General features: G+C 46.6%; 2 protein-coding genes across 4 annotated transcripts; both read right to left on the bottom strand.

The window, feature by feature from the left end:
- Nucleotides 1-57,704: 57,704 nt before the first annotated feature.
- On the bottom strand, nt 57,705-92,746 carry CD244 (CD244 molecule). 3 transcript variants are annotated; one of them, XM_084867251.1, is made up of 9 exons: nt 92,577-92,746; nt 76,533-76,880; nt 76,184-76,462; nt 74,688-74,792; nt 74,255-74,322; nt 71,941-72,006; nt 61,070-61,135; nt 59,768-59,812; nt 57,705-58,791 (listed from the first exon to the last, which is right to left on the bottom strand). In XM_084867251.1, the coding sequence occupies exons 1-9, from the start codon at nt 92,632-92,634 to the stop codon at nt 58,753-58,755; spliced, it is 1,074 nt and encodes a 357-aa protein (XP_084723377.1). In that variant the 5' UTR covers nt 92,635-92,746; the 3' UTR covers nt 57,705-58,752. The 3 variants fall into 3 exon arrangements, with proteins under 3 accessions (XP_084723377.1, XP_084723379.1, XP_084723378.1); XM_084867253.1 differs by having other exon boundaries at nt 57,705-59,870; XM_084867252.1 differs by lacking the exon at nt 59,768-59,812.
- Nucleotides 92,747-115,381: 22,635 nt separating this feature from the next.
- On the bottom strand, nt 115,382-139,100 carry F11R (F11 receptor). The gene is made up of 10 exons (XM_084867264.1): nt 138,942-139,100; nt 118,316-118,384; nt 118,113-118,220; nt 117,842-117,988; nt 117,417-117,619; nt 117,159-117,261; nt 116,952-117,059; nt 116,796-116,808; nt 116,491-116,539; nt 115,382-115,810 (listed from the first exon to the last, which is right to left on the bottom strand). The coding sequence occupies exons 1-10, from the start codon at nt 139,000-139,002 to the stop codon at nt 115,775-115,777; spliced, it is 897 nt and encodes a 298-aa protein (XP_084723390.1). The 5' UTR covers nt 139,003-139,100; the 3' UTR covers nt 115,382-115,774.
- Nucleotides 139,101-144,179: the final 5,079 nt, after the last annotated feature.

Here is a 144,179-nt window from a genome sequence, read left to right as displayed (position 1 = left end):
GACAAAACCTTAGAAGAGTTCCCATGGAGACAACCCAGACAAGTACTCATGAAGAAACCTGAGACTAGATTCCATGGAGACACCCATACCAATTGCCATGGAAACACGCCAGACAAGTTCCCATGGAGACACCCAAGAAAAGTTCCCATTGAGACCCCAGATCAGTACTCATGGAGACACCCGAGACTAGTTCCCATGGAGAAACACTATACCAGTTGCCATGGTAAAATGCCAGTCCAGTTGCCATGGAGACACCCCAAACCAGTTCCGATGGAGACACCCCAGCCCAGTTCTGATGGAGACAGGCCTGATGAGTACTCATGAGTCAGCCAGACCAGCACTCATGGAGACACCCCAGACCAGCTTCCATGGAGACACCCCAGATCAGTTCCCATTGAGACACCCCAGAACAGTACTCATGGAAAGAACCGAGACTAGTTCCCATGGGGACACCGCAGACCAGTTCTCCTGGAAATACACCAGTCCATTTAACTTGGAGACAACCCAGTCCAGTTTCCATGGAAACACCCCAAGGAGTTCCCTTGGAGAAACCCCAGAACAGTTCCCATGGAGACACTGGAGACTAGTTCCAATTGAGACACCCCATACCATTTGCCATGGACACACCCCATACCAGTTACCATGGAAACACGCCGGACCAGTTCCCATGGAGACACCCCAGACCAGTTCCCCAGGAGACCCAAGACCCATGGAGACATCCCAGACCATTTCCAATAGAGACACACCAGACCAGTTCCCATGCAGAGACCCCAGATAAGTTTCCATGGAAACACGCCAGTCCAATTGTCATGAAGACACCCCATACCAGCTCTCATGGAGAAACCCCAGACCAGTTTCCATGGACACACCCCAGACCAGTTCAAACTGAGACACCCCAGGCGAGTTGCAATGGAAACATTCCAGTTCATCTGCCATGTAGACAGCTCAGACCAGTACTCATGGAGACAGACAAGTTCCCATGGAGACACCCAGACTAGTACTCATGGAGACACAAGAGACTAGTTCCTATGGAGACATCCCATACCAGTTGTCATGGAAACATGCCAGTCCAGTGCCATGGAGACACCCCAAATAAATTCCCAGGTTAAACCCCAGAACAGATCCCATGGAGACACAACAGACCAGTTCTCATGGAGACACCAGAGACTAGTGTCAATTGAGACATGCAATACCATTTGCTAAGGACGCACCCCAAACCAGTTGCAATGGAAACACTCCATTCCCATTGCCATAGAGACACCAGAGACCAGTTCCCATTGAAACACGCCAGACAAGTTCCCATGCAAAAACCACAGGCCAGTTCCCATGGAGCCACCCCAGACCAGTTTCAAGGGAAACATGCCAGTCCAATTGCCAAGGAGACACCTCAGACCAGTTCCCATGGAGACACCCCTGACCAGTTGCTATGGAGACACCACACAACAGTTGCCATGGCGACACCACAGACCAGTTCCCATGGAGACAACCGAGAGTAGTCCCCATGGAGACATTTCATATCAGTTGCCATGAAGACACCACATACCAGTTGCCATGGAATCACTCCAGTCCAGTTGCCATGGAGAAACCTAGGACCAGTTCCCATGAATACACGCCAGACCAGTTCCCATGGAGACTCACCAGACAAGAACTCATGGAAACACCACAGACCAGTTCCCATGGATACACCGCAGACCAGTACTCATGTGGATACCCGAGACTAGTTCCCATGGAGACACTTCATATCAGTTGCCATGCAGACACCAGATACCAGTTGCCATGGAATCACTCCCGTCCAGTTGCCATGGAGAAACCTAGCACCAGTTCCCATGGAGACAGCGCTTACCACTTGCCATGGAAACACGCCAGTCCAGTTTTCATGGAGACACCCTAGTCCAGTTGCCATGGAGACACCCTAGAACAGTTCCCATGGCTACCCCCCAGACGAGTTTCCATGGAGTCAACCCAGAACAGAACTAGTGGAGACACCCGAGACTAGTGCCTGTGGAGAAATCACATATCTGTTGCCATGCAGACACCCCAAACCAGTTGCCATGGAATCACGCCAGTCCAATTCCCATGGAGACACACCAGACCAGTACTCATGGAGACTCCCAAGACTAGTTCCCATGGAGAAACACCATTCCAGTTGCCATGGTAAAACGCCAGCCCAGTTGCCATGGAGAAACCCCAAATCAGTTCCCATGGAGACTCCCCAGCCCAGTTCAGATGGAGAAACCCCTGACGAGTACTCATGAGTCAGCCAGACCAGCACTCATGGAGACACCCCAGACTAGTTCCCATGGAGACACTGCAGACCAATTCCCATGGAGACACCCCAGATCAGTTCCCATGGAGACACCCCAGACCAGTTCCTATTGAGACAAACCAGACCAGAACTCATGGAGACACCAGAGACTAGTTCCCATGGAGAGACCACATATCTATTGCCATGCAGACACCCCATACCAGTTGTCATGGAAACATACCAGTCCAGTGCCATGGAGACACCACAAACAAATTCCCAGGGTTAAACCCCAGGACAGTTCCCATGGAGAAACACCAGACTAGTTCTCATGGAGACACCGGAGACTAGATTCAATTGAGACATGCCATACCATTTGCTAAGGACGCACCCCAAACAAGTTGCAATGGAAACACGCCAGTCCTTTTGCCATAGAGACACCACAGACCAGTTCCCATTGAAACATGCCAGACAAGTTCCCATGGAGAATCCACAGCCCAGTTTCAAGGGAAACACGCCAGTCCAATTGCCAAGGAGACACCTCAGACCAGTTCCCATGGAGACACCCCTGACCAGTTGCTATGGAGACACCACACAGTTGCCATGGCGACACCCCAGACCAGTTCCCATGGAGACAACCTAGACCAGATCCCATAGAAACAAATGAGACTAGTCCCCCTGGAGACACAAAATACCAGTTCCATGCAGACACACGCTACCAGTTGCCATGAAACACGCCAGTCCAGTTGACATGGAGAAACATCAGAACAGTTCCCATGAAGACACGCCAGACCAGTTTCCATGGAGACTTGCCAGACAAGAACCCATGGAGACACCACAGACCAGTTCCCATGGAGACACCACAGACCAGTACTCATGTGGACACCCGAGACTAGTTCCCATGGAGACACTTCATATCAGTTGCCATGCAGACACCCCATACCAGTTGCCATGGAATCACGCCAGTTCAGTTGCCATGGAGAAATCTAGGACCAGGTCCCATGGAGACACCCCAGACCACTTGCCATGGAAACGCGCCAGTCCAGTTTTCATGGAGACACCCTAGTCCAGTTGCCATGGAGACACCCTAGAACAGTTCCCATGGCGACACCCCAGACGAGTTCCCCTGGTGTCAACCCAGACCAGATCTCATGGAGACACCGGAGACTAGTTCCCATGGAGAAACCCCAGACCAGTTCCCATGGATAAACCACAGACCAGTACACATGGAGACACCCCATAGCAGATGACATGGAAACAGTGCAGTCCAGTTGCCATGGAGACACCCCAGACCAGTTCCCCTGGAGTCCCCAGACCGGTACTCATGGAGACAACCGAAACTAGTTCCCATGGAGACACACCATACCAGTTGCCATGGAAACACGCGAGTCCAGTTGCCATTGAGACAACCCCAGAGAAGTTCCCATGGAGAAACCCCAGAACAGTTCCCATGGAGACACACCAGACCAGTACTCATGGAGACACAGTAGACTAGTTCCAATTGAAACATCCCAAACCATTTGCAATGGGCACACACCATACCAGTTGCCATGGAAACACGCTGGCCCAGTTGCCATAGAAACACCCCAGACCAGTTCTCTTGGAAACCCCAGACCAGTTCTCATGGAGACACTGGAGACTTGTTCCCATGGATACACCACTTCCCAGCTGCTTGGAGACACCCCAGACCAGTTGCCCTGGAAACATCCAAGTCCAGTTTCCATGGAAACACCCCAATCCAGTTGCTATGGAGACACCCTAGACCAGTTCCCATAGTGAAACCCTACACGAGTTCCCATGGAGACAACCCAGACCAGTAATAATGGAGACACGTGAGACTAGTTTCCATGAAGACACCCCATACCAGTTGCTATGGAAACACAGCAGACAAGGTTCCATGGAGACACCCGAGACCAGTTCCCATGTGGACACCCCAGAGCAGTACTCATGTAGACACCCCAGACTAGTTCCCATGGAGAAACACCATACCAGTTTCCATGGTAAAATGCCAGTACAGTTTTCATGGAGACACCACTAACCAGTTCCCATGGAGACAGCCCATATCAGTTGCCATGGAGACACCCCAGACCAGTTCCAATGGAGACACCCAAGATCAGTTCCCATTGAGACACCCCAGACCAGTAATCATGGAGACACCCGAGACTCATTCCCATGCATAGACCCCTAACCAGCTGCTTGGAGACAGCCCAGACCAGTTGCCCTGGAAACACACCAGTCCAGTTTCCATGGAGACACCCCAGTCCAGTTTCCATGGAAACACCCAGACCAGTTCCCATGGAGACTCGCCAGACAAGAACTCATGGAGACAACCCAGACCAGTTCCCATGGAGACACCACCGACCAGTACTCATGTGGACACCTGAGACTAGTTCCCATGAAGAAACCACAGACCAGTTACCATGGAGAAACCCTAGAGAAGTTGCAATGGATGCACACTAGTCCAGTTTCCATGGAGATACAACAGACCAGTCCCCATGGAAACAGCTCAGAACAGTACTCATGGAGACAACCGAGACTAGTTCCCATGGGGACACAACAGAACAGTTCCCATGGAAACACACCAGTCCAGTTAACAAGGAGACTCCCCAGTCAAGTTTCCATGGAAACAACCCAGACCAGTTCCCCTGGAGACACCCCAGACACCGAAGACTTGTTTCCATGGAGTCACCCCATACCAGTTGCAATGGAAACACGCTAATCCAGTTGCCATGGAGAAACATCACACCAGTTCCCATGGAGAAAACCCAGACCACTTTCCATGGAAACACGACAGCCCAGTTGTCATGGAGACACCCCAGTCCAGTTGCTATGGAGACACCCTAGACCAGTTCCCATGGCGAAACCCTAGATGAGTTCCCTTGGAGACATCCCAGACCCATACTAATGGAGACACCTGAGACTAGTTTCCATGTAGACACCCCATACCAGTTGCCATGGAAACACACCATACAAGTTCCCATGGAGACCCCAGATCAGTTCGCATGGAGACTGCCCAGACCAGTTATCATGGAGACACGCCAGACCAGTACTCCTGGGCACGCAAGACCAGTTCCCATTGAGACTCCCCATAACATTTTTCATGGTGACACCACATACCAGTAGCCATTTAAACAGGACAGTACAGTTGCCATGGAGACACTCCAGACCAGTTCCCATGGAGACACCCCAGGCAAGTTCACCTGGAGACACCCCAGACCTTGGATACACGCCAGAACAGTTCATAGAGAGACCCCAGATGAGTACTCATTGAGACACCCAAACCAATACTCATAGAGATCCCGGAGACTAGTTCCAATGGAGACACCCAACCAGGACCCATGGAGATACCCCATAGCAGTTGCAATGGAGACACCCCAGACCAGTTCCCATGGAGACACCCCAGACTAATTTCCATGGAGTCACTCAATACCAGCTGCCATAGAATCATGCCAGTCCAGTTGGCATGGAGACACTCCAGACAAATTCCCATGGAGAAACCTCAGACCAGTTCCCATGAAGACACCCAAGAACAGTTCTCATGGAGACACCTATATCAGTTGTCATGGTAACACGCAAGTCCAGTTGCCATGGACACACCCCAGACCAGTTCCCATGGAGACAACCCAGGCAAGTACACGTGGAAAAACACCAGATCAGTTTATATGGAGACATGCCAAAACAGTTCATGGAGACACCCCAGACGAGTACTCATTGAGACACCCAGACCAATACTCATGGAGACACAGGAGACTAGTTCCCATGGAGAAACCAAGATCTGTACCCAGCGAGACACCCCATACCAGTTCCCATGGAGACACACCAGAATAGTGCTAATGGAGACTCACCAGACCAGTTCGCATGGAGACACCTTAGACAAGTACTCATGGAGATACCCCAGACCATTTCCCATGGAGACACCCCGGACCAGTACTCATGGAGACACCTCAGACTAGTTTCCATGGAGACACCCCATACCCATTGCTATAGAGACATCCCAGGCCAGTTGGTATAGCGACACCACAGACCAGTTCCCCCGAAGTCACCTGAGATTACTTACCATGGAGACACCAAATACCAGTTGCCATGGAAAGATGCCTGTCCAGTTCCCATGGAGACACCCCAGACCAATTCCCATGGAGACAATCCAGACAAGTACTCATGGAGGCAACCTAGATCAGTTCCCATAGATACACCACAGACTAGTTTTTATGAAGACACTGCACACCAGTTATCATGGAGACATCTGAGACTAGTTCCCATGGAGAAACCCTATATTAGTTTCTATGGAAACACACCAGTCCAGTTGCCATGGAGACACCCAAGACCACTTCCCATGGAGACACCCCAGACCAGTTCCTATGGAGACACCCCAGACCAGTTCCCATGGAGACACACCAGACCAGTTCCAATGGAGACCTCCTAGACCAGGACTAGTGGAGACATCCCAGACCAGTTCCCATGGAGAAACCCCAGACCAGTTCTCATGCAGACACCTGAGACTAGTTCCTGTGGAGAAACCCCATACCAGTTGCCATGGAAACACTCCAGGCCAGTTGCCATTGAGAAATCCCAGACCAGTTCCCATGGAGAAACCCCAGACCAGGGCTCATGCAGACACCTGAGAGTAGTTCCTATGGAGAAACCCCATACCAGTTGCCATGGAAACACACCAGTCCAGTTGCCATTGAGAAATCCCAGACCAGTTCCCATGGAAACAACCCCAGACCAGTTCCTATGGCGACACTCTGTCTGGCTCCCCTGGAAACATGCCAGTCTAGTTGCCATGGAGACACTCCAGACCAGTTGCCATGGAGTCTCCAAAGACTAGTACTTATGGAAACAATCCAGATCAGTTCCCATAGACACATCATAGAACAGTTCCCATGGAGACTCCACACACCAGTACTCATGGAGACACCCGAAACTAGTTCCCATGGAGAAAACCCATAGCAGCTGCCATGAAAACTCGCCAGTCTAGTTGCCATGGAGCTACCCCAGACTAGGTCCCATGGAGACACTCCAGACCAGTAGTCATGGAGACACCTGAGACTAGTTCCTATGAGACACACCAAAACAGTTGCCAGGCTAACACCCCATACCAGTTGCCATGGAAATAGGCCAGTCCAATTGCTCTGGAAACACTCCAGTCCAGTGGCCATGGAGACACTCCACACCAATTCCCATGGAGACACCCCAGAACAGTTCCCATGGAGAAACCCCATACCATTTCATGGACACTCGAGACTAGTTCCCACTTAGGCTCCCCATAACATTTGTCATGGAGACACCCCATACCAGTTGCCATTTAAACACGCCAGTCTATTTTCCATAGAGACACCACAGACAAGTTTCCATGGAGACACACCAGACCAGTTCCCATGGAGACACCCCATACAAGTACTCATGGAGACATCCAAAACTAGTTCACATGGAGACACTGCATAATATTGGTCATGGACACACCCCAGACCAGTTCCCATGGAGATACCCAAATCAAGTACTGTTGGAGACACCCAACTAGTTCCCATGGAGACACACCATACCAGTTGCTATGGAGACTCATGGAGACAGCCAGACCATTCTCATGGAGACACCTGAGATTAGTTCCCATGGAGAACACCAGACCAGTACTCATAGAGACACCCCAAACCAGTTGCCATGGAGACACCACAGACCGGTTCCCATAGAGACACCCCATAATACTTTCCATGGGGTCCCCCAATACCAGTTGCCATGGAATCACGACAGTCCAGTTGGCATGGAGACACCCCAGGCAAGTTCCCATGGAGAAACCTCAGACCAGTTCCCATGGAGACACCCAAGAACAGTCATCATGGAGATACCCAAGACAAGTTTTCATGGAGACATCCCAGACCAGTACTCATGGAAACACTTGAGACTAGTTCCCATTGAGACACCCATATCAGTTGCCATGCAAACACCCCATACCAGTTACCATGGAAACAGGCCAGTCCCACTGCCTTGGAGACACGCCAGTCCAGTTGCCATAGAAACAGGCCAGTCCTATGGCCGTGGAGACACCCCACACCAATTCCCATGGAGACACACTAGAGCAGTTCCCATGGAGACAACCCATGCCAGTACTCATGGAGAATCCGAGACTAGTTCTCATGGTGACACCCCATATCAGTTGCCATACAGACACCCAATACCAGTTGCCATGAAAAGATGCCAGTCCAGTTACTATGGAGACACCCCAGAACAGTGGCCATCGAGACACCCAAAACCAGTTTCTATGGAGACACCCCAGAACAGTTTCCATGCAGATATCCCAGACCAATTCCAATGTAGACACCCGAGAATAGTTCCCATTAACACACCCCATACCAGTTGCCATGAAAAAAAAAACAGTCCAATTGCCAAGGAGACACCTCAGACCTGTTCCAATGTAGTCACCCCAACCAGTTCCCATGGAGACACCCCAAACCATTTCCCATGTAGACACCCCAGACCAGTTCACATAGAGACACACCATACATGTACTCATGGACACTCAAAACTAGTTCCCACTGAGACTTTCCATAACATTTGCCATGGAAACACCCCATACCAGTTGCCATTTAAACACGCCAGTCCAGTTTCCATGGAGCCACCCTAGACCAGTACTCATGGAGACACCGGAGACTAGTTCAAATGGACACACCCCATAATAGTAGCCATGGAGTCACCCCAGACCAGTTCCCATGAAGATACCCCAGATCAATACTGTTGGAGAAACACAAGACTTGTTCCCATGGAGACACACCATACCAGTTGCTATGGAGATACCAGAGAGGAGTACTCATTGAGACACCCAGACCAATTCTCATGGAGACACCAGAGATTTGTTCCCAAGGAGACACCCAACAACAATACTCATGGAGACACCCTATACCAGTTGTTATGGTAACACGCAAGTCCAGTTGCCATGGAGACACCCCAGACCAGTTCAGATGGAGACACCACAGACCTGTTACAATGGAGACACACCAGACCAGTTCCCATGGAGACACCCCAGGCCAGTTAACCTGGAGACACCCCAGACCAGTTTCCTTGGATACACGCCAGAACAGTTCATGGAGAGACCACAGATTAGTACTCATTGAGACACCCAGACCAATACTCATGGAGACCTCAGAGACTAGTTCCAATGGAGGCACCCAGCCAGTACCCATGGAGATACCCCACAGCAGTTGCAACGAAGACACCCCAGACCAGTTCCCAAGGAGACACCCCAGACTACTTTCCATGGAGTCACTCCATACCAGTTGCCATGGAATCATGCCAGTCCAGTTGGCATGGAGACACCCCAGACAAATTCCCATGGAGAAACCTCAGACCAGTTCCCATGGAGACACCCAAGAACAGTACTCATGGAGACACCCTATATCAGTTGTCATGGTAACACGCAAGTCCAGTTGCCATGGGCACACCCCAGACCAGTTCCCATGGAGACAACCAGGCAAGTTCACATGGAGAAACACCAGATCAGTTTATATGGATACATGCCAAAACAGTTCATGGAGACACTCAAATGAGTACTCATTAAGACACCCAGACCAATACTCATAGAGACACAGGAGACTAGTTCCAATGGAGAAACCAAGATCTGTACCCAGGGAGACACCCCATAACAGTTCCCATGGAGACACACCATACCAGTTCCCATGGAGACACACCAAGATAGTTCTAATGGAGACCCACCAGACCAGTTCGCATGGAGACACCCTAGACAAGTACTCATGGAGACACCCCAAAACAGTTCCCATGGAGACACCCCGGAACAGTACTCATGGAGACACTTGAGACTAGTTTCAATGGAGACACCCCATACCAGTTGCTATAGAGACACCCCAGACCAGTTGGTATAGCGAAACCCCAGACCAGTTCCCCTGAAGTCACCTGAGATTAGTTCCCATGGAGACAGCAAATACCAGTTGCCATTGAAATACACCAGTCCAGTTCCCATGGAGACACCCCAGACCAGTTGCCATGGAAACACGCCAGGCCAGTTGCCATTGAGACACCCCAGAACAGTTCCCACGGAGACACCCCGGACCAGTTCCTATAGTGACACCCATGTCTGGCTCCCTTGGAAACATGCCAGTCTAGTTGCCATAGAGACACCCAAGACTATTTGCCATGGAGACACCCCTGAACTGTACTCTTGGAGACACCTGAGACTTGTTACAATGCAGAGACCCCATACCAGTTTCCATGAAGACACCCCAGACCAGTTCCCATGAAGTCACCTGAGATTAGATCCCATGGAGACACAAAATAGCAGTTGCCATGGAAAGACGCCAGTCCAGTTCCCATGGAGACACTCCAGACTAGTACTCATGGAGACAACCCAGATCAGTTCCCATAGATACACCACAGACCAGTACCTATGAAGACACTGCACACCAGTTATCATGGAGACATCTGAGACTAGTTCCCATGGAGACACCCTATATTAGTTTCTATGGAAACACACCAGTCCAGTTGCCATGGAGACACCCCAGACCACTTCCCATGGAGACACACCAGACCAGTTCCCATGGAGACACCCCAAACCAGTTCCCATGGAGATATCCCAAACAAGTACTAATAAAGACACCCCAAACTAGTTCCCATGTAGATACACCAGTCCAGTTCCCATAGAGACATCCCAGACCAGTACCAATGAAGACACCCCGACCAGTTCCCATGGAGACACTGCACACCAGTACTCATGGAGACACCTGAGACTAGTTCCTATGGAGAAACACAATACCAGTTGTCATGGTAAAAGGCCAGTCCAGTTGCCATGGAGACACCCCAAACACGTTCCCATGGAAACTCCCCAGCCCAGTTCCTATGGAGAAGCCCCTGACAAGTACTCATGAGTCTACCAGACCAGCACTCATGGAGTCACCATAGACTAGCTCCCATGAAGAAACTGCAGACCAGTTCCCATGGAGACACCCAGATCAGTTCCAATGGAGACATCCCAGACCAGTTCCCATTGAAACACCCCAGACCAGTACTCATGGAGACACCTGAGACTAGTTACCATGGAGAGACCACATATCTGTTGCCATGCAGACACCTCATACCAGTTGTCATGGAAACATGCCAGTCCAGTTCCATGGAGAAACCCCAAACAAATTCCCATGGTTAAATCCCAGAACAGTTCCCATGGAGAAACACCAGACCAGTTCTCATGGAGATACCGTAGACTAGTTTCAATTGAGACATGACATAACATTTGCTATGGACGCACCCCAAACCAGTTGCAATGGAAATATGCCAGTCCCATTGCCATAGAGACACCACAGACAAGTTCCCATTGAGACATGTCAGACAAGTTCCCATGGAGAAACCACAGCCCAGTTCCCATGGAGCCACCACAGACCAGTTGCTATGGAGACACCACACAACAGTTGCCATGGAGACACCCCAGACCAGTTCCCATGGAGACAACCTAGACCAGTTCCCATAGAGACAACCAAGACTAGTCCCCCTGGAGACACAAAATACCGGTTCCATGCAGACACACGCTACCAGTTGCCATGGAAACACGCCAGTCCAGTTGCCATGGAGAAACATCAGAACAGTTCCCATGAAGACACGCCAGACCAGTTCCCATGGAGACTCGCCAGACAAGAACCCATGGAGACACCACAGACCAGTTCCCACGGAGACACCGCAGACCAGTACTCATGTGGACACCCAAGACTAGTTCCCATGGTGACACTTCATATCAGTTGCCATGCAGACACCCCATACCAGTTGCCATGGAATCACGCCAGTTCAGTTGCCATGGAGAACCCTAGGACCAGGTCCCATGGAGACACCCCAGACCACTTGCCATGGAAACACGCCAGTCCAGTTTTCATGGAGACACCCTAGTCCAGTTGCCATGGAGACACCCTAGAACAGTTCCCATGGCGACACCCCAGACGAGTTTCCATGGTGTCATCCCAGACCAGATCTCATGGAGAAACCACAGACCAGTCCTCATGGAGACACCCCATAGCAGATGACATGAAAACAGGGCAGTCAAGTTGCCATGGAGACACCCCAGACAAGTTTCCATGGAAACACCCCAGATGCGTTCCCATGGAGACAACCCATACCACTTGCCATGGAATCATGCCAGTCCAGTTTCCATGGAGACACCCCAGACCAGTTCCCCTGGAGTCCCCAGACCCGAGACTAGTTCCCATGGAGACACACCATACCAGTTGCCATGGAAACACGCGAGTCCAGTTGCCATTGAGACAACCCCAGAGAAGTTCCCATGGAGACACACCAGACCAGTACTCATGGAGACACAGTAGACTAGTTCCAATTGAAACATCCCAAACCATTTGCAATGGACACACACCATACCAGTTGCCATGGAAACACGCTGGCCCAGTTGCCATAGAAACACCCCAAACCAGTTCTCTTGGAAACCCCAGACCAGTTCTCATGGAGACACTGGAGACTTGTTCCCATGGATACACCACTTCCCAGCTGCTTGGAGACACCCCAGACCAGTTGCCCTGGAAACATCCAAGTCCAGTTTCCATGGAAACACCTCAATCCAGTTGCTATGGAGACACCCTAGACCAGTTCCCATAGTGAAACCCTACACGAGTTCCCATGGAGACAACCCAGACCAGTAATCATGGAGACACGTGAGACTAGTTTCCATGAAGATACCCCATACCAGTTGCTATGGAAACACAGCAGACAAGGTTCCATGGAGACACCCGAGACCAGTTCCCATGTGGACACCCCAGAGCAGTACTCATGTAGACACCCCAGACTAGTTCCCATGGAGAAACACCATACCAGTTTCCATGGTAAAATGCCAGTCCAGTTGTCATGGAGACACCACAAACCAGTTTCCATGGAGACACCCCAGCCCTGTTCCAATGGAGACACCCCAGACCAGTTCCCATGGAGAGACCACATATCTATTGCCATGCAGACTCCCGATACCAGTTAACCTGGAGACCCCAGACCAGTACTCACGGAGACACCCTAGACACGTTCCCATGGAGACACCTCATTCCAGTTTCCATGGAAACACCCAGAGCAGTTCCCATGGAGAAACCCCATATCAGTTGCCATGCAAATACCCCATAACTGTTGTCATGGAAACACACCAGTCTAGTTGCCATGAAGAAACCCCAGACGAGTTCCCATGGAGACACACCAGACCAATATTTATGGAGACACCAGAGACTAGTTCCTATGAGACACACCAAAACAGTTGCTATGGAGACACCACAGACCAGTTCCCATGGAGACACGCCAGTCAAGTTGACATGGAATCACCCCAGACAAATTCCCAAGGAGACACCAAAGACCAGTTCCAATGGAGACAGCCAAGTCTAGTTCCCATAGAGATACCCCATACCAGTTGTATTAGAAAAATGCCAGTCCAGATGCCATGGAGACACCTAAGACCAGTTTCCATGGAGACATGGCAGACTAGTTCCCATGGAGACACCCAAGACCAGTTCCCATGGAGACACCGAAGACCACTGCTCATGGAGAAAACCGAGACTAGTTTCCATGGGGACACCCCAGACCAGTTCACAGAAAAACACGCCAGATCAGTTACCATGGAGACACCCAAGTCCATTTGCCATGGAACATCGCAGAGACAACCCATATCTGTTGCCTGTAAATGCCCAAGACCAGTACTCATGGACACACCAGTGACTAGTTCCATTTCAGAAAACCCATACCATTTGCCATGGACACACCCAATACAAGTTGCCATAGAAACATGCCAGTGCAGTTGCCATGGAGAAACCCCAGTCCAGTGGCCATGGAAACACCTCAGACCAGTTCCCCTGGACACCACAGACCAGTACGCATGGAGACAATTGAGACTTGTTCCCATGGAGACACCCCAAAGCAGTAGTCATGGAAACACGCCAGTCCAGTTGCCATGGAGACACCCCAGACCAGTTCCCAGGGAGACACCCCAGACCTGTACTCATGGAGACACCCAAGACTAGTTCCAATTGAGAAACCCCATACCATTTGCCATGGACACACCCCATACCAGTTGCAGTGGAAACACCTGTCCAGTAGCCAGGCAGACACCCAGACAAATTCCCATGGAGACACCCTGGACCAGTACTCATGGAGACACCCTAGACCAGTTTCAATGGAAACAGGACAGTGCAGTTGCCATGGGGAGACTCTAGACCAGTTCCTATGAAGACACCCCAGAACAGTGCTCATGAAGACATCCAAGTCTAGTTCACATGGGGACAGCCCAGACCAGTTCCCATGGAAATACGCCAGATCAGTTACCATGGTGACACCCCAGAACAGTAATCATTGAGACACCTGAGACTAGTTCCCATGGAGAAACCCCATATCAATTGCCATGCAGATACCCCATACCAGTTGTCATGGAAACACGCCAGTCTAGTTGCCATGGAGACACCCCAGGCGAGTTCCCATGGAGACACAACAGACCAGTACTTATGGAGACACCGGAGACTAGTTCCAATGAGACACTCCAGAACAGTTGCTATGGAGAAAGCACAGACCACTTCCCATGGAAACACACCAGTCAAGTTGCCATGGAGTGACCCCAGACCAGATCCCAAGGAGACACCAAAGACCAGTTCCCATGGAGACACCCAAGTCTAGTTCCCAGGGAGATAACCCATACCAGTTGCAATGGAAAAACGCCAGTCCAGTTCCCATGGAGACACCTAAGACCAGTTGCCATGGAGACACCCCATTTCAGTTGCCATGCAGACACCCGAGACCAGTTCCCAAGGAGACACCCAAGTCTAGTTCCAATGGAGATACCCCATAGGAGTTGCATTGGAAAAACGCAAGTCCAGTTGCCGTGGAGACACCTCAGAGCAGTTGACATGGATACACCAGACTAGTTCCCATGGAGACAACCCATATCTGTTGCCATACAGACACCCCATACCAGTTGCCATGGAAACACACCAGTCCAATTGTCATGGAGACACCCCAGACCAGTTCCCATGGAGACACGCCATACCAGTTGCAGTGGAAACACTCCAGTCCAGTTGCCAAGGATACACCGGTGACTAGTTCCCATGGAGAAACTCCATATCAGTTGCATGCAGACACCCCATCCTAGTTGCCATGGAAACACTCCAGTCCAGTTGCCATGGAGACACCCCAGATCAGTTCCCATGGAGAAACCCCAAGCAGTTCACATGGAGACACCCAAGACCAGTTGCCATGGAAACACGCCAGTCCAGTTGCTATGGAGTCACCCCAGACTAGTACTCATGGATACACCCTAGAGTAGTTCCCATGGAGACACCCCATACCAGTTGACATGAAAACAAGCCAGTCCAGTTGCCTTCAAGACACCCCAGACAAGTTCCCATGAAGAAACTGCAGACCAGTTCACATGGAGACATCCAAGACCAGTTGCAATGGAAACAGGCCAGTCCGGTTGCCATGGAGACACCCTATACCAGTTCCCATGGAGATACCAAAGACCAGTGCTCATGGAGACAACCGAGACTAGTTCCCATGGGGACACCCCAGAGCAGTTCCCAGGGAAACACGCCAGATCAGTTACCATGGAGACACCCAAGTCCATTTGCCATGGAAACACCACAGACCAGTTCCCCTGTAAACACCCCAGAAGAGTACTCATGGAGACTCCAGAGACTAGTTCCATTTCAGAAATCCCATTCCATTTGCCATGGACACACCCTATACAATTGCCATGGAAACATGCCAGTCCAGTTGCCATGGAGACACCCCAGTCCAGTGGCCATGGAAACACTTCAGACCAGTTCCCCCTGGACACCACAGACCAGTACGCATGGAGACAATCGAGACTAGTTCCCATGGAGACACCCCAGACCTGTACTCATGTGGACATCAGAGACTAGTTCCAATTGAAAAACCCCATACCATTTGCCATGGACACACCACATACCTATTGCCATGGAAACACGGCTATCCTATAGCCAGGGAGACATCCCAGACAAATTCCCATGGAGACACCCCAGACTAGTTTCAATGGAAACAGGCCAGTCCAGTTGCCATGGAGACTCTCTAGACCAGTTCCCATGGAGATACCCCAGGCCAGTGCTCATGAAGACATCCAAGTCTATTTCACATGGGGACACCCCAGACCAGTTCTCATGGAAACACGCCAGATCAGTTACCTTGGTGACACCCCAGTCCAGTTGCCATGGAAACACCCCAGATCAGTTCCCTTGGAGACACCACATACCAGTACTCATGGAGACACCATAGACCAGTTTCCATGGAGACAGCCCATACCAGTAGCCATGGAGACACCCCAGAGCAGTTGCCAAGCCCATACCAGTAGCCATGGAGACACCCCAGAGCAGTTGCCATGGAGACACCATAGTCTATATCCCATTGATTCACCCCAGACCAGTTCCCGTGGAGTCAAACCAGTCCAGTTCTCATGGAGTCACACAGGACAGTTGCCATGGAGACACCACAGACAAGTTCCCATGGAGACACCACAGTACAGCTCCCATTGAGACAGCCCTGTCCAGTTGCCATGGAGACACCCCAGACCAGTTACCATGTAGACACCACAGTCTAGCTCCCATGGAGACACCCACAGACTACTTCCCATTTAGACACGCCAGACCAATATTCATGGAGACACCCCAGACAAGTTTCCATGGAGACACCCATATCAGTTGCCATGGAGACACCCCAAACCAGTTGCCATGGAGACACCCCAGACTAGTACTCATAGAGACACTGGAGACTAGTTCCCAAGGAGACACCCCATAGCAGTTGCCTTGGAGTCACCCCAGACCAGTTGCCATGGATACACACAAGATAATTTCCCATGGAGACACTGTCCAGTTGCCATGGAGACACCACAAATTAGATTCCATGGAAACACCCAGGCCAGCTCACATGGAGACACCCCTGACCAGCCCCCATGGAGACACCCCCATGCTAGCTCGCATAGATACACCCCAGACCAGTTCCCATAAACACATTCCAGACCTGTTTTAATGAAGACACCCCCAGATGAGTTCCCATGGAGGCATCACAGACCACTTCCCATGGATACACCCCTGGTCAGTTTATATGGAGACACCCCTGGTCAGTTCTCATGGATACAACCCAGGCCAGCACCCATGGAGACACACCTGTCCAGTTGCCATGGAGACACCGCAGACAAGTTCCCTTGGAGACACCGCAGTGTAGCTCCCATGGAGACACCCCTGTCCAGTTGCCATGGAGACACCCCAGACAGGTTCACATGGACCCACCCCCAGACCAGTTCCCATGCAGACACTCTAGTCTAGATCCCATATAGTCACCCCAGACCAGTTTCCATGGACACATCACAGTCCAGCTTCTATGGAGACACCCCAGTATAGCTCCCATGGAGACACCCCTGGTCAGTTGCCATGGAGTCACCCCAGACCAGTTCCCATGTAGACACCACATTCCAGCTCCCATGGAGACACCCATAGACTAGTTCCCATTTAGACACCCCTGACCAGTATTCATGGAGACACCCCAGACAATTTTCCATGGAGACGCCCTTATCAGTTGTCATGGAGACACCCCAGATCAGTTGCCATGGAGACACCCCCAAACCAGTTGCCATGGAGTCACCCCAGTCTGTTTCCCATGGAAACACGCCAGTCAAATTGCCATGAAGTCACCCCAGACCTGTTCCCATGGAGACACCCCAGACCAGTACTCATGGAGACATCCGAGACTAGTTCCCATGGAGACGCCCCATATCAGTTGTGATGGAGAAATCCCAGACCAGTTGGCATGGAGACACACAAGACAAGTTTCCATGGAGACAACCATGTCCAGTTGCCATGGAGACACCCCAGACCAGTTCCCATGGAGACACCCTTGTCCAGATCCATTGAAACATCCTCAAACCAGTTCTCATGGAGACACCCCAGACCAGTACTGATAAAGACACCCCAGACAAGTTAACATGGAGACAACTGATACCAGTTGCCATGCAGACACCTCAGACCAGTTGCCATTGAGAAACCCCAGACAAGTTTCCATGAAGACACACCAGTCTAGCTTCCCTGGAAACACCCCTGTCCAGTTGCCATGGAGAAACCACAGAGCAGTTCTCATGGAGACACCCAGTCTAGCTCCCAAGGAGACACCCCTGTCCAGTTTTTATGGAGACACACTAGACCAGCTCCCATGGAGACACCCCCAGGCCAGCTCCCATAGATATACTGCAGAGCAGTTCCATAACTCTTCCCATGGAGACACCCCCCAGACGACTTCCCGTAGAGGCATCACAGACTACTTCCCATTGAGAGACCCCTGGTCAGTTCCCATGGAGACACCCCAGGCCAGCTCCCATGGATACACCCATAGACCAGTTCCTATTTAAATACCCCAGACCAGTTTCCATGGATCTGCCAATACCATTTGCCATGGAGACACCCCAGACCAGTTGCCATGGATAAACCCTAGACCAGTTCCCATGGATACACCCCAGACCAGTACTCATGGAGACACCTGAGACTAGTTCCCATGGAGACACCCATACCAGTTGCCATGGAGACACCCCAGACCAGTTTCCATGGAATTACACAAGACATGTTCCCATGGATACAACCCTGTCCAGTTGCCATGGAGACCCCCCTGTCCAGTTGCCATGGTGAAACACCAGACCAGTTCCCATGGACACACCCCAGACCAGTTCCCATGGTGACACCCCAGGATAGCTCCCAGGGAGACACCCCTATCCAGTTGCCATGGGGACACTCCAGACCAGTTCCCAAAGAGACACCCTAGTCCAGCTCCAATGGAGACACCCCCATACCAGTTCCCATGGAGACACCCCAGACCAGTACTCAGGGAAACACCCCAGACAAGTTTCCATGGAGACACGCCAGTCTAGTTGCCATACCACAGTCCAGCTCCCATGGAGACACCCCAGTCTAGCTCCCATGGATACACGCCAGACCAGTTGCCATGGAGACACACCAGACCAGTTCCCATGGAGAAACTATAAATGTTAAGACATTTATTACCTCATATGTAAAATAAGGAAATTGGTCAGATAATTTTTATAATTTTTAGAAATTCTAAAACTCTATAAATTTTTAATTTAATACTAGATAGACTATAAGCCTTGGATCCAATGGCTTTACAGGTCAATTTTACCAAACATTCAAAGAAGAACTAACATTCATCTTTCTCAAACTATTCCAAAAAATTCAAGAGAAGGGAAGCTTTCTAAGCTCCTATTGTGATGCCAGAATTATCCTGATTCTAAACCAGATGAAGTCCTTGATGAACATAGATGCTAAAATCCTCAACAAAATGTTAACAAGCCAAACCCAGCAATATATTAAAAAGTTCATACAGCATGGTCAAGTAAGACTTATTACAGGATGCTTGGTATAATATCTGCAAAACAATAACCATGACACACCACATATACAAAATAAAGAATAAAAATAAGATGATCTTATCAAAGATGCAGAAAATGTATTTGATAAAATCCAGCACTCATTCATGATAAAACCTCTCAGCAAAGTGGGAATAGAAGGAACATACCTGAACATAATAAAGGCATATATGACAAACCCACAGCCAACATCATACTCAATGGACAAAAACTACAAGCATTCTCCTTAAGAACAGGAACAAATCAGGATTATCCACTTTCACCACTCATTCATCACAGTACTAGAAGTTCTAGTCACAGCAATCAGACAAGAATAAAGAAATAAAAGACATCCAGATTGAAAGAAAGATGTCAAATTGTCATTATTTGCAGATGGATGACATGATGCTGTATATATAGAACCCTAAAGATTCCATCAAAAACTATTAGAATAAATAAGTTCAGTAAAGTAGCAAAATGTTTATCCTTTTTTGCTTAAAATATTGTGCCATTCACTCATAAACTGAGTTTCAACAAAAGCATAACATTTTTGTCACTCATATCAAAGTGACTTACATTTTAAAGAAATATGTTCATATTTTAAAGATGTAAATATGCAATTTTTCCATCTCAGAATTTTCTTTCTGAAATGTTTCCATCTTTGAAAATACCCAATATTCACACTTTTCCTTTAAAATTGGACTATATTTTGGAAACAAAGATCAATGGTGATCTGGCATACACAGTTGGCACTCAAAAGAGTAATTTTTTATTGAGCAGAAAATGTAAATGTGAATTTCAATACAATGAGTCCATGTTTGTGCCCTATGTCTTTGCTCATTCAGTGTCTATTCCCAGAATTAGCTACTCTATTAAATTCTATCTACCCCTTAAGGTCCCTAATTATCTTTTCTCTAAATACTTCCATGACATTTTCAAGTCAAAATTGACTTTCTTTTGTGTCCACAAAACTTTTAGTTTTATTACATGGTACTTCCCATTTAAGACATTAGTGTTTGGGTTCCCAGCTTAGCATCTGGATTTTAGACATTTTTGAAAATAGACTGGTCCTAGACTTAGGCAAACCAGTTAACTTTACTGGGTTTTAGTTTACAGTCTATGGTTGCATTTTTCAACTAACAATTTCATAAAATGTTTTTCATTAGTATCACCTATTTCTGGGAGGGTACAGGAAACTAGGCATTCAAGCTGTTAATGGGCATGTAAACAGGTACTGCCTTGTAAAAGAGAATTTGGCAATAGATGGTAAATGTCATTAATTATCATTTGTCAATTTTAAAAACATATCCTGAAAATCATCAGCATGTACTCTATGATTTATGAAGGTGTTCATCAAGAAGTATTTATCATGAAAACACTGGTGATAACATAGCTATCTAGCCATAGTGGATTGTTTAAATAAGTTATCTTGCAGACATTCAATAGAATTTTATTAACACTATTAAAAATCTCATATAAGAAATGTTTAATAACATGGAAAATCTTTCATGATGTGTCAAGTTTAAAAGGAAGGTTTTAAAATCCCCAAAGAAACCTAATTGAAAATAATACTTTCCTTGCCTCCAGATCACAACTCATACTGGGTAGGTGCACATATACTGCATTCTTTTAAAATTCTGAATATGGAGTCAATATGATCTCAGATCATGTTTTTGAGCCAAATAGCAAGAGATTTCCATAAAAGGTCATAATGAATAGTCTCTCTATACCAAGAACAGTAAATTTAAGTATTCTGAGAGTGAACTTAAAATCAAATATAATGGTGTTGAAAACACAATCCTTAAAAGTGTTGAGAATACATTTAAGAATTTCTGTATTTCTTTCCATTCTCTTCTAACCAAACATGCTTGTTTGTCCTCCTGCATCAGACACTGCAAAGATAACTTCTTTGCTTTGTTCAGATTCTGGAAATGGAAAAGAACTTCTTAACAAGTGTTTTAAGTAAATCAGGATTGTTTCAGTTTCACTGTGGGTTCATTTGAATTTTAGGTGCTCTCTAGGAACCTAATCAATTAGGAACCCTCAGAAATTGGTGAATACTAATTCTACAAGAGTTTCTGACAAAGTTCATTAATACAAGGAAGCTTTTTCTTATACTTCTTCAAGCTGGCTCTCACGCAGATAAAACAAACTGGGAAAAACCTCAAAGATTTGTTTTCCCGAGCGGAGCTTGAAGATGGCGACGGAACAGTCGGACTTGTTCTGACTCTGGTCCCAGAACGGATAAAAGTAACATCTGAGTCGCTCAGGGAGGGTTGATTGGCAGCTGAGGGGCAGCAGAGGTTTCAAGGAAGCTAGGCAGCGATCCGCTGGACAGGATTTCCAGCCGGGTGGCCAACACTGCCACAGCGGCGGCCGCGGCGGCCGCGGCGGCAGAGGCAGCGGCGGCGGCGCTGTGAGAAAGGAGTGGCTTCTCTGAGGCCTGGAAAGCCCACTGCGGAGAGGTCCATCCAGTAGCTGAGACGCCCTAGTTGGTGCTGGCGCGTGGATTCAAAGGAGTTCTTCGGTCACCCACGGAAAGGTCAGAATTTGCCGGGAAAGCCTGAGAGATCGCAGTCCCGCGGCGCCGGCAGCCAGGGTAGCCGGGGAGTTCCGGCCCCGCCTCCATGGAGTGCCCGCAAAGCTGAGCCCTAAGAAGGCTGCAGCGACATCTAGTGCTGGGTTTGGCATAAGCTTCCCCAGAAGCGGGAATTTTTTTTTTATTTTAAAAAAAAGCCAGGGGACAGGGGACAGAGTGTTAAGAATCGCGGCTGTCCGGCCAAGGGCGGAGCATCTGGACACCTCGGCGCCTGATCCCCTTCACCCCCTAGCTTCAGAATACTAGGGAAGAACAGCCTAGTTGGGCATATCCGGGGAATTTGCAGGGAGAAAGTGCCTCCCTGGAAACAAGGGATCGGAGCCAGAAGAGATAGTCTGGGAGCCAGCTGGCACCCTGCCAGCTAGAGCCATAGAGAAAGAAGGCCGGAGCAACCAAAAAGACTGGGAGGTCAAACCGGAAACACTGACACCTAAGAGCTGAATTACAAACTGCCCTTTTTTTTTTTTTTTTTTTTTCTCTCTCTTTTTTTTTTCCTTTCTTTTCTTTTGTCTTTTAATTAATCAAAAATAAATGGACACAAATATCTAAGATATAGTCTACTAAAAATTAAGGATTACCTTACAAAACTGAGGTGCAGTGGAAAGCTGGGAACTGCAAGACTGTCTGGTCCGAGAATCAGAAGTGCCAAATACATTAACTGAGGAAGTGAGTGACCAGTACTGGTCATTTTTATGCTAATTTTGCTATACTTTATTTTATTTTCATTTTTTACATCCTTTATTTAATTTTCATTTTTCATATCTTTTACTTAAGAAACAATTTTTTTTTCTTTTTTCCTTACTTGATTTTACCTTTTCAATTATTACATTTTTCAATCTCTATCATCAGTATTACTACTGCTATTTTGCAATTTTTTTAAAAAAAATTTTTATTTATTTTTTTTTCTTTTCTTTTTTTTCTCTCTCTAGTACCATTTTATTTTTTCTTTATTTTATATTGGGAATAACCTTCATTCTATTTTAATCTCTACTATAGCATCATTCAATCCTATCTCAACTCAACCTTTACACTATCACTCTCTTACTAAACTTTACCCTTTAGTCTACAGTTTATCCTATCCCTTTCCGGCTTTAGTTTTTCCTCTATTCTCTCTGTATACCCCCAGCTAAAGCTCTCACTATACTTATAGACCTAAGTTCCAACCCCTGATCCAAGTGTATAAATACCAATCTCTGCACTATATTAACTAGTTAAAAAAAAAAATCCATTCTCCCCTCTATCCTTTTCGCATTGTATGTGTGAAGGTTGATTATTGTGAATTTTTATGCCTTTTAGTGAAATTGTTATGCTTATTCCTGTATTGTTATTGTTGCTTTGTATTTTTTTTTAAATCCTCTGTTTTTGTTAGTTTCTTTTACTTCTGTATATCATAGCCTTACTTAATAATAGTGGATATTGTAGTTTGTATTAATCTCCAAGTATTGTTACTGGCATTGGCTGGATCCAGAGGTTTTTCTATGGCAATTTTCTCCACATATATATAGTTTGTTTCCCATTTCTCTTTTAGTTTGCTTCTTCTCTCTCTTTCTCTCTCTCTCTCTCTCTCCCTCTTCTTTTTTTCCCTGTTTTCCAACTTCATTTTGTCATTACTTTTTTTTCTTCTTCTTCTTTTTCTATCTCTTTATCCCTCTTTTTTTCTAATTTACTTAATTTTTTTTTAATTTTAATTTAATTTTATTTTTTCATTTTTCTTTATTTTATTTTTACCTTTATTCCTTCTCTCCTATCCCCTAAGTTGCCTTTCTCTAGTGGTCACCTTTATTAGAGGTTATTAATATTGTAAATACATTCCTGTTAAGTGCCTCTTGTGTTGTACCTGGTAGTGTTGTATTTTGTACCTCAAAATCAACGCAGGAGAAGGAATACCACATAACCAGACATCCTGAAAAGAGAGGCCATGGGGAGACAAAAACATAGTCCGCACTTGAAAGAAAAGCAGGCATCACCAGAAAAGGAAGTAAATGAGCCAGAGGTAAGCAGCCTGCCAGAGCAAGAATTCAGAGTAATGATCATAGCATGGCTAAAAAGAATGGAAGAGAAATTTGACAAAAGCCAAGAAGAAATGAGAAAGAACCATGAGGAAATGAAGAAGAGCCATGAGGAACTGAAGAAGAACCAAGAAGCAATGAAAAGCGACATCGCTACCATGAAGAACTCAATAGAAAGCATCAAGAGTAGACTAGATGAAGCAGAGGACCGCATCAGTGAGCTAGAAGATAAGATGGAAAAAAATACCCAAGTAGAGCAACTTCTAGAAAAAAAGATTAAAAAGCAGGAGGAGAGCCTACGGGAGCTTTGGGACAAAACAAAACAAAATAATATTCGAATAATAGGGGTTCCAGAAGGAAAAGAAACTGAGGTAGACATGGAAAAAGTATTTCAAGAAATAATGACAGAAAACTTTCCTGAAATAGAAAAGAAAAAACCCACACAAATCCAAGATGCCCGCAGAGTCCCAAGCAAAATGAATCCCAGAAGACAGACTCCAAGGCACATTATAATTAAATTGGCAAACAACAACGACAAAGTAAGAATCTTAAAAGCAGCCAGAGAGAGACAGAAAGTTACATACAAAGGAACCCCCAGCAGACTAGCAACTGATTTCTCAACAGAAACTTATCAGGCCAGAAGGGAATGGGATGAAATATACAAAGTCATGCAAAGGAAGGGTCTGAATCCAAGAATACTGTACCCAGCAAGGCTATCAATCAAAATTGAAGGGGAAATCAGGAGCTTCACAGACAAAAAAAGACTGAAGGAATTTATCTCCACCAAACCAGCAATGCAAGAAATGCTAAAGGGTCTACTGTAAAAATAAAGAAATAGGAAGTGAAGAAGGAACACGGGTATAGAATAAAAATGGCGTCAAATGAGTACCTATCAATAATAACCTTAAATGTAAATGGATTAAATGCTCCAATCAAAAGACATAGGGTAACAGATTGGATAAGAAAACAAGACCCATACATCTGTTCTCTACAAGAAACCCACCTCAGAAAAAGAGATGCACACAGACTGAGGGTGAAGGGATGGAAAAAAGTTTTCCAGGCAAATGGAAATGAAAAAAAAGCTGGGGTAGCAATACTTATATCTGACAAATTAGATCTCAGAGTGAAGGACATAACAAGAGATAATGAAGGCCACTTCATAATACTGAAGGGAACAATCCAACAAGAAGAAATAACCCTGGTAAATATATATGCACCCAATACAGGAGCAACCAAATACATTAAAAAACTGCTGGAGGACATTAAGGGAGAGATTAATAGCAATACAATCATAGTAGGAGATTTTAATACCCCACTGTCACCCTTCGACAAATCATCTAAACAAAAAATCAGCAAAGAAATATCAATCCTAAATGACTCACTAGACCAGATGGAATTAATTGACATCTTCAGGACACTCCACCCCAAAGCCACAGAATATACATTCTTCTCAAGTGCACATGGGACATTCTCAAAGATAGACCACATTTTGGGACATAGGCAAAGTCTCTTCAAATTCAAGAAGATAGAAATCATATCAAGTATCTTCTCAGACCATAATGGCATAAAACTGGAAATTAACTACAATAAAAATAATCCAAAGAAATCAAACACATGGAGACTAAACAGCTTGCTATTAAACAAGGACTGGGTTACCAGAGAAATCAAGGAAGAAATTAAAAACATCCTGGAAACAAATGACAATGAAAGCACAACAATCCAAAATCTTTGGGACACAGCAAAAGCAGTTTTGAGAGGGAAGTTCATATCCTTACAAGCCTATTGCAAAAAACTAGAAAAAATAGTAACAGATGATCTAACTCTACAACTCAAAGAGTTAGAAAAGGAGCAACAAGAAAAACCCAGTGTAAGCAGAAGGAAGGAAATAACAAAAATCAGAGCAGAGATAAACGACATAGAGACCAAAAAAACAATACATAAGATCAACAAAACCAAGAGCTGGTTCTTTGAAAGAATAAACAAGATAGATGGACCGCTAGCCAGGCTAACCAAGAAACAAAGAGAGAGGACCCAAATAAACAAAATCAGAAATGAAAGAGGTGAAATAACAACAGACCCCACCGAAATACAACGGATTGTTACAAAATACTACGAACAACTCTATTCCAACAAACTGAACAACCTGGAGGAAATGGACATATTCCTAGAAAAATACAAACTTCCAAAACTCAATCAGGAAGAATCTAAAAATCTCAATAGACCAGTGACTTGGGAAGAAATTGAAACAGTCATCAAAAAACTTCCAGCAAACAAAAGCCCAGGGCCAGATGGCTTCACAGGAGAGTTTTACCAAACATTCAAGGAAGAACTAAAACCTATCCTCCTCAGACTATTCCAAAAAATTCAAGAGGAAGGAACACTTCCAAACTCCTTCTATGAAGCCAGCATCACCCTAATACCAAAACCCGATAAAGACAACTCAATGAAAGAGAATTACAGGCCAATATCCCTCATGAACATAGATGCCAAAATCCTCAACAAAATTCTAGCAAATCGGCTCCAGCAGAGCATCACAAAGATCATACACCATGACCAAGTAGGATTTATTCCAGGAATGCAAGGTTGGTACAATATCCGCAAATCAATAAACGTGATACATCACATAAACAAGTTGAAAGATAAAAATCATATAGTCATATCAATTGATGCAGAAAAAGCATTTGATAAAATCCAACACCCTTTCCTGATAAAAATTCTTAACAAGGTGGGAGTACAAGGATCATACCTCAACGTAATAAAAGCTATTTATGATAAACCCACAGCCAACATCATACTCAATGGGCAAAAACTAAAACCATTCCCTCTAAGAACAGGAACAAGACAGGGATGCCCACTATCGCCACTCCTCTTTGACATAGTACTGGAAGTATTAGCCATTGCAATTAGACAAGAGGAGGAAATAAAAGGCATCCAAATTGGAAAAGAAGAAGTAAAGTTATCCTTATTTGCAGACGACATGATATTGTATATAAAAAACCCAAAAGACTCCATTAAAAAACTAATTGGCTTAATAAATGAATTTGGCAATGTAGCAGGATACAAAATTAACACCAAGAAATCTATGGCATTTCTATACACCAACAGTGAGTTTATAGAAACAGAGACTAAAAAAGCAATTCCATTTACGATCGCACCAAAAAAATTAAGATACCTAGGAATAAACTTAACTAAGGAAGTAAAGGACCTATACGCGGAAAACTACACGACACTGAAAAAAGAAATAGAGGAAGATGTAAACAGATGGAAGAACATACCATGTTCATGGATTGGTAGAATCAACATCATCAAAATGTCCATACTTCCTAAAGCAATCTATAAGTTCAATGCACTCCCCATTAAAATACCAACGGCATATTTCACTGACCTAGAAAGAACTCTCCAAAAGTTCATTTGGAACAATAAAAGACCCCGAATAGCCACAGCAATCCTGAGAAAGAAGAGTAAAGTAGGAGGTATCTCAATACCAGACTTCAAACTGTATTACAAAGCCACTGTTCTCAAAACAGCCTGGTACTGGCACAAAAACAGACATATAGATCAATGGAATCGAATCGAGAACCCAGATATCAACCCAAATCACTATGCTCAATTAATATTTGACAAAGATGGCACTAATATACAATGGAGTCAAGACAGTCTCTTCAATAAATGGTGTTGGGAAAATTGGACAGATACATGCAAAAGAATGAAACTAGATCACCAACTTACACCATACACAAAAATAAACTCAAAATGGATACAGGACTTAAACATCAGACGGGAAACCATAAAAATACTTGAAGCATCCACAGGCAGGAAAATCTCAGACGTATGCCAAAAAAACTTCTTCACTGATACTGCCCCTAGGGCAATGGAAGCTAAAGAGAAAATAAACAAATGGGACTACATCAAAATAAAAAGCTTTTTTACAGCAAAAGAAACCATCAACAAAACAACAAGAAAGCCCACTGTGTGGGAGAACATATTTGCAAATGTTACCACTGATAAAGGTTTAATCTCCAACATCTACAAACAGCTTATACAACTAAATAAAAGGAAGATGAATGATCCAATTAAAAAATGGGCAATGGACCTAAATAGAATATTTTCAAAAGAAGACAGAAGGAAGGCCAAAAAGCACATGAAAACATGCTCAAAGTCACTAATTATCCGAGAGATGCAAATCAAAACAACAATGCGGTACCATCTCACACCTGTCAGAATGGCCAACATCAACAAATCAACAAACGACAAGTGTTGGCAAGGTTGCGGAGAAAAAGGAACCCTCTTGCACTGCTGGTGGGAATGTAGACTGGTGCAACCACTGTGGAGAACAGTGTGGAGTTTCCTCAAAAAACTGAAAATGGAACTCCCATTTGACCCAGTAATCCCACTTCTAGGAATATATCCCAAGAAACTAGAAACACCAATCAGAAAGGATATATGCACCCCTATGTTCATAGCAGCACAATCTACAATAGCCAGAATTTGGAAACAGCCTAAGTGTCCATCAGCAGATGATTGGATCCAAAAACTATGGTACATCTACACAATGGAATACTATGCTGCCATAAAAAAGAAGGATTTCTCATCATTTGCAGCATCCTGGATGGAATTGGAGAACATCATGCTGAGTGAAATAAGCCAATCAATGAAAGAGAAACACCACATGACCTCACTCATTTGTGGATAATAAAGAACATTATAAACTGATGAACCATAAGATAGATATAGAGACAGTATATCAACAAGTAGACTGTCAAGTTACAGCGGGGACGGGAGGAAGATCTGGGGGAGATAATAGATCAACCGAAGGACTTGTATACATGCATATAAGTGCAACCAATGGACACAAAACTCTGGGGAGGGAGGGGATGTGTGGGAGGGAGGGGGGGGGTCAAAAAAAATCAATAAAATATATTTAAAAAAAAAAAAAAGATTTGTTTTCCCTACCCCATGTTAAAAGCAGGGATGACCCATTTTGCAATTCAGACCCTGTGAGTCAAAGTCAGGGTAGGGGGATTAATCTTTAGGAAGAGTTCCCCGGGCAAATGAACTTTAAAAGTGGACCCCTTGTTAAGATCTAAGGGTTCATTTAGGAATAAAGATAATAAGAATAATGATAACACCTTAATACCGAAGAGATATTAAGGAACCTCTATGTTCAAGGCACTGTACTGGGCATATCACATTGATCATCTTGTTTGATCCACACACAACAATGTGAAAGATAATCATGATAATACTGATAACCACCAACGGTCACAAGAGCAACCAATACACATAGCATCTTATTATGTAGCAGGCTCTGTGATACCATTTTATAAATACATATTATTATTTTTTTAATTTTTATTGTTGAAAGTATTACATATGTCCCCTTAAAATTCTCACAGCTCTGTGTGAGAGAAACAGACGAACACTAATTCTAGCTCCATTTTCTGAAAAGGAAGATGAGATGCAGATATCCAATGATTTGTTCAAGGTCACATCACTGGCAAATGGCAAAGTCATGATTGTTTGAATTCATACCATCAACCACCACAGCATCATGAACTCTCTTAACCACTAAATGTCTTCAAACAAGTTTTCTGAATTTGCTTGTCTTACATGGGAAATGCAAAGTTGTATTTTGTGTTTATGCTGCTTAACATGCACTTTTGATAGATGATAGCCATTCAATACATGATCTTGGAGTTGAATTGTTTTGTTGTTGTTATTTTTATTGAATTTACTGGGGTGATGATATATTATCCATACATTGTGTTCACCACCCCAATTAGAGTATAATTGTTTAAAAATTTCTTAATAAGAAAGAACCAGTCTCGCAAGTTAGTTGACTGACTTTTCAACTTATTTTTTAAGGAGCTATTGTACCCTTTAATATAATGATGATTTTAAAAACTACATTTGAGTATATAAAGACTTAGGTTCACTGAATGCATGACTAAATGCTTGTGATATGGAGACTTCCAAAAATCTAAAGTATCACTCAAACACCAGAACCAACAATATTATTTTGCATTAAAATGAACCAATCTCTTTTTTTTTATATATAAAACTGTGAAATAAGCCCATTAAAAAAGCATTCAATATGCAAGTTTAAACTAGAACAAAATTTTTGTTCTCTTCAAAATATGTAGCCCAGACTCAAATATCAAGATAGTTTGGGGGGAAAAAACACACACAAACACAAACACACACACATACACACAACACCATATTTCGTTATATTCAAACTACTAGGAGAAACCAAGTACATCTCCACCTCATAAAACTAGCCGTGACAAAATATTCCTAAAACTACCTGCAATTAGATTTAAAGAGGCACTGGATCTGGAATCAGAAAAAGTACATTTAATTCAAGTTGTGATACATATTAGCTGAGCAATTAATGACATGTTCCTAAACCTGGCAATTTACAAAACCTATTTCACCATTTGTCCAATGGGAAGAGTGAGAATTTCCTTGCTACCTATTCCTTAAAAAAATACTATAATTATTCATTAATATTCTATGGTATTAATGGTGAAATATATGATAAAACACTCTAAAACTTAAAGGAAACTGTATCAGTGTGTAAAAAGATTTTTTTCAAGCATGAAAGCTTGAGTTTATTTTATTGCTATATTTGAACATTCTTCTTTCAATTTTCTTAAAGCAAAGTTAAATATTGTATTGTGAAACAATTCAATGCCTTCTTTCATTTGCTATTTTCTCTAGTCTTGCTTAATCTCTATCAAGTTACACTTTCATATCTGCCTATTCTTTATTCAGCAGTAAAAGGTTCCATCCGTTTTTGTAGGTGAACTTTGTTATGAATCAGTCCTCTAAAATTCCATAGAATTTAACAAACTGGAAGAAAAATAAATAAATAAACCTTGAATGTACTACACATCCTTTTCAATTTCAGTTTTTCTTACTCATTTACCTTGCCCCGAAATGAATAAACTTTGTGAAACTGAGGAAGCTACCATAGCATGACATTTTCTATATTCTTCTATCTCTATGGTAGGAGTTCTACTAATTGCTTATTATTTTTTTAAATTATATTTTATTGATTTTTTACAGAGAGGAAGAGAGAGGGATAGAGAGCTAGAAATGTCGATGAGAGAGAAACATCGACCAGCTGCCTCTCACACACCCCCTACCAGGGATGTGCCCGCAACCAACGTACATGCCCTTGACCGGAATCGGACCTGGGACCTTTCAGTCCGCAGACCGATGCTCTACCACTGAGCCAAACTGGTTTCGGCTACTAATTGCTTATTTTACAGAGCTAAAAATAAAGTACAAAGTGTAATAAGTGAAACTGGCAATGTTCACAGTCACTGGTAAGAGGGAGTGGATAATGTCTCTACACTTAAAATTTAGCAATACAGTCAACTTAGAAATCTCCCCTTGAAATTTAACAAAACTTTACCCCTAGGTAAACACAAATCATTCACACTTTAGTCAGAATTATCACATGATAAAAATAAAGGACATGTTTTATCCATATCCATAATGCTATTCTAAAACTGATCTAGACTTTCACAAATAATGATATTTTGACTGTTAAAGAACTATTTAAAATGCAATCTTGTAAAATGGCTTTATTTTTAGTTAAGTGGCAAAGCATTATATCACATCTAATTATAATGCTTTTAGCTAAAAGTCATTGACAGTTTTCTAATGAACAAAATGTTAAATTAGATAACTGTTTTTTACAATAAGTTTGCCTGAGGAGCTATGCCAAAATGGAGATCAAGGAGAAATCTAAAATAGCACTGTTTGCCTGGCCAGAGTGGCTAGTAGTTGAGCGTTGACCTATGAAGCATAAAGTCATGGTTTGATTCCTGGTCAGGGCATATGCCTGGGCTGCAGGCTCAATCCCCAGTGGAAGGCATTCTTTCTTATCTTTGATGTTTCTTTCTCTCCTCTCCCTTTCTCTCTAAAATAAATGGAAAAACATATTAAAAAATAAATACAAAAATAAAATAGCACTGCAGGTTTTGGAAGCCACAAAAAAGAACAAAACATAGTAGTCTCACCGAAACTGGTTTGGCTCAGTGAATAAAGTGTCGGCCTGTGGACTGAAAGGTTCCAGGTTCGTTTCCGGTCAAGGGCATGTACATTGGTTGCGGGCACATCCCCAGTAGGGGGTGTGCAGGAGGCAGCTGATCGATGTTTCTCTCTCATCGATGTTTCTAACTCTTTATCCTTCTCTCTTTATCCCTCGCTGTAAAAAGTCAATGTGTGTGTGTGTGTGTGTGTGCGTGTGTGTGTGTGTGTGTGTATAGTAGTCTCCTCTTATCTGCAGGGGATACATTCTAAGATGGATAGTACCAAATCCTATAAATCCTGTTTTTTCCTCTACACTCATTCCCATTATAAATTTCTAAACTAGACACTATAAGAGGTTAACAATAACTAATAATAAAGTAGAGCAATTATAACAATATACTGTAATAAAACTTATGTAATGTGGTCTCTCCCTCTCTCTCTCTCTCTCTCTCTCTCTCTCTCTCTCTCTCTCTCTCTCTCTCTCTCTCTCTCTCTCTCTCTCTCCTGCCTCAGTATTATATTCTACGTATAGTAAGAATACACTGGACAAAGATTGATTCACATCCCAGGTAGGACAATGCTGGATGGTGCACAAGTTCATCATGCTACCAAAAATGAATCAAAACTTAAAATTCATAAATTGTTTCTTTCTGGAAATTTCTATTTAATATTTCAGCCCACGGTTGACTGTGGGTAAGTGAGAAAAGTGAGAGCATAGATGAGGTGGCCTGCTGTACCTGATGACAAATAGGGATGTAGGTGTTTTCTCTCTTGACTCACTTTGATCTGTAATTTCAACCCACAGAGGGAGTGTGGAACTAGAGGGAGAGGAAGGGAAGGCATCTACCCAGGTGCCCATACAGCTTTGATGCAACAGGCCTAAAGCATCAACGAAGACACACGAGATGCAGGCAATCCTTCCACATTTGGCTCCCCCCCCCCCCATTTAATACCTTCACAAATCTTTTGAACTAACCAAAGTAAGAATTTTGTCATAAAACTAAGAAGTGACAATGCTCATATGATCAACTGGAGTTCTACCTCTACGCCAGAGACCATGATTCTGACCTTTTCTGTGGTTCAAACAATGCTGATATGTGTGTGATTTGATTATGGAAAGAAATGGAGTGAGTCTGAGAGCTGCCCTTAAAACATATGCATCTCAACATTAAGATCATGACAAAGAAATCTCCAGTGCCCTAGGATTTAATTATTCAAGAATAGGAAAGTTTTAAATCTAAAAATAAAATGAGTAGAGGAACTTGATGAAATAAAAAGCATAAGTTACCTTTATGGGGTGTAAGTTATATACCACTGAATTTATGTCTTCTTTAAAAATAAATATTCAACCTTAACTACCTCTAAATAAAGGAACCCAAACATGTAGATGAAAAATGATGTGTAAACTTTCTTCATCAGTGAATGTGAAATCTGTTCAGAGACTCTGTGCCATCATGGTCACAGATTAAGCCTCCACACAGCTCTTTAGTGTCTGTGTGTGAACACACACACACACAGAGAGAGAGAGAGAGAGAGAGAGAGAGAGAGAGAGAGAGAGAGAGAGAGAGAGAGCCTTTTGTAGACATCACCCATCAATCCAGACCTGCCAGGTGGAATCTCCTGCTTTACTTCTATTTTCACAGGGTGCTCAGAGGCAGCTGCTCTGATACCACAAAAGACCTGGATTTTCAGCATGATTTTGAGATCAGCACTCAGTCACTGTATGTGTGAATCAGCAGTCACCAAAATGGCATACCAGACAGGGAGAAAAAGAGACATGTGATTGGGTTGCAAGGAGAGATCAGTAGAAAGTAAGAACAAAATTGTGCTCTACTAATATTTAATATGTGATTTTACCATAGCATAGTGTATAATTTCTAAATGGATAGAGATGATTAAAATATTTTACTGATAGTGCTACATGATCAAAAAAGTTTGGAGATGATTAAAACCATGTAAACTAAAGTAATTTCCATATACATGCAGGCAAAGAAAACATAATTCAAATTAAAAAATTTAAATGCTTAAGTCATAAGAAATTCAATTTATAACACAAATTTTATATTTTACTCACTTTTTATGATGGGTTGTATATCAATCTACTCTACAAAAGCTGCTTTTACCATCTCCTTGATGAATAAGTATTTTATGAAAATTGGCACTAGAGAAAAAAATCAGGCCTTACAAAATTCCTTTCAGATTCAACTTTTAATCAAAATATTTAGTAATAAACTATCCCCAAATAACCAGATGACAATAAAAACAAATAAATGTTCATTTTTAATAAATCGTTTACTGTGCTGTATTAGAAGAAAAAATATTTTTATAGTCAGTATTTTAAAGGTGCCTCAGCAATGAAAACCAAATATGGAAAAATTAGCATTCAGGATGAGGTAATTTTAGATCATTGGGGCAATTTCGATGCTGCTAATTATATCTCCAAGAAAGCAGAAGCTTAAGTTTCTGTTTCCTGACCAAATTTTATGGGATGTATAATCAAGAAGAAATATTTTTAAAAGCAAAAAAAAAAAAATACAAGTGAATGTGTGACTTGGGTGAGAGAGGGGGAAGCATATTTTAACTCTTAAAAGCTGTGGATTCCAAGTGCCTCTTTTCATTTCTCCCCTCTTTTCAAAACATCCATGAGGTGATAAACACAAAATGAGAATATTTAACACAAATTTTCAATTATGCAACACAAGCTATTTTCTGACACTCAAGACAAGTATGAAAATAAGCAAAAGAAGACAAAGTGCCGGGGAAGAAAATGTCTGGTAAAAGATAGAATTTCCCAATAAATTTAATTTTAAAAAAGATAGAATTTCCATATGATATGTAAAAAGAAAGATCAAGAAAAGGACAAAAAGGGGGAGATTAAAATGCCAATATAAATTTAAAATAATTATGTCTCCCTTAGATTATACAGCATTTTTTCTCATTCGTGTCAGTCTGTGATATAGTTACAATAGACTGCCTCTATATTTTCATGAAGAAACACTGAAACTTAGAGCATTTCTTTTCTCAGAAACTAAATTTAGAGAATGTAGGAGGTATAGGTAGAGATTAAGTCATTACAGCATTTACAATTTAAGAACAGAATTTGTGGTGTTTTGAAGCAAATAAATACCAAGCTTATTTAGATCTTCAGGTACTACAATTAACTATTTGTAGTTGATACAGATATTTGTGTCAGTATTTGAGATGGCAACTGTTAATATTTAATTCTGCAACTAAACTTTTATTTATATTATATGAGTTAACATAGTCAATAACTAAGATCAGTTTTTAAAATATAACCAAGCATGCCAAAACCGGTTTGGCTCAGTGGATAGAGTGTCGGCCTGTGGACTGAAGGGTCCCGGGTTCAGTTCTGGTCAAGGGCATGTACCTTGGTTGCAGGCACATCCCCAGTAGGGGGTGTGCAAGAGGCAGCTGATCGATGGTTCTCTCTTTCATCGATGTTTCTAACTCTCTATCTCTCTCTCTCTTCCTCTCTGTAAAAAATAATAATAATAATAAATTAAAATAAATTTAAAAATCAATAAAATATATTTTTTTAAAAAATAAAATATAACCAAGCAAATAAATTATATCTGTTGCTAGCTGATTTATGTCATGGTAATTGTGACACTTCCTTTTCTGGATTTGCAGTTCTTTAGGCAAAATCTTATATATCATTGCCTTACATTGACACCTACTGGAAAGTACTGGAATTGTATATTTCTTATTTTATTATCTGGGCAGTTGATAATTTTGCATCTGTGGAAAAAACGTGGAAGATATAATTTTAACTGCAAATTTTAATTTTCTAAAAAGGGAAAAAAGCACCATTTATCTTAAACATTTTTAATTGTAATGGTTTCTTTAGGAAATTGTAAATCTCAAGAAGTCTGCTCAAAGAGTATTTCTGATGGGAATTAATTTACCCAATGACTTCAGTTACTGAACTTCTGTTTATTTTGGGTATGATTATGAAAGTAATTAAACAACTTTGTCCAGTATTTGAACTTCTACTGCTTCATACCTCAGACTAAATACTTAGGGTCACAGGACTTGAGGAAAAATTACCTGATTTTGTGAAAGTATGAATGCAAATGAATCAGAAAAATTATCCAAGTAATAGAAAATAGATGCTTACACATTCACATTTGAAGTTAAAAAGATAAAATAAACATGCATTAATGAATGAGCCTTACTCCTCTATTATCAAAACTACCTGTTCATATAGTACACAAATGTTTTACCAAAATAAATTTATCCTCTGAAATAGATCAAAAGACAACATAATGAAGTAATTAATTTACAAATTTTACAATTAATTGATTATTAAGTTATATTAACTTTTAATTAACTTCTTGTGCAAATGAAACACTTCTAAGAATTTCTTAAAATACCCTTCTTCCTTAGTCTCCTAAAACTCTTCAAAGAAAATGTTTTCAGACAGAAATACATTTAATTGACCAAACTATAAGAAATAAAAATATGGTGTGATAAAGTTAATAGAATACTGCCTTCCTCTCCACCCCCAGTCTGCTGCTACATAATATGCACAATTTAGGTGCTTGGACCTGTCATATTTTATATAATCATGAACATACTATTGTCCTAGAGGCAGTTGTTCCAATTACAAATGAGTTTGGGCAGCTCAGGGGACAATAATCTACATTCTTGGAAATGGTACTAAGAACATGAGGTGAAGGCAGATCATTATACAATTTACATTGTACTATACAAACTGCTTTAACATTCCTGTTGCAATTCCTTCCTTTTATATGAAATCGATCTAATTTTTAACAAAACTAGTGAGATAGTGTGAACATAGTTTAAATAAGCAAAACTATAATAAAAAATATAATAGCTAACTTTAAAAAATACTGGCACTCACTCAATGACTTATGTTTTGGATGACGTGGTATTTGAAATTTGCAATTGTCAAACAAGTTGCCTCTTACAAGTGTACTCAATCTATCTGTCCAAATAAAACTAAGTGAAATTTAAGTGACACTATAATAGAGGAAGACTCACTAATATGGGGAATACGATATGATGAGAGTAAGTCAAATAGTTTTGAAGATGTGCTTTAATTTTTCAAATCAGAAAAAAAAACAATTAGCTATAAAGAGAAGCACAGTTTTTAAGTAACCCACTGAAAGATTATTCTAAACTCTTCTTTTAAATTTACCAAAATTTCCATAAGGCTAAAGTGCCACTCAATATTAAGATACTGCGAAGTATCACAGAGGTAACAGGTCTTGAAAAATGTAGTTTGGCTCTATTTCTTTCAAACAGTTCACTAGCCTCCTCAGAAGATTTTGTCAAGAGCATGCTCCCGCTGAGACGCATCAGTAAGCACATCACTGAGGTTTCTGCTTCTTGTAGCCACTTTAGGAAATTCTCCAGGTCCCTGCGAGAGGCCTGTACTGCCCCTCAGTTCAGCCTCCAAGGAATTCTGTCTGTCAGCAATGCTGCAAGGAATAAGATGGGCAAGTCCCCATTACTTACAGTGTAACACGCCCCATCATGACACACTAAAGAAAAAAATCAGCAGATAGCCTCAAAGGACCTCAATTTCTTCAAGCACCTAATGGAATTGGGGGATTTATTCATATGTGTCTTGAATAATCCATAATGGGGGGATAATGTGAATTGTGAGAAGAAGAGGGAGAGAGGCATAACTCAACAAAAATCACATCCATATTACAAAATAATTATGACTATATTTTTATAATTCATAATTGTATGTTATTCCCCATATGATTTATTTTAATACTTTAGTATAATGCATGACAAAGAAGGCAATACCAATAAATATGTACAAAATGGGTGACTAAATGAATTCTACAAGAAATAGCATCTGAAGAAACTTTTAAGATAAAATAAAAATAACTTAGAACTAATTTTATATTATCAATACAAATTGGTTCTTTAAGTTGATTTAATATTATTCTTGGAAGACATTGGATATCAAGCTTTTATATGCCTTTCATTTAATCTACAAAGAACTATTCTAGTTTCATGATTTAAGAGATACACAACATAATATCAACCTTTAAAACTTTATAGACATCAAAGCTCCATAATAAGAAAACAAACAATCTAATTTTTAAGTGGATACAAATAATTTTACTTCCAGGTATTTAAACTCAAGAGACCTAAAAACATATGTCCACTCAAAAACTTGTACACAAATATTTGTAGCAGCATTATTTATAATAGCCAAATGGTACAATCAACCCAAATATCTATCAGTTGAGGGGGGAATTGATAAACAAAACATATTAATACAGAAAATATTATTCAGCCATAAAAAGAAATGAAGTATCAATAAATGCTGCAACATGGATGAACATTGAAAACATTATGCCAAGTGAAAGAAGACAGATACAAAATGCCCCATATTGTGCAATTTCATTTATATGAAATATTACCAGAAAGATAAATCCATAGGGAGAGAAAGCCAATTATCTGTTGACTAGGAGGTGGAAGCAGTGGAGACTGACTGCTGATAAGAGGTAGGTTTCATTTAGTGGTGATAAAATGTACAAAAATTAAGAGTTTGGTGATGTCTTTACAACATGGTAAATATACTAAAGTCCACTTAATTATATACTTTACCAGGGGTGGGGAACCTTCTTCTGCCAAGAGTTATTTGGATATTTATAACATCATTCACAGGCCACACAAAATTATCAACTTAAAATTTAGCCTGCTATATTTGGTCAAACATTTAATTAACTCAGCCCTAATTCCTTGGCAGGGCTAGACCAAAAGATTCTGTGGGCCTTACAAGGCCCATGGGCCAGATGTTCCCCACCCTGCTTTAAATGGTGAATTGAATGGTATATAAAATATATCTTTTTTTAAATTAGCACCTGTGACAGACTTTGCCAAACTATCTTAAGCCACAGCTAGAGAAGAGATTAAAAATGGCAGTGGAGTAAGTGGGAGCTACACTGACACTCTCCCAGGAAATACAACTATAGTACAGAAGAACTACTTTGAAAAATCAACTGAGGACTAGCTGAGAAATAACCGAGATGGAAAGTGGAGACTGCATAGAGACTGCTAGGAAGTGCAGAGGCACAAAAGGGCTGGCCTGGCTTCCACAGACAGCAGCTGAAGTGCCAGAGGGATATCTCAGCTGTGGGGGATTCCCACTGAAGACTATGGGATCAAAACCCCAAGCTGGACTCCCCACCCAGAGCACCAGAACTGAGAACAGTGCCCACATAACATCTGGCTGAGAAAAGAAAGGCTGCTGTCAGTCAGGCAGAGACTACTAGAAATGCAGGCACCCTCTAAAAGGGACAATACATACAATTTTGTGTGCAGCCACTCACCTTGGGCTCTGACAGAAGGAAGGCAGAGTGAACTGGAGCTCAGTGAGGAAATTCCAGGATTGGGGGCTCTGGGTTTGGAGCTCAGAGGGCAGGCACCCAGGTTTCCTAGGCTGAGTCATTCCCTCATCCTGTGAGGACATCTTTCTCTGGCAGACCTTGCTATTCAGGTGGCTGTTGCCTGGGGAAAAGGCAATTGCCACACCCTCTTGGAAGATCTCTCACCTGACCCTGAGGTCAATAGCTTGACACAAATCAAAGCTGATAACCATCAGACTACAGGCAAAGGAAGATTTCAAGAGGTTTTGAGTCTTTGCCATCTGGAGCTGAGCCTAGGAAAAGCAGACCTTAGTGAACAACTTGGTCCTTCCCAAAGGCAACTAGACCCAACAAAGGGAGCACAAATTGTGGATTACTAATAGCTCCAAATAGGAGACTCAGGGCCAGTCAGAAACAGTATTTGACATTGTCCTGCACTAGAGATTGGGAGTAACAGCAGATCTGCCTAATACATAGAAATGCAAACAGGCAGCCAAAATGGGAAGAAAAACAAAACAAATAAAAGAACAGAAGAATTCTCTAGAAGAAGAGCTAAACAAAACAGAGATAAGAAATTTATCATATGTAGAGTTTAGAATAATGATGTCAAAGAAGCTCAACAGCATGAAAAAAGATAGAGCAACCATGAAAGAACAATTGGAAATAAAGAATGGCATAGCACTAATAAAGAACACATTTGAGGATTACACAACAGAGTAGGGGAAGCTGCAGATTAGATCAGTGAATAAGAAGATAAGGTAAAAAATAAAATCACTCAGTCAGAGAACCAAAAAGAAAAACAATTAAAAACAGAAGAACAGCTTAACACATTGCAGGCCAGGAGTGTTTTTCTGTTGTTTTTTTTGTTTGTTTGTTTTTTTGTTGTTGTTAACTTTATCCAGTGGCCAGATAAGTTTCTATTGAATGAGTACAAAAAAATGTTTTACATAAATGTTAAAGGCACACTTTAAAATTAAATACCCGTTACATTTTGAAGTTATTTATTACATGTTCTTACAAGCTAATATCTTTTTAAAATATGATACTTTGTAGAACACTGTGTAATATAAAGCGAGAATTCTTGTGATCCATCTACAATGTGTTAAGGGGACAGCAGAACAGCCTGAAAGATAACAAGATTCGCATAACAGTTGGACAGAAGGAGATGAAAGTGAACAAGGAATAGAGAACATGTTTGAAGAAATAATGGCAGAAAACTTCCCTAACTTGGTGAAAGGAAAAGTCACACAAGTCCAGAATCACAGAGAGTCCCAAGCAAGAAGAACCCAAACAGGCCCATGCCCACATACATCATAATTAGAATGTCAAAAATTAAAGACAAAGAGAGAATCTTAAAGGCAGCAAGAGAAAAGCAATTTGTTACCTACATAGGAGCTCCCTTAAGCCTCTAAGCTGATTTCTCATCAGAAACTCTACAAGCCAGAGGGAATGGCCTTTCAAGGTAATGAAAAACCAGGATCTAAAACCAATATTACTATATCCAGCAAGACTATCATTCAAAATAGATGGTGAGATAAAGGGCTTCCTAGGACAAAAGAAAAAGGAAAAGGAGATTGTCACCACCAAATAAGCACTGCAAGAAATGCTAAAGGTACTGGTATAATGAGAAGAAAAAATAGAGAAAGAGAGAAATGTAAGTACACAGAATTAAAATGGCAATAAACAATAAAAACCTTAAATGTAAGTGGATTAAAAACTCCAGTCAAAATATATAGGGTAGCTGAATTGATACAAAAACATTACCCAATTATATGTTGTCTCCAAGAGACCCTCCTCAGAACAAGACACACAGGATGAAAGTCTGGGTGTGGAAGAATATTGTCCATGCAAATGGAAATAGGAAAAAAAAATCTGGGGTAGCAATACTCATATCTGACAAAGTAGACTTCAAAATGAAGGCCATCACAAGAGATGACAAAGGTCACCACATAATATTAAAGGGATTGATTCAACAAGAGTATATAGCCCTGGTAAACATATTTGCAACAATATAGGAGCACAAAAATATATTTTTTTTAATCTTCTAAAGGACTTTAAGGGGGAGATCAACAACAATATAGTCATAGTAGGGGACTTTAACAACCTGCTGACTTCACTGGATAGATCTTCCAAAAAAAAAAATTTAACAAGGAAAGGGTGACTCTAAAGGACACACTGGATCAGACTGATTTAACTGACATTTATAGAACATTTCAGCCCAATGCAGCATAATATACATTCTTCTCAAGTGCACAAGTAGTGGCCAGATTATGCATTCAGAGATCATAATAATCTGGCCACTCAGTGTATATGCCAACAAACTGGACAATGTGGATTAAATGGACATATTCCTAGAAAAATACAACCTCCCAAAACTGAATCAGGAAGAATCAGAAAACCTGAATAGGCTAGTAATAGATGAAGTAGCAGTAATCAAAAAAACTCCCAGCAAACAAAAGCCCAGGTATGGATGGCTTCAAAGGGGAGTTTTATCAATTATTCAAAGAAGAACTAACACTTACATTCCCTCAAACTATTCCAAAAAATCCAAAAGAAGGAACACTTTCAAGCTCTTTTTATAAGGCCAGCATTATCCAATTCCAAAACCAGATAAAGACACTACAAAAAAAGAGAATTACAGGCCAATGTAATGATGATCATAGATGCTAAAATCCTCAACAAAATATTAGCAAATTGGATCCAGTAATATATTAAAAAGATCATAAATCATGACCAAGTGTAATTTATTCCAGGGATGCAAGGCTGGTTCAATATTTGCAAATCAATAAACATGACATATCACATAAATTGAAAGACAATCAAATGATAACATTAATAGACACAGAAAAAGCATTTGACAAAATCCAATAACCCATTTTTGATAAAAACTCTCAGCAAAGTGAGAATAGAGTGATCATATCTCAACATAATAAAGGGAATATATGACAAACTTATAGCCAACATTATACTAAATGGGCAAAAGCTAAAAGCATTTCCCTTAAGAACAGGAATAAGACAGGTATGTCCACTTTTGCCACTCTTATTCAACATAGTACTGGAAGTCCTAACCACAGTGATCAGACAAGAAGAAAAAATTCAAGACATCCAAATTGGAAAGGATAAAGTATACTCAAAGATGACATAATATTGTACATAGAAACTCTAAAGACTCCACCAGAAATCTACTAGATTTAATATAGGAATTCAGCAATGTAACAGGATACAAAATTAACACCTAGAAATTGATTATGTTTTTATACACTAATAATGAATTCTCAGAAACAGAAACAAACAAATAATCCCATTTACCATTACAACAAAATAATTAAGATACTTAGGAATAAACTTAAATAAGGTTAAAGACTCATACTCAGAAAACTACAGGACATTAAAAGGAGAGATAGCGGAAGATATAAACAAGTGGAAGAATATACCACATTCATGGATTGGTAGAATTGCCATCATTAAAATGTCCACACTACCGTGCCGAAACCGGTTTGGCTCAATGGATAGAGCATTGGCTTGGGGACAGAAAGGTCTCGGGTTCGATTCCAGTCAAAGGCATGTATCTTGGTTGCGGGCACATCCCCAGTGGGGGGTGTACATGAGGCAGCTGATCGATGACTCTCTCTCATCGATGTTTCTAACTCTCTATCTCTCTCCCTTCCTCTCTGTACAAAATCAATAAAATATATTTAAAATGTCCACACTACATAAATCAATCTACATATTCAATGCAAACCCTATTAAAATACCAATAGCATAGTTCACAGATCTAGAATAAATATTCCAAAAATGTATATAAAATCAAAAAAAAGATCCTGAATAGCTACAGGAATCTTTAGAAAGAAGAGCAAAGTTTCAGGGATACAATACCAGATATCAATTATACTACAAAGCCAGTGTATTCAAAACAGCCTGGTACTGGCACAAGAAGTGGCATATGGATCAATGGAACAGAACAGAGAGCCCAGAAATTGAATATGCTTAATTAATATTTGACAAAGGTGGCAAGAGCATGCAATGGAATAAGGACAGTCTCTTCAATAAGTGGTATTAAGAAGAAGAAGAAGAAGAAGAAGAAGAAGAAGAAGAAGAAGAAGAAGAAGAAGAAGAAGAAGAAGAAGAAACTAGACCATCAACTTACACCATATGCAAGAATAAACTCAAAATGGATTTTTTAAAAATTAAATGGAAGTTGTAAAACCATAAAAATCCTGGAAGAAACCATAGGCAGCATAATCTGAGACATTTGTTGTAACCATATGTTTGTAGATACATTTCCTAGGGCAAAGGAAACTAAGGAGAAAATAAACAAATGGGACAAAATCAAAATAAAGAGCTTCTGCACAGCAAAAGAATCCATCATCAAAATGAAAAGACTGTGTGGGAGAACATATCTGGCAATGATATATCTCATGAAAGGTTAATATCCAAAATATATAAGGAACTCATACAACTTAACAAAAGGAAGACAAACAACCCAATTTAAAAGTGGGCAAAAGAGATATATAGACACTTCTCCAAAGCCGACATACAGATGACCAAGAAACATGAAAAAATGCTCAGTCACTGATCATACAGATGCAAATTAAAATGACAATGAGGGGAGTCGTTTCAAGATGGCTGACAGGTAAACACCTAGCTGCAGCCGCACACAACAATTTCAATAAAATACAACTAAAATATAAAATGGACATTACCCAGAACTACAGGAAAGTCAACTGACTGAAAATTCTACAACGAGAAGCAAGGAGAAAACCAGAAGGAAGAGCGGAGGAGCTGTAAAAGCCCAAAGTACGGAGACACGCGGCATGCGCAGAGAGGAGGGAGCCAGAGAGGAGGGAGGCTGAGTGCCTGGCTGGCGTTCCCTAGCGGGAAGGAGATAAAAGCTCTGACTGTGCTGGGCCCCAGTTCTGACTGCTCTGAACCCCAGTTCTAGGCCAGACCCCGGAGATCCAGGCTCAAACAGAGGGAGCTGGGCTTTAAGGCGGAACCCCGGAGGAGAGGCGAAAGGAAGTCCCAGAGGCGCGCACATTGCAAGCAGAGAAGGGATGCTTCGCTGTGCTGCAGGATTGCCCTGGCAGGAAGGAGACAGGGGCTCCAGTCTGCTCTGAACGCCACCTCCAACTCCACTTCCAACTGAACTGAACCCCAATACTGGGCTCAGCGGGGGAGAGCCTAGACTGTTTGATAGCAGGCGAAAATCGAGGGCACCTTTCTCTCAGATGCGCTTGCAACGAGTACTGAAGAACCTGCATAGGGCGGGGCTGAAGGAAGCCAAAGCTGAAGGCTCCACCCTGAAACCCCACCCGATCCAAGCAGAACACAGAGACTTTTAAGGCTACCAACTCAGGGAAACTGCAAAAATGCCGAGACAAGATAGGTCACAAACAAAAGAAATGGAGGACAAAAAGCGACTGGATATAGAGTTCAAATCTATGCTTACAAGGTTTTTCAAGAATTTCCTAGAAAAGATGGATAAGACCTATGAGGATATGAAAAGGGACCAACTAGAATTAATAAGGAATCAATAAGAAATGATAAGGGATCAACAAGAAATAAAGAATACATTGACTGAAATAAAAAATATTATACAGAGTCCTAAAAACAGAATGGAAGATTGCAAGAATCAAATCAAAGAGTTGGAACATAAAGAGCCAGAAGACACTCTTCCGCAGAAGCTAGAAGGCAAGAGAATCCTGAAAATTGAAGATACTGTAAGAAACCTCTGGGACAACTTCAAGCAAACCAACATCAGAATTATGGGGGTCCCAGAAGGTGAGAGAGAGCAAGATATCGAAAACATACTGAAAGAAATAGTGACAGAAAACTTCCCCCACCTGGTGAAAGAATTAGACTTAAAAGTCCAGGAAGTGCACAGAACTCCAAACAAAAGGAATCCAAAGAGGACCACACCAAGACAAATCATAATTAAAATTCCAAGAGCAAAAGACAAAGAGAGAATATTAAAAGCAGCAAGAGCAAAGCAGGTAGTTACCTATAAAGGAGCACCCATAAGATTGTCAGCTGATTTCTCAACAGAAACCATGCAGGCCAGACGGGAATGGCAAGAAATATTCAAGGTAATGGATAGTAAGAACCTACAGCCAAAGATAATCTATCCAGCAAAGCTATCACTCAGAATTGAAGATCAGGTAAAGAGCTTCACTAATAAAAATAAAAAAAAAGCTAAAGGGGTTCATCACCACCAAACCAGAATTATATGAATTGCTGAAGGGGGTTCTTTCAGAAGAGAAAGTAAATAAAGATAAACATTATGAACAACAAATGTGTAACTATCAACAAGTGATTCTAAAAACCAAGGAAATTTAAAAAAAAATCTGATGAACAATATTAACTGTTGAATATAATAGAATCAGAGGTATGGAAGGGGAGTGAACTGACGATTCTTGGGGAAAAGGGGAGAAGGGGATGTGGGAAGAGACTGAACATAAACTGTGCACTTATAGATGAGGACAATGGGGGGTGGGGAAAGGGCAGAGGGTGGGGTGGGAACCTGATGGAGGAGAGCAATGGAGGGGAGGGGGGAGAAGGAACATTTGTAATAATATGAACAATAAAAATTTATAAAAATGAATAAATAAATAATATGACAATGAGGTATCACCTCACACCTGTCAGAAAGGCTACCATAAATAAATCAACCAATGACAAGTTCTAGAGAGGATGTTGAGAAAAGGAAACCCTAGTACACTGCTGGTAGGAATGCAGACTGGTACAACCATTATGGAAAACATTATGGAGTTTCCTCAAAAAATTAAATATGGATCTGCCATTTGATCCAGTGATTCTTACTTTTAGGAATATATCCTAATAAACTGGAAACACCAATCAGAAAGGATATGCACCCCTATGTTCATAGCAGCACAATTTACAATAGCTAAGATTTGGAAACAGCTCAAGTGCCCATCAGTAGATGAGGGGATTAGAAAATGGTAGTATATCTATACAATGAAGTACTATGCAGCAGTTAAAAAGGTTACCTTACCCTTTGAGATAACATGGAGGGACCTGGAGAATAATATATCAAGCAAAATAAGCCAGTAAAAAAAAAAAAAAGACAAATCTCACTCATATGTAGAACCTAATGAACAAAATAAACTAATGAGCAAAATGGATTTAGAGACTTAAAAGCATGGAAAAGGCCAGAATCTCAGAGGGGATGTTGGAGAGAGTGAGTTGGTGATAAGAGATCAACCAAACAACTTGTATGCATATATGCATAACCCATGGACACAGATAATAGAATGGTGAAGGCCTAGAGCAGAGGGTGGGGGCAAGCTAGAAGGGGTCAATGGGAGTTTGGGGACATATGTAATACTTTTAACAATAAATACAATTTTTTAAAAAGCAGCAGATGGAGTCAGTGTGTCCCTGCAAAAAAAAATTAGCAACAGACATCTCATTTATGTATGTTTTCTAATTGTACATACACACATACATCCATTCATCACCATCCACCCACCTGTCCTTCTTAGTTGCATGTTAACACAATATTAAAATGGTTATTTTAATATTCAATTTAAGGTGGTTTACTTTCTTATTTGTACTTTTCCACATTCTCTAAATTTATAATGAACCGTTATCTTTTTATACATCAATAAACACATTCTTTTAAAAAATAGGTAAAAGATTTAAACAGGCAGATCATAACAGAAGATATATGGATGGCAAATAAGCATATAAAAAGATGTTAAGCATCATTAATCATCAGAGAAACATAAATTCAGACCATAATGAGATATCACTACTTATTAGAATGGATTTAAAAACCACTACACTACATCAAATGCCTGTGAAAATGTAGAGTAACTGCAACTCTCACACAATGTAAGCAGGAGTGGAAAATGGTACAGCCATTTTTAAAAACAGTTTGGCAATTTTTAACATTAACCATGTACTTAAGATACAATCCAGCAATCATTTTACCAGAGAAAAATGGAAATTTTGTGTCCACACAAAACCCAAATGCAGGGGAGGGCTGGCGAGGAAGCTGAGCAGGAAGACAGAGCCTCCATCTTCTGAGCCAGGCGGATCAGAAAGACACAAAACAACACAAACAAAAACAATGAATTTTATTGATTTAAAAGAGAGTTGAGGAGGGCGGAGCTTGAAGATGGCGACCGAACAGTCGGACTTGTTCTGACTCCGGTCCCAGAACAGATAGAAACAACGTCTGAGTCGCTCAGGGAATGTTGATTGGCAGCTAAGGGGCTTCGGAATTCTCTAGGAAGGTAAGGAAAGGTCCGCTGGACAGGATTTCCTGACCAAGAGGCCAGCACTGCCGCGGCCGCGGCGGCTCTCCCGGCGAGCTCTCCCGGCGGGAAGGCAGCACCATCTTACCAGGAAAGGAGGAGCATCCCTGAGGCCTGGAAAGCCCACAGCGGGGAGGTCCATCGAGCAGCTGAGACGCCCGAATCGGCGTGGGCGCATGAATTCGGGGGAGTTCTTCGGTCACCCACGGAAAGGTCAGAGTTTGCGGAACAGCCTGGGGGACCGGGCAGCTACTGTACCTGGGGAGCTCCAGCCCCTCCCCCATTGTAGCCGGGAGCGCGCACCACCGCCCGCCGAGCAGCACCCAAAGAAAGCTGCAGTGACACCTAGTGCTGGGTTTGACGTAATCCTCCCCAGAAGCGGGACTTTTTTTTAAAACGCCAGGGGTCACGGGACAGAGTGTTAAGAACATCTGGACATCTTGGTGCCTGATCCCCTTCACCCCCTAGCTTCTGAATACTAGGGAAGGACTGCCCAGTTGGGCATATCCGGGGAAATTGCAGGGGGAAATTGCCTTCCTGGAAACAAGGGATCTGTACCAGAAGAGATAGTCTGGGAGCCAGCTGGCACCCTGCCAGCTAGAGCCATAGAGAAAGAAGGCCAGAGCAACCAAAAAGACTGGGAGGTCAAACCGGTAACACTGACACCTAAGAGCTGAATTACAAACTGCCTTGTTTTGTTTTGTTTTTTCTCTCTTTTCTTTTCTTTTATCTTTTAATTAATCAAAAATAAATGGTCACAAATAACTAAGATATAGCCTACTTAAAATTAAGGATTACCTTACAAATCTGAGGTGCAGTGGAATGCTGGGAACTGCAAGACTGTCTGGGCCGAGAATCAGGAGTGCCAAATACATTAACAGAGGAAGTGAATGACCACTACTGGACATTTTAAAGCTAATTTTACTATTATTTTATATTCATTTTTTACATCTTTTATTTAATCTTCATTTTTTATATCTTTTACTTAAGAAATGATTTTTTTTCTTTTTTCCTTACTTGATTTTACCTTTTTAATTATTACATTTTTCAATCTCTATCATCACTATTACTACTGCTATTTTGCAATTTTTTTTTCCCCTCTCCAGTACCATTTTATTTTTTCTTTATTTTACAACGGGAGTAACCTTCATTCTATTATAATCTCTACTATAGCATCATTCAACCCTATCTCAACTCAACCTTTACACATCACTCTCTTACTAAACTTTACCCTTTTAGTCTACGGTTTATCCTATCCCTTTCCGGCTTTAGTTTTTCCTCTATTCTTTCTGTATACCCCCTGCTAAAACTCTCACTATACTTATAGACCTAAGTTCCAACCCCTGATCCAAGTGTATAAATACCAATCTCTGCACTATATTAACTAGTTTAAAAAAAAAAAAAAAAACTGTTCTCCCCTCTATCCTTTTCGCATTATTTGTGTGAAGGTTGATTATTGTGAATTTTTATGCTTGTTAGTGAAATTGTTATGCTTATTACTGTGTTGTTATTGTTGCTTTGTATTTTTTTTTTTAAAAATCCTGTTTTTGTTTGTTTCTTTTACTTCTGTATATCATAGCCTTACTTAATAATAGGGGATATTGTAGTTTGTATTAATCTCCAAGTATTGTTACTGGCATTGGCTGGGTTCAGTGGTTGTTCTATGGCAATTTTCTCCACATATATATAGTTTGTTTCCCATTTCTCTTTTAGTTTGCTTCTTCTCTCTCTTTCTCTCTCTCTCTCTCTCTCTCTCTCTCTCCTTTCTTTTTTTCCCTGTTTTCCAACTTCATTTTGTCATTACTTTTTTCCTCTTTTTCTATCTCTTTATCCCTCTTTTTTTATTTTATTTACTTAATTTTTTTTTCAATTTTAATTTTTACTTTTTTAAATTTTTTTTTATTTTATTTTTACCTTTCTTCCTTCTCTCCTATCCCATAAGTTGCCTTTCTCTAGTGGTCACCTTTATTAGAGGTTATTAATATTGTAAATACATTCCTGTTAAGTGCCTCTTGTGTTGTACCAGGTAGTGTTGTATTTTGTATCTTTAAATCAACACAGGAGAAGGAACACCACATAACCAGACATCGTGAGAAGAGAGGCCATGGGGAGACAAAAACATAGTCCGCACATGAAAGAAAAGCAGGCATCACCAGAAAAGGAAGTAAACTAGCCAGAGGTAAGCAGCCTACCAGAGCAAGAATTCAGAATAATGATCATAGGATGGCTAAAAAGAATGGAAGAGAAATTTGACAATAACCAAGAAGAAATGAGGAAGAACCATGAGAAATTGAAGAAGAACCATGAGGAATTGAAGAAGAACCAAGAAGAAATGAAAAATGACATCGCTACCATGAAGAACTCAATAGAAAGCATCAAGAGTAGACTAGATGAAGCAGAGGACCGCATCAGTGAGCTAGAAGATAAGATGGAAAAAAATACCCAAGTAGAGCAACTTCTAGAAAAAAAGATTAAAAAGCAGGAGAGCCTATGGGAGCTTTGGGACAATACAAAACAAAATAATATTCGAATAATAGGGGTTCCAGAGGAAAGGAAACTGAGGTAGACATGGAAAAATTATTTCAAGAAATAATGACAGAAAACTTTCCTGAAATAGAGAAGAAAAAACCCACACAAATCCAAGATGCTCGCAGAGTCCCAAGCAAAATGAATCCCAGAAGACAGACTCCAAGGCACATTATAATCAAATTGGCAAACAACAACGACAAAGTAAGAATCTTTTAAAAGCAGACAGAGAGAGACAGAAAGTTACATACAAAGGAACCCCCATCAGACTAGCAACCAATTTCTCAACAGAAACTTATCAGGCCAGAAGGGAATGGGATGAAATATACAAAGTCATGCAAAGGAAGGGTCTGAATCCAAGAATACTGTACCCAGCAAGGCTATCAATCAAAACTGAAGGGGAAATCAGGAGTTTCACAGACAAAAAAAGACTGAAGGAATTTATCTCCACCAAACCAGCAATGCAAGAAATGCTAAAGGGTCTACTGTAAAAATAAAGAAATAGGAAGTGAAGAAGGAACACGGGTATAGAATAAAAATGGCGTCAAATGTGTACCTATCAATAATAACCTTAAATGTAAATGGATTAAATGCTCCAATCAAAAGACATAGGGTAACAGATTGGATAAGAAAACAAGACCCATACATCTGTTCTCTACAAGAAACCCACCTCAGAAAAAAAGATGCACACAGACTGAGGGTGAAGGGATGGAAAAAAGTTTTCCAGGCAAATGGAAATGAAAAAAAAAGCTGGGATAGCAATACTTATATCTAACAAATTAGATCTCAGAGTGAAGGACATAATAAGAGATAATGAAGGCCACTTCATAACACTAAAGGGAACAATCCAACAAGAAGAAATAACCCTGGTAAACATATATGCACCCAATACAGGAGCAACCAAATACATAAAAAAACTGCTGGAGGACATTAAGAGAGAGATTAATAGCAATACAATCACAGTAGGAGATTTTAATACCCCACTGTCACCCTTCGACAAATCATCTAAACAAAAAATCAGCAAAGAAATATCAATCCTAAATGACTCACTAGACCAGATGGAATTAATTGACATCTTCAGAACACTCCACCCCAAAGCCACAGAATATACATTCTTCTCAAGTGCACATGGGACATTCTCAAAGATAGACCACATTTTGGGACATAGGAAAAGTCTCTTCAAATTCAAGAAGATAGAAATCATATCAAGTATCTTCTCAGACCATAATGGCATAAAACTGGAAATTAACTACAATAAAAATAATCCAAAGAAATCAAACACATGGAGACTAAACAGCATGCTATTAAACAAGGACTGGGTTACCAGAGAAATCAAGGAAGAAATTAAAAACATCCTGGAAACAAATGACAATGAAAACACAACAAATCCAAAATCTATGGGACACAGCAAAAGCAGTTTTGAGAGGGAAGTTCATATCCTTACAAGCCTATTGCAAAAAACTAGAAAAAAGGGTAACAGATGATCTAACTCTATAACTCAAAGAGTTAGAAAAGGAGCAACAAGAAAAGCCCAGTGTAAGAAGAAGGAAGGAAATAACAAAAATCAGAGCACAGATAAACAACATAGAGACCAAAAAAACAATACATATGATCAACAAAACCAAGAGCTGGTTCTTTGAAAGAATAAACAAGATAGATGAACCTCTAGCCAGGCTAACTAAGAAACAAAGAGAGAGGACCCAAATAAACAAAATCAGAAATGAAAGAGGTGAAATAACAACAGACCCCACCAAAATACAACGGATTGTTACAAAATACTACGAACAACTCTATTCCAACAAACTGAATAACCTGGAGGAAATGGACATATTCCTAGAAAAATACAAACTTCCAAAACTCGATCAGGAAGAATCTAAAAATCTCAATAGACCAGTGACTTGGGAAGAAATTGTAACAGTCATCAGAAAGCTTCCAGCAAACAAAAGCCCAGGGCCAGATGGCTTCACAGGAGAGTTTTACCAAACATTCAAGGAAGAACTAAAACCTATCCTCCTCAGACTTTTCCAAAAAATTCAAGAGGAAGGAACACTTCCAAACTCCTTCTATGAAGCCAGCATCACCCTAATACCAAAACCAGATAAAGACAACTCAATGAAAGAGAATTACAGGCCAATATCCCTCATGAACATAGATGCCAAAATCCTCAACAAAATTCTAGCAAATCGACTCCAGAAGAACATCACAAAGATCATACACCACGACCAAGTAGGATTTATTCCAGGAATGCAAGGTTGGTACAATATCTGCAAATCAATAAACGTGATACATCACATAAACAAATTGAAAGATAAAAATCATATAGTCATATCAATTGATGCAGAAAAAGCATTTGATAAAATCCAACACCCTTTCCTGATAAAAACTCTTAACAAGGTGGGAGTACAAGGATCATACCTCAACATAATAAAAGCTATATATGATAAACTCACAGCCAACATTATACTCAATGGGCAAAAACTAAAACCATTCCCTCTAAGAACAGGAACAAGACAGGGATGCCCACTCTCACCACTCCTGTTTGACATAGTACTGGAAGTACTAGCCATTGCAATTAGACAAGAGGAGGAAATAAAAGGCATCCAAATTGGAAAAGAAGTAAAGTTATCCTTACTTGCAGATGACATGATATTGTACATAAAAAACCTAAAAGACTCCATTAAGAAACTAATTGACTTAATAAATGAATTTGGCAATGTAGCAGGATACAAAATTAACGCCAAGAAATCCATGGCATTTCTATACACCAACAGTGAAACTACAGAAACAGAGACTAAAAAAGCAATTCCATTTACCATCGCACCAAAAAAATTAGGATACCTAGGAATAAATTTAACTAAGGAAGTAAAGGATCTATATGCAGAAAATTACACGACACTGAAAAAAGAGATAGAGGATGATGTAAGGAGATGGAAGAACATACCATGTTCATGGATTGGTAGAATCAACATCATCAAAATGTCCATACTTCCTAAAGCAATCTATAGGTTCAATGCACTCCCCATTAAAATACCAATGGCATATTTCACTGACCTAGAAAGAACTCTCCAAAAGTTCATTTGGAACAATAAAAGACCCCAAATAGCCACAGCAATCCTGAGAAAGAAGGGTAAAGTAGGAGGGATCTCAATACTGGACTTCAAACTGTATTACAAAGCCACTGTTCTCAAAACAGCCTGGTACTGGTACAAGAACAGACATATATTAATAGATCAATGGAATAGAATCGAGAACCCAGATATCAACCCAAATCAATATGCTCAATTAATATTTGACAAAGGAGGCACGAATATACAATGGAGTCAAGACAGTTTCTTCAATAAATGGTGTTGGGAAAATTGGACAGACACATGCAAAAGAATGAAACTAGATCACCAACTTACACCATACACAAAAATAAACTCAAAATGGATACAGGACTTAAACATCAGACGGGAAACCATAAAAATACTAGAAGCATCCACAGGCAGGAAAATCTCAGACGTATGCCAAAAGAACTTCTTCACTGATACTGCCCCTAGGGCAATGGAAGCTAAAGAGAAAATAAACAAATGGGACTACATCAAAATAAAAAGCTTTTTTACAGCAAAAGAAACCATCAACAAAACAACAAGAAAGCCCACGGTGTGGGAGAACATATTTGCAAATAACACCACTGATAAAGGTTTAATCTCCAACATCTACAAACAGCTGATACAACTAAATAAAAGGAAGATGAATGATCCAATTAAGAAATGGGCAATGGACCTAAATAGAATATTTTCAAAAGAAGACAGAAGGAAGGCCAAAAGGCACATGAAAACATGCTCAAAGTCACTAATTATACGAGAGATGCAAATCAAAACAACAATGCGGTACCATCTCACACCTGTCAGAATGGCCAACATCAACAAATCGACAAACGACAAGTGTTGGCGAGGTTGCGGAGAAAAAGGAACCCTCATGCACTGTTGGTGGGAATGCAGACTGGTGCAACCACTGTGGAGAACAGTGTGGAGTTTCCTCAAAAAACTGAAAATGGAACTCCCATTTGACCCAGTAATCCCACTCCTAGGAATATATCCCAAGAAACTAGAAACACCAATCAGAAAGGATATATGCACCCCTATGTTCATAGCAGCACAATCTACAATAGCCAGAATTTGGAAACAGCCTAAGTGCCCGTCAGCAGATGATTGGATCCAAAAACTATGGTACATCTACACAATGGAATACTATGCTGCTATAAAAAAGAAGGAATTCTCAGCATTTGCAGCAACCTGGATGGAATTGGAGAACATCATGCTGAGTGAAATAAGCCAATCAATGAAAGAGAAACACCACATGACCCCACTCATTTGTGGATAATAAAGATCATTATAAACTGATGAACCAAAAGATAGATATAGAGACAGTAAAGCAACAAGCAGATTGTCAAATTACAGCGGGGAGGGGAGGAGGATCTGGGGGAGATAATAGATCAACCAAAGGACTTGTATACATGCATATAAGTACAACCAATGGACATAAAACTCTGGGGAGGGAGGGGATATGTGGGAGGGAGGGAGGGGGGCAAAAAAATCAATAAAATATGTAAAAATAAATAAATAAATAAATTTTAAAAAATAATAATAAAATAAAATTAAAATTAAAAAAACCCAAATGCAACTGTTTATAGCAGCTTCATTCATAACGCTCAAAAACTGATAATAACCCAAAAGTCATCCTGTGCTAACTGCTGAATCGTGGGTACATGCATATGATGGAATACTGAGTAATGGAAATAAACTACTCATAGATGAAACAACATGGGTGAAATCCCCGGTGAATTCTGCTAAGTTAGTGGTTGGCAAACCGCGGCTCCTGAGCCACATGCGGCTCTTTGGCCCCTTGAGTGTGGCTCTTCCACAAAATACCATGGCCTGGGCGAGTCTATTTTGAAGAAGTGGTATTAGAAGAAGTTTAAAAATTTGGCTCTCAAAAGACATTTCAATTGTCGTACTGTTGATATTTGGCTCTGTTGACTAATGAGTTTGCCAACCACTGTCCTAAGTGAAAGAAGCTAGAGACAAAAGCTGCATACCATGATCCCATTTATATGACATTCTGGAATGTCAGCGACCTCATCTTATCACTTACTTACTAAAAACCTCCCGTAGTGTTCAGTTGCCCGCAGAACACATCTACATTGCTTCTCCTGGGACACGGTGCCCTCCACAATATTAAAATGGTTATTTTAATATTTAATTTAATTTCCCCAAATTCACTCCAATACTCTGTTCAGGTCAAAGTGGCTGTTCCATGTTCACATAAAATTTTATATCCACATATAAATCGCGACCACCTCCACTTAGCAAGATCCTACCAATCCTTTAAAGGTTAGTAACCACCGTCTCCTCCAAAATATCTCCAGCCAATTAGGTTTCCTTGTTCTGGGTACATTAAAGGTCAGTATGGCTCTTTATACAGAAATTAATCACCTGTATCCTGGGGAGATCATTGGATTGGGACCTTATTTTTTTTTTAATATATTTTATTGATTTTTTTACAGAGAGGAAGGGAGAGGGATAGAGAGCTAGAAACATCAATGAGAGAGAGAGACATCGATCTGCTGTCTCCTGCACATACACAACCCCCCCACCGGGGATGTGCCCACAACCAATGTACATGCCCTTGACAGGAATCGAACCTGGGACCTTTCAGTCCGCAGACCGACACTCTATCCACTGAGCCAAACCGGTTTCGTCTGGGACCTTATTTTTATTTAAATTTTATTTTAACTATATTAGAGATTTATCTGTCCATTTATTCTGTAAATTCACTATGGGCAGAAGCAGTCTTTTATATCTCCACTAGAAATCCAGTGCACAAAAATTTGTGCACTCGGGGTGGGGGGGAGTCGTTCAGAGTGACCTGCTCACCCTCTTGTTGTCCAGACCCCTCAGAGGATGTCCACATGGTGGCTTAGGCCCACTCTGCAGGAAATTGGGCCTAAGCCATGAGTCAGACATCCTTAATGCTGCAGAGGAGGCAGGAGAGGCTTGCCGAAGCCATAAGCCCTGTGAGAGCACACTGACCACCAGAGGGCAGCTCCTGCATTGAGCGTCATAGTGACCGATTGTTCCTGGTCATTCCGCCGTTAGGGTCATTTTGCATATTACTCTTTTATTATTAAGGATGTTTCTTGGTCCTTACTACACTATTGTAATAAACATTTATAGAATAATGAAAATCTATAATATGCCTTTAAAATTACCTATCAAATATCCATTTTCAAGAAGCTACAAAGAGACGTCCCCCATAAAACGCAGTTTGTAAATCCAGAAAGAAGATATGAGAAGCACGAAAACGAGAGATCAGCAGAAGGAGGAGCTCTCGCACAAAAAGTGCAAGGCAAATGCAGAAAAGAGTGTAGTGAATTCAAACTGCAGGTGCAGGCTGCATCACCATTCCAACTGCCATGTTTCGTTTTCACTTGACAAAGTTTACAAAGGCAACACCCATCAAAGCGAAAAAATAAACCAAAATAGGACCCTCTGCCACAAAAAATATATATAAATAAGAGGAAAGAAAGCAACAAAGCAAAAACCCATGAGATCCAGGAAATAGGGATTCCAGACGAGGAGGAAGGCACAGACACTCCCCAAACGATGGCTGTGCAACAAACCTAAAAAGCTGGTCCCCAAGTAAACACATTAGAAGTGACAGACTACTTAACGCGATTGGCTTTGTGGGAAATTGTGCTGTCAGGCCATCAGAAAATGTGGGAAGAATCAGCAACAGGTGCAAAGGAAACTAAGCATGTAAAAACAAAGCCATTATTAATTTCAGGTAAACCAAACAGAGGAAGCAAAATTATAGTCAACTTTCAGTGTTCAGCTGTTAATCATATTTAGACAGGAATCGAACCCGGGACCCTTCAGTCCCCCAAGCCGACGCTCTATCCATTGAGCCAAACTGGTCCCGGCTTAGTATAGATATTTTAATGATGTTGATTCTACCAGTCCATGAACACAGTATATTCTCCCCCTTGTTTATGTCACCCTCTATCTCTTTTTTCAAAGAACTATAGTTTTTTAGTACAAGTCTTTTACCTCCTTAGTTAAGTTTATTCCTAAGTATCTTATTTTTTGTTGTAATGGAAACTGAGATTGTTTGTTTATTTTCTCTTTCTGATAATTCATTATTAGTGTATAAAAAAGCCATTGATTTTTTTAGTGTTGATTTTGTATCCTGCTATATTGCCAAATTCATTTATTAAATCTAGTAATTTATTGGTGGGGTTTTTAGGGTTTCCTATGTACAGTGTCATGTTGCCTGCAAATAATGAGAGTTTTACTTCCTCCTTTCTGATTTGGATGCCTTTCACTTCTTCTTGTCTGATCATTGTGGCTAGGACTTCCAGTGCTATGTTGAATAAGGGAAGAACACCCTACATTTTTTTTAATATATTTTATTGATTTTTTTTTTTTTTACAGAGAGAAAGGGAGAGGAATAGAGAGTTGGGAAACATCGATGAGAAACATCAATCAGCTGCCTTCTGCACACCCCTACTGGGGATGTATCCACAACCCAGGTACATGTCTTTGACAGGTATCAAACCTGGGACCCTTCAGTTCACAGGCCAACACTCTATCCACTGAGCCAAACCATTCATGGCACATGCTACATTTACATAGAACTTAGATTTCCAATACCTGGACTTGCTGTGTGATCTTTTGTGAACTACCCAATCTTATCCAGTCTGTAAGTTGAAAGACTTGTTCATTTTTTTTTATATGAAAGTGAGAGGGAGAGAGAAACATCCATGTGTTGTTCCACTTATGTATATATTCATTGGTTGATTCTTGTATATCTCCTGACTGGGGATCAAACCCTCAACCTTAGGTATTGGGATAAGGGTCTAACTAACTGAACTACCTGGCCAAGGCAACATCCTTGTTCTTTTTTCTTTCTTTTCTTTCTTTCTTTCTTTCTTTCTTTCTTTATTTATTTTTTTAGAGAGAGGGAGAAACATCAATGGGAGAGCTAAACACCAATTGGCTGCCTCCTACAGCATCCCATTGGGGATCAAGCCCTCAACCCCTTGGTGCAGATGCCTTGCTATTTTAATAGCTGTTAAAAAATCATTTTCAAAACAAAATATAGTCCATCAACAAACTCCCAGACTAGGAACTATTATGTAAACTCATATGATGTCATCCATTGCACTGATTCCCAAAACAGATGCTGGAGCTTAACAGAGGGGAGACTGGAGTGGCCCCTGGGATTACACAGAAAAGTTCTTCAGCTCCTGGTGTTGAGTCAAGCAGGGTATTGAACTCTGGGTTGTGTCTTTCCAACCTGCAGAAGAAACGAAGTTCAGACACTCCCACTAGGAGATCCCCATAACAACCCTGTGGGGTCTGAATTGTTAACCCCATTTTACAGATTAAGAAAATTAAGCTCAGAATAACTGACTGAAGTCCAGGAGGAGCTTGAATCCAATTCTTTTGGCTCCAAGTCTAGTGTTTATAACCACACCATGCTTCCTCTTGACCCCCACCCCTCATTGCCTGGGGCCACACAGTGTCCTCTGCGACTCTGGACTGTCCGGGTGGCTTTAATGTGGAGCTGCTGTCACAATGCCGAGCAGCACAGCAGGCACCCATGGTCCCCTCCCTTGGGACCAACGGCAACATTATTGTTGGGCCACGGGTGGAAATTTGGGTGCAGGAGGAGGCTAATGGGAATGAGTGGAGGTGCTCTCCATGCCCTACTTTCTATGGGTACAAACGGGAGGGAGAATTATACCTACTTCACACATTCTGTGGGGATTAAATGAGCTACTCAGATGAAGCCACTGGCAGGCCACCTGCAGCATCCCACCCTCAATAAGTGTTGAGACCCTGCTTCCCATTCCTTAGGTGGTCCATGCTCAGGGGCGCTTTTGTTCAGTCTTCACCCTAGAAGCAGCTGAAGATCACCTGTATTCTGGAATGACTCCCTAACTTTAAAAATCATTCAGACTTACTAATCCTCCTTTCTCTGATCTCCCCACCCCCGCAAACACACTTGGAAGGGAGAGGTGTCCATTGTAGGATTCACAGCTGGGGAAATAGCGTGGAGATGGCCCTAATTTGAAACTCAATCTCCCTAGAAAGAGTCAAACCCCAACGCGTGACATGACCTTGTGTGAGACCCTCACTCTGCTTGGGCCAGTTTCTTCACCTCTAAATGAGGCTTTGGATTAGAATCTGCCTGAAATCCCTACAGATCTGAGACTCTGTGGATGACTTCCCAGATATGCTACAGGCACTAAGCCCATTCAGAATCTTACCCCTTCATAGATGGAAGGGCTGTGGCTCCTCTTCTTAGATCCAGACTGAAATTCAGAGGGTAAAGAGTTCTTAACTTCTGGTGAAGAAATGCCCCACTCTGAACTGGTGTGAGAGGTCCCAAAAAAGACTCAGTGCCCAGAGAATCCTTGAAGTGTCCCCAACCAAATGTGAATACAATCTCCTACCCCAGGAGTAAACAATGGTGTTTTTGGTTTCCAGAAGGTGTTAACACATACTTTCCTATGATATGACATTTCTGAACCAAAATCAGTTTAACATACCACAGCCATGTACCTCTCAGACCACACACACACACACACAAATACACACAGCCTTCAGACAAACCTAATACAAACACGGCCTCCAACTGTGTATCTGTTCAATGCCTGGCACACACACTCACCCAGTGGCGCTCAGGAGCTCTCAGTAGTCAGCAAAGTCTTCAGATATAAAACCAAACCATGGCCAGGTGCTGTGGCCATGTCGGCCATGTGTGTAGCATATAATTTAAATATCAATCCCTCTTGGTAGAATCCAAGTTGATTGAGTGACTTATTGGAAGGGGGTGGATTAAAAGTCTGAAAATGTGTTCTAACCTTCTCCCCTTTTTATACAAACACACAATCGCTGACCTGCTTGAATGCCGTCCTTCACATCCACCAGGCTCCCCGCTCTCATCACCAAGTTCAGTTTATGGTCTGCACTGAGTCCAGCCTTGGGAGTATCATTCTTCCCACCCCTTCCACCTGAGATGAAAGGATGACAGCGGGCCCAGGACACCCAGCTCTGTGGGTCCAGGTACACATATGGGCTGAGAGCCCCCCTTGGATCAAGATTAGAGGGGACTCCAATGGGTTGCCTCAGTCCCAGGCCTCCACCCTGAGGTGACTGGCCGAACTTTGTCTGGTTCCCTGAGGTCAATACTGTGTCTCTCCAGGTCCAGTGCGGTCCTGCCGCTCAGTGCGCATGCCCATGCATCGGAAATCTTTCCTCTCACCACAGCCTCAGCTGGCTTACCAGGATCCTGTGGTCCCTGCACCTAGCACTTCCTCTCGGACTGTCCTCTACCTTCCATAGAAACTTCTGGAAACACCTTTAATATACTCTTCTCCCAGACTCGGAGCTGTTGTTTTCCTCCAAACAGAACTAGAAAAGCACTCGCCCATTCACTTTTCAATAGTCATTTAATACAAGTCACTTGGATACACGCAGTGGAAGTCAAGTCACTCAGAAGTGCAAGCCCCGCCCTGCACTGCGCATGCAGAGCACACCCCTGCCCCGCACCCTGAGGCGGAACTCACCTTCCCCGCGGGCAGGACCACTGAATACAGAGTAGTTGCAGTTTCTTGTGATGTGGCAACGGAAGACTAATGAGAGGAGAAATGAAATCATTTCAGAGGCATCAATAGATCTAGCACACCCCTAGGGTGGGAGTTATCTCATCCCTGCCCAGAGAGAGGCATTCAGTGTCCGCTGAAAGGGCCCCGCCTAGGAGGGAGTCACACAACCGAATGCTAGTCCCTCTCTTTAAGGCAGTTGTTGCTTTTTTGGAAAATATGTTTGATTTTAGAGAAAGGAGAAGGGAAGGGGAGAGAGAGCAACATCACTGGCTGCCTCCTGCACACCCCCTACTGGGGATGGAGTCCACAACCCAGGCATGTGCCCTGACCAGGAATTGAACCTGGACCTCTCAGTGTATGGGACGACACTCAACCAACTGAGCCAAACTGGCCGGTGGGAACTGGCCCCGCGCTTGCATTCTCTCCTAATCTTCAGGACTCTCCTATCTGATAAGAATGACTGTGATTTGCCTCATTCTACAGAGGAGCCTCCAAAAAGAGAAACAGCCCAAGTCACAGTGTCACAGAAGCAGCAGAATTTAAACGCAGACTCCCCAGGGTTCTTTCCTCAAAACCTCCATGTCTCCTTCTGGCAACCATTTTCCTTCTCTGTGTCTGAAAGAAGCATCTCTATGCTCCAGGCGAGGGAAGTCTCCCTCAGCATCTCAAAGTCCTCTTCTTATTTTTTTAAAATATATTTTATTGATTTTTTTTTTTTTACAGAGAGGAAGGGAGAAGGAAAGAGAGTTAGAAACATCGATGAGAGAGAACTATCAATCAACTACCTCCTATACACCCCCTACTGGGGATGTGCCCGCAGCCAAGGCACACACCCTTGACTGGAATGGAACCTGGGACCCTGCAGTCCACAGGCCAAAGCTCTATCCACTGAGCCAAACCAGTCAGGGCTCAAAGTCCTCTTCTTAGAATACAATGTGGCTAAACCCAATGCTAGGGAATCAATTGCTCTTACAACTGGGGGCAAAAGGGGCCACATACTAACCCTGACAGGCTCTGGGAGGCCTGCAAGGCGGGCCTTAGAAACCCGGAGACCTGCGGGAACCACACAGGACGCCTGCTGTCACAACTTCCCAGCTGAAAGTGAGTCCTGGGGGCAGTCATGTCCTAGGCCTGCATCTTCCTCGACAAAGGCCAATCCCGAGCCTGCCTATTGTCTTTCTGCATCTACCACAGCTAACACCTGTGGCATGGTCCCCCTCTCCAGACCCCTCACGGTGCAGCTCCCACCAGAGCAGACCACAGCACCTCTCATGGTTACTGTTAGCATGTTCACTGGAAACAGTTAGATATTCTATACTCACAAACACCTATTCTTATTTTGCTTCTTTCTTTGTTTATTTTTTCTTTTCTGTGTCTTTTCATTTTACTTTGTTTTAAATATATATATATTTTTAATTTTTTCAGAGAGGAGGGAAAGGGCACTATAGAAATCAATGATGAGAGAGAGCCATTGATCAGCTGCTGCCTGCACGCCCCCAACTGGGGATTGAGCCCTCAATCCAGGCATGTGCCCTGACTGGGAATCAATCCTTCACCTCCTGGTTCATAGGTCAACGCTCAACCACTGAGCCACGCTGGCCAGGCTTCATTTTACTTCTTATCCAATCCCAGAGATTCCCCCCGCCCCCCTTTGCTTTCTCCTGCCCCCAGAATCCATCACTGATGGAGTTCATGTAACCCACTTATGCCTTTCTTTATTGTAATGTACAAAACAAGGGGCAAAACTGCCATTCTCTAGAGCATTTTCTCAACCCATAGATTTTGATTCTAGATGGTTGTGGTCAGTTTGTATCAAATAAACTCATAAAAATTCCTACAGGTCTGGCCCTAACCAGTGTCGACCTGCAGACTGAAGGGTCCCAGGTTCCATTCCAGTCAGGGGCATGTACCTTGGTTGTGGGCACATCCCCAGTAGAGGGTATGCAGGAGGTAGTTGATCGATGTTTCTTTCTCATTGATGTGTCTAACCCTCTCCCTTCCTCTCTGTTAAAAAAAAATCAATAAAATATATATTTTTTAATTTTCTTACAGGTTTGGACTCTAAAACTCTGTGACTTGACCCAATGAGCCTCATTACTGTAAGGGGAGCGGGAGGAGGCAACACACTTCTTGGGAATTCCAGGACGGCACTGAGGGGCCAGACACCCCTGCTTCCCTCCTCCTCTAGCTGCCTTCCCTCCTTCTCTTGTCCATGGCCGTCCTCTGAGCCATCTACATTTCACCAAGCTAAAGAGGTTGCTGCTTCAGGTTCTTGTTCTTGTTCTTGTTCTTGTTCTTGTTCTTGTTCTTCTCGTTCTCCTTCTCCTTCTCCTCCTTCTCCTTCTCCTTCTCCTTCTCCTTCTCCTTCTCCTTCATTTTTATCAGAACTTTTTCATCATTGGCCACCAGGGGGCAGTGTTTCTCTAGAAAGAGATGCCCAGCCGGGTCTGCTACTGATGGTGCAGCTCTAACCCTTGATGTTAGAGCCAGTGCAGGGGAGACTCCGGACCCCATGGCACAGCTTTGTCCAGCTCATGGCCTTGAGCATGTTCATTTATCTCAATCTACAGACCATGAGACCATTAGAGGAGATTCACTTAAAAAATATACAGGCCCCATTGATAGGCCCAAAGACACTGACTGGCATAGAGACTGACCAATCAGAACCAAATCTGGTGAATGTGAGGAGCCAATGGCTGTCTAGAAGCCAGAGCTTTTGATGCTGACTGGCTTAGAAACCAATCAATCAGAACCAAACTGGCCGCAGAGGAAGACAGTTGGGGGCAAGATCAGGCCTGCAGGGGAGAGCAGTTGAGGGCAAAATGAAGCTGGCAGTGGATGGTGGTTAGGGGTGATCAGGCAGGCAGGCAGAGGAATTAGGGGCAATCAGGCAGGCAGGCAGAAGCAGTTAGGGGTAATCAGTCAGACAGGTAGGTGAGTGGTTAGGAGCCAGTGGTCCCAGATTGCGAGAGGGATGTCCAACTGCCAGTTTCAATCCGCAGAGATTGGGCCTAAAATGGCAGTCAGACATCCCCCAAGTGGTCCCTGATTGGAATGGATGCAGGCTGGGCTGAGGGAACCCCCCTCCAAGCACGAATTTTATGCACCAGGCTACTAGTAATAAGATAAAAGAGAACAACACAGACCCTGTCTTTCCTGAAAACAGGTATAATAAGTGGGGAGAAAAAGTGCCCAGCCAGTTTTGCTCAGTGGGTAGAGCATTGGTCTGCAGACTGAAGGGTTCCAGGTTCGATTCCAGGCAAGGGCACAAAACAAGGGGCAAAACTGCCATTCTCTAGAGCATTTTCTCAACCCATAGACTTTGATTCTAGATGGTTGTGGTCAGTTTGTATCAAATAAACTCATAAAAATTCCTACAGGTCTGGCCCTAACCAGTGTCGACCTGCAGACTGAAGGGTCCCAGGTTCCATTTGTATGGAAGGCTTGATCCCCGGTAGGAGGCAGCAGAGCAATGATTCTTTTTTAAAAAAAAAAATAAATAAATCTTTATTGTTAAGATTATTACAATTGTTCCTCTTTTTCCCCTTATAGCTCCCCAGCACCCGATTTCCACTACACCCTCTGTCCTTATCCCCTCTCCCCCCGCCACTGTCCTCATCCATAGATATATAATTTTGGTCTAGTCTCTTCCCGCACTCCCCACACACACACACCCCTTCTCCCCTAAAATTGTCAGTCTACTTTCTTTCTATGCCCCTGATCTATTATATTCACCAGTTTATTCTGTTCAGATTGTTTAAGCACTTGATTGTTAGATTCACTTGTTGATAGATATGTATTTGCTGTTCATTGTTTTTACAATATATTTACCTTTTTCTTCTTCTCCCTCTTCTTAATGAATACCTTTCAGCATTTCATGTAATACTGGTTTCGTGGTGATGAACTTCTTTAGCTTTTTCTGAACTGTGAAGCTCTTTATCTGCCCTTCAGTAATGAATGATAGCTTTGCTGGGTAGAGTAATCTTGGTTGTAGGTTCTTGCTATTCATCACTTTAAATATTTCTTGCCACTCCCATCTGGCCAGCATAGTTTCTGTTGAGAAATCAGTTGATGAGTGTTCCCTTGTAATAACTAAATGTTTTTCTCTTGCTGCTTGTAAGATTTTCTCTTTGTCTTTTGCCCTTGGCATTTTAATTATGATGTGTCTTGGTGTGATCCTCTTTGGATTCCTTTTGTTTGGGGTTCTGTATGGTTCCTGGACTTGTAAGTCTATTTCTTTCACCAGGTAGGGGAAGTTTTCAGTCACTATTTCTTCAAATAGGTTTTCAGTGTCTTGCTCTCTCTCTTCTTCTGGCACCCCCATAATTCTGATGTTGGCATGCTTGAAGTTGTCCCAGAGGCTCCTTACATTATCTTCATATTTTTTGGATTCCTTTTTCTTTTTTTATTTAATAAATCTTTATTGTTCAGATTATTACAATTGTTTCTCCTTTTTTCCCTCCATAGCTCCCCTCCACCCGGTCCTCACCCCACCCTCTGCTTTTACCTCCCCCTCATTGTCCTCATCCATAGGTGTATGATTTTTGTCCAGTCTCTTCCCATATCCCACACACAGACACCCCTTTCCCCCTGAGAATTATCAATCTCCTCCCATTCTATGGCCCTGATTCTATTATGTTCACCAGTTTATTCTGTTTCTCAGATTTTTTATTCACTTGACTTTTAGATTCATATGTTGATAGTTATATATTTGTTGTTCATAATTTTTTTAATATATGTTATTGATTTTTTACAGAGAGGAAGAGAGAGGGAGAGTTAGAAACATTGATGAGAGAGAATCATCAATCAGCTGCCTCCTGCACACCCCCCACTGGGGTTGTGCCTGCAACCAAGGTACATGCCCTTGACCGGAATCGAACCTAAGACCTTTCAGTCTGCAGGCTGACTCTCCATCCACTGAGCCAAACCAGTTTTGGCTGTTGTTCATAATTTTTATCTTTACTTTTTTCTTCTTTTTCCTGTTTTAAAGAATACCTTTCAGCATTTCATATAATACTGGTATGGTGGTTATGAACTCCGTTAGCTTTTTCTTGTCTGTGAAGCTCTTTATCTGCCCTTCAATTCTGAATGAAAGCTTTGCTGGGTAGAGTAATCTTAGTTGTAGGTTCTTGCTGTTCATCACTTTGAATATTTCTTGCCACTCCCATCTGGCCTGCATAGTTTTTGTTGAGAAGTTAACTGATAATCATATGAGTGCTCCCTTATAGGTGACTTAACTGTTTTTCTCTTGTTGCTTGTAAGATTCTCTCTTGTCTTTTGCTCTTAGCATTTTATTTTATTTTTAAATATATTTTATTGATTTTGTACAGAGAGGAAGGGAGAGAGATAGAGAGTTAGAAACATTGAGAAGAGGGAGTCATCGATCAGCTGCCTCTTGCACACCCCCTACTGGGAATGTGCCCGCAACAAAGGTACATGCCCTTGACCGGAATCGAACCCGGGACCTTTCAGTCCCCAAGCCAATGCTCTATCCATTGAGCCAAACCGGTTTCGGCTGCTCTTGGCATTTTAATTATGATGTATCTTGGTGTGATCCTCTTTGGACTCCTTTTGTTTGGGGTTCTGTGTGTTTCCTGGACTTATAAGTCTATTTTTTAACCAGGAGGGGGAAGTTTTCAGTCACTATTTCTTCAAATACGTTTTCAGTGTCTTGCTCTCTCTCTTCTTCTGGCACCTCCATAATTCTGATGTTGGTATGCTTGAAGTTGTCCCAGAGGCTTCTTACACTATCTTCAACTTTCTGGATTCTCTTCTCTTCTTGCTTCGGTGGAGGAGTGTCCTTTGCCTCTTTGTATTCCAAATCTTTGACTTGATTCTTGCACTCCTCTAGTCTGCTGTTGTGTCTCTGTATAACATTTTTTATTTCAGTTAGTGTATGTTTAATTTCTAGTTGGTCCTTTTTCATGTCCTCGAGGGTCTCATTAAATTTATTGGCTTTTTCTAGGGAATTCTTGAAAAACCTTATAACTGTGGTTTTGAACTCTATGTCCAGTTGTTTGTTCTCCATTTCTTTCATATGTGATCTGTTTCCTTGGCTCCTCATTTTTGCTGCTTCCCTGCATTGATAGGGTAGCTTTGTGTGCTGGGTGTCCTATATGGTTCAATGGGTCAGCCTCCCAGTTACCTAGGTGGACACTCTTGGTGCACCCCTTTGTGGACTGTGTATACAACCTTGTTGTAGTTAAGTCCTGGGTGTTGTTGCTGTCACTGGGAAAAATTGACCTCCAGGCCAATTGGCTGTGAGCACCCGCTGTGTCTATAATGGAAGAATTGCTGTGCAGGAGACACGTTTATGGGGCAGGACTTGTTCCAGTGGGGCTTTGGTGCTCACTAAGTCTGCCTCTTGAATGTGTCCCTTATGACAGTAGTTGAAATCTGGTGTCATCTCACACAGACCACTAGATACACTAGTTTCTGGATCTCCAATGGGGTGTAGGTCAGCTACTGTCTGAGGCCACCAAGCAGGAGCTACAGCAAGAACTACAGTTTTCTCCTCTTTGCTTGGAATTTGGCGGTTTTGGAGCAGTCTGACTGGAGCTGCAGTGTATTTTCTTAAGATGCCACAGGGCCGGCCATTTATATGCAAAAGTCGCTGTGTAGAGCCTAGGAGGGTTTGTAGAATGTGTAGGGCGGGATCTCAAGGCGTCACTAGGCTGAGACCTGGCAAACAGCGATGTCTGCCATCAGCCTTCTCTGCCTTTCCAAGTTTCCAAGTCCCCCTGTCCCCGTGCACCAGCGCAGTAAACAATGATTGATGCTCACACCTCTACAAAAAAAGTCATCCTCACTTTCCTACCCGATGGCCGACAGTCCAATTTTTCCCTGTAGGCATCTGGGGCCCCCTTGTGTCTACAGAAACTGGATTTCAATGTGATCAGGAACTTGTTTTCCTTCTGGTTGAAAAAAAGCTGTGCACCCAGTTGCCTGCCATCAGCTCAATTCGTGTGCCTCCGTCCCTCAGCTTTTCAGCGTTTGTGCTCCTTTCTCTTTCCTGCTAGTTGTAGGACTTCCATTCAGCCAGCTTTCCCGTGGTTCTGGGTGATAGACATTTTGTCTTTTAGTTGTAGTTTTGAAATTGTTGTGAGAGGTGGCAGTTAAGTTGTTTACTTTTGCCGCGATCTTGGTTTCTCTTGGATTCTTTTTTTTTTTTTTTTTTTTGCTTTTCTAGTTGGGTGTTTTTTGCTTCTTTGTATTTCAAATCTTTGACTTGATTCTTGTGATCCTCTAGTCTGCTGTTAGATCTCTTTATATCATTTTTTATTTCAGTCAGTGTATGCTTAATAGCTAGTTGGTCCTTTTTCATATCCTTGAGGGTCTCATTAAATTTATCAGCCTTTTCTAGAAAATTCTTGAAAAATCTTATAACCATGGTTTTGAACTCTATATCCAGTAGTTTGCTTTCCTCCATTTCTTTCATTTGTGATCTGTTTCTTTGTCCCTGCATTTTGGCTGCTTCCTTGAATTGACAGAGTGGCTTTGTGTGCTAAGTGTCCTATAGGGCCCAGTGGCTCAGCCTCCCCAGTTACCTGAGCTGGACACTCTTGGTGCACCCCTTTGTGAGCTGTGTGCACAGTCTTATTATAGGTAAGCCTTGATTGTTGTTGGTATCACTGGGAGGAATTGACCTTCAGGCCAGTTGGCTGTGAGGATCAGCTGTTTGTGATGGGCGGACTTCTGTGCTGGAAACACCCTTATGGGGCAAGACTTGCTTCAGTGGGGCTTTGGTGCTCAGTGAGTCTGCCCCCTTAGTGTGTCCCTTATGGATCTGAGGAGTTGTAATCTGGATGGTCCCACTCTGACCCCTGGGTACACTGGCTCTTGGATCTCCAAGGTGGTGATAATTTAGCCTCTGCCTGAGGCCACCCAACAGGAACAACAGAGAGATCTGCAGATTTCTCTTCTTTGTTTGGGTTTGGAGGTGCCCAGATGAGGCCCAGCTGTGAAGTAATGCAAGCTGCTGTGGGGCTTTGGACCTTCTTTTGGATGTTCTGGGTCTCTCTGACTCAGCTGCAGTTTGTTTAGGTAAGTTTATATTTCAAAGGACCAGGCCATTCATATTGCAAAAGCCTCTGCACACAGCTTGAATGGGGCAGAGTTGGGGTGGGGGGGCAAACAGCAATGGCTTCCCATCAGCCCTGCCCTAAGAGGCCCCTGGGTCTCAGTGTCCCTTGGTAATCACTGCAAGCACCTCTGAGAGAAAGCCGCCTTTGAGTTCCACCGCTGCCAGACAATCCAGTTTCTCCCCATATGTGTCTGTGACCCCAGAGTCTCACCCAGAACCGGAGTTCAGAGCAGTTGGAAGCTTGTGTCTCTCTGCAATTGAAAAAGCCAGCCATGTCCTCAGTTGCCAGCCCCCTCCACATGCACATGCACCTCTGTACCTCTGCACTTTACTTCCACAGCTCCTCTGAGTCTCAGTGTGCTTTTCTCTTCCCTTCTAGTTATAGAATTTCCACTTAGCCAGCCTTCCTGTGGTTCTAGATGATGTCTGTTTTGTCTTTTAGTTGTAGTTTTGAAGTTGTTGTGCGAGGCACCAAGTTCAGGTGTTTACCCATGTTGCCATCTTGGTTTCTCCTCAGATCAATGAATATATATATAGATATAGATATAGATATAGATATAGATATAGATATAGATATAGATATAGATATAGATATAGATATATAGATATATATAGATATATATAGATATATATAGATATATATATAGATATATATATAGATATATATATTATTGATTTTTTTACAGAGAGTAAGGGAGAGGGATAGAGAGCTAGAAACATCAATGATGAGAGAAACACCGACTAGCTGCCTCCTGCACATCCCCTACCGGGGATGTTCCCACAACCAATGTGCATGCCCTTGACCAGAATCGAACCTGGGACCTTTCAGTCCACATACTGATGCTCTATCTATCCACTGAGCCAAACCAGTTTTGGCAGATCAATGATTCTTATCATTGATGTTTCTCTCCCTCTCCCTTCTTCTCTAATATTAGCATTACTCTTTTATTTTATATATAATAATATATATTTTTAATATATATAATAAAAGAGTAATACGCTAATTATTCATCACTCTGCTACACCCACAAGCCATGCCCACCAGCCACGCCCACAAGCCAATCAGAGCGAGTACGCAAATTAACCCAACCAAGATGGCTGCAGCCACAGAGAGAACAGGAGAGAGGCTTGGATTTTCCAGATGATGGAAGAAGCCAAGCCTTCCACACACCCTGGCGAGCCCAACCCTCTGATTAAGGCTACAAAGTTTCAATTATAGAAGGTAAACCAATCCAAACAGAAATGGTGGCAGCCACTGAGTGAGTAGGAGGCTTGGCTCTGCTCCAGGCTACAAAGTTTCAATTGTAGAAGAAAAATAAACCCCAGATACCAGGGCCTCTGCTTGGGTCACCAGGGGGACGTGGCTGGCCTGCAAACCACCACAGGGCCCCTCGTCCAGGCTGCCCCATGCCCCAAGAGAACCCCCACCCTGATCCAGGACACCCTTCAGGGCAAACCAGCCAGCCCCTACCCATTCATCCTATCTAATAAAAGAATAATATGCAGATTGACCATCACTCCAACACACAAGCTGGCTGCCCCCATGTGGTCAAAGATCCTGCCCCCATGTGGACACAAGATGGCCAGCAGGAGAGGGCAGTTGGGAGAGACCAGGCCAGCAGGGGAGGGCAGTTGAGAGGTCCAGGCCTGCAAGGAAGGGCAGTTGGAGGTGATCAACCCTGCAAGGGAGGGCAGTTGGAAGTGATCAACCCTGTAGGGGAGGGCAGTTAGGTGTGGCCGGGCCAGCAGAGAAGGGAAGTTGGGGGGAAACAGGCTGGCAGGGGAGTAGTTAGACATCAATCAGGCTGACATGGGAGTGGTTAGGGGGTGATCTGGCTGGCAGGCAGAAGTGGTTAGGGGCAATCAGGAAAGCAGGCAGGTGAGCAATTGGGAGCTAGCAGTCCTGGATTGTGAGAGGGATTTCCAACTGCCCGTTTAGGCCCAATCCCATATTTTATGTGTTTGTGATTCTGTGGAGCTAAATGCTAACACTGTTCTTCACATTCCCATTTCCCTCTTCTTTGGGAAGATGTGTCCACCGGGATCAGGTCTAAACGGGCAGTCAGACATCCCTCAAGGGGTCCCAGATTGGAGAGGGTGCAGGCTGGGCTGAGGGACACCCCCACCCACATTCCCATGCACAAATTTCATGCACCGAGCCTCTCGTGTGTGTGTGTGTGTGTGTGTGTGTGTGTGTGTATATATATATATATATATATATATATATATATATATATATATATATATACCGTGTTTCACCAAAAATAAGACATCCTCTGAAAATAAGACCTAGCCCATGGAAAGATAAGACATCCCCTGAAAATAAGACCTAGCGCAACTTTGGGAGAAAAAATTAATATAAGACACTGTCTTATTTTCGGGGAAACAGGGTATATATATAGTTTTTTAAGTGCAAGGGCACCATGTCCTGGAAGCAGCAGGTGGGAAAAAGAACACAGAAAACCAGAAGCCGAACTCCTGTCATGGTCATACTCCCATGACTTCATCTGGCCCCACCTCTGACTGCAGGGAGGAAACCTCCTGACTGGCTGTTAGGCTGTGGAGACCCTAGAGCACTGGGACTGTCAGTCAACCTCAGCGGCCACTGCCCAGCCACCTTCACTCCGGGAGCACCAAATTCACAAAGGTCTCACTCGCCATTCAGGATCCGAGGTGTGTGGAGATTTGGGGGTGGGGGGCTGAGGAAGCTCATACACAGGTGTGGACTCCAAGCGAGAATGAGCCGTACCTGGGGCAGCACCATGGAGTAGACAGTGCTCCCATTCCCAGAGGAGTCCTTCTCCTGCCTCCGCTCCTGCAGGAGAAACGGGAAAGGCATGTGGCAGCATCAGCAGGCGCTCAGCCTTCCGGGTTTGGGTCATGTAGGGAGAAGGGTGCAAAAGAGAGGGCCTCCCAGGAGCTGGGAGGGAGCGCCAGGTCCCGGGCCAGAGTGGCATGGAGAGCAGCCACCGGGCAGCAGCTGAGACGAAGCACCATGAAAGGGCTGGCCCGGGAGACCCAGCCCCTGAGCGCCTGTCCTGCATAGAAACGTCCCTTCCCCGCCTGACTGTTGGCCGCTGACTGTGCACTAAGTGAGGTCAGAGTCTCGCTGCAGCCACTGATTCCAGGACTAGATGGTTCCGAGCCCCAGCCCGGGCCCAGCGCAGACCCAGCCTTGCTAGTCCACGTGCCCTTGGCTCTAGCCAGCCCCCTGCAGTGTGCAGCTGAGTGAACCGACCCAACCCAGAGACTGTCTCCCTCTCTCAGTGCTGCCCCCATGGGGTCCGAGCTCATTCATGCCCTTCCCCCTGGAGGTCTGCTGCCAGGACAGGCTCTGGAGTTCAGCAATCCTTGTGTTGGGGCAGAAATAGGATCCTGGGGCTCAGCTATAACTAAGAAATATGAATCCTGCTCTGTTAACCAGGATTGTTTTGTTCTGATTAAGGAAGACACAGCCTAGCCAGCCCGACTCAGGGGTTGAGTATTGACCTATGAACCAGGAGGTCACAGTTCTATTCTGGGTCAGGGAACATGCTCGATCCTCAGTGTGGGGCATGCAGGAGGCAGCTGATCCAGATTCTCTTTCATCATGGATGTTTCCATTTCTCTCTCCCTCTCTCTTCCTCTCTGAAATCAAGAGGGGGAAAAAAATTTAAAAAAAAACAAGGCACATTCTAACCTGGCTGGAGTTGCACATAGTACCTGGGAGCTCGCCTGGAAACACAGCCCCTGGGAGCTGCCTGTTGTCAGGGAAAGATTAACTATCTTGTTGCAGAGACCAGAGGGGCCCCCACACCCCCTCTTGCAAAACCCCAGCCTGCGTTGCCTGTAAACTGCCCGTTTTGCATGCCCATTCCTATCCCTCTGCCTCCTTCCCATGTAACCTCTGTCCTTCTGCCCAATATGAGCAGCTGGCTTACGGGGCGGGGGAGCAGAGGTGTGTGGCTGACCTGCTGCTCTCCAAGCCACCCAGCGGAGGACTGGGATATACGCTTGCACTGGGCTCCACCCTGTCTCTGCTGAACTGGCTCCACCCCTTGGTGTCTGGTCACTTGAGGGCTGGGGCGGCACAGGCAGCTGGCAGAACCTGGCTCTGTTGCTGCTTTCTTCTTCCCGGCCTGCGGGAAGCCAGAAGGCCTTTGGGGAGAGTGGGGACGAGGCCATGGGAGACGAACCCCTGGCTTAGAAGCATAGTAATGGGCCTAAATCCCCAATAGATTTTTTTCTCCTAAATACTCATTTTCCTCAGTATTATCCTCCATTTTTCTAATCTAAAGTGACCTTCCCTGAGCAGGGCCTCCGTGGCTGTAGGCACTGGTATTTGCTGTGATTTGTACTAGGTGTGGAGACGGGAGAGGCACCGACTCCCCGGTATTCTGCTGCTGGGCCCCGACAAGGCCCAGAGAGCCTCAGGGAGCTGCCTCTGTTCGTGGTTCCAGGCCCCCACCTGGTTTCCTGCTTCGCTGCCCAAGCCCAGCGCCAGGAACGGTGGTGGGAGGAGGGTCCTTCCGGTCCCTCCTTTCCCACCGGATAGTTCAGCGAGCACTGCGCCCGCCGGGCCCACACCCTGTGCTGCAGCCCCTCTGCTGCCTCTGCTTCCCCTCGGAGAGCGCCCTGCTCACCTCAGCCAGACGCAGCCTTTTCCCATCTACACACACACCACTGAGCTGGCAGCAAGACTGTCGGCCAGCACCCTCCCCACTGGGCAATGACCAAGGGCCCCCAAAAGTAAACTTGAACTTACAGGGGCAGGAGAATTCGTCACACGCAACATACAAGGTCGCACTCCTCCTAAGCCTTAGCCCGGCCGCTGGAAATGAGGGCACCAGGGGCCCCCACGCCTGGTGCCGGGGTCCCAGTTCTGCCCCAAATGCCCTTGGGCCTCATCTCATCATCTCCCCCCAGTTCTCTCTGTCCACCCGCGGCCAGAGCTAGGACCTGAGAGGGACCGAGATGGGCTGAGGCCACTTGGAGGCAGCAGCGGGCTCTCGAGCCCCTGCTGGGCAGGGCCATGCTCCCAGGACACGTCAGGAAGGAAGGAGAGAACCCGCCTTGGGCCGCACCTGGCCGCTCCCGATGGGCGGGCTGCGGACATCTTCATAAACGGTCAGCGCCTCCTCTGGGCCGGGCTCTGGGGGAGGGAAGCAGAGCAGAGCTGCAGAGACCTCCGGGGGGGATGGGCAGGTGCTTGCTCCCAGCATCCACCCTCGTTCAAGGTGGCGAGACCCTGAGGAAGGTTCTAGAAGGGAGGAGGGTTACTCAAAGAGCTCAAGGCAGCACCTGCCTGATAGTTTCCCCCAAACCGGCCACAGCCAGTAAAGCTGCTGCTAGGGATCAGGCCATGCACATCTCCCCCCACACCCCGCACCCCTCCCCCGGCACTCCCTTCTCCCAGTGAGACCCGGAGCAGCCATTGCGTTCCCTCCCTGATGCAGGCGCGTCCCTCCGGTGCGGGGAGGCAGGTCAGGCAGCCTGTCCTAGGGCCCCTCCCCTTACCTGCCGGCTTCCTCCCCCTTCTCCACATGCAGACGCAGGTGAGGGTGCCGAGCAGCGTGAGTATGGGAACCAGGATGATCATCAAAAGGGGCAGGAGGCTGAGCTCTGAGGGAGACGGAGCCATGGCGTGAGGACTCTCCTTCTCCCGGCCTCCCCGCCTCCCTGCCTCCCTGCCCCCCTGCCTGCTGCAGTGACCGCTCCCCCCCACCCCCACCTGCTGGGGTGCTGCTCTCACCCCTGTGAACTCAGGTCAGAGGAGTCTCCCTGCTCCACTGGAAGGCCGAAAAAGTGACACTGGAGCAGGGGACTCGGAATCAGTGCTGACGCTAAGCTCTGTGCCCTTGGGCAAGCTCCTCAGCCTCTCTGGGCCTGTTTTCTCACAGGAGGAGACAATGTACCTACACAGCAAGCAGTACCAGCGGACAGATCCCAGCTCAGTCACTGTCACCCAGACCCTTTCCTTTGTTTTACCGCGACAAGCATGTCCGCTCCTGCTGTTTCGCCCAGACTTCGTGATCCCCAAGGACCACCAGGGAGCCGAGTCCGATGCAATAAACAAAAGAGCCTTCTGCATGCTAGCATGGGCTCCGTCACGCCTGCAGCATGGTGGAAGAGAGCTCCAATTTCGCCCAGTCCAGAAGTTTTACTCCGGTTGGTGGTGATGTCACTGCCTCGGCTAACCCTGATTGGTTGGGTGAGGGCTAGGGATAACTCCGCCCTGCAGGGCGGAGTTGGGAGCTCATCCTCGCCCCACCATGCCCTCTCACTGCCAGGCCGCCTTCTGCGACCTCTGCTCTCCCCGCGGACGTCTGTGCCTGGGCCTGTCCCGCAGCCGAGGGCAGTGCCGAGCGGCCGCGCAGGAAAGGAGGGCAGCCCAGAAGCTGCCGACGAGGCCCTCAGGGCCTCACTGTGCCTGAACAGCAGCCTGCCAGGCGTTTGCAGGAGCTGCCCAGTGTGCCCGCGCATCGGCTTTCGTGTCGGTGTGCCGGGAGAGCTTACTCTGTGCCCCTGTTTGGCTCTAAGTTCCTTAAAGACAGGGTGCAGGCGGGTCTTGCCCTCACACCCTGTGAATCCATGCTGACATCACATTAGGTCTGATTTACCCGAGAAAAAGCGGTGTGAAGTGGCCCGGGTGACTCTCCGGGAAGAACAGTGCCTCTGCCCAGTGCCCGTCTGAGCCGCCAGCCCGGGCACTGCTCTGGGACCTCAGGGCAGGGACAGGCGGCCCCTGAGGGGGAAGCGTCCGGCAGCCAAAGAAGAAAACAGCTCACAGCCAGACTGGCTGTCCCTCCCAGACAACGAGGGCTTCCTGCGGGAAGGAAGCGACTTCCAGGAGGTTCTTGAAGGGGACGAATTCTCCCAGCTCCAGGTGGCCTGGCTGCCGGACCTGTGCGCCTGAGGCCAGGACCCTGGCGTAGGGCTCCCAGACCTACCCGCTCCTGCTCCTGAGCCTGCCCCGGCCCACACCCTCCGCGCCCAGCCCCGAGGGCACTCACTGTGGCCAGCGATCCCGCAGCCTGGGCCGAGCTGGAGGCTCCGGCTGGCCCAGCTGACCGCGTTGCTGGCGTTGCAGGTGTATGTGTGCAGGCCGCCCGCCCCAATCTGCTCCTCCAGGCGGAAGGGGCTCCTGGGCGGCGGGATGGCCTGGCCCCCTCTGGACCAGGTGTAGGCCACATCGCCGCCTCCGGAGGCCGAGCAGTTCAGAGTCACCTGGCACCTGCCGCCCGGGGCCGCCCTCTGCTCCAGCAGCCGCAGCTCGGGCTGCCGCACGGGGTCTGGAAGCAGAGGTTCGGTCAGGTCAGGCAGGCCTTCACGCCCCCGCCCGCGCGCGAGTGGGGCACTCACCCAGCACGGACACGAGGAAGCAGTGGGTCCTGACGGCGCCCGCCTCGCTGGTGACCTCCAAGGAGTAGGTGCCGCTGTCGTCCTGCTGCGCGGCCTCGAAGAGGAGACTCAGCGGGCTGGTGCTGAGGCGGAGCCTGTGGCGGCCGGAGTCCCAGCGCTCCCCTTCGGAGCTGCCATCGGCCCTCCAGGTGAACAGCACGCGAGTGCGTTCCTCTGAGCGCAGCTGTGCCTTCCATTCCAAGTAGCTCACCGCTGTCGGGGTGTGGCCGGGCCCCAAATGGAAAGACGTGCCCGAGCGCCTCACCACAGCTTCATCCGGAGGCCGGGCTCCGGGACAAGAGGCAGCGGCTGCGACAGAGCAGAGCCGGGCCTCAGCAAGGGGGCAGCGGCCTGACTTCCCTGAGCCTGAGCCTGAGCGCCCGCCTGCTCACTGGCCCCTCTCCCTGCCCAGAGGAGAGGGAGCCCTGAGCTCAGCACGAACCGCTCTGAGGCTGTGAACCTTTCACTGCGCAGCGGCCCCATCTGACAAGCGAGGAAACAGACTTAGAAAGAACTTAAAGTCACAACCCTAATTATCAGTGAGAAAGATGAGCCTGCAACACAGTCAATTTGCCTTTAGAAGGTGAATTTTAATATATTTTCATTGATTTCAGAGAGGAACGGAGAGAGAGATAGCAACATCAGTGATGAGAGAGAATCATTGATCATCTGCCTTCTGTCCACCTCCTACTGGGGATGGAGCCTGCAACCCAGGCAGGCATGTGCCCTTGACCGGAATTGAACGTGGGTCCTCTATCCACTGAGCCAATCCAGCGAGGGCTGAATTCTCTTATTTATTTACTAGAGGCCAGAAGCACAAACCTGTGCAAGACTAGGCCTTCCTTCCCCGCTGCCAGCTCCTGGGACCCAGGCTTTCCTCACAGCCCCCACTTCCTCTGGAAGGTCGTCTGGTCTAATTAGCACATTACGCTTTAATTATTATAGACTAGAGGCCCGGTGAATGAAATTCATGCATGGGGTTGAGGGGGGTGTCCCTCAGCCCAGCCTGCACCCTCTCCCATCTGGGACCCCTCGAGAGATGTCTGACTGCCCGTTTAGGCCTGATCCCATGGGCAGTCGGACATCCCTCTCACAATCCAGGACTGCTGGCTTCCAACTGCTCACCTGCCTGCCTTCCTGATTGCCCCTAAACACTTCTGCCTGCCAGCCTGATTGATGTCTAAATGCTCCTCTACCGGTCTGGTCACCCCTAACTGCCCTTTCCTGCAGAGTTGATCACCTCCAACTGCCCTTCCTTGCAGGCCTGGTCCCTCCAATCTGCCCTCTCTTGTAGGCCTGGTGCCTCCCAACTGCTCTCCCCTGCAAGCCATCTTATGGTGGCCATCTTGTGTCCACATGGTGGCAGGATCTTTGACCACATGGGGGCAGCCATCTTGTGTATTGGAGTGATGGTCAATCTGCATATTACTCTTTTATTAGATAGAATAGAGGCCTGGTGCATGGGTAGGGGCCAGCTGGTTCACCTGAAGGGTATCCTGGATCAAGGTGTTGGTTCCTTGGAGCGTGGGGCAGCCTCAACAAGGGGCCTGTGGTGGTTTGCAAGCTGGCCAATCCCCAGCCCCCCTGTGACCCAAGCGGAGGCCCTGGTATCTGGGGTTTATTTCTCTTCTACAATTGAAACTTTGTAGCCTGGAGCGGACCCAAGCCTCCTGCTCGCTCCGCTCCGTGGCTGCCGCCATTTCTGTTTGGATTGGTTTACCTTCTATAATTGAAGTAGAGGCTTTGAGTGGAGGCCTAGGCCAGCTAGGACAGGTGGAAAGCTTGGCTTCCTCCATTGCCTGGGAAACCCAAGCCTCCCTCCTACTCTCTGGCCGCAGCCATCTTGGTTGGGTTAATTTGCATACTTGCTCTGATTGGCTGGCGGGCGTGGCTGGTGAGTGTGGCAGAGTGGTTGTTAATTTGCATATTACTATTTTATTGGGTAGGTTTTTTTATTGATTTCAGAGAGGAAGGGAGAGGGAGAGAGAAAGAGAAATAGAAACATCAGTGATGACAGAGAATCATTGATTGGCTGCCTCTTGCATTCCCCCTACTGGGGATTGAGCCCATAACCTGGAATCGAACCTGGGACCCTTCTGCAGGCCAACACTCTATCCACTGAGCCAAACCAGCTAGGGCTGGAGGGTGAATTCTTAACTACAGTGCTCTAAATAAACATTCTATCTGATGTGACAGCCCCTGCAGGGGGACCATGGGTGACCAGTGGTGACCACTACACCATGTTCTGAACAGTCAAACCAAGGAAGATGAACTCCACACTGAATTCCCAGCACCCTCCTTGCCCTCCCACAGAGCTGGGCTCCTACCCCCTTCCCCCCCTGTCTCCCACCCGGAGAAGTTGGTGCAACAAACTGGTCCTTCTTGATTCCTATTTGCCAGGTTTTCAGTCACTGGAAGGTCTCCACAAGTATTACTCCGTAGGAAAAAAATGGAAAGGCAAGAATAAAAATACACTGCCCGGGAACTCCCAGCTCCTGCCCGGGCACCCTCAGCTCCTGCCCGGGCACCCCCAGCTCCTGCCCGGGCACCCCCAGCTCCTGCCCGGGCACCCTCAGCTCCTGCCCGGGCACCCCCAGCTCCTGCCCGGGCACCCCCAGTTCCTGCCTGGGCACCCCCAGCTCCTGCCCGGGCACCTCCCAGCTCCTGCCTGGGCACTCCCAGCTCCTGCCCGGGCACCCCCAGTTCCTGCCTGGGCACCCCCAGTTCCTGCCTGGGCACTCCCAGCTCCTGCCCGGGCACCTCCCAGCTCCTGCCCGGGCACCCTCAGCTCCTGCCCGGGCACCTCCCAGCTCCTGCCTGGGCACCCCCAGTTCCTGCCCGGGCACTCCCAGCTCCTGCCCGGGCACCCCCAGTTCCTGCCCAGGCACCCTCAGCTCCTGCCCGGGCACCCCCAGCTCCTGCCCGGGCACCCTCAGCTCCTGCCTGGGCACCTCCCAGCTCCTGCCTGGGCACCCCCAGCTCCTGCCCGGGCACCCTCAGCTCCTGCCCGGGCACCTCCCAGCTCCTGCCTGGGCACCCCCAGCTCCTGCCCGGGCACCCTCAGCTCCTGCCCGGGCACCTCCCAGCTCCTGCCTGGGCACCCCCAGCTCCTGCCCGGGCACCCTCAGCTCCTGCCCGGGCACCCCCAGCTCCTGCCCGGGCACCCCCAGCTCCTGCCCGGTTCAGGGTGGGACCTGTTGCACAGAAGGGTGCCCCCACCCTCACAGAGCAGCCAGTGGGGAAGAGCAGGGCTGTCCCCGTGGCCATGTGGGCAGGAGAGTTCTCACATCGCCAATGAGGCAGGAAAGCCAGCCTGCCTGGGTGGGCTGGAGGCGCTCAGAGTTTTGTAGAGAGGTTAGGAGACGGCTATCGATAGGAACAGATCTGTTAAATGAGGCTATAGTGACAAGAGGTCGATAGAATCTGTTCCTTTGGTGGTGACTCTGAGGTTGATGCACAAGAAGGGAATCTGCCTGTCACCACACTGGGAGCAGCCTGGGCCTGCCTGGCCCTCTCCGTGGCCCTCAGACCCTTTACACCTAAGAGTGGGCAGCACGCCCAGTCCTGCACACAGGCCCCTCGGGAATGGACAGTCATGAATAAGCTTCTAGAAAAGGTTGGGTGTTCCGTCTGCACTGTTCCCACTGTCCCAAAGCCCTGAGGAGTCCGGACCTCTTCCTGTGTCGGCACAGGTCCTGACCCCGGAATCCGGCATCTGGGACCAGGTCATACTGGTCCCACAGCACACGCTAGTGCCTGAGATAAGGGGCCACCCAAGGAGTTTTAATCTTATCACAGAAGACCAGGTAGAAACACGCTAACCAACACTCCCACTAAGAATAAGAAGAAAATTGGGCAAAATATAAGGACATTTTTTAAAGGCATCAGAGAGCTAATAAAATGGTAGGGGGAGCTGAAGCCGGTTTGGCTCAGTGGTAGAGCGTCCATCTGCGGACTGAAAGGTCCCAGGTTCGATTCCGGTCAAGAGCATGTACATTGGTTGCGAACACATCCCCGGTAGGGGGTGTGCAAGAGGCAGCTGGTCGATGTTTCTCTCTCATCGACGTTTCTAGCTCTCTATCTCTCTCCCTTCCTCTCTGTAAAAAAATCAATAAAATATTTTTTTAATGGTGGGGGGAATTTTATAAGAAAGCATTTTTTTTAAGATGGTAAGAAAAACTCTGACCTAATTTTCTTTGTTTAAAAAATATATTTCTGATTACCTTGGGGGAGGATCCAAGATGGCTGCTCAGGTAGACACCTAACCATAGCAGCACACACAATTTCAATGGAATACAACTAAAATGTAGAGTGGACATTGCCCAGAGCTGCAGGTAGTTGACTGACTGAAAATTCTACAAGAAGGAAAGAGAAAACCAGAAGGAAAATCAGAGGAGCTGAAAAAGCCTAAAGTACGGAGACATGCTGCGCACATGCATGCGTGCGCAGAGAGGACGCAGCTGGAGAGGAGGAGAAGGCTGGGTGCCTGCCTGGCATTCCCTAGCAGGAAGGAAATAAAAGCCCCGGACTGGGCTGAACCCCCTAACTGGCAGCGCTGAGCCCCAGTTCTGGGCCAGACCCTGGAGACCCAGGCTCCGGCAGGGGGAGACGGGGCTGTGAGGCGGAATCCCAGGGGAGCGGCGAAAAGCGGAGCCCCCGGAGTCGTGCACATTGCACACAGAGGACTGAATGTTGACTCTGATGCTGGATTGCCCTGGCGGGAAGAAACAAAACCTCCAGCGGTGCTGAGCCCCAGTCCCAACTGCTCTGAACCCCAGTTCTAGGCCAATCCCTGGGGACCCAGGCTCAAGCAGAGGGAGACAGGGCTATGGGGTGGAGTCCCGGGGGATCGGTGAAAGGCCGAACCCCCTGAGTCGTGCATATTGCACGCAAGGGAAGGAATGTTGACTCTGATGCTGGATTGCCCTGGCGGGAAGGAAACAGGAGCTCCGGCCGTGCTGGGCCCCAGTTCCGACTGTTCTGAACCCCAGTTCTAGGCCAGACCCTGGGGACCCAGGCTCAGGCAGAGGGAGACGGGGCTGTGAGGCGGAATCCTAGGGGAGCGGCGAAAAGCGGAGCCCCTGGAGTCGCGCACATTGTGCGCAGAGGACAGTCTGTTGATTCTGATGCTAGACTCCCCTGGAGGGAAGGAGAAAAAAAATCCAGACTGGGAGGACTGCGATGAGGAGCAGGAGCCCCTGCCGGACACTGGCCAGCCAGGCACCAGCAAGGAGCCGGGCGATGGGGCCCCCGGGGGGGGGGGGGGGTGCTCCTGGGCCTTTGACTGCTGAGCGAGGGCCACGGAGCCGAGGCCGGGGGCTGCTTCCTGGGCGGCGCCGACCCCGGCAACAGGCCGAAGCCGCGCAGAAGGCCACGGAGAACAAAGGGGTGCCGCAGGCCAACCTGCTGAGCTTCCAGGACAAGAAGGAAGAAACCGAAGAAGTTTTCAATGTGAAGAAATCAAGTTATAGCAAAAGATAGTAAAACTACTTAAGAAAGAATACAAAGAAGATCTTGAAAAATCGAAGACTAAGTCAGAACTCAACTCAGCAGCCAACATTGCAACATAAATGCATTTTAAAAAAAAAAAAAAAAAAAAAGGACAGAATGTTGGAACAGCAGCGGCTAGGCCTAGAGTGGCCAGGCACAAGGCAGTGGCAGCCGGGCCCGGAGCAGCAACAGCCAGGCCCCAGAGCAGCAGCAGCCAGGCCTGGAGCAGCCAGACCTGGGGCAGTGGTAGCCAGGCCTGAGGCAGAGGCGGCCAAGCCCAGGGTGGCCAGTCCAGGAGCACCCAGGCCCAGAGCAGCCGGGTCGGGAGCAGCCAGGCCAAGAATAGCAGCAGCCAAGCCCGGAGCATCCAGGCCAGGAACTTCCAGGCTGGGAGCGGCAGGGTCCGAAGCAGCCAGGCCCAGAGCAGCAGCAACCATGCTTGAAGCAGCCAGGTTTGGAGCGGCCAGGCCCGGACCAGCCAGGTCCAGAGCAGCTGGGTCGGGAGCAGCCAGGCCCAGAGCAGCAGCAACCAAGCCCGGAGCAGCCAGGTCCGGAGCGGCCAGGCCCGAAACAGCATCAGCCAGGCTGGGAGCGGCCAGGCCCGGAGCGGCCGGGCCCAGAGCAGCTGGGCCCAGAGCAGCCGGGTCGGGAGCAGCTAGGCCCGGAGCAGCAGCAGCCAGGCCGGGAGCTGCCAGGTCGGGAGGTGCCAGGTCCAGAGCGGCCGGGCCCGGAGCAGCCAGGCCCGGAGCAGCAGCTGCCAGGCCGAGAGCTGCAGTGGCCAGACCCGGAGCAGCTGGTTGTGGAACGGACCAGAGCAACAGAGGCCAGGCCCGGAGCAGCCAGGCCTGAAACAGCTCACTCCTTGCCTGCCCCTGCCCCAAGGCTGCCTCTCAGACATGGCTGGAAACTTTTGGGGGAACTTGAGGGTCTGCTGAATCAAGTGATGAAGGCTTAGATCTGGATGTGTTGAATTAGTATAGCGCTGGGGTGTTGATCTGTGAGTGCCTTGTGTGGGGCCTGGATGAGGTTGGTTGATCTATTTGGAAATGTCTTTTGTGTGAAGTACATGGGCATGTGGAGGTATTATTGATTTGAGAAAATGCTAAGTAACTGATTTACTATCTGAAAAATTTAAAGTTCTGAAAGTTTAAGGTCTCTTGCCAAAAAGAGGTTTTAAAGCTAACACCTTAATTTTAATGGAGAAAGGGGAAGACAAGCCCTTCCCACCCAGAACAGGTAATCCAATTCCAACCAGCAGCTATCTTTATTTTATTTTTTTAATAAGTTTTTATTGTTCATATTATTACAAATGTTCCTTCCCCCACCACCACCACCATTGCTCTCCTCCACCAGGTTCCCACCCCACCCTCTGCCCTTTCCCCACTCCCCATTGTCCTCATCCATAGGTGCACAGTTTATGTTCAGTCTCTTCCCACATCCCCCTCTCCCCTTTTCCCCAAGAATAGTCAGTTCACTCCCCTTCCATACCTCTGATTCTATTATATTCAACAGATAATATTGTTCATCAGATTTTTTTAATTTCCTTGGTTTTTAGATTCACTTGTTGATAGTTACATATTTGTTGTTCATAATTTTTATCTTTATTTACTTTCTCTTCTGAAAGAACCCCCTTCAGCAATTCATATAATTCTGGTTTGGTGTTGATGAACTCCTTTAGCTTTTTTTTATTAGTGAAGCTCTTTATCTGACCTTCGATTCCAGCAGCTATCTTTAAACAATGTGTCCATTTACACTTGAATGGCTACACCTTTTGATAGCCTAAGGTCAAGTTTACATGTAAACAAGTTTGCTTCTCAATTCCCAGGGCAGAAAAAAAACAAGGTTTAAAATTATTAGATTTTAAAATTTATTCTTAGAAGTGTAAAAGTTTATTAATTAAAAAAAAAAGGAGATTGAAAAACCTGATGAACAATAATAGCTGATCATTGTAGTAGAGTCAGCGATATGGGAGGAGAGTGGACTGACTGTTCCTGGGGAAAGGGGGAGTGGTGGAGGAGGGAAGAGACTGAACATAAACTGTGCACCTATGGATGAGGACAATGGGGCGTGGGGAGGGGGCGGAGGGTGGAGTGGGAACCTGGTGGAGGAGGAAAGAAATGAGGAACCTTTGTAATAATATGAACAAAAAGATTGATTAAAAAAAAAGATATTAGCTTATAAGAACATGTAATAAATAACTTCAAAAGCAATGGGTATTTAATTTTAAAGTGTGCCTTTAACATTTATGTAAAACATTTTTGTAATCATTCAATGGAAACTTATCTGCAATAAAACTACTGGTCCACAATTTGTTAGCATCATTAAAATTTTCATAATACTGAAAAAAGTATATAAATAAATAAAAAATAAAATAAATAAAATAAATATATTTATTTTATTGATTTCAGAGAGGAAGGGAGAGAGAGATAGAAACGTCAATGATGAGAGAGAAACATTGATTGGCTGCCTCCTGCACACCCACCCTGGGCATCAAGCCTGAAACCTGGGCATGTGCACTTGACTGGAATCGAACCCAGGACCCTCAGTCTGCAGGTCAATGCTCGATCCACTCAGCCCAACCAGCTAGGGCCAAAAAACGGTGAAATATTAAGGACCTGAGAGAAGGAAATTGAGAGGGCTAGCGGTTTTACTGTTGTTACTGGAGGCATCTGTTTCCATAAAAAGCAGCTGGGAGGCTGAGCAGCTTAGCAGAGTTTACTCAACTCCAGGAGCCACGAGAGCACGGAGCTCAGAAAGGAGGTGTGGGTGCCTCACCCACCAGGCTCGGGGTCGGTGCCGGGAATGGCTGCACACTCAGAATTAAGAGTGAACAAGAACCCCCGCCAGAGAGGGTCCCCTGTCACCCCAAGGCTGTGGGTTCGATCCCCAGTCAGCCAATGAGTGCATCACTAAGTGGAGCAGCAAATTGGCTTCTCTCTTTCCCTTCCTCTCTCTGTAAAAGTGAGTAAATAAAAACATCTTTGAAGAGTGAACAAGAACTCACTCTCACAGACTCAAACCCCGTGGGGAATCACGTGCACAGACTTGGATTACAGAGGGAACTGTGTTATTCCTGGAGGAAAATAACATAAACCAGAGCATTAAATCACTTCTAAAACTTTTCATAAATGGTGTCCAAAATGAAACAAAACAAAACAGACCCCAAAACGGTCTCACAAGAGGAAACATCCCCAAATGGAAAGGAGACGCCGGGACAGGCCAGGGCCTCTGGGGAAGGAGACGCAGCGGCAGCTTCAGAGCAATGCTGTCCGGCGCGCTGGGAGCTGAGGCATAGTTTGAGCATCTTGACAGAGAACTAATGTGACAATGCAACCACAGCCACTCCCTTTGCAGTTCTACTCTGCAGATGCTTCCGGAATTGGACCTTTTTAAACCCGACTTTAGAGAGGAAGGGAGAGGGAGACAGAACCGTCAATGCTGAGAATCCCTCCCATCCGAGATGGAGCCAGGCCTGTGCCCTGATGTGGCCTCCCGGTCCATGGGCGGGTGCTCACCTCTGAGCCCCAGGGCTGGGTGGAACCAGGCTTTTTCCATAACCCCGAGTGGCCACCAGCCCTGCTCCCGCCCAGGTGGCTCCCAGAGACCGAAGCAGAGAGCAGAGGAAATGGAGTGAGTGGGAAGAGGGCTGGGATTGCGAGACAGAGGTGGCGCCCGCTGAGCAGGTGTCAGTGGCCTGGAGAGGGCAGGAGAGAGGGCAGGGGGACGGGGAGGGAGAGGAGGGGAGAGGGGGAAGTGAGGGTGGGGGGAGGACAGGAGTAGGGGTGGAGGAGGGAGGGTGGGGGAGAGTGCAGAGGAGGGAGGAGGGGAAGAGAGCACAGGGGGAGGAGGAGGGAGGAGGGGGGAGAGCAAACGGGGAGGGGGGGAGGGAGGGCAGAGGGGAGGGCGCCGGGAGGCATCTGACCCCGCGGGAGGGAGTCGGAGGGAGTGGCTCTGGATGAGGGGAAGGGAGGGTGCCCTCAGGGCAGAGGCCAGGGGGCCTCGGAGAGTGGAGAGCGGGACTGAGGCGGTTTCTGAGCTCAGGGCCCCGGGTCTGGGGAACCGTGAGCCTCAGATGCGGGCGCAGGACCATCCCGCAAAGCCCCACCGTGGTCCGAGCCCCCGTTCCCCAAGCCCCGCTAGCCTCCCAGGACACCCAGGGCTGCTCTCCCGGGGCAGCCCTGGCCCCAGCGGCCACCTGGGGACCTGCACTGTCACCGCACAGTCTCTCCAAGGAAAGGAGGCGCCTGGCAGGGTCCTCCCTCCTCCCAAACGGTCTGCATCCTGCAAGGCCCCGCCCAGCGCCGCACCAACAGGAACCTCCATTTTCTCCGTCCTGGTTCTCTACGTCCAGCTTGCCTCTGAGCGACCTTAGCATTTCCTGTCTCTCCTTGTTTACAGGACTCCACCCCAATAGGATAGAATCCACATCTGTTTCACCTTTTCCCTCACAAAATCTAGCATATGTCTTGGAACTTAACAAGGGCTTAATGAAGCTGTCTAATTACCTAATTAATTAAATTCCAAAATCTCCCTCAGTTAGCTCCCAGAATGACTAATGGAGCACCCACAAAAGGCTCCAGAAGCTTCACCACAGAAGACCAGCCTCCCCAGCGGCAGAATGGTGATCAGCCGTCATAGAGTGGACAACGAAACCTTGTCCAGCCATCAACATGATCAGCCACGATAATGCAATCTCATCAGATGTGGAGCAAGAGGCCAAGTACAAGAGTGCCTTCTGTGGCCACTCACAGGAGCTAACCCAGGATGCAGGGGGGAGGGGGGAGAAGCACGGGGAAAGGCGTGGCCGCAGAGCCGTCCATCTGAGTAGCAATGACGGTGCCCCCTGTGCCTGTCACGTCGGGGGACGGCCGAGAAGCAGAGGCTCAGCATCCCTAGTGATTTCTGCTGGCCGAGCTCCTTCCGGCGGGCCCGGCGTCTCTGCCCGGGCTCTCCCTGAGCCCGCACACCACCCCTCACTCTGAGGAAGAGAAGAGCTTGCCAGCCTCGCCACGCAGCCGTCCGAACCCCGCTGCGACGTGGCGTGTCAGCCACAGCCCCTCAGCTCACCCCCAGGTGCTGCCCGTTTTGTTCGCAGCCTCCAGCATGTCCTTTGGGGTTTCCTCAGGATGCACAGCCAAAACCGGGATTTGGGGGTCAAAGTGACCTTTAGGACCAAGGCCCACTCGTGTGGGCAGTGCCCTGAAGGTCCCCCAACCCCTCTGACCGAAGCTCCCCTCCATCTGCCTCTGAGTGCTTGGCACGGGCCCCTTCCTCGGTGCCAACTGCCTCGGCCGGTGTGCGCTGTGTGCGCTGAGAGCCCTGTGCCACGCGCTGGCTGCCGGGCAGACACGGGCCCGGAGGGAGGCGTGGAGCCCAGCGTCTCATACGGCTGCGCAAACACATCCAGGGAGGAGCAGGAATGGAGATTAAAATGAAATGTTTCACATGATGTAATAATACAACTAAATATCTCCCAAGTCAAATACATGTTCCCCTAAGCTAAAGGTGTGGAGGTCTCCCTAAGTTCCTGGTTACGATGATAAGAAACCTCAGCAGCCGAAACCGGTTTGGCTCAATGGATAGAGCGTCGGCTTGGGGACTGAAGGGTCCTGGGTTCGATTCCGGTCAAGGGCATGTACCTTGGTTGCGGGCATATCCCCAGTAGGGGGTGTGCAAGAGGCAGCTGATCGATGACTCTCTCTCATCGATGTTTCTAACTCTCTATCTCTCTCCCTTCCTCTCTGTACAAAATCAATAAAATATATTTAAAAAAAAAAAAAATCAAAGGAAAGAAACCTCAGCAAAGAACCACACAGTCAAGGTTTATCATCTCATCTCAACATTTTCTTACTTTCTATTCCATTAAGTGGTGGCGGAGGGGTGATGGCGCAGTCTCTGGGCTCTGAGGACGGAGCGCAGCGAGCAGCCGCCTCTTTGGGCCCTGGGGCTGGAGGCCTGGCATTGCAGCACTCCGTTCGCGCCTCCCTCCAGCCTCGCTGCCCCAGGAGGCCGCTGCGTCCTCACTGCATCCTCACTGCACACGCGAGGAACACACATCCTCACTGTACATGGGATGAACATGTGTCCTCCTGCACACAGGAGGAACACATGTCCTCACTGCACACGCAAGGAACACACGTCCTCACTGAACACGGGATGAACCCAGAGGCGCATCCCCACCCCAGGACCACAGAAGCCGGAAAACTCGCCAGCCAGGTGCTAGTCTGCCTGCGAAGACACCGCAGGGAGCGAACAGGACAGAGCGGACAGGCCAGAGCAGACAGGCCAGAGCGGACAGGCCAGAGCGGACAGGCCAGAGCAGACAGGCCAGAGCGGACAGGCCAGAGCAGACAGGCCAGAGCGGACAGGCCAGAGCAGACAGGCCAGAGCGGACAGACCGGAGCGGACGGGCCAGAGCGGACGGGCCAGAGTGGACGGGCCAGAGCGGACAAGCCAGAGCAGACAGACTGGAGCGGACAGACCGGAGCGGACGGGCCAGAGCGGACAGGCCAGAGCGGACGGGCCAGAGCGGACAGGCCGGAGCGGACGGGCCAGAGCAGACAGACTGGAGCGGACAGACCGGAGCCGACAGAGCGGAGCGGACGGGCCGGAGCGGACGGGCCAGAGCGGACAGAGCGGAGCGGACGGGCCGGAGCGGACGGGCCGGAGCGGACGGGCCAGAGCGGACGGGCCAGAGCGGACAGGCCAGAGCGGACAGAGCGGAGCGGACGGGCCGGAGCGGACAGGCCGGAGCGGACAGACTGGAGCGGACAGAGCAGAGTGGACAGACCAGAGCAGACAGAGTGGAGTGGACAGGCCAGAGCAGACAGAGTAGCCACAGACAATCAGCCATGGGACATGTGGAATGGGGGTGTTGCGTAGCCCAGCCAGCTCAGGCCTTGGTGGCAGGGCTGCCATTTCAGGAGGAAGAAGACATCGCTGAGGAGGTGCGTTAAGGGTTCGGGAACCAGGGGAGGGAGTGGGCCGGCGGGAGGGGCCTCCGGCCGAGGCAGTGGAGCCACAAGGGGAGTGCCGCAGCGGCCAGAGAGGCCCAGTGAGCGCCTAGGGGCGCTGCACAGCTGGAGGGGTGAGGGCCTGCACGGTCACTGAATTCTGCAGGAACCCATGTTTTTAAGAAAACATCTCACTGTCATCATGTCCCCTAAGGGACAAATGAACCCAACCAACCCCAGGCCCTGGCCGGCGCTGGGTGAGTGCAGAGCTGGCCTGAGCACCCGCGGTGGCCGGCTCCATTCTGGGTGGAAGCTGTTCCTGGTTGCAGGTGCCTGGGTGTTGCTCTGTGCTGGGGTGAGGGGACCCTTGGGTCACCTCTCTTGGTTTCGGGCACAGCGGGGGGCAAGGGAGTGCTCTGTGCCCTGCGCTCCCTCCCTGAGGGGGGGCGGCTGGTCCTGAGACAGCAGCTTCCTCCTGCGGACATGCGGGAGCGGGAGCGCGGTGGGCAGGAGGGGAGCTGCAGGCTCGGCCAGAGGCAGCAGGGGAGCCAGGAGCTCCTGGGGCTGCATCTGGGGTGGCGGGGGGAGGGGCACAGGGAAGGATGCAGCGGGGTGCCCTTCCCCGTGGCTGAGTGACACTGGCAGGTCAGAGGGCACAGAGATGGAACCCGTATCAGCCTTCTCGGACCATGTCAGTGAGCCAGGGTCCTTACTTACAGCGGAGCACCCCCCTTCAGAGCCACGATGGGCGGAGGCGGCAGCGTGAGCTGCAGGAGGGAGTGCCCGCGTCCACCAGTCACCTGTGTCCTGCCGCGGGAACACGCGGGAAGCTCGCCTCCTCCCGCCGAGGCCAGGGCGGCACGGCCCCCGCTCTCTGCCGGCCGGGACCCCCGCTCTCTGCTGGCTGGGACCCCCTCTACCCCCCCACACCCTCCACACTCCCCACACACACACACACCCCTCGCTCTCTGCCGGCCTGGACCTGGGGCTGTGGGAGGCAGCCAACCAAGGTGTCCCTCTCACATCCGTGTTTCTCCCTCTCACACCTCCCCGCCCTCCCTCCACCCCCTCCTCTCCACCCCCCTAAAAACATCAGCGGAATAGCGTCATCCTCTGTGAGGTCTGAAAACAAAGGCGGCAGCACTTGTTCGGCATCCTGGCCAAAAGGGCTCCTCTGAATCACAGGAAACACCTGACAAACCCGGAAGAGGGGCTGTGGCTGTCGCCACAAACGTCCTGCAGGAAGGAGCAGGGCGCGGAGGCCGGCAGAGGGACAGTCCGCCTGGTGCGGCCCGCATGCCCTCGGCTGCTGGCTGCTGGCTAGCGGCACCTTCACAAGTGGCCTCTGTACTCCACGGCGTAGCATTGGGTTTTCTAAATGTGATGATATGATGAAGTCATATGATAAGGAAATATTCCTGTCCCTAAAAGATACATGCCAAGATATTTAGGAGTAAAGAGGCTTTATTCTCAGATGGCTCAACCAGCCATCATCAGCATCCACTTCCCAGTGCACGCACACGGGTAATGGAGAGAAAAGGAATGAAGCGAAGGCGATTAGATGTTAACTGGTGAATCTACCGTGTTTCCCCCAAAATAAAACATCCTCCAAAAATAAGACATACTTACAGATTTCCTTCTGAGTGAAATATAAGGCATCCCCCTGAAAATAAGGTCCCCCTAGGCTCTGTCTCAGAAATTTTGTGAAACCTAAACTGCAAGAAGTTGTGACTTGGGTGAAGAATTCATGGGATAAAATCACTGACAATTGCATTGCAAATGCACTGCGAGCAGGCTACCTTGACAAGAAGTACTCATTTAAAGACAGTGCTATTGCTAAACATGAGAGATTTGGTCCACTGATTCTGAAAGAAATGGAGTCACAGGAAATTCACTCGGAAATTCAGGAATTGGATTGTTATGATGATGTTCCAGAAGATAATGACATGATTGTCATTGAATAAATGAGTAAATTCTTGATACTGTAGGATTCACAGTTTGTCTGGTTTGTGTTGACAACTACCGTACTACCGTACCATATACAGGTAATAAATTTCCTTTATTTTCACTTAACAATAAATGTGTACCGTATTCTTCTTCATGGAAAAATAAGACATCCCCTGAAAATAAGACCTAGCGCATCTTTGGGAGCAAAAATTAATATAAGACACTGTCTTATTTTCGGGGAAACAGGGTAGGTGAAGAAATACAAGCATTTTCTTACAATTGCTCTGGAGCTCCAAAATTTTTTCAAACTATTTAAAAATTAAAACAAGAGTGGTTTCTGCCCTGACCGGTTTGGGTCAGTGGATAGAGCATTGGCCTGCCAACTGAAGGTTCGATTCCCATCAAGGGCGTGTACCTTGGTTGTGGGCACATCACCAGTGGGGCGGGTGCAGGAAGCAGCTGACTGATGTTTCTCTCTCATTGATGTTTCTACCTCTCTATCCCTCTCCTTCCTCTCTGTGAAAAATCAATAAAATATATTTTTAAAATGAGTGGTTTCTGCCGAAACCGGTTTAGCTCAGTGGATAGAGCGTCGGCCTGTGGACCAAAAGGTCCCAGGTTCGATTCCGGTCAAGGGCATGTACCTTGGTTGTGGGCACATCCCCAGTAGGGGGTGTGCAAGAGGCAGCTGATCGATGATTCTCTCTCATCAATGTTTCTAACTCTATCTATCTCTCTCTCTTCCTCTCTGTAAAAAAAAAAAAAATCAATAAAATATATTAAAAAAAAAAAAAAAAAAAAAGAGTGGTTTCTGTCTGCCTCCACCAGGCCCGCCCCACAGGACCCTGCCAGTGGTTTCCTTAGCCCGAGCCCGTGCCCCGCACCCAGCGCCGCCCGCCAGGGCTGCAGAGCTGCCAGCAGAGCCAGCCGCTGAGGGAGAGCTTACCCCATCACAGCCTCATCGTCTCATCTCACCCTCGACCTTCTGCCACTCTCATCCCCAAAGCCAGGCTCCTGCCCCCTCAGCCCGAGCTCAGCCTTCTCATGGGCCCTGGACAAACACTCATGGGCCTGTGCCCTCACTTCATGCCCAGGGTGCCCTCAGTACCCGCCACAATGCCCTCCAAGTCTCCCAGGCTTCCGGGCGGAGTCTCTGAGCTCCCAGTGGCCTCACCTTCCCCCTCCCCCCACAGGCGCCTGTGGCTTTGGTGCTGCCAGAGGGCCAGGCCTCCAAGCAGAGGACAGCCATCCCTCCTGCCTCTGGGACGATGTGTGATCTCTGGACTCCAGAACCACCACCTGCTGGTGGAAACCCCAGCCCAGGGCCCTTTCTTTTCGGCAGCCAATAGCATCCAGGTAGAGGCCATTTCCTGGCCTCCTTACGGCCAGGCAGGACCCCTCCCACCACACAGAGGTAACCAAGTCCGAGGCTGTGCTCCGGGTCCACAGCCCTCCAGCAGCCTGTCCCCGGCAGGTGCTCAGCCAATTCCAAATGGCCATGGGGAGCCCCACCACCCAGAGGGGCCAGGACCTGACGCCCGTGGGCCTGGCCCCTAGTCCATGCACACACACACACACACACACACACACCCCAATGCAGATGGGGCCTCCTCACCTTGGCTGTGCCGTCCGTGCAGGAACAGGACTAGGAAGGTGAAAGCTGGCCCCAGCATCCCCACAGGCCGTGGCCGGGCGCTGTCTGCAGCCTCTGTGCACAGGCCCACGGCCACCAGTCAGGGGGACAGGAGTGCGTGGCCGCCGCTGGTCTGGCCACAGTTTCCTCACCCGGAGGCTTTCTGGTTGACTGAGAGCTAATAAGGCAGCTGAGAAAGCCACAGCCCCTTGCACAGCTGACAGTTCCCACCAATTGAACTGGCCAAGCTTGCCTCAAGCGGGCCCGGTGCAGTGACTCACACCAGCCTCACATCTTGTCCTTCCCTCTCCCCAGCCCAGCAGCTTCCTGCAAAGGCAGAGCCAAGGACTGGCCCAGCTCTCTTCATCGCACTGGCCACATGGAGACCTGCATGGGGGCCACACCGCTTTGTCCTGGGCGTCCCATTCCAAAGTGCTGTGGGGTGGAGGGGAGAGCGTGGCTGAGAGGTGGGGCCCTTGGTGAGCCGGAGGCAGGGGGTGGGGGGAGGGTTGGTGCTAGAAAACCAGACTAGGCCTGGGCGTTCTTTGCAAGTTCACATCCACGTTTGTTTGTTTTTAAAATTTAATAAATCTTTATTGTTCAGATTATTACAATTGTTTCTCCTTCCTCCCCTCCCCATAGCTCCCCTCCACCTCGTCCCCACTCCTCCCTCTGCCCTTAACTCCCCCCTCCCCACCCTGCTGTCTTAATCCATAGTTGTATGATTTTTGTCCAGTCTCTTCCCATACCCCCCACACAGACACCTCTTTCCCCCAGAGAATTATCAATCCCCTCCCATTTTATGCCCCTGATTCTATTATATTTACCAGTTATTCTGTTCCTTGGATTTTTAATTCACTTAACTTTTAGATTCACTTGTTGATAGATATCTTTACTTTTTTCTTCTTTTTCTCTTTTTAAAGAATACCTTTTAGCATTTCATATAATACTGGTATGGCGGTTATGAACTCCTTTAGCTTTTTCTTATCTGTGAAGCTCTTTATCTGCCGTTCAATTCTGAATGATAGCTTTGCTGGGTAGAGTAATCTTGGTTGTAGTTCTTGCTATTCATCACTTTGAATATTTCTTGCCATCCCGCTGGCCTGCATAGTTTCTCTTGAGAAGTTAGCTGATAATCATATGGGTGCTCCCTTATAGTTGACTAACTGCTTTTCTCTTGCTGCTTGTAAGATTCTCTCTTTGTCTTTTGCTCTTGGCATTTTAATTATGATGTGTCTTGGTGTAGTCCTCTTTGGATTCCTTTTGTTTGGAGTTCTGTGCGCTTCTTGGACTTGTAAATCAAATAGACTTACACCAGGTGGAAGTTTTTAGTCATTATCTCTTCAAATAGGTTTTCAGTGTCTTGCTCTCTCTCTTCTCCTGGCACCCCCATAATTCTGATGTTGGTATGCTTGAAGTTGTCCCAGAGGCTTCTTACACTATCTTCAACTTTCTGGATTCTCTTCTCTTCTTGCTTCAGTGGAGGAGTGTCCTTTGCCTCTTTGTATTCCAAATCTTTAACTTGATTCTTGCATTCCTCTAATCTGCTGTTGGGTCTCTGTATAATATTTTTTAATTCAGTCAGTGTATATTTAATTTCTAGTTGGTCCTTTTTCATATCCTTGAGGATCTCATTAAATTTATCATCCTTTTCTAGGGAATTCTTGAAAAACCTTATAACCTTGGTTTTGAACTCTATGTCCAGTCATTTGTTCTCCTCCATTTTTTTCGTTTGTGATCTGTTTCCTTGGCTCCTCATTTTTGCTGCTTCCCTGCGTTGATAGGGTAGCTTTGTGTGCTGGGTGTCCTATATCAGTGTTTTTCAACCCCTTTTGGGCAAAGGCACACTTGTTTCATGAAAAAAATCACGAGGCACACCACCATTAGAAAGTGTTAAAAAATTTAACTCTGTGCCTATATTGACTATATATAAAGTAATTCTCTTGAATAGGAATCAAATAAACACAAAGAAAGTATTTTATAATTTCTTTATTATGAAATATTAAGTAAACAAAATAGTGAAAAATTATAAAATTCTTGTCTTGTCTGCACCTACGGCACACCAGGCAACATCTCGAGGCACACTAGTGTGCCGCGGAACAGCGGTTGAAAAACGCTGTCCTATATGGTTCAATGGGTCAGCCTCCCAGTTACCTAGGTGGACACTCTTGATGCACCCCTTTGTGGCCTGTGTGTACAGCCTTGTTGTAGTTAAGTCTTGAGTGTTGTTGCTGTCATTGGGAAAAATTCACCTCCAGGCCAATTGGCTGTGAGCATCCGCTGTGTCTATAATGGAAGAATTGCTGTGCAGGAGACACGTTTATGGGGCAGGACTTGTTCCAGTGGGGCTTTGGTGCTCACTGAGTCTGCCTCTTGAATGTGTCCCTTATGACAGTAGTTGAAATCTAGTGCCGTCTCACACAGACCACTAGATACACTAGTTTCTGGATCTCTAATGGGGTGCAGGTCAGCTACTGTCTGAGGCAGTAGCTGTCAGCAAGAACTGTGGCAGCTACTGTCAGCAAGAACTACAGTTTTCTCTTCTTTGCTTGGGATTTGGCAGTTTTGGAGCAGTCTGACTGGAGCTGCAATTTATTTTGTTAAGTTGCCACAATGCAGGCCATTTATATGCAAAAGCCGCTGTGTAGAGCCTAGGAGGGTTTGTAGATTGTGTAGGGTGGGGACTCGGGGCATCACTAGGCTGAGACCTGGCAAACAGCGATGGCTGCCATCAGCCTTCTCTGCCTTTCCGAGTTTCCAAGTCCCCCTGTCCCCACGTTACAGCGCAGTAAACAATGATTGCTGCACGAACCTCTGCAAAAAAGTCACCCTCACTTTTCTCCCTGTAGGCGTCTGGGTCCCCCAAGTCTCCTCAGAAACTGGATTTCAAAGTGATTGGGTGCTTGTCTCACTTCGGGTTGAAAAAAAGCCACACACCCAGTCGCCCACCACCTGCCCGATTTGTGTGCCTCTGTCCCTCAGCTTTTCAGCGTTTGTGCTCCTTTCTCTTTCCTTCTAGTTGTAGGACTTCCATTCAGCCAGCTTTCCCATGGTTCTGGGTGATAGACATTTTGTCTTTTAGTTGTAGTTTTGAAATTGTTGTGCGAGGCGACAATTTAGTTGTTTACCTATGCCGCCATCTTGGTTTCTCTCCATCCATGTTTAAGCACTGCAAACTGAAGCACTTTCTTAAGAAGCTGCTTTGGCTTTAGGTCCCTCTCTGTACTCCCACATTCCCTCCCTACCCTCTCACACACAGGGTCTGACCCCTTTCCTGTCACCATGGAGGGTAAAGGCAGGGACTTTCCCATCATAGCAAATACTTCCAGTTCCCCTCAGGCCAGCCCTTCTCATTTGCCATCCTTTGACCCACTTTCAGTTCCGAGTCTGAAGCTGGGCTGAGCAGAGCGCACGGAGAGCTGGGGCCATGAAAGCATGGTCCTCTGAACGGAGGCCTGCCTGTGAGTGAGGTCAAGGTGCAGAGTTGGCTCATTCCCACGTGGACAGTGTTTCCGTAACCTTGTTGAAGGTAGTGGTCTTCAGAATCCAGGCTCAGAGTCCATCTACCTGGGTGGCACTGCACTCTCAGCTGGAACCTGCAGCGTGCAGCCAGCCTCTGTGCCCCCTTTTCTCATCTGGAAATCAGGATAGTAACAACACCTTCTCTTAGGTGTGAGGATTAAATAAGTCATGAATTTATGGAATCTAGAACAATCTATAGCAATTACGAGAACTCCAGACCAAAGATGACTATGTACACTCTGTAACCTGCCCTCCCACCAGATTGGTGCTTCCTTCAGAACCACTCCCTTACAGCACAGCACTCCTCTGTGGCTCCACCAGGGAAAATACAGGCCATTTTCCACCTGCACCTGTTTATCTTCATCTCTAAAGAGTACCCACATCTGACACTTAAAAAAAAAAAAAAAACTGAAATGGTTTTACCCAACATTAATGACACCCCTTCACAGTCTGAACATCTTTAAGGATTTCAACCTGTCCTTTATAGTATACTCCCATCCAAAAATAAACATTGATGGGTGACAGAATATGCTACCCCAAAATATGCCACTTCAATTATTCCAGATGAAGTCAGTTTTTCTTCCCCTACGGCACATGCGTGGACTTTAGGTGTGTGCAAATTGTCATGAAGTAAAATTTCCCCCTACTCATCTAGGCTTTCGGCTGACCTAATTAAATTGACATAAACCAGATAAATTTAATTGCTCAGAAACTCCATTTCTTTAATATGACCCTTTCTGCCCTAGCCAGCTTTGCTCAGTGGCTAGAGCATTGGCCTGCAGACTGAAGGGTCTGGGGTTTTATTCTGATCAAGGGCACATGCCCCGGTTGCAAGCTAAGTCTCCAGGTGGAGCATGCAGAAGGGAGCAGATGGATGATTCTCTCACCACTGGTGTTTCTTTCTATCTTTCCCTCTCCCTTCTGTGAAACCAATAAAGATATATTTAAATATCCTATCTAATAAAAGAGTAATATGCAAATTAGCCATCACTCTGCTGCACTCACAAGCCATGCCCACCAGCCAATCAGAGTGAGTATGCAAATTAACCCCAACCAAGATGGCTGTGGCCACAGAGAGTAGGAGAGAGGTTTGGGTTTCACTGGCAATGGAGGAAGCCAAGCTTTCTGCATACCCTGGCCAGCCCAGGCCTCCACTTAAGGCTACAAAGTTTCAACAGAAATGGCTGCAGCCATGGAGTGAACAGGAGGCTTGGGTCCGCTCCAGGCTACAAAGTTTCAATTGTAGAAGATAAATAAACCCCAGATACACAGGGCCTCTGCTTGGGTCGCAGGGGGTGTGGCCAGCCTGTAAACCACCACAGGCCCCTCACCCAGGCCACCCCATACTCCAACGGAACCCCCACCCTGATCCAGGACACCCTTCATGGCAAACCAGCCAGTCCCTACCCATGCAGCAGGCCTCTATCCTATCTAATAAAAGAGTAATATGCAGATTGACCATCACTCCAACATACAAGATGACTGCCCCCATGTGGTCAAAGATGGCTGCCCCCATGTGGACACAAGATGACCACCACAAGATGGCCAGCAGGAGAGGGCATTTGGGAGGGCAGGCCTGAAAGGGAGGGCAGTTAGAGGTGACCAGGCCAGCAGAAGAGGGAAGTTGGGGGCAAACAGGCTGGCAGGGGAGCAGTTAGAAATCAATCAGGCTGGCATGAAAGTGGTTAGGGAGTATTCAGGCTGGCAGGCAGAAGTTGTTGGGGCAATCAGGAAGGCAAGCTGGCAAGCAGTTGGGAGCCAGCCGTCCTCGATTGTGAGAGGGCAGTCAGACATCCATCCCTCAAGGGGTCCCAGATTGGATAAGGTGCAGGCTGAGTTCAGGGACACCCGCCCCCCCCCCCGCCTCCATGCACGAATTTCGTGCACCAGGCCTGTATTATATATATATATCCTTTCTGTTCATTCACTGCATTCCTTAATCGTTAAGCCCTTAGGACACCAGATTCTGGTTAGCATCAAATTGAGTTTGGAGACAAGATAAAAGGTGTTGGGAAAATTGGCTACAATCAAACAGACTGTCTAACCTATGAGGGAAGGCAGGGGGTAAGGGGGTAAAAGATGAACCAAAGGACTTGTATGCATGCATATGAGCATAACCAATGGACACAGACAGTAGGGGGTAAGGGCATGTGCTGGGGGTGGTTGGGGCAGCTAGGAGAGGTCAATGGGGGGGAAAGGAGACTTATGTAATACTTTAAACAATAAAGAATTAAAAAATAAAGTAAGAACAAATGGCCTCAGGTTGTTAGCTGTGTGGTCAAGAATAAACCCCAAGGAGCATTAAAAATGACAGCAGAGTAAGTGAATGCTACACAGACACCATCTCAGAATCAAACTAGAATTACAACTAAAATACAACAAGAACAAAAAGCATCCTGAACAACCAAATGAAAGCTAGCTGGAGAGAACCCTGATACCAAGGACTGTAAGAGGAAACACATAGAGACTGGTAGGAGGGGCAGAGGCGTGAAAGGGCTGGCTGGGCTCCCACAGAGAGCAACTCAAGTCCCAGAGGGACATCTCAGCCGTAAAGGGTTGCCACTGAGAACTCTGGCTTGTAACCCCCAAGGTAGGCCCCCAGCAGAGAGCACCAGAACTGAGGAAATTGCCCACATGACATCTGGCTGTGAAAAGCAGCAGGATTACTGTCTTCCAGAGAGAGACAGCTAGAAATTCAGGCACCAGATCCCAAATAGCTGCAGCAATCCTGAGAAAGAAGACTAAAGTTAGAGGGATCACAATACCAGATATCAAGCTATATTACAAAGCCACTGTCCTCAAAACTGCCTGGTATTGGCACAAGAACAGATATATAGACCAATGGAACAGAACAGAGAACCCAGAAATCGACCCAAACCATTATACTCAAACTAGAGGCCCAGTGCACAAATTCATGCACAGTGGGATCCCTCGGCCTACCCTGCAGAACCAGGCTAAAACCAGCTCTCCAACATCCCTCGGGGTTCCGAATTGAAAGAGGACTCAGGCCAGGCTGAGAGACCCCACAGGTGCACAGTCGGGACTGGGGAGGGACCGTAGGAGGGCTACAGGGTGTGTCCAGTCCATCTCGCTCAGTCTCAATAGGCCAGACCCCAGCAGCAAGCTAACCTACCAGAGCATCTGCCCCCTGGTGGTCAGTGCATATCAGAGTGAGCAGGTGAACAGCCTTAGCATTAAACTTTGATTGGTTGAATGGATGACCATATACTTAGCATATTAGGCTTTCATTATATAGGATAATATTTGACAAAGGAGGCAAGAGCATACAATGGAGACTAGATAGTCTTTTCAATAAATGGTGTTGGGAAAATTGAACAGATGCATGCAAAAAGTGAAACTGGACCACCAACATACACCACACACAAAAATAAACTCAAAATCGATAAAGGACCTAAACACAAGATGGGAAACCATAAAAATCTTGGAAGAATCCATAGGCAGCAAAATATCAGACATATATTGTAAAAATATCTCCACCGGTACAGCTCTTAGGGCAATAAAAAATAAGGAGAAAATAAACAAATGGGACTACATCAAAATAAAAAGCTGTTGCACAGCAAAAGAAACCATCAACAAAACAAGAAAACCCACTGCATGGGAGAACATATTTACAAATGTTATCTCCAATAAAGGTTTAATCTCCAACTTTGACAGGGAACTCATACACCTTAACAAAAGGAAGATAAACAATCCAATAAAAAAAAGTGGACCTAAATAGATACTTTTCAAAAGAGGACATAAAGAAGGCCAAGAGACATATGAAAACACAATGGAATACTACCAGCGTAGTATCCCCTGTGTTCATAGCAGCATTGCTGGTGGGAATGCAGGCTGGGGTTCCAGGTTCAATCCTGGGTTGTGGGCTTGATTCTCTAGGGAGCATGCAGGAGGCAGCCGATTCATGATTATCATCATTGATGTTTCTGTGTCCCTCTACCTCTTCCTTCCTCTATGAAATGAAAAAAAAAAATTAGCCATAGCCTTCCCTAAGATTTTAGCAGCCTGGTGCATGAAATTTGTGCGTGGGGGGTTGTCCCCTCAGCCCAGCCTGTACCCTCTCCAAACCAGGACATCCCTCTCACAATCTGGGACTGCTGGCTCCTAACTGCTCACCTGCCTGCCTGCCTGGTCACCCACAACTGCCCCCCTCTGCTGGCCTGGTTGCCCCCAACTGCCTTCCCCACCACCACCACCAGCCTGGTTGCCTCATGTAACCTTCTGTTCAGTCATTTGGTCGCCCCTTACTGACCCCCCTGCCATCCTGGTCGCCCCATACAGCCTGATGTTCGGTCTTTACTGTTACTGTGTCCCGGACAATTTTCCTATTCCTCTATTAATATAGATTTGACCTGTGCTCAAATGGGAATGACAGACTGGGAGGTGGATACCAGCACAATTTCCTGGACATGGTGTCTGACATGAATCTACCAGAATAGGGAAGAAATGGTTGAGTGTTAAATGTTCCCACTTTGCTGAGAGTTTTTATCAAAAATGGATGTTGGATTTTTTCAAATGCTTTTTCTGTGCCTATTGATATGAGCATATGGTTTTTGTCTCTCAGTTTGTTTATGTGATGTATCACATTTATTGATTTGCATATATTATACCAGCCTTGCCTTCCTGGAATAAATCCCACTTGGTCATGGTGTATGATCTTTTTAATATATTGCTGGATCCAATTTGCTAATATTTTGTTGAGGATTTTAGCATCTACGTTCATCATAAATATTGGCCTTTCTTTGTAGAGTCTTCATCTGGTTTTGGAATCAGGATGCTGACCTCATAAAAAGAGCTTGGAGTGTTCCTTCCTCTCGGATTTTCTGAAACAGTCTGAGGAGGATAGGTGTCAGTTTTTCTTTGGATGTTTGGTCAAACTCCCCTGTGAAGCCTTCCAGACCTGGGTATTTGTTTGTTTGTTTGTTTGTTTGTTTTAAATATATTTTATTGATTTTTTTTTTTTACAGAGAGGAAGAGAGAGGGACAGAGAGCCAGAAACATCAAAGAGAGAGAATCATCGATCAGCTGCCTCCCGCACACTCTCCTCTGGGGATGTGCCCGCAACCAAGGTACTCGCCCCCGACCGGAATCGAAATCAGGACCCTTCGGTCCACAGGCCAACACTCTATCCACTGAGCCAAACCGGTCTCGGTGAGACCTGGGTTTTTGTTTGGTGAGAGTTTTTTATTACTGCTTCTATTTCATCAGTTCTTGTTGACCTATTCATGTTTTCTGCTTCTTTCTGATTCAGTTTTGAGAGGTCGTATTTTTCTAGGAATTTGTCCATTTCATCCACATTGTCCAGCTTGTTGGCATAGAGTTGTTCCTGGTATTTTTTTTTTCATATTTTATTGATTTTTCCTCCCTCCCTCCCTCCCTAACATCCCCTCCCTCCCCAGAGTTCCATGTCCATTGGTTGTACTTATATGCATGTATACAAGTCCTTCAGTTGATCTATTATGTCCCCCAGATCCTCCTCCCCTCCCCACTAAAATTTGACAATCTGCTTGTTGCTTTACTGTCTCTGTATCTATCTTTTGGTTCATCAGTTTATAATGATCTTTATTATCCACAAATGAGTGAGGTCATGTGGTGTTTCTCTTTCATTGATTGGCTTATTTCACTCAGCATGATGTTCTCCAATTCCATCCAGGTTGCTGCAAATGCTGAGAATTCCTTCTTTTTTATGGCAGCATAGTATTCCATTGTGTAGATGTACCATAGTTTTTGGATCCAATCATCTGCTGACGGGCACTTAGGCTGTTTCCAAATTCTGGCTATTGTAGATTGTGCTGCTATGAACATAGGGGTGCATATATCCTTTCTGATTGGTGTTTCTAGTTTCTTGGGATATATTCCTAGGAGTGGGATTACTGGGTCAAATGGGAGTTCCATTTTCAGTTTTTTGAGGAAACTCCACACTGTTCTCCACAGTGGTTGCACCAGTCTGCATTCCCACCAACAGTGCATGAGGGTTCCTTTTTCTCCGCAACCTCGCCAACACTTGTCGTTTGTTGATTTGTTGATGTTGGCCATTCTGACAGGTGTGAGATGGTACCGCACTGTTGTTTTGATTTGCATCTCTTGGATAATTAGTGACTTTGAGCATGTTTTCATGTGCCTTTTGGCCTTCCTTCTGTCTTCTTTTGAAAATATTCTATTTAGGTCCATTGCCCATTTCTTAATTGGATCATTCATCTTCCTTTTATTTAGTTGTATCAGCTGTCTGTAGATGTTGGAGATTAAACCTTTATCAGTGGTGTTATTTGCAAATATGTTCTCCCACACCGTGGGCTTTCTTGTTGTTTTGTTGATGGTTTCTTTTGCTGTAAAAAAGCTTTTTATTTTGATGTAGTCCCATTTGTTTATTTTCTCTTTAGCTTCCATTGCCCTAGGGGTAGTATCAGTGAAGAAGTTCTTTTGGCATACGTCTGAGATTTTCCTGCCTGTGGATGCTTCTAGTATTTTTATGGTTTCCCGTCTGATGTTTAAGTCCTGCATCCATTTTGAGTTTATTTTTGTGTGTGGTGTAAGTTGGTGATCTAGTTTCATTCTTTTGCATGTGTCTGTCCAATTTTCCCAACACCATTTATTGAAAAAACTGTCTTGACACCATTGTATATTCGTGCCTCCTTTGTCAAATATTAATTGAGCATATTGATTTGGGTTGATATCTGGGTTCTCGATTCTATTCCATTGATCTATTAATATATGTCTGTTCTTGTGCCAGTACCAGGCTGTTTTGAGAACAGTGGCTTTGTAATACAGTTTGAAGTCTGGTATAGAGATCCCTCCTACTTTACCCTTCTTTCTCAGGATTGCTGTGGCTATTCGGGGTCTTTTATTGTTCCAAATGAACTTTTGGAGAGTTCTTTCTAGGTCAGTGAAATATGTCGTTGGTATTTTAATGGGGAGTGCATTGAACCTATAGATTGCTTTAGGAAGTATGGACATTTTGATGATGTTGATTCTACCAATCCATGAACATGGTACGTTCTTTCATCTCCTTACATCTTCCTCTATCTCTTTTTTCAGTGTCGTGTAGTTTTCTGCATATAGGTCCTTTACTTCCTTAGTTAAATTTATTCCTAGGTATCTTAATTTTTTTGGTGCGATGGTAAATGGAATTGCTTTTTTAGTCTCTGTTTCTGTAGTTTCACTGTTGGTGTATAGAAATGCCATGGATTTCTTGGCATTAATTTTGTATCCTGCTACATTGCCAAATTCATTTATTAAGTCAATTAGTTTTTTAATGGAGTCTTTTGGGTTTTTTATGTACAGTATCATGTCATCTGCAAATAAGGATAACTTTACTTCTTCTTTTCCAATTTGGATGCCTTTTATTTCCTCCTCTTGTCTAATTGCAATGGCTAGTACTTCCAGTACTATGTCAAACAGGAGTGGCGAGAGTGGGCATCATCCCTGTCTTGTTCCTATTCTTAGAGGGAATGGTTTTATTGATAGTTTTTGCTCATTGAGTATAATGTTGGCTGTGGGTTTATCATATATGGCTTTTATTATGTTGAGGTATGATCCTTGGACTCCCACCTTGTTAAGAGTTTTTATCAGGAAAGGGTGTTGGATTTTATCAAATGCTTTTTCTGCATCCATTGATATGACTATATGATTTTTATCTTTCAATTTGTTTATGTGATGTATCACATTTATTGATCTGCGGATATTGTACCAACCTTGCATTCCTGGAATAAATCCTACTTGGTCGTGGTGTATGATCTTTGTGATGTTCTTCTGGAGTCGATTTGCTAGAATTTTGTTGAGGATTTTGGCATCTATGTTCATGAGGGATATTGGCCTGTAATTCTCTTTCATTGAGTTGTCTTTATCTGGTTTGGGTATTAGGGTGATGCTGGCTTCATAGAAGGAGTTTGGAAGTGTTCCTTCCTCTTGAATTTTTTGGAATAGTCTGAGGAGGATAGGTTTTAGTTCTTCCTTGAATGTTTGGTAAAACTCTCCTGTGAAGCCATTTGGCCCTGGCCTTTTGTTTGCTGGAAGCTTTTTGATGACTGTTTCAATTTCTTCCCAAGACACTGGTCTATTGAGATTTTTACATTCTTCCTGATTGAGTTTTGGAAGTTTGTGTTTTTCTGGGAATATGTCCATTTCCTCCAGGTTGTTCAGTTTGTTGGAATAGAGTTGTTCGTAGTATTTTGTAACAATCTGTTGTATTTCGGTGGGGTCTGTTGTTATTTCACCTCTTTCATTTCTGATTTTGTTTATTTGTGTCCTCTCTCTTTGTTTCTTGGTTAGCCTGGCTAGAGGTCCATCTATCTTGTTTATTCTTTCAAAGAACCAGCTCTTGGTTTTGTTGATCATATGTATTGTTTTTTTGGTCTCTATGTTGTTTATCTGTGCTCTGATTTTTGTTATTTCCTTCCTTCTGCTTACACTGGGCTTTTCTTGTTGCTCTTTGAGTTATAGAGTTAGATCATCTGTTACCCTTTTTTCTAGTTTTTTGCAATAGGCTTGTAAGGATATGAACTTCCCTCTCAAAACTGCTTTTGCTGTGTCCCATAGATTCTGGATTGTTGTGTTTTCATTGTCATTTGTTTCCAGGATGTTTTTAATTTCTTCCTTGATTTCTCTGGTAACCCAGTCCTTGTTTAATAGCATGCTGTTTAGTCTTCATGTGTTTGATTTCTTTGGATTATTTTTATTGTAGTTAATTTCCAGTTTTATGCCATTATGGTCTGAGAAGATACTTGATATGATTTCTATCTTCTTGAATTTGAAGAGACTTTTCCTATGTCCCAAAATGTGGTCTATCTTTGAGAATGTCCCATGTGCATTTGAGAAGAATGTATATTCTGTGGCTTTGGGGTGGAGTGTTCTGAAGATGTCAATTAATTCCATCTGGTCTAGTGAGTCATTTAGGATTGATATTTCTTTGCTGATTTTTTGTTTAGATGATTTGTCGAAGGGTGACAGTGGGGTATTAAAATCTCCTACTGTGATTGTATTGCTATTAATCTCTCTCTTAATGTCCTCCAGCAGTTTTTTTATGTATTTGGTTGCTCCTGTATTGGGTGCATATATGTTTACCAGGGTTATTTCTTCTTGTTGGATTGTTCCTTTTAGTATTATGAAGTGGCCTTCATTATCTCTTATTATGTCCTTCACTCTGAGATCTAATTTGTCAGATATATGTATTGCTACCCCAGCTTTTTTTTCATTTCCATTTGCCTGGAAAACTTTTTTCCATCCCTTCACCCTCAGTCTGTGTGCATCTTTTTTTCTGAGGTGGGTTTCTTGTAGAGAACAGATGTATGGGTCTTGTTTTCTTATCCAATCTGTTACCCTATGTCTTTTGATTGGAGCATTTAATCCATTTACATTTAAGGTTATTATTGATAGGTACACATTTGACGCCATTTTTATTCTATACCCGTGTTCCTTCTTCACTTCCTATTTCTTTATTTTTACAGTAGACCCTTTAGCATTTCTTGCATTGCTGGTTTGGTGGAGATAAATTCCTTCAGTCTTTTTTTGTCTGTGAAGCTCCTGATTTCCCCTTCAATTTTGATTGATAGCCTTGCTGGGTACAGTATTCTTGGATTCAGACCCTTCCTTTGCATGACTTTGTATATTTCATCCCATTCCCTTCTGGCCTGATAAGTTTCTGTTGAGAAATCGGTTGCTAGTCTGATGGGGGTTCCTTTGTATGTAACTTTCTGTCTCTCTCTGGCTGCTTTTAAGATTCTTACTTTGTTGATGTTGTTTGCCAATTTAATTATAATGTGCCTTGGAGTCTGTCTTCTGGGATTCATTTTGCTTGGGACTCTGCGAGCATCTTGGATTTGTGTGGGTTTTTTCTTCTCTATTTCAGGAAAGTTTTCTGTCATTATTTCTTGAAATAATTTTTCCATGTCTACCTCAGTTTCCTTTCCTTCTGAAACCCCTATTATTCGAATATTATTTTGTTTTGTATTGTCCCAAAGCTCCCGTAGGCTCTCCTCCTGCTTTTTAATCTTTTTTTCTAGAAGTTGCTCTACTTGGGTATTTTTTTCCATCTTATCTTCTAGCTCACTGATGTGGTCCTCTGCTTCATCTAGTCTACTCTTGATGCTTTCTATTGAGTTCTTCATGGTAGCGATGTCATTTTTCATTTCTTCTTGGTTCTTCTTCAGTTCCTCATGGCTCTTCTTCAGTTCCTCATGGTTCTTCCTTATTTCTTCTTGGCTATTGTGAAATTTCTCTCCCATTCCTTTTAGCCATCCTATGATCAATACTCTGAATTCTTGCTCTGGTAGGCTGCTTGCCTCTGACTCGTTTACTTCCTTTTCTGGTGATGCCTGCTTTTCTTTCACGTGAGGACTATGTTTTTGTCTCCCCATGGCGTCTCTTTTCAGGATGTCTGGTTATGTAGTGTTCCTTCTCCTTTCCGTGGGTGACCGAAGACCTCCCTTGAATCCACGTGTTTGCGCCGATTCGGGCTTCTCAGCTGCTCGATGGACCTCTCCGCTGTGGGATTTCCAGGCCTCAGAGAAGCTACTCCTTTCCCTCCGAGCCGCAGCCCGCAGCTCGCCGCCGCCGCTGCCGCAGCCGCTGCCCTGCTATTTTCTTATAATCCTTTCTTCACTGCTTTTGTTAATGATGTGGGTCATCTCTCTCTGTTTCTTGATGAGTCTGGATAACTCTTCATCAATTTTGTTTATGTTTTCAGAGAACTAGCTTTTGTTTCATATATATATATATATATTAGTATCTGAAATTTATTTCTGCTGCAATTTTTATTATTTCATTCCTTCTACTTTTGGATTTTCTTGTTCTCTTTTAGTTTTTTAAGTTGTAGGGTTAAATAGTTTATTTTTGTTTTTGTTTTTTAGGTATGCCTATAGTGCTATGAACTTCCCTCTCAGAACTGCTTTTGCTGTGTCTCAAAGATTTGGGGCTGTGTGTGTTCATTTTCATTTGTTTACAGGAAGTTTTTGATTTCTTTCTTGATCTCATTGGTAATCCATTCACTGTTTAATAACATGCTATTTAGCCTCTATGTGTCTGAATGTTTTGGGGTGTTTTACTGTAGTTGATAACTAATTTCATTCCACTGTGATCTGAGAAGATGCTTGATATGATTTCAATCTTCTTGAACTTGAAGAGACTTGTTTTGTGTTCTAACATATGGTCTATTTTTGTGAATGATCCATGTGCACTTGAGAAGAGTGTATATTCTGAGCTTTGGGGTGAAATGTTCTATAAATGTCAACTAAATCTATCTGATCCAGTGTGTCCTTTAGGGTCACTATTTCCTTGTTAATTTTTAGTCTGAAAGATCTATCCAGTAAAGTCAGTGGGTATTAAAGTTCCTACTATGACTGTATTGTTGTTGATCTCTTCCTTAATGTCTTCCAGAATTTTAAAAAAATATATTTAGGTGCTCCTATATTGGGTGGATATGATTACCAGTGTTATATCATCTTGTTGGATTATATAGTATTATGTAGTGACATTTGTTGTCTCTTTGGTAGCCTTCATCTTGAAGTCTATTTTGTTGGATATGAGTACTTCTAGCCCAGCTTTTTTTTCTTTTCCATTTGTATGGAAAGTTTTGTTGCATCCTTCACACTCATCCTTTTTGAGTCTTTTTTTTTTTTTTAATATATTTTATTGATTTTGTACAGAGAGGAAGGGAGAGAGATAGAAAGCTAGAAACATCGATGAGAGAGAATCATCGACCAGCTGCCCCTTGCACACCCCCTTCTGGGGATATGCCCGCAACCAAGGTACATGCCCTTGACTGGAATCGAACCCGGGTCCCTTCAGTCCCCAAGCCGACGCTCTATCCATTGAGCCAAACCGGTCTCGGCCTTTTTGAGTCTTTTGTTCTGAGGGAGGGCTCTTGTAGACAGCATATAGTTGGGTCATGGTTTTGTATCCATTCAGCTACCTTATGCCTTTTGATTGGAGCATTTAACCCATTTACATTTAAGGTTATTATTATTTAAAAATATTTCTTTATTATTGATTTCAGAGAGGAAGGAAGAGGGTGGGAGAGATAGAAACATCAATGATGAGAGACAATCATTGATTGGCTGCCTCCTGCATGCCCCACACTGGGGACTGAGCCCACAACCCAGCATTTGCCCTACTTGGAATTGAACTGTGATCTCCCAGTTCATAGATTGATGCTCAACCAGTGAGCCATGCCAGTTGGGCAAGGATATTATTTATATGTGCTTATTTGATACCATTTTAATTATGTATGCCTTAGTTTCTCTATCTCTCTTTCTCTTCTTCTCATTATAGTGGTCCCATTAGCATTTCTTATAATGTTGGCAAGTTTGTGACAAACTCCTTTAGCCATTTTTTTTTTTTTAGGGGGGGAGCTCTTTATTTGACTGTCTATTATTTTATTTTTATGACCACCGTCTTCAGTGTTCTGATCTGAGAGCAAAGGAAATGGGAAGGTTTGACCATTATATTTACTTTTTAATATATTTTTTATTGAATTTCAGAGAGGAAGGGAGGGGAGAGATAGAAACATCAATGAGAGAGAATCATTTATCGGGTGTCTCCTGGATGCCCCCTACTGGAGATTGAGCCCACAACACATGCATATGCCCTTGACCAGAATCAAACCTGGGCCCTTTCAGTCTGCAGGCTGACACTCTATCCACTGAGCCAAACCATCTAGGGCAGACCATCTATTTTGAATGATTCTTGCTGGATGTAGTAATCCTTGCTTCCCATTACCTTGAGTACTTCATGCCATTCCCTTCTGGCCTGTAGAGTTTCTGATGAGAAATCAGCTGATAGCCTTATGGGAGCTCCTTTTTAGGTAACAGTTTGCTTTTCTCTCACTGCCTTTAAGATTCTTTGTCTTTAATTTTTGACATTTTAATTATGATGTGTCTGGGCATAAGCCTGTTTGGGTCCTTCTTGCTTGGGGCTCTCTGTGCCTCCTGAACTTGTGTGGCATGTTCCTTCTCCAGGTTAGGGAAGTTTTCTGCCATTATTTCTTCAAACATGTTTTCTGTCCCTTTCTCCATTTCTGCCTCTTCTGGCACACCTGCTATTTGAATATTGTTGTTTCATGTTGTCCCACAGCTCCCTTAGTTGTCCTCCTGTGTTTTAATTGTGTGTTTTTTTCGTTTTGGTTCTCTGATTTTTTTCTACCCTATCTTCTAATTCACTGATCTGATCCTTGTCTTCTCTTTGTGCTATTTCATTCTTTATTTCTGTTTTCATTATTACTATATCTTTTACTATTCTGTTGAGCATCTTTGCCATCATTATTCTGAACTCTATGTCTGATAAATTTTTCTTTTCTTTCTTTTTTTTTTTTTTTTTGTCCACACAATGTTTATATTTTTATTCAACTGTAATCAAACAGCAAAATTAACCCTACAAAAATTCAGAAATTTTTCGGTAATTTCTGAATCTGCTGCTATACCACTGTACCTAATTTTCAGTACTTTGCCTAGTACATGAAAAAAAAATGCGTCATAACTAAAAATAACCAACCAATCATGGTTAGCCATTGCAAATGTCTGCCCCCATGTGTTTGAATTGACTTTGTGTGGTTTGATGTGAAAAAATTCTGAAAATTCACAATGAAACGAGCGGCTGATGAACCAAGCACTTCAACAGGAAAGCAAAGTAGGTCTAAGCTTATCACAGTCCAACAAGTGATCGATGCTTTGATTGATTCAGACTCTGAGGAGTTACGTTTCCAGTTCAAGTGACACAGACAGCGAGAGCTTGAGTGATGAGGAGAATCTTGAACCTTATAGATCTAGAGCTAAATCAATAGTAAGAGAAGGGGAGCGTGTCCCTCAAACAGCTGATTGGGGAGATCTAAGTGGTGAAGGTTGGACAAGGAATTTTGTATCACCAAATACAGATCTGACTTTCAGTGAGGATGGAAAAGGTCCAGTGAACATTCCTGGATCTATCAGAGGAGAGTGAACCAATTGACTTTTTATCCTTGTTTTTGGATGATACTTTCTGGCAAAATTTGACAGAGAAAACCAACCTCCAGGCCCACCAATTGCATACAGCAAAGCCCAACTCCTACAATTTCAGGGTACATCTCGCCCAGTCCTGCAGCTCAACAGCAAAAGGACTCTGCAGGTTTCCTGTACTGCTCTTCAGATGATACACCTTTAAATTCTGGGTTCTTATTCTTTTTTTTAAAATATATATTTTATTGATTTTTTACAGAGAGGAAGGGAGAGGGATAGAGAGTTAGAAACATCGATAAGAGAGATACATCAATCAGCTGCCTCCAGCACACCCCCTACTGGGGATGTGCCCACAACCAAGGTACATACCTTTGACCAGTTTCAAACCTGGGACCCTTGAGTCCACAGACCGACGCTCTATCCACTGAGCCAAACTGGTCAGGGCTGGGTTATTATTCTTATATTAACAATCTGATAATCATATCCCAATACCAAAATAGGCTCCCCAAAATGGAGTTCAAATTTGATCAAAGCATAAATCTAGATGTGTAACTCTGTATAAGGATAAAGGACAGGTAGAAGGAAAAGTCACCTCACAGCTCTGTCTGCTCAGGTCTCGCCTGTGAGAATGGGAACAGGGAAGAGGAGAAATCAACATGCATCGCTGAACTTGAGAACACTACTTGGGGCCTGGGCCATGTGTCTCCTGGCTTTCCCTGCTTCCTAGCCAGCAGCTCATAGAGTGTGGGCACATAGTCATCCCATTCCGCCTATAACATACCACATGCCGGCCACTGGGGGCCCGAGCCCATAGTTTTTGCAGAAAGATGCCTCCTTGAAATGGTCTCCAGATCGTCACACTTTAGCAGGTTGGCCTGCTCGTCAACCAGCCAGATATAGCGGTGAAGGCTGTGCCCTTAGGAGGCCCAGAGCCCACATAATCAGAAAGACAGTGCCACTGCTGATGTTGCCCTTCATGTTGACATGATGCCATTCCCTAAATGTGGGGTCCTTTCTGCTTGGAGCCTCTGGGTCTCTCAAGACCAAGCTGTAGCCCCAGCTGGTTTTGCTCAGTGGAGAGAGCATCAGCCTGTGGATGGAAGGGTCCCAAGTTCAGTTCCAGACAAGGACACATGCCTGAGCTGTGGGCTTAATCCTCAGTAGGGGGCATGCGGGAGGCAGATAATCAATGATTCTCTCATTATTGTTTCTCTCTTCCTCTCTGAAATCAATAAAAATCTACACTAATAAAAGAAAAAGATGCAAATTGACTGTATCTCCATGATGCCCACCAGCCAATTAGGAGTGAGTATGCAAATCGACCCAACCAAAAAAAAAATGGCAGGTTAATTTGCATATGCATGCATCAAGCGGCCTGTGTTCAGGGGATGGGCGCAAAGCCCTCAGCCTCCCGGGACCATTGCCGCCCTGGGAGGTGAGGGTGGCCGCATCAAGCCACACCCACAGGCTCCCAGGATTATAGTTGGTCCTGAGAAGCAAGGGCGGCTGCACAGCTTGACAGCAGACAGTAGAGTCTGCTTGGCTGTAGTCACAGTGAATTGTGAACAGGGCCTGCAGGCAGCACTCAGCAGGGCCTGTTTGCCCATCTCTGGCGTGGAACAGCAGGCCCTGCAAACAGCAGAGAACCATGGGGAGTGGGCCTAAGCTGTCAGTAGGACATTCCCTGAGGGTTCCTGGATAGGAGAGGGTGCTAGGCTAGGCTGAGGGATGCCCCCCCCCCATGCATGAATTTTGTGTACTGGGCCTCTAGTATATATATTTTTTTAAAGGCCAGGCTGTAGAGATTACTTGGATCCAGGCCATCCCATGAAATACCAGTAGGTTAGTTCTTTTTTTCTGTTTTTTTAAAAATATATTTTGGCTGAAACCGATTTGGCTCAGTGGAGAGAGCATGGGTCTGCAGATTGAAAGATCCCAGGTTCGAATCTGGTCAAAGGTATGTACATTGGTTGCGGGCACATCCCCAGTAGGGGGTGTGCAAGAGGCAGCTAATCAATGTTTCTAGCTCTCTCTCCCTCTCCCTTCCTCTCTGTAAAAAATCAATAAAATATATTTTTAAAAAACATCATATATATATATAGTATATATATATATATATACAATATATATATATATTGTATATATATATATATATATATATATATATATAGAGAGAGAGAGAGAGAGAGAGAGAGAGAGAGAGAGAGAGAGAGTTGGTTTTTTAGAGAGGGAGAGGGAGTTAGAAACATTGATGAACATCCATCAGCTGCCTCCTGCATGCCCTCTACTGGGTGTGCCCACAACCAGAGTACATGCTCTTGACCAGAATCAAACCTGGGACCCTTCATTCCGCAGGCTGACGCTCTATCCCTTGAGCCAAACTGGTTAGGGTAGTTGGCCAGTTCTTAACCTGGGTGGGTGACATCCCACCCCGGAGTATTTGCCCTGCAGTGGGTATTTCAGCCTCTTGTCCACTTCCTGCAGGCTCACCCGTAGCACAGGACAAGCAGAGGGACATGGGTGAACCAGGGGCAGGTCAACAGCACTGATAAAGTGGTTCATCTGTGTGATAAATTTATGATCTCCATTTCATTTAGCTTTTCACCTGGAGAATTCTCTAGTTCTTTCATTTGGAGTTTGGATTTTTATCTCCCCATTTGGGCTGCCTGTTTGGGTTTGTGACTATGTATTTATTAGGTAGGCAAAGATGAGGCAATGGCTCAAAGCCTCTAGATTGCCTCTGCACACTGATTGTATTCAGTTTTGAGTAGCTGAATGCAATTTTGAAGCTGAGGTTTTCCAATAGGGTGGGGCAACTGCCTTATCCCCAGGCAAAAACCACCTGGATAGCAAAGGTCTGCCTGCAAGAGTTGTCCTCTGCAGCGTGAGGGAACCACTCAGCATAGAAACCGTGGTGTCTGCCCTCCACGTTCAACCCTAGAGCCCCCATCTCTGGCTTCTGCTCATACAGCTCAAATCCACTCTGCCCTCCCTTTGCTGGAGCCCAGGGTAAGTGGCTGCACACGAAATTTTGTGTTAGCTCTTTAAGAGGGTGCCTGAATCCCCCCTCCAGCTGTGTGATATCTTTATTATTATTTTCCTTTTTTAAAATACTTTAAAAAAACGACCTTAAATATAATAACATTACATGCAATAAACCTTAATATCTCAAGAAAAACTTTTAAATATAATGCTACATACAATAAACACCAATTATTCAAGAAAAAGATCTTGATATATTGCATGCAATAAACAATATTTCAAGAGGAAAAAGGATTTTAAGTATAAATATATTATCAAAACTGTACTATTATAATATAGTATGATAGTACAAGTTGTAGGAAATATTAAAAATCTGCAAATAGCAGGATTGCTTCTAGTCTAAGATATTTTTTTCTCTGGCTCTATTTTTGTTCATCAGTTTATGTTGTTCATTATATACACACAAGAGTGAGATCATTTGATATCTTTTTCTGACTGGCTTATTTTGCTTAGCATAATGCTCTCCAGTTTCATTCATGCTGTTGCAAATGGTAAGAATTCCTTCGTTTTTACAGCAGTGTAGTATTCCATTGTGTAGATGTACCAGTTTTTTTAATCCACTCATCTGCTGATGGGCACTTAGGCTGTTTCCAATCTTAGTTATTGTAAATTGTGCCACTATGAACATAGGGGTGCGTATATCCTTTCTCATTGGTGTCTCTGATTTCTTGGGATATATTCCTAGAAGTGGGATTACTGGGTCAAATGGGAGCTCCATTTTTAGTTTTTTGAACAAACTTCATACTGTTCTCCACAGAGGCTGCACTTTCAGTCTGAAGGCTGACACCCTATCCACTGAGCCAAACTGATCAGGGCAAATTTCTTTCTTTTCTTTTTTTTAAGTATGTTTTATTTATTTTTTTACAGAGAGGAAGAGAGAAGGATAGTTAGAAACATCAATGAGAGAGAATCATCGATCAGCTGCCTCTTGCACACCCCCTACTGAGAATGTGCCCGCAACCAAGGTACATGCACTTGACCGGAATCAGACCTGGACCTTTCAGTTTGCAGGCCGGCGCTCTATCCACTGAGCCAAACTGGTCAGGGCAAACTTCTTAATCAGTAAAACTATCAGAAGGATTTTGAAGGACAAAATTCTTTAAATGTTTTATAATACTTCAAGACTTAAATAAACTGAATGTGAACAACTTATTTTAAAAAATGGTTTTGACATTCCACAAAGCTGACATGTTTTGTAGCCAGAGGTGAATTCCAAGGCAGTAACAGCTGACTCGCCAAGTGGATCCCATGCCGGCCCTTCCCTCACTCCCACCTTCTCCCCAAGAGGCCAGATTGAAACTGCTTCACATTCCTCTAATCTCTACTTTCATTGACTAACCAGACTTTATTTCCGTCGGGGGATTCTGATTGGTGAGTGACTTTGCCTGGTGGTTGTTTTTCCGGCTGGGCTGGCGCCCTGTCCTGCAGCCCCGCCATCCGTGCCCGCCATGTGTGCCCACCATGTGTGCGGGGTTGTTGGGGGGAGGGGCGTGTGTGCGGGGCCGTGTGTGTGTGTGTGTGTGTGTGTGTGTGTGTGTGTGGGACTGTGTGTGCCCGCCGTGTGTGCGGGGCCATGAGAGCGGGGCCGTGTGTGCGGGATCATGTGTGCTGGACCATGTGCCCCCACCGTGTGTGCGAGGCCGTGTGTGCCCGTCGTGTGTGCGGGACCGTGCGTGCTGAGCCGTGTGTGCTGAGCCGTGTGTGCGGGGCCATGTGTGCCCGCGATGTGTGCGGGGCCGTGTGTGCCCACCGTGTGTGCGGGGCCATGTGTGCCCACGATGTGTGCGGGGCTGTGTGTGGGGGCCGTGTGTGCCCGTGTGCGGGGCCGTGTGTGCGGGACCGTGTGTGCTGAGCCGTGTGTGCGGGGCCGTGGGGGGGGAGGGGGCGTGTATGCGGGACCGTGTGTGCCCGCCCTGTGTGCAGGGCCATGTCTGTGGAGCCGTGTGTGCGGGACTCTGTGTGCCCGCAGTGTGTGCGGGTCGTGTGTGCGGGGCCATGTGTGTGGGGTCGTGTGTGCAGGGCGGTATGTGCCCTCCGTGTGTGGGGGGCCGTGTGTGCGGGACCGTGTGTGCCTTCCGTGTGTGCGGGGCTGTGTGTGCGGGGCAGTGTGTGCCCTCTGTGTGTGCAGGGCCATGTGTGCCCTCCGTGTGTGCGGGGCCGTGTGGGGAGCTGCAGGGGGGGATGGGAGCCGCCGCCCGGGCTGCGGGGGGAGGGGGGGGGGGGCCTTAGGCATTTCCTCTTGGTTTGAAGGAGTGGAAGAACCTCACCTCCCACCACAGAAGCTTTCGGGCCGAGGTTTATTTCTAGCATCATCCGGGGACTCACACCTCCCGGCTCCCGGCTCCGGGCTCGGACGCCCCGGCCCCCCTCCCCGCGGGGCCCGAGGCGCTGCCCCGGCCCCAGGTCTCCTCCGGGCGGCGCCGGGACTGCTCCGCACCGAACGGCCCGCCGCTCCTCCCCACCGGGCTCCCCCAGCCGGGCTCCCCAAGGGCATCCCAGGGCCTCAGCGCGGAGGAGGGAGGGTGTGGGCTGACATTAAAAACACATCGGGACGTGACGACGTGAGGACAGAGGGGCCGGGGCAGGGCGGGAAGACACCAGGCCTCCTGGGCACGGGCTTCGCTTCGGGGCCAGAGTCTGCAGCACCCAAGGAAAGCGGCGGCCAGACCAGAGGGCTCACACCAGGAAGGACGAGGTCTGTCTGAACTCCCCCTGTGGAGACAACGTCAGTCTTTCCAGTCTCCCCTCCCCTTCCCTCCTTCTCCTCCCCCTCCCCCTCCCCCTCCCCCTCCGTCCCCTTCCTTCTCCTCCCCTTCCCCTGCCCCTCCCTTCTCCTCCCCCTCCGTCCCCTCTTTCTCCTCCATCCTTCCCCCCCACTCCCCCCTTCCCCTCCCTTCTCCCCCTCCCTCTCCCTTCTCCCCCTCCCCCTCCTTCCCCTCCCCCTCCCCCTCCCCCTCCTTCCCCTCCCCCCTCCTCCCTTCCCCCTCCTCCCTTCCCCCTCCCTTCCCCTCCTTCCTTCTCCCTCCCCCTCCCATCCTCCCCCTCTTCCTCCTTCCCCCACCCCCTCCTCCTACCCCCCTTCTCTTCCCCTTCTCCTCCTCTTCCTCCTTTTGGGCAATATTTTTCCATTGATTTTTAAAGAGTCAAAAGGAGGAGAACAGAGAGAGAGAGAGAGAAACATCCATTGGTTGCCTCCTGCACAAGCCCCACCCAGGTCAGGGATTCCTGCAACCAAAGTACAGGACCTTGACTGGAATCGAACCCAGGACCCTTCAGGTGTCGAGCTGATGCTCTATCCACTGAGCCACACCGGCCAAGGCCCTCTCCTCTTCTTCAGTTAACACAATGAACACCCACACCAGGCCCCAGAGCCCCTCCCCCGCAACACTTGCCTCGCTCCGAGCGGTGGGCTGGCTGTAAATGACCTTCTTGCTCTCGGTCCTGCAGAAGACGGACAGTCAGACCCGAGCCCCTCTCCTTGCCAACCTTTTAGGTCAGAACTGAGAACCTGACAGAATCACGAGGGCTCAGAGGACACGGGAGGGGGGGGCGGGGCGGAGGGGAAGGACAGCGCAGGCTACAGTGAGCCGGGAAGCTGTCTCCCTGCCCGGCGAGGCCTCCCCCTCGGCCCCCACTCTTGGGCCCCTCTCACATCTTGTTCCCCACCTCCGAGAGCCCGGCACAGCGCCTCACTCACCCTTTCTTCTTTCCTGGAAGAGAAGAAACACGGTGAGTGTCAGCAGAACAGAGGCAGCTCAGCCAGGGAGAGGGGACCCATGGTGCAGCCCACAGCTCCAGGGCGGAGCCCACATGGGGACGGGAGGAGGGAGGGCCTCTGAGGCCAAGGACTTACTGTCAAAGTAGCCCCGGCTGTAGGCGAACCAGATGCCAAAAACCAGGAGTCCCAGGAGGAGGAGTGTGACTAGGACGGCTGCCACGATGCCCCCGACGTTCAGCTCCACTAGAGACACAAGGATGCTCGCTCACGGTGCCAACCACGCGGTCCGCCAGCAGGAAAGGACCATGTCTGACCCTGCCCCCTGCCCCTGCCTGCACGCACCAGCCTCCATGCGCACCGCGGCAGACATCACGGGGCTCCCGTACCCGTTCTGGGCCTGGCAGGAGTACTCTCCGGTGTCAGAGGCCGAGACGGGATCGAAGACCTGGAGGCAGAAAACCACCCTGTCCTGGTGAGAAGCCAAGCACCTGCCTTTTATGTCTCTGGATCCTAAAGCCCAGCAAACCCTGCTGTTCGGTCCTCCCCCACCTTCAGGGGTTCCGTACCTGTGCCTCCCCGTTTTCAGCCCACCCACCGTACCAGCTCCCCTGTCGTGGGGTTCAGGCTGTAGGAAGAGTTGCTGAAGGCACGGTTTCTCTTGGGTTCCAGAGGCATCAGGGCCCCATCCCTGTACCACAGGTACTCAGAGGGCGGGGAGCCGTCCGGCTCCGAACAGGTCAGCACTGCCCGGCTCCCAATGGTGGCGGAGGAGGGGATGTTGACCGTGGGTTTGGATGGCGGCACTGGAAAGAAGAGAAGATGCTGACCACAGGGCAGGGAGGGCTCCTGGAGGCCAAGTGGCTGGTGAAGGCGGTACCCCAGCCACCATGCTGGCCTCCCTCCCTCACTGTGACCAAGTCCCCGCCCAGAGCCTGCACCATCAGCGAGCTCCCCGGCTCGGCAGAGCCCACCCGGCATTGGGGGAAGCAGCAATGCCCAGTGGGCACAGGAGGCCTGGCACTTACCAAGGACAATGAGCTGGACGCTGACCTCCCCGTAGGCGGTGCCACCTTCATCAGAGACCATGCACGTGTACATCCCCGTGTCCTTCCGGGTCACGGAGTGGAAGGTGATGCCAGTGTTGGAGAAGGTGACTCTGGACTTAAAGGAATCTGCAGGGAGAGGAACCAGCGCAGGGGGAGCTGGAGAGCTGGGGAAGCTGTGCCTATGACGCTGAGGCAGGTAAGCAGGAGGTGAGAAGGCCCTGGGAACCTGGCACCCAGGGGGAGGACTCACCTGTGATCTTGTTGTTATAGCAAACGAGGCTGGTGATGTCGCCCTGGGCAAACTTCCACTCCACTCGGGGAGAGGAGAAGCCCGAGTAGGAGCAGGACAACTTTGCGGCTACAGACGAGATCAACGTGAGTGGGAGGAAGCAGCAGCAAATAGAGAAGACAGGACCCTGGCCGGCTCCACCCTCCCAGCTCCTCCCAACTCACGTTTATCCTCGGGAACTTTGACCTCGGAGTTGGAAGTGTACACGGCTCCCCTGCCTGGCGCCAGCAAGCCTAGGAGGAGAGGCTCCCATCAGGAGGGCAGCACCTGGCAGTGGCCCTGAGCCCCCAAGGTGCAAGGACTCAGAGTCAAGCTCTTGCCCATCTCACACCAATATCCTATCTAATAAAAGAGTAATATGCGCCAAGACCAGTTTGGCTCAATGGATAGAGTATTGGCTTGGGGACTGAGGGGACCCGGGTTCGATTCCAGTCAAGGGCATGTACCTTGGTTGCGGGCATATCCCCAGTAGAGGGTGTGCAAGAGGCAACTGATAGATGACTCTCTCTCTCATCGATGTTTCTGGCTCTCTATCTCTCTCCCTTCCTCTCTGTACAAAATCAATAAAATATATTAAATAAATAAATAAATAAAAGTTGGGGGGGACCAGGCCTGCAGGGGAGGGCAGTTAGGAGCCAGCAGTCCTGGATTGTGAGAGGGATGTCCAACTGCTGGTTTAAGTCTGCTCCCACTTGGCCTAAACAGATGGTTGGACATCCCTCAAGGAGTCCCAGATTGGAGAGGGTGCAGGCTGGGCTGAGGGGACCCCCCTCCCCCATGCACGAATTTCATGCACCGGGCCTCTAGTCTTAAGTAATCTTCAAATGCTTTTGCTACAATTGCAGACCAATACTTCTGTTATTAGTGGAAATAAAATATTTTTTTCAAATGTAATTTATTTCATTTTTTATTATCCCCCCCACCCCGACTCCCAGTAATCTAATTAGATTCCCACTAATCGAGAGCGGCTCCCCAAAAATGCATTTCAAGGTTCACAACTTCTCCACCATCCACCGGCGGAGACCAGCGGCCTCAGAGGAGCACTCACGGGGGATCGGGTGCAACTCAGTGTGTTTCTCACACATGATGTCGCTTGACCCTTGAAACAAGCAGGACAGACGAGCAGGACCAGTATTATCACCCAATTTTACACACAGAACAGAGGCAAAAACCTAAGGTCACCTTGCTGGTTCTGAGATGGAGCCAGGACCAGAACTGGGCTCAGAGAATTTCACCAGCATCTCCTCCTGCCCAAGGACAAGGAAGGATGGTGTGTGGTGGGTGGACAGACAGGCAGCAGGCTGCCCAGAGCGGCCAAGGCTACCACTAGACGCAATAGGGGCCCGGACTGCGAACAGGAGTGAAAACAAGAAATTCCTTGTTCTCATTCCTGTTCCCAACACTCAAACTCATGGAGCTTCACGTGCAGCCTTGAGTTGAACCCTGCCCTCTGAGGTAAATGCAAATACCCTGACACATACGGCATTTTCCTTTACACACAACTGAGCAGGGCCTTGACCCTGAGCTTCCTCTGCTCATCTGAAGGATGAGCTAGACACTCTCAGGCCCCTTCTCTCCCCTCCATCTCTCAACCCTCTTCTCTTCTCCTGCTCGCTGTCTATCTATCTCTATTCTCCTCTCTGTCATGAGTGTTTATGTGCATTTATTTTAATTTTACAAACACTGTGAATTAATCCAGGTAAGTCTTCCTTCCCCATTTTACAGATGAGAAAATGAACTCATTCCAGGTTAGGGGGTTGGCCCTGCCCAGCTTCCCATGTGGAAATGGCAGAACTGAGATGAGCACACAGGTCACCCCTGTCCCCTGCGTGGGAGGGAAGACTGACCCCGGTTAATTCACAGTGTTTGTAAAATTAAAATAAATGCACATAAGCACTAATGACAGAGAGGAGGAGAAAGAGATAGAGGATAGATAGATAGATAGATAGATAACCCTCTGAGAACAGCCAGAACATGGCCCTGCCCAAGGACAAGGGACACAGCAGGGCAGCCGGCACCACACCTGGTCCGAGAGGACGACAGGTGCCCAAAGCCCCCTCCCCACCTACAAGCAGTGGGCGCCGCAGGGCTTCTGTGGTCTGCGTCCTTCCCCTCCTTCCCACACTCCCTAACACTGTCTGGTGCAATAGCTGACACCTCAATTAGGTTCCTAAGAACCCTACCTATGGCACCACCCACATGAAGAACATAATTAAGCTAAAAACCAACCTTTGAAATAACGTTAGCTAAAGTTCCTTTTTGAGTCCTTTCAGATAATCAGATCCAAAACACATCGGTAATTATACATTTGCTACAGCCACCTTCATTCTCCCCAGGAATCCTGACTCGTGGGTGGCCCAGGCTACTATTTCCTTGTTTTAAATACAAGACCCTGCACCTCAACCTCCCCCCTCACACACACACATACACACACACACACACACACACACCTTCCTCTGAGCAGCAGTGCTGTCTGCCTAACTGTCAATCCTCCGCACCCTCGGTGGCTGGGGATCCTGCCAGGACTCCAGCCCCTCCAGGCCGCCAGGACTTCACAGCCATCCTGGTCTGAATCCTTCCCAGGCCTGAGCCAGCCGCTGGGACCAGATGCATTCAAACCCCATCTCTGTCACTTGGTCACCTTCAACTTCAGTTTGCCCATTTGTAAAATGGGGATAAACAGCCCTGGCAAGTTTGGCTCAGTGGATAGAACGTCGGCCTGCGAGAGCTCTGGGCAGACTTTCGGAACCAGGGCCTGGGCACATCCTGAGCACTCGGTTCTGGCCCTGCACGGGCACAGGGCGCACGGGCACAGGGCACAGGGCACAGGGCATTGGCCGCACTTGCACGGGGGAGGCGGGGGTGCCCCGCGGCGGAGCCCATGCCCCTGGTGAGAGTCAGCTGGGCAGGGAGGGCCCTTACGTCAGAACCACCTGGAACTGGTTGAACACCTCCTGGATCTGCCGGAGGTTGATGATCTGGAGAGGAGAGAGGGCGGGTTAGGCCTTGGCCCCGGCCTAACAGCTGTGTCTGATGCCAGAGAAGGAACGGCCCCTCTGTCATCGTTCCTGGTCATCGTTCCAAACCGAGCGTTTTCTGAGCGTGAACTCCCTTTCTGAGTGACATCTCTGTGACACCAACATGGCTCTAGTTTTGAAAATACCCAGAACAGCCTGTCTAACAAAGAGGTGATATGCAAATTAGGCCGGGACTCCTAACGGCCAGACAGGAGGCTGTGCGCACAGGTGAGGCTCGGGCAGCCGGAGTGGACACAGGCAGGGCCCAGAGGGGACAGAGGCAGGGGGCTGGGGACACTGAGAGTCAGGCATGGGTTCCGGCCCCCCGAGGGGCTCCTCCTCGTGCGATGGGGCCTCAGTCGGTAAATAAAACGTGTTGTGCCGGAAAAAAAGAAAAAGAAGAAAAAGAAAAAAAAAAGAGCGTTGGGACTGAAAGGTCCCAGGTTCAATTCCGGTCAAGGGCATGTACCTGGATTGTGGGCACATCCCCTGTAGGGGGTGTGCAGGAGGCAGCTGATTGATGTTTCTCTCTCAATGATGTTTCCAACTCTCTCTCCCTCTCCCTTCCTCTCTATTTTTTTTAAAATATTTTTTTATTGATTTTTCACAGGGAGGAAGAGAGAGGGATAGAGAATTAGAAACATTGATGAGAGAGAATCATCGATCAGCTGCCGCTTGCACACCCCCCACTGGGGATGTGCCCGCAACCAAGGTACATGCCCTTGCCCGGAATCGAACCCAGGACCTTTCAGTCCGCAGGCCAACGCTCTATCACTGAGCCAAACCGGTCCCGGCGCTTCCTCTCTATAAAATAATCAATAAAATATATTATTTTTTTTTAATGGGAATTAATACAGTTTCTTTATCAAAGGGCTGTTGCTGAGAGTTAAATAAGTCAACACAAAGGACTTAGAAAAGTGGCTGACCCAGAGGAAGGGCCAAATAGCTATCATAGCTTTGTGGATGGAAAAGGCACCACATGCTACCTGACCAGCTCAGAGGAGCCTGCCGGGCAGCTTTGAAAACTCAAGAGACCTAAAGTCACCACAAAGGATAGTCTGAAATTAAAACTGTAACTAAAAGCAGTGATGGGGAGAAACCAAAATGGCGGCGTAGGTAAACAACTGAACTGCCACCTCGCACAACAATTTCTTTCTTTTTTAAAAAAAAAAAATATATATATATATATATTTTATTGATTTTGTACAGAGAGGAAGGGAGAAAGATCAATGAGAGAGAGTCATCGATCAGCTGCCTCTTGCACACCCCCTACTGGGGATGTGCCCGCAACCAAGGTACATGCCCTTGACCGGAATCGAACCCGGGACCCTTCAGTCCACAGGCCGAAGCTCTATCCACTACTCCAAACCGGCTTCGGCGCCTCTGTCCATCTCTTAACGTGTGACCCCCAGCAGCATCCTGGCCAGTGGTCGGCAAACTCATTCGTCAGCAGAGCCAAATATCAACAGGACAACTATTTGAATTCCTTTTGAGAGCCAAATGTTTTAAACTTAAAACTTCTTCTAACACCACTTCCTCAAAATAGACTCGCCCAGGCCGTGGTATTTTGTGGAAGAGCCACACTCAAGGGGCCAAAGAGCCACATGTGGCTTGTGAGCCGCAGTTTGCTGACCATGGATCCTGGCCTTTTCTCTTCTCCATATTCCCCAGGAAATCTCAGTGCAGCCCAAAATCTATGTACACCACACCAGCCATCTCTAGCCACCACCTCATCTGACATGTTCACGGACTTCCCGCCACTCCTCCTGCCATCGCCCCTGCCTCCCTTCCCACTCTCCAGGTTGGCGGGACCGCCATTTACTCGGTCACCTTCAGGCTGCCACCATCTGCCCTTCACTCCAGGCAAACACCAAGCTTTACAACGTCATCTCCCAAATCCCCTCAACCTGCCCGCCTGATTCCCACTGCCACGTTTTCGTGCCAACATCACCTGAAGAACTGCAATTATTCTCCACTTGGCTTCTCTGCCTTGTTTAACCTCATCCCACTCAGACCACCCTCTGTCCCACTGCTGAGGAGGAGCGGACACTCTGAGCGCTCACTACCTGCCAGGCACTGCTGTGAGCACCAGACACCGCTACTGTTTCACCCAAAGCAGCGAGTCTGGGTGGCACTGCTGGCATCCTGTTTACTGTGCACGGGGCGGGGAGCAGGCCTGGAGCCGAGCGATGGTGCAGGTCAGAGCCATGCTTCCAGGGCGCCTAAGACAGCACCGAATCCTTCCGCAAGACGGGGCGCAGCGCCCTGACCTTGTGAGGAGCTGTCATCGCCCTCTGCTCCTGCGGTTTGCCCTCCAGCAACTGAAACCAGGATACGCTCCCTCCGAGAAGTGCAGCTGCTTTTTCACAACACGCTGTGCCGCCACCGGAGCCCTCTCCCCTCTCTTCCTCCACGATCTCCCCTCTCCTCTTCCACGATCTCCGCTCTCTTTCCCTCCACGATCTCCCCTCTTTCTTTCTTCCTCCACGATCTCCCCTCTCTCTTCCTCCACGATCTCCCCTCTTTCTTTCTTCCTCCATGATGCATTCCAGAAAATGGCCTCCCGGAGCCCAGAGCAAACTGTCACCGCAGGACCCCTCTCCCCCAAGCAGTAATCCCGGGAGCGAAGCTGAGCACTGCTCCAGGCAAAATCTGCTCAGATTTGCAATGAATAAACAGGAGCCCAGCAAATAAAATAAGCCCCTTTCTCCACACCCAGTGTGGCTGAGGGGCCACAAGCTGACCTGCCAGCTCAGGGAGGCCTGGGTAGTGGCATCGCAAACTCAGAGACTCAAAGCAATCTGATGGTATGAAATTAAAACTTCTAAAATTAAAAAGCAGTCTATGGCCCTAGCAGTTTGGCTCAGTAGATAGAGCATTGGCCTTTGAGTGAAGGGTCCCGGGTTCGATTCCTGGTCAGGGCACATGCCTGGGTTGCGGGCTCGATCTCCAGTAGGGGAAGTGCAGGAGGCAGCCAACCAATGATTCTCTCTCATCATGGATGTTTCTATCTCCCTCTCCCCTTCTCACTTCCTCTCTGATATAATATATTTTTAAAAGACAGTGTATGCAGTGGAATTCTACGCTGCAGTAAAAAAGAGTTCTTATCATTTGCAGCAGCATGGATGGACCTGGAGAGCATTATGCTGAGCGAAATAAGCCAGGCAATGAAAGAAAAATATCACATGATCTCACTCATTATGGAAAATAATGAACATTATAACCTGATGAACAAAACTAGATCGAGGCAAAGAAGCATCGAACAGACTATCAAACTACAGGGGGAAGGTGGGAGGGGGTAAGAGATCCACCAAAGGACTTGTATGGGTGCATGTAAGCACAATGGAACCAAGACACGGGGGTGGGGGATGCGACAGGGGGTAGGGGAGGCTGGGGGAAGGTCAATGGGGGGGGGGGGGGAGAGACATATGTGCTACTACATGTAATACTTTAAATAATAAAAAATTCTTTTAAAAAATAATAATAATAAAAATAAAAAGGCAGTGTATGGTAGGTAATCATGTCCTAAGCTTCCCAGAAAAAGATCAGCTTTGATCTTAACAGCCAATTTCCTTTTGCATCTATGATAACATGACTGGAATGTCAGGGTGACTCAGAACTTCTCTTTTCTCAGACCCGTGTGCCTGGGAGACCACAAATTCCCTGTTATTGTGATCATGTTAATTGCTGACTGTAAACTATTCTACGCTCACCTATGCAAAATTAGTAAGTCTTGTCACTGCATTTCCTCCAGTCCCAGAGGTTCTCTCACACCCCACCCCCCTTTGCTTTCTCTCACCCCCTATCACCAATGGAGTTCAAGTAACCCACCAGCGGTTCCTCCTTTGATGATTTATAAAAACGGGTGAGTTGCCATTTTCTGGAAAGGGGGCATTATTTCAACACATTGAGATTCTGCTTCTGGAAATTGTTGATAGTTTGGCTTAAATAAACTCACAAAATTTCTTTTACCAGTTTAATGTTTCTTACATTAACAGAAGAAAAAAACAAACTTAATTTAAAACCCAATCTTTAAAAAAATTAATACTGGCAAAGGTGTGTGTTTTTCCAAATGTACAGTTCTCAGGGGGGAAAACGAGTGTTCATTTATCTTTTTTAAGATGTAGCTCCATCAGCTTAACAATTAAGCGTTTTCAAAGTCCTTCGCAGTCTGGAAGCTTACTCCAGCTCAGCCCCTTCCCCGCGGGGGGGGGGGGGGGGGGGGGGCACTCCCGGGGGAGGGGAGATCAGAACGTGGGAAGCCCCAGGAGGTTTTGTAATGCAAACTCTCATTTAGCAGCCTCCACTAAAACACCCCACTATCTTCAAAGGCCCCTCGGGTGGGCAGCCCCTTCAGTAGGTTTCTGGTTCCTTCAAAATTCCATCCACCCCCAGGGCCCGCAGTGGGCCTGCAGTCGAAAACAGGCCTTTAGCGTGGTCGTTAAGGGCCCTAAAGGCACCCGCCCACCCCATCGGGCTGGGTGCTCTAGGACCAGGCGGAGGCCGAGACCAGCTCCAGCCCCGGCTCCGCCGTTCTGTGGGGCTTGCCATCCGGCTGAGCAGAACCATCAGAGGTCGGAATTTAGGGACAAAAATAAAATGTTGAGAACTAGCTATCGTTAAAGAAATACTGATCATTCTGTTAAACTAGGTTGTTTTGTTCTGAGTAAAGCACATTGTAACCTGGCGGAGCCGGTCCTCTCCCCGCCCCCCACCCCACCCCCACCCCCACCCCCCGCCCGCCCCCCAGAGGCCTGGGAGTCAACCCTGGAAGGCGGGGCCCAGATCCTTCCAGAACTGCCTGTGGTCAGAGAGATTAGCCTAAGGCCCCAACCAGGGATCCCGCCCAGCCCGCAGGTCTGCAATTGCAACCATGGCACTCATTTTTATTCCGTTTGCCTACTTCCCCTGCCTGTACCCCGCGACCCCCAGTAACCTTTGTCCTTCTACCCAATAGAAGCAGCTGGTTTATGGGGCGCAGAGCAGAAGTTTGTGATGACCTGCTGCTCTCCGTGCTCCAGGCAGGACTGGAATAAACACTCATAGAGGATTCACCCTGTCTCCGCTGAATTGGCTCACGTAGTAACAGGCAGCATGGACCATCTGTTGCCCAGTTCATAAGCTGAGCACAGTAATGGGCATGTCATTCAAATCCCCGGTGATTCCTAAGTCAGCGCGATGATATTTCTGCACAATGAAAGAATCCACATTCTCCCCAGAGGACACCATCAACAAAATGAAAAGGCAGCTTATTGAATGGGAGAAAATGTTTACAAATCATATATCTGATGAAGAGTTCTTTATCAGATATATGATTTGTAAACATTTTCTCCCATTCAATGGAGGATAACTCCGCCCTGCCCCACAGTGGAGTCAGGAGCCCATCCTCGCCCCGCCCTGCCCTCTCAGTGGCTGTTTGTATGTCTTTGGGAAAATGTCTATCCAGAACTTCGACCCACATTTTATTTTATTTTTTTTAAATCAATCTTTATTGTTCATATTATTACAAAGGTTCCTCATTTCTTCCCCCCTCCACCAGGTTCCCACCCCACCCTCCGCCCCCTCCCCATCCCCCATTGTCCTCATCCATAGGTGCAGTTTATGTTCAGTCTCTTCCTCCCTCCCTTTCCCCGATAGTAAATCCCTTTTCAGATAGTAAATCAGTTACTTAGCATTTTCTCATATCAATAATACCTCCACATGCCCAATGATACATTTCACACAAAAAACATTTCCAAATAGGTCAACCAGCCTCATCCAGGCCCCACCCAAGGCACTCACAGATCAACACCCCAGCCCTATACTAACTCAACACATCCAGATCTAAGCCTTCATCACTTGATTCAGCAGACCCTCAAGTTCCCACAAAAGTTTCCAGCCATGTCTGAGAGGCAGCCGTGGGGCAGGGGCAGGTGAAGAGCGAGCTGTTCCGGGCCTGGCTGCTCCGGGCCTGGCCTCTGTTGCTCTGGTTCGTTCCACAACCAGCTGCTCCGGGTCTGGTCACTGCCGCTCCTGACCTAGTTGCTCTGGACTTGGCTGCTGCTGCTCCGGGCCTGGCCGCACCCGACCTGGCTGCTCTGGGCCCGGCCACTCCGGGCCTGTCGACCCACATTTTAGCACTCACGCGTGGTGTGTGTGTGTGTGTGTGTGTGTGGGCAGGGCGGGGCAAGGATGGGCTCCTGACTCCACTGTGGGGCAGGGCGGAGTTATCCTCCAGTCTGTAACTGAATCCTAGCCCTCACCCAACCAATCAGGGTTAGCTGAGGCAGTGACATCACCACTGACCGGAGTAAAACCCCTGGACTGGGCGAAATTCGCTCTCTCCCGCCATGCTGCCGGCGTGAGTAGGACAGAGCCCATGCTAGCATGGAAAAGGCTCTTTTGTTTATTGCATCAGACTCGGCTCCCTGGTGGTCCTTGGGGATCACGAAGTCTGGGGAATTCGTCCGGGATTCCCAGCCAGGACCATGAGGGACTCCGATCCAGAGAGCCTGACTGGCCGCGGTAGGTGTGTGTGTGTCTGTGTCCTTGTGTGCACGCTCTGGAGGGACGTAAAACCCCTCATGGAATTGGTGCCCGAATACTCCTGGTGGATGCACCATGAAGGCCACAGGCAGGAGGTCAGAAGACGTTCTGACCTCCTGGGAGGGCCCTAGAGGGACCCTCATGTGGGGAGAGGGATGGTAACCTCTCCCAGGATGAGGTGAGTGGCGTGAGCCGTTGCCTCACCTGCGGAAACCTTTCCCAGGTCTGAGTTTGGTATCTGCGGGCGACATGGCGCCCCAGGATGGAGCCGGCGAAGTGTGGCCGGCATGGCGGTGCAGGGCTCCCTGGCGGCGTTGGGTCGGAGTTGGGGCTCCCGCGGGGCTCAGTCTACGCGGTGGAGCGCGGCTGGGCAGTGGTGGCCTCGCTCGGGGAGCAGGCACCTGGGTTAATTTGCTGGCTGCCTGGAGAAGGGGAGGGAGAGCTGGGAAGCCGCTGGGGCAACCCACACTTCCTCCTCAGAGGCTGCCTGAGTAGCGTGGCTGGGGCGGTGGTGGCAGCAGCCTCACTCCGGGGGCCTGAGCCCAGGGGGCCTGGGCTGGCGTAGAGGCATCGGTCCGTGGCGGCATCCGTACGGGAGAAGAGCTCAAGGGCGAATTTCTGTGCTCAGTAAAGGGGAAAGGCCAGTTCAAAACGAGTGTGCATAGTTTTGGGCTGTGCTTAAAACTCTTTTCTGTGTACAGAATGAGTTTTTAAAATGGTGATTAACTGAGAGATAAATTAAAACTGGTTTCCCAAGTCATTGTAAGCAGCTTTTGAAATTCCCCGCAGTGAGGCGGAAACTAGATGGTAATGGTAACAAATTTACAGGAATGGCTGGAAGTCTTCAGCTAAAGAATGTGTTCATTTGCATTTGAATTCTACTCCAGTGATCTGCAGGGAGTGGCAGGTGATTCCATGGTGAAGCAGCCCAGATGACCTTGCTTACAATGTTTAGTCTTTGTCATTGGTACCAGCTAAGCAGAGTCATATAGCTACTTAAGTATGAATTGTGATTGACCTATGAACAAAATTCATTCTTTTTTCTGACATTGTCTTAAATCCTAGTAAACTGCCTCTGGTGCGGAGAGGTCTAGGGGAGGCCGGAGAGCGCAAGACTATTAGCTCTCCTGCAAAGAGATTATTCAGTGCTTTGTTTTAACTTCAGAAATAATTTTAAGCCAAAACCGGTTTGGCTCAATGGATAGAGCGTCGGCTTGGGGACTGAAGGGTCCCGGGTTCGATTCCGGTCAAGGGCATGTACCTTGGTTGCGGGCATATCCCCAGTGGGGGGTGTGCAAGAGGCAGCTGATCGATGACTCTCTCCCATCGATGTTTCTAACTCTCTATCCCTCTCCCTTCCTCTCTGTACAAAATCAATAAAATATATATATTTAAAAAAAAAAAAAAAGAAATAATTTTAAGATCTGAAAAAATGTGTGACCAGATCTATTGCTGAAACTTTACCCTAAGTAAGCAGGATGTATTAGAAATGTAATGTTATTAATCTAAAAAATGCCAAATATATTTGACTTGCCAGCTTTAAAAATTCAAAGTATAAATTAAATTAGGAAAAGTTAATTGCAGTAACTAAATGCCTAGAATATGGCAGGCTAAACTGTATTACATGTGCTAAGAATAAGCAGTAATGATCAAAGATCTCAAGGATTGATTTATTCTCATTTGTCAGATGAGGAATCTATATGATGCTTGAGCCCTATCCAGGTTGTTTCATACAGACCTAAGTAAATTTGTTGGGAATTTATAGTGTGCCTCTTGTGAAGAAGTAGGCCAAGTCATATATTTTTCTCTTAATGTAGAAAAAGTGATAGCCATATTAATTTGTTTTGTTTTGCTTTTCTCATATGCCATTGTTGTTGAATTTGGGCTTGTACCTGCATCTTGTATCTGTACATTCGGTTGTTTAAACTTTGGGAATATTTTTGGTTTCAGTCATGTGTGTCTACTTTATAGATTTAAGTAGACTTCATCACAAAGGTTTATAATTTATTTAGAATTGTGTTAAAACAATGTGAAAACAATTCTTTGTATGATTTAACCCCCCGCGACTGCTTGGACAATTTTCACCGATGTTCTGCAGGGGGGAGTAGAGGGGGCTTAGAAATGCAGATAAATCTGTATCTATAGGAAAAATGTGGCATTTTAAATTTCAAGCAGCTGGAGGCCTGGGAATAGTGTATGTACCTGCTCCCTCCTCCCTTGCCTTTTCTTTAAAATTTAGGGCATGGTTATGTATTTTGGGAAGATAAGATTTTTATAAAAGTTATAAAGAGAATGTCCTGACAGGCTAGCTAGGAGAGGCAAGCCTGTTAGTTTCCTGATGGGCATTGGGGCAGCCTATTTAGTCTTGAGAGAGCCGATAGGACTCGTACATCAGCCCAGGAAGCCACCGGACAAACTGCCTGTTTTTCTTGGACATCTAGAAGGACTGTGGTCCTCGGAAGGAACACGTACTGGGGGAATGCAGCTGTTGAACTGGTCCAAAGTGGAACAACTGGCCTTTGAGGAGCTAAAGAAGGCTCTCATCTCAGCAGCTGCCCTAGCCCTGCCAGACGTTGGAAAGCCCTTCAACCTCTACGTAAGTGAGGTAAGAGGCATTGCCAAAGGGGTTCTCACTCAGACTCTAGGTCCCTGGAGGAGACCTGTTGCCTATCTGTCTAAGAGACTGGACCTTGTGGCAGTAGGGTGGCCAGCATGCTTCCAGGCAGTGGCCACCATAGCAATGCTGGTGAAGGAGGCAGATAAGCAGACTCTGGGCCAGGAGCTAAGCTTTTCTCCTGGACCAGCCCTGTGTCCGGATTCATAAGTCTCTGGCCATCAACCCTGCCAGCCTGCTTCCAGATGATGATGGAGGAACCCATTCATGACTGCACAGAGGTAACAGACGACAAGGTACTGTTCACGGATGGGAACAGTTACGTTCAGGATAGGACCTGATATGCAGGGGCAGTGGTTGTCACCCTAGACCACACCATTTGGGCACAGCTCCAAAACTTTTGGCCATAATCCAGGCCCTTTGATGGAGACACTGTGCCATCCACAGAGAAAAGAGGGTTACCAACTGCAGCCAGAAGGAATCGGCTGAACAGAAGCAAGCCACCGAAGGACCAGATGATTGGTGGACCCTCCAGATGACAAGACTGTTGGTCCCAGAGGCTCTATGTCAGAGTTGCCCAGTGACACCAGGTTACCCACTTAAGTGTCACCAAGACTTCTGAACTTCTGTGAGGCAGAGTTGCTAGAAGTACTGTCTGTGCACAGGTAAATGCTAAGCAAGGTAAGGGGGTCCCCCTGGGAATTCAGGTCCCAGGGATCTTCCCCAGGAGAGCATTGGTAGGTGGATTTAAGAGATTAAACCACCAGCATTAAGGTCTAGTTTTTGTAGACACTTCAGATTAGGTTGAGGTATACCCCTTACTGAGACAAGTTTCCCTTTTTTTTTTTTTTGGGGGGGGGTGGGGGGGGTGGGTCATGAATGGTAACCATTCCCTTGCTCAAGTCCTTACAGGCTCTGCAGTTTGCTTGTTCCAGATGCACTGCCAGTGCCCACCGCAGACCCTGTAGCCCAGGAACTCAATGTGGGTAAAGAAATTCACTGCCCAAGAACTCAAAGGGACGCTGCACTGTTATCCTGAGCATGCTCACTGCTGTTGAAGTAAACGGCACCCAGACCTGGCTACACCACTCCCAGCTCCTGCATGGCCTGGATCCTGGCAACTAGCGGCCTCACCTGTGAGATCCCCAGCCTGGGCTCCACACAGGCCAGGAGGAGAACTGATGCCTGCAGGAGGAGAACGGGACTTCAGTGAGGCCAATACTGATGGGAACTGTGGTACTAAGGGTCTTGGTAACTGTATTTGTTGTTTATGCTGAAAGGAAGTAGGCTGAGTCAATGATTTGACTCAGGCACATTAGATAAGGGGGGAATGAGAGGGCAGGGTGGGGCGAGGATGGGCTCCTGACTCCGCTGTGGGGCAGGGCGGAGTTATCCTCCAGTCTGTAACTGAACCCTAGCCCTCACCCAACCAATCAGGTAGCCAAGGCAGTGACATCACCACTGACCGGAGTAAAACCCCTGGACTGGGCGAAATTCGCTCTCTCTTCCGCCATGCTGCCGGCGTGAGTAGGACAGAACCCATGCTAGCATGGAAAAGGCTCTTTTGTTTATTGCATCGGACTCGGCTCCCTGGTGATCCTTGGGGATCACGAAGTCTGGGCGTAACACCACCATGATAGAACACCTCACACCTGCTAGAGTAGCTATTAGCAAAAAGACAAGAAATAACAAGTGTTGCCCAGAATGGGGAGAAAGGGAGCGTGCACTGTTGGGGAAGTGTAGATTGGTGCAGCAACTATGGAAAACAGGATGGAAACTCCGGGGGAGGAATTAAAAAGATGACTACCATGAGCCAGCAATTTCACCTGAGTATTTGCCCAAAAATAAAAATAAAAACAAAAACACTGCCGAGACCTGTTTGGCTCAGTGGATAGAGCGTCTGCCTGCAGACTGAAAGGTCCCAGGTTCGATTGCGGTCAAAGGCACACCTTGGTTGCGGGCACATCCCCAGTAGGGGGTGTGCAGGAGGCAGCTGATCGATGTTTCTCTCTCATCGATGTTTCTAATTCTCTATCTCTCTTCCTCTCTGTAAAAAAATCAATAAAAATATATATTTAAAAAAATAAATAAAAACACTAACTCAAAATGTTACAGCCCCATGCCCAGTGCAGCACTTACAATAGCCAAGTTATGAAAACAACCTTAGTATCCATCAACAGATAATGAATATTATTCCGCCATAAAAGAATAAAATCTTCAACTTCATCAGTAGAGGAATGGAAAAACAGAATGAGCTATATTCGTAGGATAAAATGCCATCATCCAATAAAAGGAAACATATCTATATATTTATACTACTACAGATAGTTACTTATAATTTGTCTATGAATAATTCATTATGAAATAAAATTTCTGAGGGAGGGAAAAAAGAATGAAACCTTGCCCTTTATGATAACATGGATGGACTTAAGGGCATTAAGCAAAGTAAAATAAACCAGACAAAGAGAAAGACCAATACCCTATCATCTCAGTTATATGTAAAACAAAAACAAAACACACACAACTTCATAGATACAGAAAACAGATTGGTGGCAAAAATTTTGTGGGAATGTAATAGTATAGTTAATAATACTGTATTGAATACTTAAAATTTCTAAGAAAGTAAATCTTAAAAGTTCTGTGGACGGAAGGGGCCACATGCTGACCTGACAGCCCAGGGGAGGCCTGTGTGGCGGTCTTGCAAACTCAGGCCTAAAGTCACCACAAAGGATCTGAAATCAGCCTCTAACTAAAGCAGTGATGGTGGGCAGTTACTCCGAGGCCGGTATCTCCACTGACAAGGTCAACCTTTACCTTAACCGAGCCTATGTGTCTTTCTGTATCTATGGTAACATCCTTGAAACGTCTGGGTCACTTGTAACTTCCCTTTTCCTGGACGCCTGGGGGCACAACTATTGTGCTGGGCGCCAGGATGGAGACCACAGATTCCTCCATTGTTATTGCTATCGTGGTAACTGTTGACTGTTAACTATCCTGCACCACCTATGTGTCCTTCATTTTACTTTTCATCCAATCCCAGGGGCTTGGATAGCCCTGCCCAGCGCCCCCACCAAGCGTGTGCCCCCCGCCCCTCCCACCGCCGCCTCTCTAATCTATCACCAATAGATTTCAGGTAATCCACCTACGTCCCCTCCTTTAATTGCAATGTATAAAATAGAGGAAAATCCACCATTCTCCGGAGCATCATCTCAGTCAATTGTTGACAGTTTGGCTCAAATAATATTACAAAAAGTCTTTATAGGTTTCAATGTTTTTACCATCACAGAGCCCTAGCTAAGTAGCTCAGTTGGTTAGAGCATCATCCATCCCTATGTTAGGGCACATACAAGAAGCAACAAATGAATATATAAGAAAGTGAAGCAACATATGATGTTCTTTTTCTTTTTCCCTCCCTCTCTCTCTCTCTCAATTCAAAAAAAAATTTTTAAAAAGCAAAAAAAAATAAAAAACACAATTTTAAAGAACCAATGAATTAAAAAAAAATTTATTTAAGTTTTTACCCAAGGAGGAACATCTGTAACTATGTATGGTGATGGTTGTTAACTAGACTGACTGTGGTGATCATTTCACAGTGTAAACAAATAGTGAGTCATTATGCTGTACACATGGATTCAATAAAAGAAAATAATCACATTAAAGATCAGCATGCCAGGCTGGTGTGGATCAGTGTTGAGTGTGGACCTATGAACCAGGAGGTCATGGTTTAATTCCTAGTCAGGGCACATGCCCAGGTTGCAGCTAGTGTGCAGGAGGCAGCCAATCAGTGATTCTCTCTCATCACTGATGTTTCTATTTCTCCCTCTCCCTTCTTCTCTGATATCAATAAAAAATATACTTCAAAACAAAGGATAACAGGAAATATGAAAATATTGTCACACCAGGAAACACTGAATGATTAAATAAAACTTTAATGGTGAAATGAGATAACAGATTTTTAAGAAATAGATTACACCAAAACCGGTTTGGCTCAGTGGATAGAGCGCCGGTCTGTGGACTGAAGGGTCCTGGGTTTAATTCCAGTTAAGGGCATGTACCAGTTGTGGGCACATCCCCAGAAGGGGGCGTGCAGGAGGCAGCTGATCGATGTTTCTAGCTCTCTATCCCTCTCCCTTCCTCTCTGTGAAAAATCAATAAAATATATTTTAAAAAGAAAGAAATAGATTACTACACCATCAAGATCTGAAGTGTGCATGTGAGTCTTGATAAATTTCCAGGAAAGAAAAATGCCAGGAGACGAAGAGAGCACAGATCACCTGGACTCTGGTGAGAACAGGAAAGCAGGCAGGTGGACAGCACATGGGTAGGAGGTGAGAGAGGAGTGATTTAGTTACCGAGAAGGGGAGGGGGTGATGCTGGCATTCACACCCAAATCAATCAAGCATGTTCCCAGACATTCAGGTGTGCCAAGCTGTAAGACTGCAGATATAATGCCTGAAAATCACTTTGTATTCAAGTAATACGAAAGCTAGCAAACTGTATTTTCCAAACAGGCTCTATGTATACACTTACCCGTGTGCTTGTCTTACATTGTGGCTGCAGTAGAGCCTAAGGTCTGGGCAGGTCTTTTTTTTTTTTTTTTTTTTTTAATATATATTTTATTGTGTCTTTACAGAGAGGAAGAGAGAAGGATAGAAAGATAGAAACATGGTTCAGCTGCCTCTTGCACACCCCCTACTGGGGATGTGCCCGCAACCAAGGTACATGCCCCTGACTGGAATCAAACCCAGGACCTTTCAGTCCGCAGGCAGACGCTCTATTCACTGAGCCAAACCGGTTTTGGCATCTGGGCAGGTCTTGTGACTGTCTGGGCCAGTGGAGTGATGGCAGAGAGGACCCAAACCCCACATTTAGATTTGTGTCTGGTATGCACTGTCTCATTAAATTCTCAGAGAAACCTTGAGACAAGTACTATTGTTACCCTCCACTTTACAGATGAGAACACTGAGGCTGAGCATATTTGCCCCAAATCACACAGCTACAAGCAGCAAGGTAGGAAACTTAACCCAAGAAAACTAAATGCCAACAAGGGTGAACAAGTAAATTCTGTTCTAGCCATACAGTGGAATTTGCTTAAAGCATATTTTGGAATGAGTGCTAGTATTATATGAGGAAAGACTGAAATGGAATGGCAGCATTAAGTTTCTCTCCAGATAATAGGATTAATGTGATGTTCTCTGTATTCCTCCGTGTTTTCTCATTTTTCTCCCTAGAGCATGTATCATAAAAATAAGACTTAAAAAAAGTAAATCTCTTCCATTCTGTGCTCCCAAACGGGTTGTACTTGGACAGCTCCTGGCACCCTCTGCTCTGTTTTGCTTGGTTGAGGTGTCTCCGCTCCTTGGGAGCAGAGCCACCAAGGGCTGCTCCACTGCCAGCTCCTCACTCCCGGGGCCAGAGGAAGGTGCTGGGACCAGAAGGATGTCCCAGAGGGTGGAGGCCTCCGGGCACCTAACAACCCAACACCCATTCCTTGCTACTGCTTTATTAAGAAATCCTTGTCTTCTCTACATACCCTGTTATTATAAATTTCCTTAAGTAGCTTTCTTGTGATTTTTTTTTAATTCCTTTTTTTTTTAAAGGAAGGAAGGGGAGGGATGGAAACGAGCCAGCCAGCCTCTGGTTATTGCTACAAATTCATCCAAACGTCCCCTCTAGCAGGAGCCTCCCAAGACCCTGGGCCGAGCACGCAGCACGTGGTTTAGTGCCTCTGGGTGGGCTCATGGTGCCCAGTTTCTCTGCTCCCTCAGCTTTTTTTTTTTTTTTTTTAATATATTTTATTGACTTTTTACAGAGAGGAAGGGAGAGGGATAGAAGAGTTAGAAAATCTATCAGCTGCCTCCTGCACACTGAAATATGGTAGCAATCATACTTGGGTAAAAACTGCTGTTTGAATTTTAACCTTGCTATCTGACTTGGACCTTCGATTACTTGCTTAAACAATAGGGTAGTTACAGGAGATAGACTCTCACTGACTCAGTAGCTTGAGGGGTAGAAACTATAGATAACCTTTAGAGATTAACCTCTGAGTTCTGCTTTTGTATTATGGGCAAGATAGGGCCACATTCCAATGTTCCCAGCCTTTAGAATTTAGAACAAAGGGAAATTCCTGTGGTTTGAAGCTTTAAAAGGGATTGCCTACACCTGGATCAGTGCTGGCATGTGGAGCCCACCGGCGTGTGGTGCTCCCGCGGCCGTCCTGGCCAGTTTTTCAATAAATCCTTGCCTGCTTTTTTAAATCAATCTTCAGCCTGGGTTCGACCCCACAACACACATCTCCTACTGGGGATGTGCCCACAACCAAGGTACATGCCCTTGACCAGAACTGAACCTGGGCCTTTCAGTCCGCAAGCCAATGCTCTATCCACGGAGCCACACAGGTGAGGGCCCCGCAGAGCTACTTCATAGCAAGTGTTACTGTTTCTCCCTGATCTCTGGCACCTCCTCAGACATTGTAAACACTGATATTTACTGAATTAACAAATGAATTTGACGTTGCTTTACAACTAGAACTCAAAAACAGGCTCCGTGCCCAGGCTGGCCAGGTCCCCACTCCTCATTCCTGGAGGTTGGGGGAGCACAAAGGGAGGTGGCCAGAGGAAAGCTTTGGGAGTCCAACAATAGGCAGCACAGGCTCCAAGGAGTTCCCTCCTGCCTCTCCTGCCCATTCCCAGCAGGATTCCAGTTCTGCTAGCTCCGCGCCACCAGCCCCGCCCAGGAAGGCCGGCCTGGCAGCGGTGCTCGGGGCAGGGACCCAGCTTCCTGCCAGCCCAGCCCCTGCTTCCGCGTCCTCCCCAGGGCCGGACAGCCCTGCTCCTTATCAGCGGCCGGGGCAGAGGGCGGCTGTCAGTGCCAGAGGCCAGGGTGTATCTGCTCACTGCCTCCCGCAGGCCCCTCACTGCTTCCCGCAGGCCCCTCAGCCGGGCGGTCTCCCCAGAGAACCTGGAGGCCCCGGCCGCCGGGAGCAGGAAGCAGTGAGCTTGAGGACGGACCGGAGGGAACACAAGCCCTGTCCGCACCACCGCCCAGCCGCACCTTCAAACCTGAGGCGCGGGTGGCGGCCACTGCTGTGTCCACAGAGCAGGTGCCCCCGGGGGTCCTCTCCCCGGTGACACCCATGGGAGAAGTCCTGCCCCTTCAGAGAGGAGCGGGAGGAAGGGTGCGATGGGTGTCTGCGGTGTGCCTCTTTGTGTGAGAAAGGGAGAAGCGAACACACATGTGTACACGCATGTATCTCTGTGGCAAAATGTGTATGCACACATGTACCTGTGTGATAAAATGTGTGCACACGTGTACTGTGTGACAATGTGTGTACATATGTACCCCAAACTTGGCGCCCTGAGGCGGTGACCGTCCACGCGGAGCAGCGGGGACCAGCCGCTCTGGCCACCGGGAGCCCGGAGAGACGGGGCGCCCGCGGGGGGAGGCACAACCCGGCCCCGGAGCGGGAGCCACGACCACCCAGACGGCCCGCACCTCCCGCTCTCCCGCCGGGCGGAGGGCAGCACCAGCCGGGCCGGTCCCCTTCTCCCTGCGGAGGAGCCCCCTCTCCTTCCCTCCGGCAAGGACGCCCCCTTCCGGGAGCTCTTCGCAGAGCAGCGGTCCCTCTTCCCGAACCCGGGGTCCCACCGCCGGGGAGGCCCGGCCGCGCGGGGCAATGCTCTGCCTTCCGGGCGGGCAGCGGGCGGAGAGCCCTCGGCGGGCAGCGATCGGACCTGCACCCAGCGGGCTCCCCGGCCAGCGGGCTCCCCGGCTCCCCGGCCAGCGGGTTCCCCGGCCAGAGGGCTCCCCGGCTCCCCGGCCAGCGGGCTCCCCGGGCTCGCCCGCCAGCGGGTTCCCCGGCCAGAGGGCTCCCCGGCTCCCCGGCCAGCGGGCTCCCCGGCCAGCGGGCTCCCGGACTCCCCGGCTCCCCGGCCAGCGAGCTCCCCGGCCAGCGGGCTCCCCGGGCTCCCCGGCCAGCGGCTCCCCGGCCAGCGGGCTCCCCGGGCTCCCCGGCCAGCGGGCTCCCCGGGCTCCCCGGCCAGCGGGCTCCCCGGGCTCCCCGGCCAGCGGCTCCCCGGCCGCACGGCCCGCGGTCGCTCGGGCCGAGGTGCGGCGACGGGACCGACGGGAGAAGCGCGGGGCCCGGAGCGCCCGCCGCCGTGCGGTCTCCGGCCCAGGTCCTCCCGGAGCAACTGGGGAAGCGGTTTCGGAGAAAACCCAGATTTGTTTGTTTCACTTCCTCTTCGGCCCCGCACGCCGCTGGCCGAGCCCGGGGCCAGGGGCCCTCCGGCCGCCGCCCAGGAGTCCTGGGGTCCCTTCGGGAGCGGGGCTCGCGGCTGCAGGTCGGGTTGCGGGGCTCTTCACGGGGCACGTGGAGGCAGGACCCTCACCTGGGTCAGGACAGGGAGGGGACCCGACCCCCCCAGCCTCCCCACCGGCGAGTGTCCGGGAGCGGAGCCGACCGCGCCGCACGGAGGGCGGAGGGCGGAGGGCGGGGCGCGCCGGGCGGGGACAAGGCCGCGGAGGGTGAGGCCGGCAGGTTCGGGCCCGTCCGGCCGCGGGCAGGGCCGTGGGGGCGGCGCGCTCCCACCTGGGACCCAGCCCACCGGCCCTTTCCGGAATTCGGGAACTTACACAGGAGCACGGACGCGAAGAGAAGCAACTCTTTTCTCCCGACTTTCGCCTTAGAATCCATCACGATCAGGATCCCGAAGCGAAACCGGCCGCCGAGCCCGGGACAGACCCAGCCGCGCGCCCAGCTTGGCCCGGGTCCCGCCGCGGCCCAGCCCCCAAAAGCCCGATTGGCCGGGGCCACGCCCCTGCGCCTTGCGATTGGCAGAGGCAGCCGCCGCTCCGCTGAGTGACTCGCCGCCGCCAGGTGCAGTCCCGCCCGCGACCACACCCCAGAGGCGGGGCGCCCCCAGCCCGACGCGCCGATTGGCCGGGAGCCTGGCGCAGGGAGACCCGGCCCCACCTTCCTCAGGTGCGCACCTGCCTGCGCGGCCCGGAAGTGAGGTCTCTGGCTGGCTGGGTGCTTGCTGGCGCCGCGGTAAGGGAATGCCTGGGAGGGCAAGAGGGAAGCTAGGAGCCGGCCTGGCTTTGTTTCTTGGTGGTGGTTTGTGTGGAAATGATTGGGGGCTACAGAAACCGTGGTCGCATCCTTAGCAAATGAAAACTGCATACTGTATGCGGGAGGTGGGGGCTGAGGACTAGGAGAGCAGGGATACCACCCTCCAACCCTGTTTCTCCGTGCGCCCTCCCCAGCCCCCCCAGCACTCACTTGAGAACCTGCACAGACAAGAGAAGAGAGGGAATGGGGAAAGCAGAATTACATTTTCTCGATAACTTTAAGCATATATACACCAAATACTCCAAGTAATACAAACTGACCTACAGATAATTCTATCAATGTCACGGATATATCCTTGAACGCGTGAGATGTGTCCAAAGAGCCCTCCCTGCTCAGCCGCTGGCTTCATTCACCTGACCTCTGAGCTAGGAGGCCACCCTGATTCCCCACATGCCTGGGTTGCAGGCTCTATCCCTCGTGAGGGGCGTGCACGAGGCAATCACTGATTCGCATCATTGATGTTTCTCTCCCTCTGAAATCAATCCTATATTATAATCCTATATAGTAAAAGCCTAATATGCAAATTGACCAAATGGTGGAGCTATAGGTCACTATGACGCACACTAACCACCAGGGGGCAAACACTCAACACAGAAGCTGCCCACAGACCAAAGGCCAGCCAAGGCAGGTGCCAGTGCCTCCCCACCCATTGCCCCACAGATCCACCCTGATTACAGACCAGACCTACCCATGCACAAATGTTAGGCACCAGGCCTCTAGTAAAAATATTTTTTTTTTAAATGAGAGCCCTATATTCCAGAATTATTTTCTTATTGGAACCAATAGTTGAAATAGGTTGTGCTTGGGGTTTTTTTTTTGTTGTTGTTGTTGTTGTTTTTAAATATATTTTATTGATTTTTTACATAGGGGAAGAGAGAGATAGAGAGTTAGAAACATCGATGAGAGGGAATCATCAATCAGCTGCCTCCTGCACACCCCCTACCAGGGATGTGCCTGCAACCAAGGTACATGCCCTTGACCGGAATCGAACCTGGGACCTTTCAGTCTGCAGGCCGACCTCCACTGAGCCAAACCGGTTTCGGCTGTTTTTGTGTGTTGTTGTTGTTTTTTAAAGTAACTTGCAGTGGCCATTATTAAGCAGTGCTAAGTCAAAACAACCTCAGAACTCTCACTTGGAGCCTTCACTCTTTATAGAACTTGCTACCATTTGTGAGTAGTACTCTCAGTTTCTTCCTTTGTACCTCCCCCCAGGAATTACTAAACACCTCAATACAAATTCACTATTTATTGAGTTCCTCCTATATGTCAAGTTCTGGTTTAATCGTTGATCAAATAAAAATGAAATGAAGCTCAGTCTGAAGAGAAAGAGTCTTGCAAGTTATAACCCAGCCCAAGTGCTGCCATGGAAGGTGTGCCTTACCTACCACTCTCTTGTTTTTTGCATCCTGTTTACTTTTCTCCTCCAGTTTAAAAAACCTCTGGATGAGGCAGCAGATACATTCCTCCAGTTCTTATGACACTCAGAGTGGTCCCTCAGAGACTAGAAGCTTCCCCAACAAGGGAAATGGCGAGGGAAGCCAGGACCAGGAAGGAGGGAGGTGGACTTCAGCCACTGGAGGGAGCAGCTCTGGGAGCAGGCAGCGAACGGTCCAGAGCCAGACTGCAGATTGCTCAATGGGCCAGGCTCAGCCTGTGCTTGAGTCACTAGGCAACAGAGAGCTATTGTGAATTATAAACTCAGATAAAATAAAAATCTATATAATTTTTAGCCTAACATGCGAAGTATCTGTCTGCCCATTTGACCAGTTACTATGACACGCACTGACCACCAGGGGATAGAGGCTCCAAGCAGTAGGTTAGTTTGCTGCTGGGATCCGGCTGATGGGGACTGGGCGAGATGGGCCAGACATGCCCTGGATGAATCCGTGCACCAGGCCTGTTTTGCCCGATCCCTGCAGGCCGGGCCTCTGGTGTTCTTATAAGATTGCTCAGGCAGAGATGTGTTAGAAAGGCCAAATGAGGAGATTCTGAAAGTCAAGAGACTACTGAGAACTTGTGTTTGAGGGCCCGCAGGTCAGGAGATGAAACCAGCCCCCCTCTGAGGAGCTTACAGCGCACTGGGAGAGAGAAATGTGAGGAAGTAGCTGCGAGCACACAGGTATGCTGTCAACACAAACCTGGGGTAGATAACCTTTGTTGAGAAGGAGGCAACTCCGTGGTTTGAAAAGGAAGATAGAAGTCAAGGGAGGACACACAGCCAGTCAGTGCTGGCTCCAAGGAAAAGGAGAGAACTCAAAGGGTAACATTATTGGTAAGAAAAGCCTATCAATATTATGAACCAGACCTGGCCAGAGTGCTCAGTGGTTAGAGTGCTGGCCTGCAGACTGAGGTGAGGCATCGGGGTTCAATTCTGGTCAAGGACACTAACCAGTTTGAAAACCAAAAGTACTTGGTTATTTGGGGAAAGAGAAACACACCTCTTTGTCAGACCCGGGCTGGTCTCTTTCATCTATTTCTTTTCTTTTCTTTTTTTTTTAAATATATTTTATTGGTTTTCTACAGAGAGGAAGAGAGAGGGATATAGAGCCAGAAACACCAATGAGAGAGAATCATTGATCAGCTGCCTCTTGCACACTCCCCACCGGAGATATGCCCACAACCAAAGTACATGCCCTTGACCGGAATCGAACCTGGGACCCCTCAGTCCGCAGGCCGATGCTCTATCCACTGAGCCAAACCAGTTTTGGCCTCTTTCACCTATTTCAACTGTGTCTCCAGACCTAACCATGTCCAGCTAAGCTCAGGCAGTACTTTGCTGATTACCCAGAGTGGGACAGCTCTGTGGCCGAGGTGGCAGGAACTCGGATGAACAGAAGACTTTACAGTGTGTGCAGTGTGAATGGTGAGATTAGATAGGAGGACAGAAGGAAGAAGACAGAAAGGAAAGGAATGCAAGATCTGAAAGAATTTCTCCAGAATTGGGTCCATCTCTCACCCGACTTCATCTTCCATAAGGAATAACACTTAGGAAGTAAAACATAAGAACCCTAACTGGTTTGGCTCAGTGGATAGAGCATTGGCCTGCGGACTGAGGGGTCCCAGGTTCAATTCCGGTCAAGGACATGTACTTTGGTTGAAGGCACATCCCCAGTAGGGGGTGTGCAGGAGGCAGCTGGTCAATGTTTCTCTGATTGATGTTCCTAACTCTCTAGCCCTCTCCCTTCCTCTGTAAGAATCAATATATTAAAAAAGAAGTAAAGCGGGTCTTGGCCAATGCGGCTCAGGTGGGTGGGAGTCATTCCAGTTCTCAGTCAGGGCACATGCCCAGGCTTCAGGCTGGATCCGGTGTCTGGCTCTCACAATTGATGTTTCTCTCTCTACCTCTTCCTCTCTAACAAAGCCTTTCAAACTTAAGTCAAAACTCTTCCATTAATATATTTAAAAAGATACACAGCAAATGATCACCGTGCAAGAGGGCAGTTATCCACCTGCCCTATAGTGTTGAATTTTGCCTCAGTAAATATTTCCATTAACAAGTAAAATTTTGTTAAATCCAGTGTGGAATCGGAGAACAGCATTGATAAAAAGTGGGGCCTGACCCTAGCTGGGTGGCCCAATTGGTTGGAGTGCTGTTCCATACACCGAAAAGGTTTCAGGCTCGATTCCCAGTCAGGGCACATACCTGGGGTTGTGGGTTGGATCCCTGGTCAAGGCACATTTGGGAGGCAACCAATTGATGTTTTTTTTTCTCCCTTCCTCTCTCTAAAATAAATAAACATACCCACTGGTGAGGATTAAACACACACACCAAATAAACCTGGGAGCTGTTTTTGGTGGCATCGCAGGAGCCCTCACACCTGTATGTGTTGGGCACTTCTGTGGAGGGCAGCTGCCCCTCCCCCGCTGCTGTGCCGGGGCCTGGAGGTCTAGAGCAGCGCTTCAACTCATGGCACACAGCAACTAATGAGATCCCACGGCACACCAAACAGATTATACTTTTTGCCGATCTGATTTTTAAAAAAGTACAATTTTTATTCATTCATACCAGACAGCTACTGTTGTGTTGGCTGTTGTCATTTTTTTATCTGGCAATCTAAGGGAAAGGGGTCAGTGCCCTGACTACTCAGGTACTGGATATTCTCATGGCACCAGGTTGAAAATAGCTGGTCTAGAGCAAAGGTAGGCAACCTCCTAGAAAGAACGAGATAGTAAACACGTTAGGTTTTGAAAGACACATAGTTACAAACATCTGCTGTTTTTGTACAAAAGCAGCCACAGCAGGATGTAGGTGAGTGCCACCGCGGGGGGGCTCAGGCTGGGACCTCTAACCAGAGCAGTGGTTCTCTCCTGACTGCAGAGGGGAACCACTTGAGGGTTCCAGATTCCAAATCTAGGATTGGGCCTAAGCTTTCCCACCCCCCCAGCTCTTAGGTGATTGTGATGTGCATTATGGACTGAAAACAATTTTTCTAGAAAGAAAACTGTGGTCTTGGGAAATGGCTGGAGGTGGGGGCGAGGGAGAAGGGGGTGGGAAAGGTGAGTACTGGAAGAATGACCCAGGGCTACACTGAGGTCTGAAGATTCGAACTGAAACGTTAAATACGTCCAATGCTTAGATCAGATGCGCTGCCCCTCCTAGAGGCGCTCGGAGGCGGACCCTCCTCCCCCACCTTCTCCCCAGCCTCCTGTCCAGAGCCGCTCCCTATAGGCTCCTGGAGACGCTCCCTATAGGCTCCTGGAGACGAGGGGGGAGCACAGCTGGGCAGGCCCAATTATAGCCC

Source organism: Pipistrellus hanaki (genome assembly GCF_964339955.1).
Source record: "Pipistrellus hanaki genome assembly, chromosome: 18".
In the NCBI taxonomy this organism is placed as follows: domain Eukaryota; kingdom Metazoa; phylum Chordata; class Mammalia; order Chiroptera; family Vespertilionidae; genus Pipistrellus; species Pipistrellus hanaki.
Note: the sequence above shows the minus strand (reverse complement) of the source record. Positions and strands in the feature narration are given on the sequence as shown.

Coding starts and splice junctions, on each gene's coding strand:
- CD244 (XM_084867251.1), bottom strand. CDS start 92,634: ATGCTGGGGCCAGCTTTCACCTTCCTAGTCCTGTTCCTGCACGGACGG. Junction 74,793..76,183: donor CTGCGGGATCGCTGGCCACA/GTGAGTGCCCTC, acceptor CGTCTCCCTCAG/AGCTCAGCCTCCTGCCCCTT. Junction 58,792..59,767: donor GCCCTTCCATCTATGAAGGG/GTAAGATTCTGA, acceptor TTTCTTCTGCAG/GTTGGAAAGACACAACCCAG.
- F11R (XM_084867264.1), bottom strand. CDS start 139,002: ATGGATTCTAAGGCGAAAGTCGGGAGAAAAGAGTTGCTTCTCTTCGCG. Junction 118,221..118,315: donor CAAAGTTCCCGAGGATAAAC/GTGAGTTGGGAG, acceptor TCTCGTCTGTAG/CCGCAAAGTTGTCCTGCTCC. Junction 117,989..118,112: donor CTATAACAACAAGATCACAG/GTGAGTCCTCCC, acceptor CTCTCCCTGCAG/ATTCCTTTAAGTCCAGAGTC.